This window comes from Phoenix dactylifera, chromosome 1 (genome assembly GCF_009389715.1).
Source record: "Phoenix dactylifera cultivar Barhee BC4 chromosome 1, palm_55x_up_171113_PBpolish2nd_filt_p, whole genome shotgun sequence".
In the NCBI taxonomy this organism is placed as follows: Eukaryota; Viridiplantae; Streptophyta; class Magnoliopsida; order Arecales; family Arecaceae; genus Phoenix; species Phoenix dactylifera.
The window spans coordinates 39,035,550-39,148,850 of NC_052392.1; the positions used below are offsets into that span (position 1 = coordinate 39,035,550).

The 113,301-nt window shown below is 37.1% G+C and overlaps 8 protein-coding genes and 1 long non-coding RNA gene across 12 annotated transcripts; 5 read left to right on the forward strand and 4 right to left on the reverse strand.

Annotated features, from left to right (window-relative positions):
- Positions 1-9,913: 9,913 nt before the first annotated feature.
- LOC103706126 (agamous-like MADS-box protein AGL11) lies at positions 9,914-31,213 on the forward strand. Its single transcript, XM_017842517.3, has 8 exons — positions 9,914-10,024; positions 10,961-11,176; positions 26,145-26,226; positions 28,620-28,684; positions 28,822-28,921; positions 29,311-29,352; positions 29,451-29,492; positions 30,834-31,213. Exons 2-8 carry the CDS (start codon positions 10,995-10,997, stop codon positions 31,035-31,037), a joined length of 717 nt encoding a protein of 238 aa, XP_017698006.2. The 5' UTR covers positions 9,914-10,024; positions 10,961-10,994; the 3' UTR covers positions 31,038-31,213.
- Positions 15,191-17,018, reverse strand: LOC120113275. The gene is made up of 5 exons (XM_039134300.1): positions 16,657-17,018; positions 16,432-16,555; positions 16,021-16,344; positions 15,804-15,911; positions 15,191-15,697 (listed from the first exon to the last, which is right to left on the reverse strand). Exons 1-5 carry the CDS (start codon positions 17,001-17,003, stop codon positions 15,335-15,337), a joined length of 1,266 nt encoding a protein of 421 aa, XP_038990228.1. The 5' UTR covers positions 17,004-17,018; the 3' UTR covers positions 15,191-15,334.
- A 6,084-nt stretch (positions 31,214-37,297) lies between the features above and the next one.
- On the forward strand, positions 37,298-49,766 carry LOC103706125 (KH domain-containing protein At1g09660/At1g09670-like). 2 transcript variants are annotated; one of them, XM_039134303.1, is made up of 7 exons: positions 37,298-37,581; positions 38,614-38,699; positions 39,276-39,421; positions 45,333-45,467; positions 45,549-45,665; positions 48,883-49,050; positions 49,134-49,766. In XM_039134303.1, the coding sequence occupies exons 1-7, from the start codon at positions 37,475-37,477 to the stop codon at positions 49,278-49,280; spliced, it is 906 nt and encodes a 301-aa protein (XP_038990231.1). In that variant the 5' UTR covers positions 37,298-37,474; the 3' UTR covers positions 49,281-49,766. The 2 variants fall into 2 exon arrangements, with proteins under 2 accessions (XP_038990231.1, XP_038990234.1); XM_039134306.1 differs by having other exon boundaries at positions 37,307-37,581; positions 48,907-49,050.
- Positions 49,767-52,478: 2,712 nt separating this feature from the next.
- Positions 52,479-54,944, forward strand: LOC103706095 (peroxidase 47). The gene is made up of 4 exons (XM_008790095.4): positions 52,479-52,890; positions 53,211-53,399; positions 53,643-53,805; positions 54,446-54,944. Exons 1-4 carry the CDS (start codon positions 52,675-52,677, stop codon positions 54,841-54,843), a joined length of 966 nt encoding a protein of 321 aa, XP_008788317.2. The 5' UTR covers positions 52,479-52,674; the 3' UTR covers positions 54,844-54,944.
- A 1,716-nt stretch (positions 54,945-56,660) lies between these two features.
- Positions 56,661-61,313, forward strand: LOC103706096 (fructokinase-2-like). Its single transcript, XM_008790097.4, has 5 exons — positions 56,661-56,950; positions 59,703-60,113; positions 60,429-60,563; positions 60,745-60,861; positions 60,969-61,313. The coding sequence occupies exons 1-5, from the start codon at positions 56,762-56,764 to the stop codon at positions 61,098-61,100; spliced, it is 984 nt and encodes a 327-aa protein (XP_008788319.2). The 5' UTR covers positions 56,661-56,761; the 3' UTR covers positions 61,101-61,313.
- On the reverse strand, positions 58,123-59,479 carry LOC108511281. The gene is made up of 2 exons (XR_001879388.3): positions 58,542-59,479; positions 58,123-58,341 (listed from the first exon to the last, which is right to left on the reverse strand). It is a non-coding gene; the product is annotated as an uncharacterized LOC108511281 (long non-coding RNA).
- Positions 60,764-78,455, reverse strand: LOC103706097 (CLP protease regulatory subunit CLPX1, mitochondrial-like). 2 transcript variants are annotated; one of them, XM_008790100.4, is made up of 15 exons: positions 77,524-78,455; positions 72,571-72,632; positions 71,638-71,732; positions 71,430-71,509; positions 70,902-70,952; positions 68,075-68,149; positions 67,921-67,998; positions 67,225-67,281; positions 65,060-65,130; positions 64,852-64,951; positions 64,594-64,698; positions 64,311-64,373; positions 64,090-64,212; positions 62,821-62,964; positions 60,764-60,896 (listed from the first exon to the last, which is right to left on the reverse strand). In XM_008790100.4, the coding sequence occupies exons 1-15, from the start codon at positions 78,361-78,363 to the stop codon at positions 60,894-60,896; spliced, it is 1,947 nt and encodes a 648-aa protein (XP_008788322.2). In that variant the 5' UTR covers positions 78,364-78,455; the 3' UTR covers positions 60,764-60,893. The 2 variants fall into 2 exon arrangements, with proteins under 2 accessions (XP_008788322.2, XP_008788320.2); XM_008790098.3 differs by lacking the exon at positions 60,764-60,896 and adding an exon at positions 61,993-62,248 and having other exon boundaries at positions 77,524-78,454.
- Positions 78,456-86,112: 7,657 nt separating this feature from the next.
- On the forward strand, positions 86,113-98,413 carry LOC103706094 (protein root UVB sensitive 6-like). Of its 2 annotated transcripts, XR_003385481.2 has the most exons (14): positions 86,113-86,569; positions 87,753-87,851; positions 88,003-88,116; positions 91,730-91,801; positions 91,882-91,992; positions 92,089-92,208; positions 94,099-94,200; positions 94,299-94,371; positions 95,801-95,884; positions 95,991-96,055; positions 96,307-96,408; positions 96,495-96,683; positions 97,570-97,996; positions 98,093-98,413. XR_003385481.2 is itself a non-coding variant. In XM_026804294.2 (13 exons), the coding sequence occupies exons 1-13, from the start codon at positions 86,198-86,200 to the stop codon at positions 97,636-97,638; spliced, it is 1,572 nt and encodes a 523-aa protein (XP_026660095.2). In that variant the 5' UTR covers positions 86,113-86,197; the 3' UTR covers positions 97,639-97,997. The 2 variants fall into 2 exon arrangements, 1 of the variants encoding a protein (XP_026660095.2); XM_026804294.2 differs by lacking the exon at positions 98,093-98,413 and having other exon boundaries at positions 97,570-97,997.
- A 5,144-nt stretch (positions 98,414-103,557) lies between these two features.
- LOC103706124 (zinc-finger homeodomain protein 4-like) lies at positions 103,558-105,903 on the reverse strand. The gene has a single exon (XM_026804231.2). The coding sequence runs from the start codon at positions 104,720-104,722 to the stop codon at positions 103,919-103,921; it is 804 nt and encodes a 267-aa protein (XP_026660032.2). The 5' UTR covers positions 104,723-105,903; the 3' UTR covers positions 103,558-103,918.
- Between the last annotated feature and the right edge of the window lie 7,398 nt (positions 105,904-113,301).

Here is a 113,301-nt window from a genome sequence, read left to right on the forward strand (position 1 = left end):
TCTGGTTTGAACATGTTTGACATAATTGTTGAAGCTAGAGGAAGTGGGATTAAAGAGATGTACAAGTTGTAGGTTTTAAGTTCAAAGAACAAATCTATGTGTGCATATCTTAAGTAAATGGGGCCAGTTTTCAGGTTCAAAATAGGTCCAGAACATGGGCCAAATTCAATGGCATATATTTAAACACCATTGAGTGCATGACACGGCAATGTCATGCACACATGGAAAATGATGAGATGAAAATGTCTTATCAGAGACCAGAGTAAATAGCATAGGTACTATTAGTGACAGCATATGATATATTTGTCAGTCCTATTCTAATTTAGTTTTGAACCTTGGTACAGAAGTTCATCCTAAGTTGGCCTTTGAATAGATTTTTTCCCCTAAACATCCAACTTAAACAGGTTAAGCTGGTCGCATGGGCTGCATTTCCTATCACCATTCATTCAGGGAGGTGAATATTTTATAGGTTCTCTGATCAAGTAGTAGCTATCTGATCAAGTGAGTGCTTGGTTCGTTGGTGTTAGGCTTAATACCGTGGGATAGTATCTTCTGTTTTTTTCTTTTTGCTTGCTTCTATGATTTCCTTACATAGGGATCAATGTTTTTAGTTGATATCAGCCATTTTGTTTGTTGTCTAGGATCAAAACAAAGCAAATGTTTTATGTTGATTCACTTGGTTTGAGATGTGGTTTTTTGGGTTGATTCACTTGGTTTGAGGTGTGATTTTTTATGTTGATTCACTTGGTTTGAGATCTGGTTTATGGGGCAGTATGCTGAGAATTATATCATGACTCTTCTTCTTATGCACCACTCATGCAGCACTGATTTGTGTAAAGTTGTCGACAGTATTGATTCAGTGCGAAAAGGTATCATAATGTTCTCACAACCACACAGAACTGAGGTCTAAAGCAAAGAATATGAATGCCATGTGATTCTCTTGCACCTACAACATGATTTACCTTTACTAGGATTCTTATTTGAAAACTGCAACTTGATGTAGTTCACTACCTTCATATCTAAGCTATAATGTTCATTGTCAACCCAAGTTTGCTGCGAATTCTTACAAAAAGAACTGTAGAAGACACTACATTGACTCCTGCCTTGTACACTTTGGCTTTCTAAAGTGTCTTCTGTACAGTGTTTCACCAATGAAATCTGCTTATTTTTGGTTCTGTCCACAAATTACTGTTAGAGATTTGAAAATTTAAGATACAAATGGTACTCTTTCACTGGGGTTCCTGTATGTCGTGCGGTCATGAAAAGTTTAGTTCATATTCTGACCTTTATATGTCAATCTTTTAGTTATTAGACATACTTCAAGCCCCTACCTAGTGCTTTAATATCATGAATACAGACCATACTTTTGAAGAGTCACTTTAAATGTAGCCTGTTTTACAGATGTGTAGTCTTTCGTTGATGGTCTAGATTGATGTTCCCATGTTCAGTCATCAGTGGAGACTGTAGAATCTGGGATTTTAAATTTCAGGTCTTATGCAAGTTAGTTTTAAGCAAACATCTTCCCATTGGTATCTTTCATGTTTTTATTGGTAATGAGATGGCTAGATGTTCATTCCAGTTCAGCTACCAGGCTGAATGTCAAGGTCTTGATGCAATAATGTACATTCTTATACCTGAAGGACCGTCATTCTATAATAGTTACCAGTTTTCACTATGTGAAATTGTCGCCCTCTCCGCTAGCCATTCTATAATTGCTCATTTGTGGATGGAGAAGATTGTTTGGAACTAAAAACATTATATGCTAATTTCTACAATATTACTCGTGGGGTCAGCCTGAGTCACTGATGGTTGCTCTATCAATCAATTTCTTCTTCCTTCTTCTAGTAAATTTTTACCCTCTGATGGTAGGACTAAAATTTGGTACTGATCTCTTTGTCGTCTTCTTTCTTCTTCTTATTCTTCTTCATACCCTCTGCAGAACTAAATTTTGGTACTCATCCTCATTCTGAAGTTACTGTGTAGTAAATGATGTTAGATTGTAAGTTCTTTCTGGTATCTTAAGACTTTAAATTGACCTGATGGTCCAGGTCAATAGTGTCATTTTCAGTATGGCTGTAATCAGGTTCCATGAACTAATTCTCTCTCAATGCCTTTGCCTTTTTCTTTTTGTTTGTGCTCAACTTGCCGACACTTATCATGCTTTCAGTCAGAGTATCTAATGGCATCTAGGGTGGTACTTTTGAGTTTTGAGCTGGTGATCACCATCAAATATACTGTTCACTTTTTAATAGTGAAAGGTTTTTTGTAGGATTTACTTTGCCTTCCGATGGTTAATCTCTTATAAACTATATCCCTTGAATTTTTGATGTCTCACTTGTTATAAATCATCTAACATATTTTGGATTTCTTCCACCTTCCATCTTGGCTGGTATAAAACAATCTCAATTCATCTTTATATCATTCAATCACCTGCATACACAGGTATGACCTTTAAAATTTTGGTTGCTATTGATAATTACTTTAAAGGAACTTGGCCGCTAAGCTCTCTTGTCTTATACAAAATCTCAATGAAAAACTGAAGCTATATCTATTTCTTAAATATGTTAAAAGTAGGTATGGTGTGATCCCAAAACTTCTAGTTGCTAATCAGAATTGTGTCATTACTGGGACAAGCCTGTACTCGAGAAAAATGATGCGATTTAATAAGGTTGTTAGACCAATTTTGCTAACTGCATTGTGCTATACCAACTTTATGGATCACAGTAATGCAAACCACATCCACCACCTCTCAAAATTATGCTCATTTCTGGGGCCACATCCTTTGTCTATTCGTTTATGTTTAGTTTCCTTGGTCCTCTGAGTGATGGAGATGCTGCTTACCTTAACCTGGCAATGAAAAGGACCCTCTCTTTCTCTCTCACACCCGGATAGCTATCATCTTGGTAGGTTTTGGATGTGTGTGGGGCTGCTTGAATTTGCCTACAGACAACAGATGTCATTGATCATCAACAACCAGTGAAAGTATGGCGATCCTCATCATGAACTCTCTATGAAGGGAAATGTTTTATGGAAATTGATTTGCTTTTGTTAATGTTAAAAGTGGACACCAATAACTTTACTAAAAACATCCCACTTTATCCTAAAATATGATTTTTAAACTTTAAATAAATAGTATGTTAGTCCTAGTAGTTGCCTTTAACACAAGTAGTTTAGAGATGATAACTACTCAAGTTTGTGAATGTGAGAGAGAGAGAGAGAGAGAGAGAGAGGGGCCAAAATCTTTTCACTGCTTCTAAAATTTATTTATGTTCCTGGGATTTTTTCATCTTGTTGCTTCTAGCATGTCGGCAAACTTCGTGTATCAAGCTTAAGAAAAAACCTGAAAAATTAGAAATTAATTTATGCTAAGCATACCATTTAAGATATTTTTTTAGGGACAATAATTTTTTCATCTTTGTGAAAATATTGTTTTCAAGATACAAAACTCACACTTCCTACATTTTAGGCTGCACCCCAAGTATAGCACACTAATATCACATACTTGCTAAGTTGTAAGAGAAAGAACGGTTATAAAAATGAAGAGATAAGTTGTAAGAATGAAGAGGAGAGTTATCATTATGTGCCAAAAAAAATAAAAATAAAATAAAATAAATGCGACTCTTTGTCAAAAAAAAAAAAAAACTGCCAGTAAAAATTCTAAATTTTCTCCCAATAAACTTTATTCCTAAAAGAAAACAACCAGTCAAAATTCAAAATAAAACAGCTTCTAATAGATAAAAAATAAAAAATGTTATTTCAGAAATGAGAAAACTCTAACATACATGCCTTTTTAATATAGTTTAATCCAAGATCTACCATGCTGGTACCAGAGTCCGTATCAGTTGGCTGGCAGCACAATTTGATACGCCCCCATGTCGTTTCATTCGAATCCGTACCGATACAGTAGAGAGGGCGAGAGAGTGGGATAGAGAGAACGGGAGACAGAAAAAGAGAGTGAGAGGGAGGGAGGAAGGGAGATGGAGGGAGGGTCGCCGGAGGGGCCTGGAAGGGCCGGAGCAGGAGCTCTGCTCTTAGGACCTCTATTTCATTTGGGCTTCTTTTTTTATTTTGAAAATTTTAAGTTAAGTCAGCAAGCGACCTAAATTTTAAGTGAAGTCGGCAAACCCCTTGCCGATTTCACTTAAAATTTTTAAATAAAAAAAAGGACCCTCACGGACCTTTGCTTCAAATAAAATAGGGATTTGGAGGACAGAGCCTCTGCTCCGACCCTTCAGGCCACTCTAATGCCCTATGGAGGCTTACGGCGACCCTCCCTCTCTCTCCCTTTCTCTAGAGGCTCCGCCCCTTCTGGCTACTCCAACGCCCTATAGAGGCTTCCGGCAGCCCTCCCTGCCTCTCATTTCTTCCTCTTTCTCTTTCTTTCTTTCTTTTTTCTTCCTGCCGACTTACTATTTTGAATATCAAAACTGTCTCAGTCCACTGTCGGCAGCAAAGCTCTCTCTAGGCATAAGTGTTGGATTGCATACAAAAGCACAATAAAAGCTCATCATAATTACATAATTAGTGGAATCTTTCATAGGAGAGTATACGTTCTCGCAACCCAGCAGGCGACTACCCATGAATAGCTTTGCTCGGCATGAGACGAGCCATAAATCTTTTGTTTTTTCTTGGCATATACATATACATGTACACATAGACATACATATAATAGGATTGGACAGGAAGAGAAGAGGGAAATAATAAAGAAAAATCACAGAAATGTCCTAAATGGGAAAACACTCTCTTACCATTACAGGCCCAACAAAAGTATGGTCTAACAAAATAAACTGATAGAAACCTTGATCACCAGTGCATGAAATATAGCCAAGAAATATGAGAACTGGTTAGCTTTATTATCTTCTCTAGAAAAGCACAAGGCATGTCCTATGCACATTTAGACACAAAAATATGAGATTTTATCAACAATTTGAATTTTTTTGGTGGATAAACTTAGAAAAGAAATGAGACTACCCAGAGATAAATACCACACATGTTGTAAAGCAACTACACATAACTTTTTCAATATTTACCAAAGTAAGAAGCTGAAACTAGCTAGAACATTGATATCATTTTGCTAGAAAAATGAATCGAATAATGATTTCAATTTTTAGTTTATAGATGCATGTTTCAACGTTTTCAGGATTTATCGATAAGCGAATTTAGATACTACCTAGGTAGCATGATCATATCATGCTGTCTGCGAGACACTGCACTCATTTCGATTCGAGATGACTCAGACGAGCAATACATGTCTCCTAAATTTTAAACTGACAACTGTTAAATGATTTTAGAATTTCAACAAATATGTGTTAATAATCGAAGTAACACACATCCAGTGGGAGTATCTGGATGGGGGTAGCATCATCTGGCTACCTGTATGCAAGTGATCAATATGTATTTTCCAAAATATGCACTACTTTAGTAGACTTCATTGGACCTTGTAGCAAATTGCAACACACAAGGTAATGTGACCTTGAATTCCAACAAACATTTTAGATTATAAACTTATATGACCCACCATGGGCGAGAGAGGTGTAACAACTCGAGACTTCACCCAAAATGGCTAGCCGAAAGGTATTGTTTGGGTTTCTTGATCCTGTATAAGTACCCAAGATCTACCCAGCGAATAACCGATGTGGGACTAAACACATGCTCGTATGGATCCTCACGGGAGGTTTTCCATATTTTCTTGCTGCTTCTAGAGGCTTGGCATACACTTACATATCTAACAAGTTCACATAGGAACAGCAAATTGCTTGAAATAAAGATTGCTTGATCTAAACCAAATTGTTTAGGGCTGCAGTAAGAAAGGAGATAGGTGAAACTGAAGAAGGGGGCAGGGAATCAAGATAACCCCCTTTTTTTTCTGTTGAGGAAAATAGGGAGGTAGAAGACCACCCAAAGGTTGTTTAGAGGAAATACTTACAAATCAGCTACAAGCTGAATGGTTGACAACTCATAGAAGAAAGAGTATAAAGCAAGGAACCAGATTGACAAGATATCAGGCAGCAGAGAGGCTAGAGGTTATCTTCTTAACTCTTAACCAAATTTTTCTAAAATCAGGTAGGAGGAGGTTGTGGTCACAGAGGGTAGACCAATCATTGAACAAATGCAATGCATCCGAAGCCACCGAGGCGATCGAGTGCCTCTTGTTAAGGACTAGCCTAGCCTCTTGCTGAACTGAATTGGAAAAAGCTCTTGCATTAAAAGTTTTAATAGTCAGCATTTTCGTATGGTCAGATAACCCGGCACTAACAAGAAAGACTATTCACATGGAGGGATGACCCGCTGATGCCCCAAACCGTAATGCAAACAAAGAGAGGGTCGCTCTGACACTTGAATACCAGCAAGTGCAATAAAGAAGTAGGGACGATGAATTAGAATTCCCATGTATGTGTGCCTGTGTATCACACACACAGAGAGAGAGAGAGAGAGAGATTGCATGAAAGTCCTCACAACATATGACCTCTCCAAAACCAAGTCCAATATCCAGTGATTGGCTCTTTTATACAAAGAGTGATGCACGAGAAATAGAAGACACGGAGGTGGGAAGCTTGATCCATGCATGCATGAATATATATGATGTGAGAGAGGCCATGAAGCTGAAGAAAGGTCCATAGCCACAGATGCAATAAAAGAACATGGTTGGGATGTTAAGTCACAGTAAATGGTGAAAAGAAGATGGTGCAACTATAAGGGGAACTAGTTTGAGTAGTTCATCTTTTTAGGACCACACTGCAAGGCGGAGAGTCAGTGCTATGTCAGTCATTTAGAGTCTCTGTCTTCTCTCTCTTTCAAGAAAAAGAAACGTCATCTAGAGTTTGCAGAAGTTTTGATGTTTTACAAATGTTGGTCTAGTTCAGTTCATGAACAATAATGTTTAGTGATTGAGGATGTGAATTGTAGAATGACTTCAAATTTTAGAGTCTCTATATGCACCTTAGGAGTTCAAAATTTTCCCGAGTTTTCTTTAAAGGTTTCCAGTGTTCCTTATCTAAAAACAGTCTGATTTTTAATTTGATACTACAAGTATACTGCAAATTAGAGGCAAAAAAATCTAGATAACACAAAGGAACAAATAACAACATGTTTTTAATTAGGCAAGCAAATGAGTACATATTCTTCACTGCTTTAATCCAGGAACATGATCAAAGGTTAAAAATGCTTGTCCCTTGCTATATATTCTCTACCAAAAAAAACTCAAGGACAATAGGCTTAAATCCTCATGGCCTGTGTATTTTGTGATATATAGTGAAACTGGAGTTCAATTGTTCTACAGTCCTAATGAGATCATAGGGGTGCAATTCCTGTGTCCTTGCACTCAGGGAAAAAGCTTTGTGCCCCAGAAAGATTATATCGATGGTCCCCGAAGAGTCTTGATTTAGTGCATAGCTTCTACATGTGGAGCATCACCCAGGAAAGGAATTATATCCATATTAACAAAGTTTGTAACATTTGGATTTGATGGTAGTCCAATAAAGAAAAATTGACCTACTCAACCACGACAATGGAGCTGTGGTCCTAACTTGATAAGGACATAGCAACTATACTTCGGAGACCTTGTCATGCAATTACTCCATCATGTATTCACCATGGATAAGTACACAAGAAGATGGAAAAGATGGAAGAACCACGCAAAATTATGTCATTAAAGCCATTCAGGTGAATGCGTGTAAATTTTCTTCTCTTTGATCTACATTTATACGTAATGTGATATCAAAGTCTTACTTATATATGCTAAGTTCTTGCTTTAAAATACTAGGAAGGCTTGACAGCATGCAATCATTCAAATCAAAAACAAGAGAGATAATAGATTGTTTCATAGCTAAGTTTTTTCAACAAGTAAATATAGTGATACAAATAGACAATGCAATTAAAAGACAGCATATTTTTTTTGTTTCCAGAAAACCATTGTGGAATTTTCTAAGCCTTCCCTTCTAATATGGAACATGTTCATAGCAATGTTAGAAGTATATGACTATCTTATATAAGCCTACAGCAATCTTGAAATTGTTGAGTTACGCAGAGCCGTAGCTCAAATTACACAGAATTATGAGTCCAGTCTAAATTAGTGGCTTCTGCTAAGGATTAGAATGTTTCTCCTAATTATAGAGCAAGAAGATCTCTTGTATTTAGCAATGTTATTTCAAGTTGGACGTTATGCTCGCTCTGAATTGGCTCCTACTCAGCTACATAAGTCAGTCCATGACACATGCATGGTCCTAAACATGTCATTAGATGTACCTTCAATTTAGTATTTCTTGGTAAATGAAGGAAAACTTGCCGAATGTTTAAGTAATTAAGTTACCTTGCCATATGTGATGCATTACATGCAAAGAAACTATCCATAAGGTGGCTTATATTGGAAATTGAAATTCCCCAGAGAATCTATGCATTCATATTCGTTCATCCCTTGATTGTATTTTCAAGAAAAGGCTTGAATTTTAGGCAACATACGTATTTTTTTTCCATATTTGTTTGTTTTACATTTCCAGGTACTCAATGATATGATCCATATAGAGTTTCTACCATTTTATCTTAAAAAAAAAAAGAAGGAAAATCCAATATAATTTACAGCATTGCTGAATTTGTGTATTCTGAACCATGACTTTCAAAAAATTTAATACATGATCCTAGTTAAATTTTTATATCAAGTTATAATTAGTTTGTATTGCTATACTCACTAGGAAAAGTATAATTATGGATTGTTCTTATGCATTGTTGCTTTTCTTAGTGTTTTTCTGTTAGGAAAACAAAAAATATAAAAATGAAAATGAGGGAAGCACAATGTTAAAGAGTAACAAAACTTCATGATACAACCTTGAAAGTTTGTGATGGATACAATATCCATAGATATTTGTTCTTGTTAGCCATAAGAATATACAAGCACATGAGGGTAGCAGATGGTATGCCAACATGACGATATCACTACAATAACATGACGATATAGTGATGATTTTTTCATTAACCTAAGCAATATTTTAGTTTTGATTTTCTGCAAACATGGATGTGTTTTCATTGTTTTTGACATACAAAAATCCCTTGGCGCTCATAGGGCATCATGTTAATTATCAAACATGATAATGTAGTAATAAAAGCTACGTCTAATTGCACTTGTGCTGACTCGAGCATATCTGCGCATATCCTCGCTCAAACAAGGAGAAGATATTGCATAGCATTATTTTAATGTTAAGCACGAACATTCAAGAACCAGATTTCTTGGCCAATGGAATGAAGCAGGAATGCATATAATGTGATAACAACAAATATATGGAAGTTTTAATATTTTAAAAATACATGCGAGAAAACTATTAATGGATGAAAGAAATGAATAGAAAGAAAAACATTTAAAGAGAGAAAAAAATAAAAAAAAGGTGGCATGCATCCTTATTTTACCTTCCATTGAAATGATTTCTTGTGCACCATGTCACCTGTTCCATGTATAATGAATCAAGAAAAGCATGTGGCAAGAATTGCCAAGCCAAGCTTAAATAAGGTTTTGTTACTTTTAAGATCCAAACTCTCTTCATCCTATAGTTATACAAGAATCTTAGTCTAGTTAGCAAGTTTCCTTTCTCACTTCATTCCTACACCTAACCACAATCTGAGAAGGAATACGGCATGGGGAGGTCACGTGCGGAGGAGGTGCTACCGATCGTTTTCACCCTACCGCGCGCTATTCAGACCTCGAAGGTCCCCCCCCCTCCCCCCCCCCCACCACTTCCCGGTCAACTGTTCCACCGCAACTCCTCAATCTCCCTATAATCGCTCCAATAACGACAAAAGGATGAAGCTAACTCGTGACATTATTATTGCCAAGATGGAGCAACATGACTCCATCCGGCGGTACAACTTACCCGGCCACCCCGCCCTCCACTCTTTAAGAGGAAAGCCACCAGATCCGATGCCAATTGCATGCAGTGGAGAGAGAGAGAGAGAGAGCTGAGCTCCCTTCTTTTCCCTCGGAATTCGCGGTGTTGGACTTCCCGTTCCCTTCCGGCGTGGAAGCTGAGTTCCTGGAGTGGTAAACTCCCCAGTTTTTCTTTCTTTTTTTCAAGAACAATCTCTTTCTTTCTTCTTTCTTTGTTTTTCAATGATAATACCGGAATTAGGGGTTGCTAGAAATCGTAAGGAGTTATTTTTATCGCTCTTCGTTTTTTTTTTTTTTGCTGGATCTCCGGCGATCTTGTTGCTGATCTCGTCTGTTTTTTAACGATCGTTGCATCAGCAACAAAATGGGACTTTGTTCCCGCTTCTCGCTAGATTTGCTCCAGGAAAACAGTATCTTTGTCGGATCGGATCGTTTGCTCCGTGTCCAAGTTCTTGACTCTAGTTTCTAGGGTTATGTTCTCACATGTTCTTGAATATATCTTTGTCAAAAGAAATAGTTTTTTTTTTCTTTCCTTCTGATGGTTTCATTTTTTTCTCTAAGAAAAATTCTTTCCTCCATGTATTTTGGTTGCCCTAATTCTTTTTTTTTTTCGGTTGTTTTTTTGTGTTTGTTGGTTTCCTCTCTTGCTCTAAAAGAAAGATCTGCAAGCAAAAATGTTACTGGAATCGAGATTTGAGCTGTGAATCTCCTTCTTACACCGTTTTATTTGTCACACACTTTCTTTTCCGAACCCTAACCATTCAAATATTCTTTTACTTCAAACTGATGTTTATTACTTGTGGGTTTTTTTTCTTCTCCCGCTGTAGTTGTTTCTGATCAGTTTACCATAATTATTTGCTAGAAATAACACCAAGATTGAGCTTGTGGAGCATTAGTTCAACCTAAAGTTCCCATCTTTTCTTTCTTTCTATATATCTTTTATTTTTTTTGTTGCTTTTAATTTTTCCTGAATACCTTTTGATGTGTGGAAAATAATATGTCAATATGTGAAGGTTTAGGTCATGTTGGTCCCGTTATTTCATTTATGTTTTAGAAAACTTTTTTTTTTCTTCGTTCTTGGCAATCTAGATCAACTTCAGCAGATAGAGGAGAAAGAGAGATCATGGGGAGGGGAAAGATTGAGATCAAGAGGATCGAGAACACCACAAGCCGGCAGGTCACTTTCTGCAAGCGCCGAAATGGACTGCTGAAAAAAGCCTATGAATTGTCCGTCCTTTGTGATGCTGAGGTTGCCCTTATCGTCTTCTCCAGCCGGGGCCGCCTCTATGAGGACGCCAATAACAGGTATGAGGTTATTATGATGTCTTCTCTTCCTAATTTGCTCATCCCTTCTGATATCGAGTTTTATGGCTTTATTTGTTCTATGGCCAAGCCAAATTCTTTTTAAGGTTCTAGCTTGTTAGTGATTGAAGTATTGCTCCTCTTTCATATGCTTCCTTTTCATCCCCGATCCAAATGGATTTTTTATTATTTAAAATCCCCTTTCATATTGTCACATTTAATTCAGCTTTTATTATTAATATTATTATTGTTGTTGTTGTTGTTATTTTGCTTTGGGATCAGCTTGTTGTTAAGATTTTTAATAGGAAGGAATGATCGAGTGATAGAGGAAGAGTTTTTTTTGACTCGTTATCTCCCTTTCTGGTGAAGAGAAGGGCAATTAAAAAGGGTTTGAGATTTGCTTACATTCTTGTGATATGAATTCTATCTCTACACGACTTTCTACTCTAGTATTAGAATAGATGTATTACTCTAAGCCGTTTCTTGGGATGGAAAGAAAGAAACAATGAAGTAAAGCTTATTAATCTGTCTTTACACGTTCTTCTTCTAATAGTATATATGCTCGTTATTTTCTCATAGTCTCTCTTATTCTATGCCACTTTGGCTTCAGACTTACACCGGAAGATTAAGATGGATAATATTATGTCTTGCATCCTTGCAAGGTGTTTGGAGTGAATAGCTTCTCTAGCTGTTGTCTTGGCATAGGATTTCTTTTCCGACGTACCCATGTTTTGTTAAGGAAACTTTGTAGTTGATTCTTCGATTATAACCTTTTCCAAAGGGACTCCACGAAATGACGATATCTCCAGTCGTTTCAATAGACTTCCTGTCATGTTTCTCTAAAAAATTAGACTTCCTATCATGAAAAGCGTAAATTCTAGCCCTCTAACCAATACACGTACGGTATTTATTATGGGTTTACATTTTAAGGTTTTCTTCTTCCCTTCCCTTCCTCTTTGCCTTTGCCTTTCTTGTGTTACACTTTTGGCTTGTCAATCTGCAGTACTTTCTAGCCATCTCTCTCTCTCTCTCTCTCTCCCTCTCTCTCTCTCTCTCTCTCTCTCTCTCGCCCCCTATACATGTAACTAATTCCCTCAAAAGGTCTCCAATTGTTCGAGCACCTCCTGTATTTTTTCAATGGAAAGAGGAGCTCCTAAATGGACTGCATTCTAATGATATGGGAAAATGAGCCAGATATCTGTTCATCAATCATTTAGCGGACAAGGAGCACCCCTCCCTTCATTTATGAGTTATTTATAAGTTGAAGCTTCCTGAAAGCCAATTCGCTTTTCAGTTTTCACTGTTAAAGCAAGTCATAAATTTTTTCTGGTCTTTAAACCTTCTGATATATATGGAGATGGAAACTGTTCTTCTCCCTACGGGATTTCTCTTCTGGTGCTAAGCGGCTCAAACCCATCAACCATGTGTACCTTCCTCTTTTATGGGCGGTTGCTTGTCTTCGGACACCTGTGCAGGGTGAAGATGATCACTTTTGAATGGAGAGCTCATTGTGACTGGTTATGAGATATTTCTTGGGCCCCGTGCCTTCGATGTCATCTCCCACAACTAGGTGTTCATCATAGCTTTTTTTTAGCTTTCTTCCTTACAAATTCCTCTCAGGTTCTTTCTTGCATCTTGTCATGCATTTAGCTTCATTGTCAGCGTTGAGGAAACAAAGGTTGACAGAAGAGGACTAGGAGCCCAATCAAGACTAGATTTACCTGGGCGAAACTGCAGCCTTCTGTGCTCACTCGAAATAGGAACAAGGAAAATGTAGATTTTTTTTTTCCTTTTCGTATGATAACTATAATCTAAGAAAGATTTTAAAACCTCACATGTAATCATCTCATGTTCAACCATTGTGTTGCACCCAAAGAAGTTTCTCTGTGTCATGACGAGCAATACTTTTCCACGTATCTGGCACAATATTGGAATGGATGAAATGATTTAGCGTCTGTATACTAGATTTTACTGTGTACGTAAAGAAGGTAGCTTTACACGGCATGACATTATCTCTGTTCTTCTTTAGTGTCCTCTCTGATAACCGGTTTTATGTACAGGTATACTCTTACAAGCCTTTGGAGAGAATGTGAATGTGTATTTTGGGCAACCAAGTATATTTTACGAAAAAAAATGTTAGAGATTGTCTCGAACTGGTATACCAGCACATTCCTCCAATGTGTTTACATAAAAGAAGCAAAAGTCAGATAAAAATAATAATAAGCGACAAAGATCATGAAAGGACTAAAACATTAGTAGGGTTATAAACTTATAACAATAATAACAACAGGAGCAACAACAATGGTAACAACAATAAAAATAGCAATGCTCAATATAAAAATTATTGTTAACAATTAAAAAAGGAAAATATACTAAAATATTTCATAAACTTTCAAGTGGACGCAAATCAAGGGGCACTAATGCATTCATGAAAGGTTGCTAGCTTTGATCCATGGCTGCAATGTGTGTAGAACAGCATACTAGCTAGAATAGATCAAACACGTTGGTCCAAGATCCAGAGCAAACACAAATTAAATCAAGCAAAAAAGATAATAGGAAAAAATAAAAATAAAAAATAAAAGCCAAAACAATAAGTTTGGCTCCTCTCAATAAAGAAGCATTAAGCATCTCCAAAATACTTTTCCTCACCAAAAAAAATTCTTTCCATTTCTTTACGTAAGTTTCTCATTCTCTCTGTTTATAAAGCCACACTCTCCCTCCAACTATAAAAAAAACATCAGCATCTCCTACTGATAAAGATGTCAATATCTCACTCTAACTAAAAACTTAACCCAAATATATTAAATCTAAGGCTCAACATAACTAAAATAGACCAGTACTAAAAGACAAACTATTCCAACTAGCATTGGAATAAGAAATAAAAATAAACTAGGAATAGAATCTTTGTACGAAAGGACAAGCGATGGACTTCCAACATTGTATACTCTATACCATTTGCATGTTAATGGAAATCTCCTAAATTGCATCTTAAATAAAATTAGCATGCATTTTATGAAGATAACTATGCTATTATTAGGTATCAAAACCTACTTAATATCTCCTAATTAAGATAAAATAGTTGTGTTGGGAATGAGATGGAGAGAAAGCACTTCATCTCTCATTTCTCCTCTCCGATTAATATTTCATTAAAAGGTTAAATTATTGGATCAAGGCCAGTTTGTCATTTATCTTGTTTTAAAGAGTTGGTACCATTTCTCATAGAGAAACAACATTGTTTAAGAACAATAAACCCATGATTAGAGGAAATAAAAGGGATGTTACCGTTATTGGATTAAAATCTTCGATTAGAGGACTTTGTTTGCTATTATAAACCATGATGATAATCAATATGCAATATAGTTTTGGTATGTTCACTACCAGAAAACACGCGTATAGTGACGGAGATTCCCGTCACTATACCGTGTTTCCGGTTACTAATATGGAATTTGTGACCGGAGCTCCCGTCACTGACTTGGTTACAAAAACACGCGTCACTAAATTCTCAGTGATGGCGGCGATTCCCGTCACTAACCTCCGTGACAGAACCGCCGTCACTAAGCCGTTACAAATTCAAGAATTAAATATTTAAGAAATTATGTATTTTCCGTCACTATCCAGTTGCGGAGTTAGTGACGAAGGTAACTTGGTCACTGATTTTGTCACAGAATGCGGTCACAAGTTTGGTCACTAATCTGTCACAACCTTTAGTGACAGATTTAGTCGTCACAGACATGGTCACACATTTTGTCACTACATTTGTCATTAATCCCGTCACTGACCTAGTGATAAGTTTACGGTCACTAATTGGTTACAAACGCGCTGAGCAAAATTAATTTTTATTGACCAAAATCCTGTCACTAAGTTTATGACTGCTCGTCACAATACTTGGTAAACAATTTAGTAACCAAAATTTGGTCACCGATCACAATCTAATAACCTGGTACATTTGGTACATTGATTGGCTCATAATAATAATAATAGTAATATCATTAATAGCAAAGGCATTCAACATTACGCAAAAGTCATTTTAAATGTCATTCAAAATTGGCATCAACATGTCCTGAATCCATCAAAATCAAAGTCTAAAAATATGTCATAAAGATCAACAGAGATTTCATTCCTCCTAAGAATGCAAAGACCTATCATCTAAGGCAAAAACAATTATAATGAAGCATGATCAGCAGAACCAGAATCACCATTACTCCCCCGATCTGCATGCCTTGGTCCAAAGCCAATCTCTTCTCTCATCTTTTGAAGAACCTCCTCTTGCCATTTTTTCTTTTCCTGCTCAAGAATACGTAGAAGGTCTTCATGAGTGTACAGCTCTGGAGCTTGACCTGTAGAGGTGGAAGCAGATGATGATTGCCCAATAATTCCAGTGAGATCCTCTAGGGGACTAAAGCCATAGACATGGCCATCAGTTGGGACACCAGTTGCCTCAAACCACAAGTCATAATCACGTGGAGGAGCATCTGAGGTGGAGGCATCACCATATTTTTTGGAGTATTCAGCTGAATACTTTGCCTGCCAGTTGATTTAAAAGAAGAGAAAAATATTATGGTGGATCAAACAAGAGATAAACATGAGCAAGCTCAATAATATTTATGAATCATAAAAAAATTATACTTACCATGACAGCTTCACTTCTCTTATCTACATATCCTCCCATGCCTTGCTTTGTCTTATGCGTCCGACTAAAAGATTCAACTATTGTTGGCTCCCTACGTAACTTTAATTTCTACAAAAGAGAAAAGAAAAAATTCATTAACATATAATGGGCTAATTTAAGATGATTGAACAATAATATAAAAATTATTATAGAAATCTAATTGAATAAAGATATGTACCAATCGTTCGTCATGATTGACAAATGTGATTGATCCTCCACAGTGTTTAGAGATGCTACCATTCTTCATGGTGTTTCTATTATTTTTGTTGGCTTCTGATTTCTTCTTCCATTTTGGGGAGATCCAAATATCAATTAGCTTATTCCAATTTTCTCTAGAGATCCAATTAGGGGGTTTATCACGGGCTTTATTTAAATCTCCTTTTGCTTCCAGAAGCTTTTGGCTTCTGACCCTCCCTAATGAGGTTGTCAATCGTCGCTGACAATGCTTGTTCCAAACTTGATGCACATGATGCAATTGTCCTGGAAGAATTGTGTGTATCTCCTAACAATATATAGATCGCAAGTAATCAGACTTACTATTTGCTAAGGGCAAAAGTTAATGATAAGAAATATAAATTAATTACATCACCTCAAATTTGTTCCACATTCCAACTTTAGCATGTGTAGGGACCTCCCTCCATGACAACCACGGACCATTGAAAAATTGGCGCATGATAGCAACAGCTTTGTGACTGACCTCATAATCAAGAAACCTGCAATTTAAAAAATATTCATTAGAAAATAAATTAAATACTTTAAATGCAACAAACACATAAATTCAAATTAGTGATATAAGAAAGTGATATTTTCATACATTCCTCTTTTGCACCTAACAATCACTTTTCCATTTGCATCAACAGGGGCTTTAAGGGTTGGTTCTCGGCCATTGCTCTGTCTTGGATCAATTCCAAGTTCATCATTCATCTGATCCTCATTCATTGTATCCTCATGATTTTGCACTGCACCATTCATTTCTTCATCATTTATTTCTTCATTTGCATCCAACTCTTCAATCATGTCCCCATCAGGAATGTAATCATCATCATCATGACATTCCTCGACACGCTCAGGCAACCTAGGAGGTTGAGGAGGAACTTGAGTAGCAGCCAGTATTAAAGCTGCTTTTCCATTACCTATTGCTTTCCCTTTTTTCTTGGCCATAACTGCACAACAATAAAAAGTTATAGTTATTTCACAATGTAAATGTCAACAAATTCAATCAAAGTAAAGAACAATCGGTGGACCTGTTGCTTTCCCTTTGCTCTTTCTCATGTCTGCACAACTATAATTTATAAGTCTAAAATTAGTTATATTAACATTTATAAATATGCATGTTGTATTTTAATCTTCCTCAGCCTCATGCTCCTCTTCCTCAGTTTGTTCATCTTCAAAATCTTCTTCTTCATCCTCAAGATCCTCTTCCATTTGGTTAGTTGTCAACTCAATTTCTGCTGCATCAATATCTTCTGCATCTCTATTAACACCAACCAAAATGTCTGGGTCATCAAGCTCATCTGTCATCGAGATTGGGGTAGGAATCCTGTAGTTTTCTTCTTGATAAAAATCAGAAAAATTTTCTTCTGTCCCACTAGGAAGGAACCTACCTCTAGCTTTTGTCTTAATTACTGTCCACCACAATCTTCGATTCTTCTTCTTACCTGGGTAACCAGTATAGAACACCTGATGTGCTTGTTGAGCTAATACAAACGGATCATTGGTTGGAAGTCTTAGTTTGTAATTGATCTCAACGAGGCCATGTTGAGAATGCACTTTCATACCCTTATCTCTGTCATACCAGTCACATTTGAATAACACTACTTTATTACCAATCCCAAAATAGTCTAACTCGATAATGTCAACCAACATCCCATAATAGTCACTCTCAAAGTCATTGTAACTGCTTCCCTTAATGCACACACCACTGTTGAAGGTTCTTTTATCCTTTCCATATTCTTTGGTGTGAAATCTGTACCCATTCACAAAGTAGCCTTTATAACATTTAACTTTATTTCCAGGGCCATATGATAGGTCCTTTAAGCGCCCATCAACATGATTTTTACTGTCATTAACCTAGCATAATAAAAATAATATCGTAAGAATAAATCAAGTGAAAGTCTAATTTATTATTATATTTATGAATTTACAGCTCACATATGATCTAAACCAAGCCGGAAACTCCATTTCGCGTCGTCTTTTCAAATCAATTTGGCTTATATTTGGACAAGATTGCCGGATATAATCATCAAAATACCTACAAGACAAAAGCTATAATCACATATATTGTACTCCATATGCATTTTTAAGCATGATTATAATTAAGTACTTGTGTAACTTACTTTCCAAAAGGTTGAACCTCCACACAATTAAGAAGAACATATAACTCAGCAGCATTAAACTCCTGAGTAGTCAAATGCCTTGCAGAAGGTTTTTCAAAAGGTCGACCTTGATGAGTAAAAATGGATAGACGATCCACGAGATCAAACTCCCCTTCATCTTCATTACGGGGAACTTGATTTAACCTCGTTTGTATAGAAGGCTCAAAATAATGCGAACAGAAAGTTGATATTTCTTCTATGATGTAAGCCTCGACAATAGAACCTTCAATCGATGCTCGATTCTTTACCTTCTACTTTATATCATGCATAAGCCTATAAATAAGATTAATATGTTAATTTCTCAAATTTAATGGATACAAAGAAACTATATTAATGGATTTACAGAAATTGTTACCTTTCAAAGGGGTACATCCATCTGTACTGCACGGGCCCCCCAACCTTAGCTTCATAAGCTAGATGAACAGGTAAGTGCTCCATTGAGTCAAAAAATGCAGGAGGGAATATCTTCTCAAGTTTGCAGAGAGTTACCACAATATTTTTCTCAAGAACCTCCATATCTTGGACACGCAAAGTTGTGCTGCATAAATCTCTAAAGTAACAGCTTAATTCTGTCAATGCATCCCACACTGGTGCTGGCAATACTTCACGGAATGCAATTGGAAGCAATCTCAGCATGAAAACATGACAATCGTGACTTTTTAACCCGTAAAACTTATAATCATCCAGGTTAACACACTTCGATATGTTTGAAGCATATCCATCAGGCAGTCTTAACCCTTTCACCCACTCGCAGACCTCCATTGCTTGGTCTTTGGACAATACATAGGAAGCTGGAGGCTTAACTAGCTTTCCATTAACAAATTGAATCCTCAACTTAGGACGCTTGCAATACAACTCCAAATCTTGCCTTGCTTTCACATTATCTTTAGTCTTCCCTTTTACATCCATACAAGTGTAAAATATATTGAGAAACACATTCCGAACAATATGCAAGACATCTAAATTATGTCGAATAAGTAGTGTATGCCAATAGGGCAACTCCCAAAATATGCTCCTTTTCACCCAATTATGATCTTTACCGAATCCAGGAATGGTGTGCTTAGGAGCTTTCAAACCAAAAGTTATATTAGGCAAAGCAGAGATCCTATTTTTCAACTCCTCACCAGACAGTCGACGAGGTGGGGGGTCTGTCTCTATTCTACCATTGAAGAAACTATCAACTTGGTATCTGTATGCATGGTCCATGGGCAAGAATTGACGATGGCAGTCAAAAAAAGAAGTCTTCCCACCATGTTGTAGTGTAAATGTTTTTGAGTTCTCCATACAATACGGGCAGGCCAACTTTCCATGCGTACTCCATCCTGAAAGCATGCCATATGCAGGAAAATCATTGATAGTCCATAATAAAACTGCCTTCATTTGAAAATTCTCTTTTCTAAAGATGTCATAAGTGGTGACCCCTACTTCCCATAATATTTTAAGTTCATCAATCAAAGGCCTAAGCAAGACATCAATACTTTTGCCAGGGCTCTTAGGTCCAGAAATGACTAAACTTAGAAAAATGTAGGGTCGTTTCATACATATTGATGGTGGAAGATTGTAAACTGTTACGAAAACTGGCCAACAAGAATAAGGACGAGCTGATTGGCTAAAGGGGTTAAATCCATCCGTACATAACCCAAGTCTAACATTACGAGGCTCGGTAGAAAAGGATGGATGAATGCGGTCAAAGTGCTTCCAAGCCTCCCCACAAGCAGGATGCACCATCTCATCTGAATCACCTCCCTTCACATGCCATGACATGAGTTCAGCCGTTCTGCTTGACATAAAAAGCCTCTGAAGTCTTGGTGTTATTGGAAGATATCGCAACCTTCTATAAGGAACATCTTTTCTTCTACCACCACCATCATTTCTTCTGAGTTTATAACGAGGATGACCACAAATAGTACACTCAATCAAATTCTCTGTTTTCTTATAGAATAGCATATAATTATTCTCACAAACATCAATACTTGTATACTCCAACCCCAACTTCCGAAGCATCTTCTTTGATTGATAGAAATCAGAGGGCAGCTTCTCACTTTCCGGCAACATATTCTTCACTATTTTCATGATTCGATCATAGCAAGATATACTCATATTAAATTCAGACTTGCAATTTAATAATTGACTAATAGCAGATAACTTAGAGTGTTTTTTACACCCTTCCCACAAAGGTACTTCTGCATCTTTCAACAAAGAATAAAAATCTGCAGCATCCTTGTTTGGCTCTTCCTCATGATTAACTTCAAATGCACTTCTCAAATGAAGTTCCTCTTCTGGACCCATAGCTTCCATCACCATGGTTCTATATTGCTGACCATGTTCACAACCAATATCCATTGATGTGGATTATCTAAGGCAAATCACCATGGTTCTATACCACGGTTTGCAAGCCAAATTGTATATCTAAGGCTGATTTGGGCTAAATCGGTTTGCAAGCCAAATTTCATATCAAATTATTTTTTATTTATAAGGCTGATTGGACGGGACTTGCAAGACAAAAATATTTTTGAACTATAAAGCATGGTAAAAAAATTCTATAAAGCAGGAAACTTGCAATAGGGGTGCAAATGGGTCATGGCCGACACCATGAGATTTTAAAATGAGAAGAAGAAATTTGAGTTTTATAGAGAGCGATTGGAATTTGGATTATCGAAGAAATTTGGGCGGAACGGCGGGCACACTTAGTTTCATTTTGGATATTCCTCCTTTTATCTTTTCTTTTAATTTAGGTTTACTCAAAAATAATATTTTTAATATTTTTGGAATTAAAATTAAATTTGGTGACAGAAATTTTTGTCAATAATCTGTTACTGCCAAAAATAATCTTTTAAAAATTTATAAATACTAGGGTTACTATATTTGTGACGGCTGCATTTGTCACTGTCTGGTTGCAATTTTGGTTATCATATTGCTGACAGATACCCCGTCACTATGATGGTCACTAAGGTTTGGCGCCCATCCTACCCGCGCATTCTGTGACCGGTCTGTCACTAAACGGTCACTAAGTTTACACCACGGTGACCAAATTTCTGTCGGTCACTAATCCGTCACAAATAGTAACTGATAACGGTCCGTCACTAATTTTCCGTCACTATACGCGTGTTTTCTGGTAGTGGTTGACTAATACGTTATCATCAAGGGCCAACAAGGATATAACTCAGGAGCACAGGCATACAATTTATCATCGTACATAGATAAATCCAATTTGGGAGATAATTATTAATGTATATGCTTAGATAAGAAAGAAAAAAGTAGGACAAAAAGGAAGGAAAAATGTCGAATGATTTAGAAGTGCATAAATATAATCTAAATTTAAGAAAGAAGAAGTTTTATGTATATCTTGAGGACTAAAAATGGGGAGGAAATTGAAGAAAACTTTGATAAATTAATTATAAGAATTTTCAAACCTTGAACAAGAAATGATGGTGAAGTCGAACGATTAACCTCGATTTGATATAAAAAGCTTGCTTATATTCATTAATGTCATTTTCTGAAAAATTACTACATAATTTTTTTGGGGAGAAAAAATATGTTCTATAAAGTTAGATCTAAAAGTTACATTGGTTTCGTACTTATAATAAATGATAAATGATCTGAATTTAGTTGAAAAGTATTTGGCACGTAATCCTTTGTATGAAAGTATATATTTTAAAGCATACCATTTTTAGAAAGAGTTGGAAATAACTCACTTCCATAACATTAGAACATGTTAAAATATATTTTTCATAGATATTAGTTAAGTTTACATTTATTTTCACTAGATTGTGAAAAAAAAGTATCTATAAAATCCTAAAACAAGTTCAATTAGATATATATTTTCTGTTATTATTACACTTCACCTAATTTGTATTTTTAAAAAAAGAGAATAATATGGTATAATATTTCAAACATGTTCCAAAATTAGAATCCCATTATATTTTTCATAAATTAAAAATATTGAACTTGTCAATACAAAATATGTTCAAAATGATCTAACATATTTTTAAAATTGAAATATCATAGGTTTGAACATTTCTTACTTGTAAACATGTGACTTATGATTAATATTTTTAATAGCATGATATCATATTCTAATTCCATCAAAGATATAGACCCTTTCAAATCAGTCAAACTCAGATATATGTGTTTTAATATGTATTAATCATGATCAACAATTTGACTTCTTAATTTATATGATATATGGTATATTCTCACTTAATGCATCTATAAGAAAATTTAAAATACTTTTATTTTATTTTATATATGTATCAATATTATAAGACTTGATTTTATGGATCCTAGTATAATTAGCTTGTTCTAATATTTTGCATTAGAAGAATCCAATACTATAGGTGAGATACTTGTTTAACTCAAAATTAAACTAAAATCACCCATACATAATCACACAAGGAGAAGGATACTCAAGATACATGGGGATAGTCAAGACATATATAAGAATAACAAATCTTGTTTGTATTTTTTTTTTGGCTCTATAAACTTCTCCTCTTTTCCTTAATTTAGTATATAACTTACATACCAATAAATTAATTTTTATTTGAACCCGATAATCTATTTAATTCTTGATCTTGGAATTCTTTATATTCTCAAATGACTCAACTTGCAATTTGGATATATCAAATACTTATGCAATAGTGTCTATTTGCTGTAGTCCAATATTGGGCAATAGAAGTACTACAATATCAATAAAAATAAATAAGATATTGAAGCATTTTGTATGGTCGATTACAACTATAAAAAGCAACATATAGGGGTTTTCATTTGATTTGTAATTAATTATAACTCTAAAATATCAATATTAATGCACCAGTTTGTGGGACGTCAATATTATAAAGGGATACTAAAAAATTTATAAGAGCACATTGATTAAGAAATAGGCATCAACCATTTGTACACATACTTTTTAATTAATCAAATATATGTTTTCAATTTATGAGAACTTGTATTTCGATATTTATAATTGATAAATGTGCCATTGTTATACACTATTTGTATTTACACTCCGAATAATGCTTATGGGAGGAAAAAATAGAAACTAAAATAAATTTTATTTTTAAACAAAAATAGTTTTATCAATTTTCATTGCCATAAAGAAGATTGAGGATAAAATTAAAAAAGAATAAGACATGTTTGATTATTTTACAGTTACATAATAGTTCATGCTTAATATTGATACACCATTGAGCATGCAAATGAACATATAGTATTTAATTAAGCTTTGATACATATAATTATCGCGGTTTCCTGAACTGAAGAATGTGAACCTTATATAATCAATAGAATAGAACATATACCACTCACTACATGGTATGCTTAAATAGTTTTAAAAATTTTACTCCAACTTTTAATTGCATAGATATCCTTTGCAACTATTTTTCTCTAAATAATGCATTAAATTAAGGAAATAAAAAATATTTGATAATAATTGGAATATACTTACCAATCTTGTAAGAATAATTTCAACTTAAACTCCATTAGTTCAACTTGCATCATGTATCATTTAGTTTATTTCTATTTTTAATCAATTAGAAATTGAAAAGCAAAATTTAATATTAGTAGATTCATTAGATAATGCATGGAATGATTTGGTAAATAGTGCAGTGTACTAAAATAAATCAAGCATTCAAATTACTTATTATACTTTACATATATTATACTACTTCTTTGAGCACATGGTGAAAACCCACCATAATATGTGACTGATAACTAAAATAAATTACATATAAAGTAAAGAAAGGGAGAGAGAAAGAGAAGAAGGGATATAAGACCGCAAGCTTAAGCAACCAATGTGAGCATAACAAATAAAACTCAGCATAAGCAAATATAAATGCAACTTAATAAAAGCCCAAAATACACCCCCTAAGCCTAGACAATGACCAACCCAACCATAACAGCTCCTTGAGTTTGAATTATAAAATTTAAAGTTCTGCAATTGTACTACCTCTACTTTTTAGGCTCTAATTACTTAGATGTCATTACAGACCATTGCATCTTCTCTTCTCCTAATTTGGAGAATTACCACTTTCATGCATTACGGCTCCATTGCCAATCAATGCTCCTCCATGGCATGTCTCTTAATGTCTCGCTCGACTCTACTATATTGCTACTACCATCTACTCCATTGCTCTTTAGCTCAGCATCAAAATTAATGCAGCTCTTTATGGGGCACCTATTGCATCATCTCCTCACTTCATCATCACGGTCTTCACTTGCCATCTCATCCTATGCTTGCCACTATAGTGTCACCTCAACATCCCAACCTCCACTTGTTGCCACTCAATGTCCATACCCATCTTTCATAAAAGCTACTTAGAGAACGATCCTAATAGGTCCCAAAAGACCCTACAACTAAGAATTAACACAAATCAACTCACCTAACAACCATCAACACTCCCTATAAGCAACATAAACACCTTTCCTCAAAACATCAACAACACCCTTAGGCTAGTTAGAAATTATTATTTAGTTTTTTGGCTCTATACAAGTATCCAAAATTTTTCTAATGTACAATGTAGAACCAAACACATGGTCACATGGTCCTTTTATACTCCTATTTAAAGTTTGATCTACTTGCTAGGCTAAGAGTTCTATTCTAATCAAATTGAATCACAAATGCTATAATCAATCCATGGTTAGCTCCAAAAGTTCTCGTGTTGTTGTGCCCCTAGTCTATATAGATTGTAGGCTAAGTCCACTCTGATACCATTTGTGAAACCCAAGATCTTATCCAAAAGAATCTACCAAAAGTTATAATTTGGCTTCCTTATCTCTGTATAAGCATCAAAATTTTAAAATATACAAGAAATGCAAAAATTATGAGCCAAATATAGAATTGATGAATGAAGAATAAAAAAGAATACATATAAGAAATCTAATTTGCATTAGTATAAGTTCATATAGATAGAGTGCCTAATAAAATAAAGATTGTGTCCAGTTATTCAAGATTTATATACTATCTTCCAATTAATTATCATTTTTCCAAAACGTGGTTAAAAAAATATAAAAATTTCTCTTTTAAGCCCACAAACTGCAATACTATGTTTGCTACTTCACTAATCAAGATCTATAAGTGAAATAATTTAAAATTTATACAGTTTAATGAATAATGGAAAATGCAATAACAAATGATTTATTTTCTAAATAGCATAATCAACCTAGATCTTATGATCCAAGGGACTATACAATTCATAATGCATCATGATTCAAGATGAGATCCGGATTGTCTAGGGCCATTTAATCTAGATTATAAGACGCATATCTTGAATGATAAATTTTACCAGGAATCTCTCTTTTTAAATATAAAAGCCAATTGTTTCTTATACAGTTATCATAAAAGGTGGTAATCAAGTGAGACACTATATTTATCAAGGCACTTTCTAAACAATAGCTACATGACACTCTCTAGCACCTAATGTACTATTCTCATTACCTTGCTTTTCTCTTTTTAGATTTCAGTAGGAAGGTTGCATTACCTCCATTTACAACTTAAATTTTTGGATAACATAGCCATATTTGTGAAGTTTCTTTAATGAACATTTATTATATAGTAAGAAGATGTCACTAAACATGATTCATATGATTCTTAATGTCTAAACTAGTGTTCAAGTTTCATTTTTCTAATGTTTAATAAGCAATCATGTCAGCAACCTTAATGAAGTGCTTGAAAATATTCTTTCTTTAATAATTTATGTTTTAAGTTTAAATGTTAGTTCCTTTAACTTCTAATAAGTAATTTTTACTTCAAGACCTCATCAATGTATTTTTAATAATGCTCTCCATGACTCTCAAACATGTTCTTTTAGAATGCAACATGATATATCAATAGGCATGTTTATTGGACAGTTCAGCTTCTCATGAGTAATTTAATGTATAATTTTTACTAAAATGCATATAACTTATCTGGTTTGGCAATTCTTTTGTTCAGCATAAGATCAACAATTGATAGGTACAAGAAGGCATGTGCCAACAGTTCAAACTCAAGTGCCGCCATAGAGATTAATTCTCAAGTAAGAAAGACTTGGCAATTCAATCTAAACTAGTTTTCTCTAAATTACATACATTTTTACCTTATCTTTTTATCAGTTAAAATTCTTCAAGTTCATAATTTTAGGCAAAAAAGCAAGCCAGTGAATTATTTATATAGTTGGTCTTTTTGTTGTTTATTTGTAGGTTTACATGTACCTTGCAATATTTTGTTGATATATTGATTGGACAGATTCTTTTTCTCATTTTCATTGGTTGTTGCTTTCTTTGGACATATTTGAGTTTGGTTGAGAATAGTGGATTAAGGTAGTTTACAACCTTCCTTTGAGGGCTGTAACGGCTGTAAAGTGCTTGATCTACTAAGAGAACAGAGTGATGATACTACTAACTACTAAGATTATGTCAGAGTCAATTTTCTCATGGAAAACATGAATTTGAAGTTGTCACTCCGCATGACGTAAGGGGTGATGAAAAGATTTTCCTTGCAAAGTATAATCACCTTGCATCAACTCCAATACTTTGTGCTAATGAGATAGTGAATTTTAGCAATATCATCCAAGAATGATTCCACTAATACCTTGTTGGTTCAGAACCATATTTGCTTTTCCTCCATTTTTTTTTATTTGGTTTCAATCACATTTTACAATTATGATTTGCAGTAAACATTCATCTGCTATATTTTTCCAGAATTTATTTCAATTTATCTCAATTTTATGTTTTAAAAGAAAGATAGACCTTGGCCAGTAATAGATGTAAATATATTCATGTTAGTCCTAGGAAATCCCTATTATAACCAGAAAACATGGTCGATAATGCATTCTAGTCTATGGTTGAGAACTTCAACCACTTGATTACAATGTCTGAATGTTCAAAAGAATTCAAAAGTTCAATCAGTAAATAGAGATGAGATCATATATATCATCTTTTTATTTTGTCATTTTTGCTAAATGATATCTGTAAAATATATGTTCCTCGGCTCTAAAAGTCTTTGGCTAAGTTCAAATTTTTGAATTCAACTCTTCAAAAAACCAAATATTGTGATGACAACTGATGCCCAGGTAAAATGTAAATATTAGGTAGTTAAGAGTGAAAACTCTCAAATAAAGTGCAGCTTATCTAGGTAGAAGATTAATCACATAGACATACATCAAAGTTTGTCTGCTTCTTATCTGTTTTACAGAAGAATATGTTGAATCTTGGGTGGACAATACTACTAATTAAACAGATCATGTTTCTCTCATACGTTGACTTGACTATTACCATCAAACACTCAGGTTTGTTTATACTTCACAATGCATGGCCAATTCCTTATTTGTTGTTCTTTATTTGGGAATGGCATGACAAGATTTTTTATTGATCGGTTTGCTGACACAAAATTTCATGCAATAAAAAACACAACTTGCAGAAACAACGAATAAGAGTTAAGCAAAAAGACCTAAATGTCACAAGCTAGAAGACAAGACAAGGGATACTGCCTTAATAAGACAGTGCATGCCATAAGTGATAATAATAGCAATAAGAAGAAAGTATGAAAGAATTGGTTTTTTTCTCAAAAGGGTATGAAATACATACAATTTGGGGTATCATTTGTGAAAGAGCAAGTATGTTTTTATCTACATTTAGTCTTAACCCTACATATTTGTTATAGCTGATCCTGCTCCATAACTCACATCAAGTGACATGATATCATTAGCTTAGATTTGCCATTATACTGCCACTTGTTAGAATCCAATGCCCTCAGTTCCAAAATAAACCGCATTTGCAAGTTATTTGAATGAGGTGCAACTCTATTGTTGTGGCATTTTAATGAGCTTTTATGTAATCCGGAATTTTTTTTAAAGTCTATTGTGGTTATCAAATTGTATAGCAAAGGCAAGAAAGTACGTTTGAATGATTTGTTTTTATCGATCATTATCTGCTACTCATGCCATTGTTTGTTTCGTAATTGTGATTACCTGCAAATCATCTTCTCGCATGATACAGCTACGCATTTTTGTTTCTTAATTGTCATTACCAGGAAATGTCTAGAGTTCAGACAGGCCAGACAGGTCCATTTGTCATTTAGACTAATCAAGGACTATGAATTGTGGTCCACCATAAGTATGAGATAGTTATAAGATTCAAAAGGATGGGAAGTAACTCCTTCGTGTTCCCCTTGACAGCTCACAATTCTTCAAATAATAGCTTATATCATTTTTGAATAATCAAGTTTATTACATTTTAGTTTTTTAGAAGAAACGAATGCTATCCATATAAATGGTATTTGCTTTCTATGTATGTCATTGCACTAGTGAGGACAGCTTAAAAAAAAAAAAAAAGAAAAAAGACAGATTTAGAAAATATAGAGCAGAAATCACTTAAAATTTTGTAAGATTCATTTGATCATCTTGAATTTTCTATGGTGATGTGGTTGCAGCAATACTATCAGCAGGAATCAGCAAAGTTGCGCCACCAGATACAGATTTTACAAAACGCAAACAGGTGAACCTCAAACTTACATCAGAAACGATTGTAGGTCTCGAATACAATGTAGCTAAATATGTGGAAAGGTATGCATTTTCTAAGCCTTGATTATGTCTTACCATGATTCCTAATCTACTACCACCTCTAACTTTCAGGCACTTAATGGGTGAGTCTTTGAGCTCTCTGACTGTAAAGGAGCTCAAGCAACTCGAAAACAGACTTGAAAGAGGCATCACACGGATCAGATCGAAGAAGGTAATCTGCATCCATGTTTTCTTCGAACTGAGATCTTGATATTGCCACCAGCACAGTTTGTTGGCTTATCTGAAGTTTATGCTTATTAGTTATAAAACATCATGCCCTACATCAACCAGATTTGTTATCTCAACCCAGCAACTATTCAGCATTGAAAAGGGAAATCATTTTGGTTCACGGGAGGGGGGTAGAACATGTATAAAATATTTGATGGGATCCGAGAATATAGTCAATATAAAATAAGTGTAATTTGTTTTCTGTTCTGCCCTCAACATAGGTACCAAGTATGCATGTACCATTACCTAATAATATGCAACATCAGAATTTTTTGGTCCATCCAGCCCTTTAATTTGATTTCTAAGGAATCTCATTGTTCTTTTTATCATCAGCATGAGCTGCTGTTTGCAGAGATCGAGTATATGCAGAAAAAGGTAATCTTACAAACTTAATCCCTGCAACTTAATTCCAAGTGTTGATTTCTTTCATTCATCTGTCTCCCTCTGAGTGGTTCTTTGTTGTTGAACTGTAGGAAGTAGAACTTCAAAATGACAATATGTACCTCAGAGCTAAGGTATCAATGAGAACAACAAAACTCTCTTCCTTTTGTTAGTCTGATACTTCATTCTGATATAAACAAAAGAAATGCATAATGAAATTAAATTTAGGTGACCAACAATCAAAAAACAGTACTTGCATATCATATTCATAAGATATTTGATATCATCTATCATGTTTTTAGACCTGTATGTGTACTCTAGCACTGAGAGAAAAACAAATGCATTTTCATAAGTTTAAAATGGCTGGCTAACGAAGCAGTAACTTATATCCTAGAAATTCTCTCATTGATCAAACTTTTTTTACATACTGCCGCATTTAACAGTTGAGAATAGTAGGATTTTTTTCCAATAGTTATGACAAAACACTTTGAGTTTATTTGCTTGTCTTCAAGAAATGAATTCAGCTCCACTAGGCGCGGTAATTATGTGGTTCCTCAATAGTGGCCTGTATGACATGGTATAAAAAATAAATGTGATTGTAAACTATATTCATGATGATAGTACAGATATATTGAAGCCTTTGTATGGAGGCTCATTTGAAAATTGTCCTCTCTGAATGAGATCCAGAATGATCGACTGTTTGAAGCAAGAGACAGGACAAGCAATACTTGAACAAGTGACCTAATTACAGCCCAAATTTTGGATTGCCGATTTCTTGATAGATCGATGCACCAACACCCTTCATGGGTGTTAAAATCACCACTTGTCCCAAAAGCTTAAACTGATAGGATGAGATAGATTTATTTATATATTCCATATTTTCTTACACTCTTCCTCACATGTGGGTCGAATTTTCTTTTTGATGGGTGAGACCAACATATAAAATTTTTAATAATGGAGTTAAAAAGTACGGAGACAGAGTTCGAACTCAGGATCTCTGCTCTGATACTATCAGAAAATCACCACTTGCCCTAAAAGCTTAGGCAAATAGAATGAAGTAGATTTATTTATATATTTTATATTTTCTTATAATGGGCAACAATATTGTTTAAATCAAAGTGTTGCATTTGACTTCAAACATGTAACATCTCAACAACCATAAATGAAACCCCCTGAAAGCCAAAATGCCAATTAATTTGTTCTTCACAAAACAAAGGGTCTCTTTTCCTACATGTCCATACCAACACAAACAGTATTTTGGAGGCTTGACAGCTTGCTGCTGACTCTTTGGATTCCTCAAAGAAATGGCTCCTCTCCTCCATCTCGGTCATGAGTCTTTTATATTTTCACTTGTTGATTCAATTGATTCTGTTTCTCTATATTGTATTTAGGTCTGTACAGTCACACACAGTCTCAAAGTAGCAACTTACCATCTATATTCTTATTGCTCACTTTGAATTTTTTGGTGTTCTCAGATAGCAGAGAATGAGCGAGCACAGCAAGCAGGTATTGTGCCAGCAGGGCCTGAGTTTGATACTCTTCCAACATTCGATTCCCGAAACTATTACCATGTCAATTTGTTGGAGGCAGCACAGCACTATTCACAACATCAAGATCAGACAACCCTTCATCTTGGCTACGAAATGAAGGCTGATCCAGCTGCAAAAAATCTACTTTAAGTATGTCTCTTCTTGTTAACGACATGTCCTAATAACACAGGTTACAAGACCCGTACTCATAAATGTCTGTCAGAGGACTTATCTGATTTCTATATTCCTAATATCAATAGACATCTTAATGTGCCTTAAGTTGTCTTGCTTTCAGTATACCTGAAGAACAAAAGCACTTTTGTATATATTCATAGAAATCCTCTCCACCAACCATCATCCATTAATGAGCAGATCAGAGTGGCATGAATACACGACATGTGTATGCAGTATGCACATCCTAGAGCTATAACTGACATGCCAAATGAGAAACCTAAAATGCTGAAAGGAATCTCCACAACAGTGAAGGAATTAGTACTTCTTAGATCATGAAGCTAAAACTAGATCTGCACTCCTCTTAAGGAACAGCTACCCCTCTACTGCTGTGTGTCACCAAAACATTACTGAAGTTGTGAAGTCAAAGCCCTCAAAGTTCTCTTTTGCTATGTTTCTAACCCCAGCTGCAAGCTTTAGATTTTGCTGCTCCTTCAAAGATCATGTGCATGTAAGTAGTTTCTTTCACCACTGTATCTGTCAGATCTTTTGATGCATATAGATGTCGCAGATCACCAAAACCAGATTGTGTGTAAGTCCAGGTTTTCTAATAGTCATGTGATTCTTGCATCCAGTTAGTGCCGTAACAGACCATTGTCACATTCTGAACCCATCACCTGGGTCGACTGCGTCACGCGGCCGCATGAGCTCTAGAGCAGTGCCCTAAAGATCAGGCAAGACCGAAGATGAACAAAAAAATCTAATAACTCCATAATTAATCAATTAGTATAAATAAATAAATCCATTTCCAAATAATCAAACTGGTTCAGTTACAAGATCTTCAAACGTTCATTAGTAATAAAAAAAAATAATCTACTAACTAACTAATAACTCTGATACTCGAACTTCATGTCTAACCCATCCGGAACTATGCATTCTGCGACTCTGAAAAGAAAGGAAAGAGGTGGTGTGAGCTTTATAGCCCAATAAGAATTTTCACACATCCATACCAACACAATAATTTAAGTTTGAAAATAGCAAGAAATTGTAACACGTATCATAAAATCACAAACTAACAATTAAGAATACTCAAATAAATAGTATATATATATATACATCAAATATCAATGAAAATAAAGCCACTCAAAAATGATATATCATACGATATCTCATAATTTTTTAATAGTGTTTTCAATGTTTTTTCATTATATTCCTTTTTAGCTTGATCAGGCTCCAAAATCAATTATCTTTTTAACTTTGAGCCAAATTTTAGTTACGTTTTCTGCCCGTGATAGGGCCATCAATAGGTGTCAAGTTTTCTTGCTTGCTTATAGCCTCCAATTTATTTGACATTACAGCATCCACTCAGTAGAGCAAATACAGTAGTATCATTTTTTATTAAACCACCAGGCTAAGTCCTGTCTTGATTGGAAAATCACCCATGATCTCTTAAATAAAATATAATTAGAAGTCCTAAGATCAACAGAATGGCGCTCGATGCGAAACACCAGAGGCAATCCTGCATTACTAATGGGTTCAAGAGGTGAGGGTTGCCAAATATCCTTTGTTCCCTTTTAGAAGAAATGAGCTTTGGGGCCAAATATATTGACAAGAAGGTAAAAGGATACATCCTCTTAGAAGTAGAGAGGGAGAAAGAAAGAAGAGACTTGTAAGATATCCTTGATGTACATAACGAGGTATATGCCCTGCCCACAACAATGAAACCTTCTCCCGACTATTTCAGATCAGCTGTGTAGATGTTCATTTGCGAAACCATCCTGCACAGTGCAATCATTGTTTTTCTAGCACCTACTTCTGGCATTGGTTTCAAAAGATACTGTATTTGAGAGTTATATGAGATGCCGTTTTTATCAGAAAAAAAAGATACTAAATTTTAGAAATAAATGGGCATCAGCCGACTTGATCCAATTAGACTAATTATTTGCACCATGACTGAAAAAGATACAGTCGAAAGAACAGCCCTGAACCAAATAGCTACAACAATGAGCATGAATTACACGTTGCAGCACAAAAAAAAGACTAGGATGACCAAACTTGTTGGTCGTTGAATCTTTAGGTCGTGGTTTTCAAATTAGAAATCTTGAGAGGATTATAAATCTTTTTATTTTTATTTTTTATTTTTGAGAGGGTGCCAAGGTTTCCGGCCGTTCGGTCAAATGAATGGCGCCTTTTTGAGGGTTGGCGCTGCCTTGCACGTTTCCCACATGAATAGGACATGTGGCGGGCAGCAACACCTTCCTTTTTTTTTATGCGGTAATTCCTTCTCTCTCTTCTAATGGATCGCACGTGCTACTACCTATAAATGCACGATTTACTCCAAGTTAAAAAAAAAAAAATCATTAGGAAAAGATTTCAGCGCACTAACTTCGTGCTTTGAGGTGGACATGCTGCTTCTACATGCACGTTTTGGTCACAAAATGTCGACCAAGGCCAAAAGGTGTCATCATGTTCAACCACAGATTAAAGGTACTAGCAAGCTGGCTTCTCATCAACTTTTGCTAGGGTTAGCAACCAAATCGGATCAGATCGGATATGTGTCGAGTCAGATGCGGATCAGATTAAAAATTTATCAAACCAAATTCAACCTGTCTATTAAACATATTAAAGTTTTATATTTGAATTCGATCTGTTTGTTAAATAGGTAACTCGGCCAGACCTCTATAACCCATTTATTAAACAAGTCAAGTCAGATTAAGCGGGTTAAATAGATTTAAATAGATTAAACAAGTTAAGAGGGTCAGGTTAATATAACATGTTAAGTAGGTTTTAAACAAGTTAAATCGGTCGAGTAACAATCCGACCAAATTATTAAATGGGTCAAAATAGGTTAAACGGATCAAAGGTCTAAATCTAAATCCAACCCATTTAATAATGATCTGTTTATAATCGAAATCCATTTATGTCAAATCCAAACCTCTCAAAGCAGATCGTTCGTGGGTTGAATTGATGGGTGGGATTATAAATTACCACCTTTACCTTTTGCATGCTTTTTATTCTCAAAACTTATCGGTACCTACTTTTTTGCAACCAAAAAAGTGATATCCCATTTCAGATATTTAGCATGCAGTAGATAGTAATTTGGCTCCCCCTTACATGGAATGTAGTGAATAAAAAAAAATGTTATAAAGAGGGAAAAAACGCTCATGAGATGAGAGTGAGACCATATATGGTTTCAACTTTATAATACCAAGATTAATATTTTCTAATCTTCACCTATATATTTCTAATTTAAAATTTATTTGTCACAGACTTTCTTAGATATTATTGTATTACTAATATCATAATATTATTGAATTTTATTATTAAATTATATAAATTTAACTTTGATATTAAATATTATTATCGTATTGAGATTAAAAATAATATATTAATAAATTAAATATTATATTGTATATTATCAGACCTGTTCCATTTTTTAGAGATTTGCTAAGGATTTATCAAACAATTTGTTGGAATCAATTAATTTTTAAAATTATTTGTTACTATTATTTGATTGTTCAAAAAAAAATTATTGCCTTTGATGTTAATTATGCCTTTTGTGGTTTTGTTTATTAACAACATTTAATTGATTTGAAAAAATTAATTTAAATCCTTTTTTAAAAGATTTACTGCAAGATGTTATAGCTATGGTCTGCATTTTTATTGCTTAGTTTACGAAGAATAGTAAATTTTTCTTTGAGTATTTGGTCCACATATATTTTACCCTTAGTATAAATTTAATTTATGAATTATAGGTTTTTCCCCTATCTAAATTAACCTTTTCAGTTTCGGGTCCATATGTTATTCTTTAAGTGGGCTTGTAGTTTCGGGTCCATATGTTGAATAGACTTACTTTAAAAAGTATTCATTATATTTTTCTCTTTATTTGTGTATTGTTAAACAAAAAAAATAATATTTTTAACTTTTTATTTCCTTAAAATTTTTGTTATATTATTTATTATAGGATCAAGTTAATTGAGTAAGTGTTTTTCATATCTTTATGTATTTTTGTTGAATTAGTTACATTTGCAACTTGTTCAATACGATTATAGCTTTTACTTATCAACACATGTTCTTTATTTTTTTCTATTATTTAATTAAATCTCGCTGCATAGCATGGGCTACTCGCTAGTATTCAAAATTGTCATAAGAATAATTAGTATAAACCATGCTTTAAAGGCACATCCACTCCCTAGATAGTGTATATTTAAATTTTTTTATGAAGCTTTCGACTATTCTCCCTATATATCATAAGATCCATATATATCGAAGCTATTATAAACAAATAAAGATTTTGCATCAATGTTTTGGATACACCCTAATCTTATTTCTCAAAAATGCTTTTGCATCAACATATCCAAAAATATCACTATCAAGCATTTATGTAAAGCACTTGCTGCACAAGCAATATTATACTTCTGGAAGTGCAATTAAACCCATTGATTTATCAATTTTTGACCAAATTGTTTATTAATTATTTAAACAAAAAATAATGTTTTATAATGATAAATAATTTTATAGCTACTTAAAAGAGCCATGTTCAATTGCTTAATTATCTGAGTTGCATGTATCTTCCATATACCTTATATCATTCCAAACTTTTTTCATAGGATTTATTTGGACAATTGGGAAACATTTTTTCTTTACTATGAAATTGCATTCCAGACTATTGATAAATTTCGTGTCTTTTTTATTACTAAATATGCATTTTGAATATGCTCATATACTGGTACATAAATCTATTAGTTCTTGATTATCTTGGTTACTATATCTCAAGATAGTGATTAATATGTATTGTATTATTCAGTACTTTTAATCTCATCTTTGCTATGTCCCTATTAGTTTCTTAAGTAGTAAATATCAAATGAAACGATAGCTAATCTCATTTTAATGATATTGTCTCACATTTGAAATTATATCATTGCATATTGCTTGAGATATCTCGATATCTTGATTATTTAAAAACTATTTTCAATCTAAATGAAGATGAATTGGTATGTTGGGTTCTCTTGGCTAGAAATGAAAATTGATTGGGTTGAGGATCTCAATAACATTGGACGAATGATCTAATCCGAATAATGTAAAAACAACACGCAAGTTAGCTTATGTGCATCCATTTGATTTTGTTAAAAATTATTTATCAATATAGCTGAGTTTTATGTATTTATAAAACATTAATATGGGCAAGAGAAATCGAAATACAACTCCTCAAAATTAAAACCAAACTCTAAAATTCTCTCTACACATTAAAATTTCATAGTTTCAATGTAGCTTTTGATAATGTTATAAAAAATACTTGTTTGGATATTTCAATGCATGTTCAAACATGTGGAACCACTTCCATGTTTCAAACGAATAAAGTGCTCAAATCACAGTAGTGTTTTCAACTAATTTAATTAGATGAATAGCCACGTCTAGAAATATTAAAAAAATCAGCTTATATGATTTTTTTTTTTTTTTTTTTTGCTAAGACGGGTGAGTTAGACTACACGAGTACAGACACACCCATTAAAGCCAGAAAACAACGCATCACGAAAAATTCTAGGCAGTTCTTCTTTTCGGATTCACAATGTGCCGTCAGAGTGATGGCCAAATAAGCAACCATCCAGTTTGCAGTGTTACTGATCTTTCTAAAAATGTGCTAGGTCTGAAATACTATCCTGTCCCTCATTATTGGCTAAATATCTCAAAATAAGGAGTGGTCCAACCCAGGCCACTCGAACTCCTGAATTTGCCCTGTCATCCTCCACCATGAAATGACGGAAAAAACAAAAATATGCGACTCCGTGAAAGATGTGAACAAAAGAAAGGGTGGCAGCATACCATTTTGGGCGAGGGACAGCTTCCAATCAATGCCTCTCGTCAATTTGGTATATTTCCATCAGATGGACGGCCGGGATCAATGGATTTCCATCGTCAACAGATCATCAAAGTCTCTTTCATGAGGGGTTCGGGTTGTGTCTTTCGAGCGAAAGAACGATTTCTCTTCTTCCGCTACATCAACCGTTGGATCGCGTAATGGCCGCGTCGAACCATTTTGGGATCTGTGTAAGATATGATCCAACGGATGGAGTCGCGAAAGAAGATCAATCATTCTTCTGCGCGATGGACGCAATCCGAAACCCTTTCGGAGAGGCCCGGACCGACATCCGGATTCCGCTGCCTAAAAAGCCCATGAGATTTCGAAGAAGCGGCCGCAGATGATTTTTTTTTTTTTAATTTTTATTTTTCTCCCAAGAAGAAGAGTAGTTATATGTACTGGAGGAAAGAAAACCCGAAGCCCTCTTTCGGGTGTTTGGGTCTCTCGCCCCTCCGTGCGTAGGCCAGGGGAGGCGAAGACGAAGAAGAGGAGGAGGAGGAGTCCTCGTTTTCGTCTTATTTCTGGGTGATTTCTTGGTTTCGATCGATCATAGGCCATGGATGAGAGAATCCTGCCGGGTACTTACTTCCAGTACTCCCCTTCTGGAGTTCACTCGTCTCCCCACCATTCCTTGAGGTCTCCTGCGTCTTCGGATAGAGAAAGGTCGGTTCCATCGCCTTTTCAATATATTCTTGGTTTTCTCGATGTGGGTTTTGGACTTCTTGATTTTGGGTTTGATAGGGCATGCGTTTTCTTGCGTAATTTTAGGGTAAAAATTGGTGGTTTTAGTGGGCGGGCTGATTTTATTTGCTCATGTCTGCAGAATTTGCCGTTTTTAGGTTGATCTCTGATTGGTTTTTTTCTTTTCTCGGGGTTTGATTTAGTGTATAAGCTGTTGAAATTTTTTGGGGCTTAGGGTTTTTGGTGATTAGTTGTTGCATTTTGTGTATGCTAATTTTAGGGTGGCTTGAATTTATCTGCTTGTCTGTCTCTTGTTTGGTGTGTGTGGATGCTGGCTTGCAAAGAATAATGTTGTTGTTCTTATCTACTCTGGGATGCTGAAACCTATAAAGCAAAGAATAGACTCATTCATAATTTCTTGGTTTATCTGCCTACGTGTGCATGCCTTTATGATTTTGTGTGAATGCACACACTTAAAATAATGTGAGTTTTAATATACTTCTGAGTATGTGCCATAATAGTCCACTTATAGGATATGTTATCAGTTCATTCTGTTAAAACAATATCATCTTAGACATTATTATTTCTGATATCAATGAAAATTTTGAATTAGACTGTTTTCATGTGCAGCATCATGCATTTATAATTTTGTATAGTGTGCACCACTGAAGGTCCTATGGCTTTTGTATTCCCTCTATCTCTCTCTACACACAGGAATTAGACTGTAATTTAACGAAATAAGTGGCTGAAGAGTGCACCAAGTATCTCACATTCCCTCTTGAACTTTCCATTCAATGAATGCCCTCCGCTGTTAAAGTACATACATGTACATCCAGATTGATTGCTTGCATTCACAGATTAGCAGAAATTACTTTTTAGGTTGTCAAATTCTAGAAATATGCCCCTGTTTGAGTAAGATGTTGTCCACCCTCTTATCAGTATTGTGCTGGTCCATTTGCTGTCAGGCCTTGTTAAGTGCCACTCATCACGAGTTATTTGGTCTGATGCTAACAGATATTTAGCCGAACTGCTGGCTGAGAGACAGAAATTGGTACCATTTGCTCAAGTATTGCCATTTTGCAGCAGGCTTTTAGATCAAGGTATGTGGTTCCTTTGCTTCTGCCTGTTACATGAAGTCCACTAGCTCATTTGGTCATTATATTGGCTTGTGATTTCCTATGTTGTTATTTGGTGAAATGGTGGGTCAACATTGTTGCATTATGGGTCATACTTGTCATTATTTGTGGGATTCTCCCTTTGCTTCTGCCAGTTACATGAAGTCCAGTAGCTTAATTGGCCATTATATTGGCTTGTGATTTCCTTTGCTCTTATTTGGTGAAATGATGGGTCAACATTGTCGCATTGAGCATGGGTCATACTTTTCATTATTGCGGGATTCTCACTAAAATAGTATTTGTAGCCTTTTTGTTTAAAAGTCTTTGAATTTTTACCTGCCATGCTCATCTCATCAGTCAGATAGTACCTGGTTTTTGGGAAATTGCATTTAATGTGATTTTATTTTGATTACTTCTCTCCCCTCTACTTCATATTATATCCCAATAAAATATTCAACTTCGGATGCAAAAAAGATTCATATTGTCTTTCATGGTTTACTTGGTGATGCTCTAACATGACTTTGTTTCTTTTTATTTATTGACATATAAACTTCAACACAGAAATTATTCGGGCATCTGGTTTGGCACCTAACCAAAGTTTTGTTGATTCTGAGAGAATTGAACATGGCAATCCGTTAAGACTGACTGGCCATCCTTCAAATGGTGGACCAATGGATTTGGAGGGCTGGTCAGGAATGCAAACAGAGGTAACATGCTTTCACTGGTTACCCATGTTTTGGTAATTGATTTTCTTCAGCAATTAAATTGTCAGGTATACGTTGCCTTTTCCCTCTTTCTTCTCTCTCTAAAAGAGAATATATGTTTTCTGTTCTGTTCTATGTGTTAGAAAATTTAGATTTTTTATCTTTAAAATAATGTAAAAGATTTTGTTTCCATTAGCTGTGCTTCATCAATATTGCTAGCAGTAAAAGCTTCTGTAAGTTCAAAGAAGTTTTGTTGTTCTAAAATATATTCACTCTATCTGCCCAATTACCTGATACTGGTATGCATTTGTAGTTGTATGGTTGCTGTATATGCTACTACTCAATATGTGGTTTCAAGAATGGTATCCGATTAGGCTAATTATTTTCCATACCATCTATCTTAGGATGTTGTGATGTAGGACAGGCCTCAAAGGAATGGGATCTGGACCATCTGGTAGGGTTTAGGATTAATTTAAACCCTACATTTTGCTGGAAACTTTTGTTCAAACCTGAACTGCACTAATGTGAGTTGAATCCTAACACAAAATGAATAATGGAGGTGGTTGTGAACCAAAAGATATGGAACATGGTCTGGTTGGTGCTTTAAGACTTAACCCTAGAAGGAATGGAGGAATTTTGCTGCAATTTGTTACGGCAGTCAAAACTTGGGGTCAAAATTTAAATTTAACGGGAATCTAAGTTGAACTATCTCAATGGAGAATGATAATTGGCAAAGTATTTATACTAAACTAAGGTTTGTACAGAAGTTTAAAGGAGTTTATGAAGACTTCTGCCCTCAAACTTGTAGAACAATGACTACTATAACAAAATAACTTGGAGTAGAAGAAAATACTTAGAGAAAGGAAATATAGTTGATACCTATGTTTGAAAAATCTTAACATAGATATAACCTGAAATGGGGATGCTTGGCAAATGAGGATCCATTAAGCAAACTCCAGATAGCTAAGACAAGGCTAGATGATTATGGTTATGTAAAAATAATTCCTACTAGTGGCCTCATATCATCATGAAACTAGGGGCTTCACACCTAGGTTTTAAAGGTCTCGCACCATGAAACATGCAGACACTCTTCGTCAATTCTCCATTTATTAAGCAACTAATAATAGAAAACTTTGCCCTATTTCTAAACTTGTAAGGTTGGTGTAAGGAAAATGACAAGGAAAGAAAATGTAAAATGAAGCTATTGTAGTCCCCTTAGTTTCTAGGTGATGAGGGGGACCAGCTGGATCCATAGTGTGTCCTGCCCTTTTTAACTCTTTATTTTCCTTTTCGTGAACAAATAATAATTCTTAAGAGAGGCTTACCAAAAGAAACTAATACATAAGAGAGAATGAATGTAGTATGACTTCTTATTTGAGAATCTAAAATGTAAAAGGAAGGGTTTCAATACTGATATCTCTCCCCCTCCAATATTTTTGATGTCTTCATCTATACTATTTAAAGCAAAAAGAGAATTTTGATTTTTTTGGAGTCTTTTATCAAGATTCCTTCAGTTTTTTTGGTCCAAAATACGCTTGACCAAAAAAGAAAATCCCTTAAAAAAATCCCAATTATTCTCAAGTCTCCTCTCCTGAACCAAAATTAGAAAAAAAATGATGCAGTGCCTAAATACAGATGCCTAATTAAGACCCATCAGAATCTCATCTTGCCATGAATATAGATGCATATCCTTATGCCAAACAAATTGGTTTAACATCTTAGCATAGATATAGACACCTCGCCTATATTAAGATCAATTTCCCATCTTAAATATAGATGATTCTCCTCTGTTATTTTCAAATCGAGATTACAATGATCCATTAAGGTGAAAAAAGTATACTCCTTTTTTGCTGCATATATGTTCTTCTTGATTTTCTTGCATAGGTAATGAGAGATGCAAAGTAAAAGGCCTTTCAATGGAAAGGAGTACATTTAACAATTCACGTACAGAAATAATTAATTGAATAAAGCCTTTTAAGGCCTTATGCATTCTTCTTTGTTGGCACTGCATGCTGCCAGCATGGGACCACAGCTGTGCTGATGCAGCACATGGGAGCCTGGCTCATGGGCCAATTGCATACATGTCGTTGGTTTGGGGGCGTGGGAGTTAACACCCATGGGCAATTGAGGGTCGGCACTCATTAAGACAACAATGCTTGACAGATTCAGTCCATTTCCCATTTTGATTTTATTTTTAAATACTTTTGTTTATTATCTGTTTTAATTTATATTTAAAATTCATTATTTTTGTTTTTATGTTAAATTATTTTTATTTTGATATTCCATTCTGTATAATTTAATTCTTTCCTCTGATGTACACTGCATGTGCTAATTTGCTAATCCTTCCAAAAATAGGACTTCTGGTTTGTGGCTATTTCCTCCTAAGTTCTTCCTTCTAGCTTACTTTTTATGTATAAATGCATAATCAAAAGATATTTTTTCCCTAGTCATCCTCATTTAACTGCATTGATGGGGGTGAAAAACTATGTGCTTACCAGCACTGGATTTGGAGCCCGTAGAAGTGCCCATCCATCGTCTCTCTCCCCCTTTCTTCCCCCCTCCCAGCCTCCCTCCTTTAATTTTAAGATCCTTTTGGAAGGAAACCTAGAATGGTTGGTTCCTCAAAATCAAGCTTTGTATGGCTGGATTTTTCAATAAGAACTCTCAAGAAGAGGCTCATTCTTATTGCAGATCGTATTGGTTTATTAGGCAGCAAGAAGATGCAAAATTGCAATGCTTCCCTCAAATTGAATCGCAAGTGTTGGAGGGACGAATCTGGTACAAAATATTAATAGAATAGTTCATTAGTTCCAATGACCACTAGCGAATCCAGTTCAGTCCTGGGTGCAAACCAAACTAAATTTCCCCAATTTAAAAACATCTCCATCTCCCATCCATGGATGTGGGACTTATGTTTCAGCACGAGGTAACTTGTTTACCATGCAAAGTGTTGTCAGGAACAAAATATAGAAATGAATATTAAAAGTCAGAACCTTTCTGTAGCATTGTTGCTGAAAGCAATCACATATAAGATGATAATGAGAAATAAGTGGATAGCAATGTCCTGTTTTATCATGACCACCCATGACATGAAAAGAAGGGTGTTATGTTTTGGGCAGCAGCTATGACTTGAACTGCCTGACTTTTTACTCCTCTCAGCCAGGTTATATTTTCACCTTGTCCAAACCTTGAACCTAATACCTTTTATAGAAATTAACAGAATCAGGGAAGAGCTATTGCAAATGGTGGATTAGTTAGCAGTCACAGCACGCATGCTTCCCTTCTAGTGGAGGTACCCTCTTTCTTTTCAGGATAGCTCTCCTGGTACCCAGTCAATTGCATAATTTTAGAATATTTGCCTGATGGTACAAGTCTTAGCACTAAAAAAGTTGATTATTCCCCCTGAAGGGGTTCACTCATTAAAGCCTCCTTGGACCTAATGATGCAATCACAATCAAAGGTTGACTTTTTATGTTCAATGTGAAGCATGCAAGAAACTACATCAAAACTTCAAACATAACTAAAGTAGCTATGCATGTGTGCATGGGACAGAAAAAGAACATTTCTGAAGATTTTGGGACTATGAAAAAACCTTATATAAGGAGCTAGACACTACACTGGGATTCTAGGCCTTAACTGGCTATAAGAGTTGGATCAGACATGATTTGAAGGCCAGATCATCAGGCAAAAACTCTGTTTGTAGGTCTTTCATTTATCTAGTCAATGCAAGAAGTGTATGGTTACTTTAGGAATTAAAGGACTTCTATATGTAATTTTCTCCCTCTTGGTCCCTTTCTTCTTTCTTTCAGTTGTTGACTGGTAGGGAGCCATGTAGATCCCAGATAGGTCCTAATAAAGGTGTCAGTAGAGGTGATAGCTTTCTATAAAGTTTTAAGTATAGCAAATTATAGAGAAAAGAAATTGGCAGTTTGCTTCTAAAAGAAGTCACGCCAAGGCTTTAAGTAAGTTCTATGGCTGGTCATTAAGGATGTTTTATGCACTGATTATATTTTGAGAGCAAGAGTAAAGAACTTCAGGTCAGGTTTGGTCCTCACTTTTTCTTAACCATCTTTGCAATTCTTTTGCTTGTCTTAATCTACAGTCTTACTCTTTCAACCTGCTATCATATTTGCTGCACAAGAATTTATTTGCTGTGCTTATCTTAATTTAGTTTTGATCTAAAAATCGACCTTATTTGTGGGAATTTGATTCTTCGATAATCTTAGTGCTTAATAATTAATTTCAGATCTTAAGTTTCCTTGATATTTTTTTTCTTTCTCCTCTTTTCAGCAATAATTCACTTCCATGGATTTGGACATGGGTCAAGATGGAACCTGTTCCTTAAATCCTAGAACTGTTATAATGTTATTTCTAGTATCTTGCCCATTATCTAAGCTCTAGGCAGGTTACTTTGTTTATCCATTTGGTTGCAACATCCAAAATTCTTATATCTGGAAGCTAGAGACACAATCCCAAAACCTTATTAAGTCTAATTCTTAGGACCTCAAACGCATGCAGAGACCTGACATTGATCTTGCACCTAGCTGGAGAGTTTGCAATCTTCATCTAGTTCTCTCCATAAAACCTCTGTTTGGGATGGAACCAGCTCAAGTGGCCACTCAGATAAATGCCCTCACAAATTTTACCATCTCCTATCAAGTATTTCAGAGAATTCCAGACACTCTAGCCTAAATCCAGAATTGCATCATCCAAAAGCTGAGTTCCTCAAAAAAAATCCCTCTAACCCAACCCGAGAGAAGGTAGCATCAACGAAGATGGCAATGGCAAAGAATTTAATCTAAATATGGCAGTTACCGTAAGCCACTATTTTCAAGCTGATGATTGCATAATCTCTGGCAACTGCAGGGCATATAGACAGCATAGTTATGGTTGTTAGTGAGTGTCAACATCCATCGGAAAGGATATGTGGTGACTTCAACTTGTTTCCTTTTCTTTTTCCTGTTCTCTCTGTTTTTTTAAGCAACGAGTTTCATAAGAAAAAAAAACCTAAAGCAAAAGGCTGATCAAAATTGGCACCTGGCCATGAGTACAATGAGGCAACGGAATGAATGATAATTAAGAAGTCAAAGTTCTGTTTTTTAATTCTAGGTTCCAAAGTTAATCCTTTCTTAGCTTAAGAAGAGGAGTTGGTGTCTTTGTTTCGATGGCCCAAAGATTGAAACTTGTCAAAGTTTTCTCAATCTCTCCCTCCTTTATTCTTCTTTATCTTCACCACTCAAATTGTTAAATAATATTTAATTTTGAGTCCTGTTCTCTATTACCTTATGTAGGCATATAAAAAAAATATTCTTCATTTTCCTGCTGAACCTGAAATATCCAATCAATAGCCCATAATCAGAAATTTTTATGTTAATGATCTCATGTACCATTTGAACATCAGGTATGTATTTAGAAGCCCCATTCACATGGTAAAGATGTTTAAAGATCAGTTATACCAGCTTGTCTTCTTGATGCCACATGCATCTTCTAATTAATCAGTCAAAGGTTTTCAGTGATGTGTTTCTTTTTTTCTTACCCTTCCTATTTTTATATGGGGATGTGTGCCTTCATGTTGAAGAGGGTGAAGGAGAGCATGGGGGAAGTGTGGAAAATATTGGTTTTAATGGCAATCATTTGATGTCTTCTGCATAGCCAATAATTTGCACCAGCAACTGCTTTGATAATGCATTGTTTGACACGTGCCTAAATGTACAGCTTGAAACATCACCAATGTTGAATTCCTGTGCTGTTAAATGAAGACATTTTTTTCTTAAATGTCCATCATCAGCTTATTTTTATCACTTGGTTATTGAAAAATACATAATACTGACCTGCTTGTAGCTAGAAGTTGATTTTCATCATTTTTCTGTAATGATTATGCCTAAAGCAGTTGTTTTATGCTGACCCTGTTCAGGACAACAGGTATTTTCAAAGAATGGGACCCCTTCAGGCATCACCTGTTGGTTGGAATGGAGCTGCTGGTGTTGCTACCAGCCCAATAGTAAAAAAAGTCATCAGATTAGATGTTCCCATTGAAAAATTTCCAAATGTATGTTAATCTTATCTAGCTTTTGAGTTGACTTTTTTGCATTTAAATGTCAGTTAATATATTTGCATTTTTGTGAATCAGTACAATTTTGTTGGCCGTCTGCTGGGACCACGAGGAAACTCCTTGAAAAGAGTTGAAACTTCAACTCAGTGTAGGGTTTACATACGTGGGCGGGGTTCAGTAAAGGATTCTGCAAAGGTACTATGACGACTATTATCTTTTATGTTGTTAAAACTGGCTCAAGCTCTTCTTGAGCATGCCTTAGGTTATGTAATCATAATGGTTTATGAAGTTATGACACTAAGTGAACATGATATATGTGGTCTGACCTAATTCTACAACAAAGTGATCCACTTGTTGATATTTACAGGATCATAGTGTGCCAACTGCCTGAAAATAGAGGGTATAACATTTGTAGGCACATATCTAATTAATGAATTTTTTAGGATATTCACTTTTCTTTTAAGGGTTTTTTTAGATCAATAGACTAGGTTTTTTTAAAGTATTTGGTACTTGCCCAAAATTCGTTAATTTTTTCCTGCAAAATAATCAGCCACTTGTCTCAGTCCTCATGAAATCTATAGTAAAAATACCTATTTGAAGCAGTGCTTTCAGTATTTCTCCAATTGCATAGATTAATGTCACGCCTTTCTTTAAGCTAAGGTTTACATTTCTATATATTACCTCATAATGATTTAGTTTCCTAGTTGTTTGATTTTGTGAGTTAATAAAATGATATATTTTTTTCCTGTGTGAAATATACATTAGCTGAATCATTCTTGTCATGATTGAAATTTTGGTTCTACTTGTTGATCATCTGATTCTTGTCTTCATGCAAAAAAATGAAATCAAAGCAGAGACACAAACTGTTATTTCAATATGAGGGGGCAATGTAACATCCAAAAATATGGACCGTCATCAATACGATCATTTAGTGTCTAAGATAATCTGATGGATGTAAATTCATTTAATAACAGTATAAACAAACCATGTAAGCACATACAGTATTGATTATTCAGAAAAATGATCAAAACTAAATATTGGATTTATTGGGGTCAGATTAAAGTATAAGCCCTTTTTTCAAGTTAAATTTTTTTAAAAAAGACCCAAAATCAATATTGACTACCCATGTATAGTTAAAGAAATGAAGAAATATTCCAAATAAAAAGGGAAATAGTCCATGTTTATAGCATCTGCAATCAATTTCAATCAGTTTCAGCTGAAACTGGCTGAAATTACTGAAATGGGCCCTAAGTAGTCAATGTTACTGAAATTGATTGGAATAAGTGAAATAATCGAAACTTAAAGCCTTGGATTATGTAATCCATCAACTATTTAATAGGCATTATTTATTAACCCAGGTGTTTTGCCCTGAACTGCCCCTCAGTGTTTAGAGATCCGGTTGACACATTTGGTCAACCCAGTCAACCTGTCACCGATTAGATACTGCAGGTCAGATCAGGGTAAAACCAGGATTGTTTTGAACCATTGACCTCAGTGGTTCAACCGCTCGAACCACCTGCGTCAAATAAAACAAACCTGAGGGCTGACTGATGATGAAGAAAAGGGGAAACCCGAAAAAAAGATCAGATGCTTCTTCTCTTCCGATCTATAACTTTGCCCAGCCCTTCCCTTGGCCATCACTGTTATTATGGTCAGTGCAGGGAGAAACCTCGTTTGTTGAAGTCTTGTTGAGCAGTCAATCTAGGAGAAGAGGTTGTCCTGTTGAGCACTGGCTGTGGGGTCTTGAGGCTAGCTGGGGGGGATCCAAAAGATGAGAGGGGGATGGCTACAGCAAGAGAAGTGTTGGAGATGAACACATTGGAGAGGGCTGGAGTCTGGAGACATTGGAGAAGGAGATCATGTGAATAGATACAGGAAACAATGAAGTAGGGATATGACCAACTGGATCAGTGACGATCTAGGTAATTACAATTATAGACATCTTATGTTGTTCTTGAGGTCAGCGGCAATTGAGGAAAGCTTTGACCAAAATGGATCAGTTTCCACCCAAAATGATCCAAAATTGGCAGATTTTTTGGGGGTTACAAACAATTTTGGCTGAAAATGACAAGTAGTTTTGGTAGTTCATGGGCACTTAAACTGATTATTTGCTATTTTTCTTCATAATATCGATATTAATATCATTTCAAGACCATTGTTTCATATGTTTTGGTGTCATTTTAGGTAAGTTTTCAATTTCATTAAATAAATTTGATTAGATAGTGCCAATTTTAGTTCATTTTTAAGTGTGAATATACTTATGGACGATAGATCTAACTTATGAGAAATATATACTTCATTAACATTAACCATATATCTTCGGAATGTGAAAAAAAAAAGATTTGGGTTTTTTGGCACTAAAATGATCAAGAAATAGGCATCTTTTCTTAGCTTTAATAAGTTCGTTCGGTTTTGAAGATAATTTTTTTTGAAGAGAAATATGAGGAAAAGGTTCTATGCATAATATTTAAGTTTAGGGTGCTCATGGTAGGAAATTAAGGTTTGTTTCCCATGCCCTGAATCTGTTAATGTAAGCTTTTTGTATTGCTTTGTAATCTCTTTGCTGTTAGCCAAGGAACAGCTTGAAGTTTTTTGCTAGGTTTTGCTTAATAAATTGGATTGGCCTCTGCTCAATTCTTTACTCAAAAAAATAAGAAAAAGGATTAGCTAGGTCATGGATTAAATTCTCAAGACACTTAGATGAGATATATCAAATTATAGTTTCTTTGGAATTCTTAGTAGATTATAAGTCTTATGTTGGTATTTGTTACTCAAGATGATGTTATTTATTATATGAAGTTTCATATTCATATGAAGTTCTATGTTCTTGTCATGGCCAAATTAAGGTCCTGCAGTCTTTGTTGATGAAAAAATTTAGGTCCGGTAGTCTTCACGGAGAATGTATGGACTCTGGAGTATGTTTTTTTTTTTTGTATTTATATATCTCCTATCAAAGTCTTTGGAAACTATAATATTAGATAGGGCTCCTTCTTTCCATTATTAAGACTCATAATTTCTGATTTAATTAATGATGAAGCCTGATTTCTTTGTTTTTTTCATTATGTTCTGTACCAAGCAGTTAAAGAGAACTGCTTTGATATGCGGGCTTGTCTCCCCTGTGGGCTGTATTGGATGGGCTATTTTTCTATACCATTCTTTCCTTGCATTCATATGATATGCATTAATATTATCAGTGGTGTTTTATGATGGTGCAATCTATGTCAACCATGAACAGCTGAAAAAGGACTCGTGCAAACTTAGGAATAGTGTTGGCATTATGTAAACTAGATCTAGCTATTAAGCATTCGCTGTTCTTTATATGTTTTACATTGACTTCAAGCTAAATTCTATTATATTTATTTACAAAACTATCAAGTTTGGAGTAGAATCTCAACTGTTAATTTCTATCTAGACCTGCAATTTTATTTTCCTACAGGAAGAAAAACTAAGAGACAAGCCTGGATACGAGCACTTAAACGAGCCATTACATGTGCTTGTGGAGGCTGAGTTGCCAGCGGACATAATTGATGCACGATTAAACCAAGCGGTGGCAATACTTGATGATCTTTTGAAGCCAGTCGTATGTAACAGTGCACCTCTCTCTCTCTCTCTCTCTCTCTCTCTCTCTTTCGTGCTAGGCTACTTATATTGGTCTTGTTTCAGGATGAATCTATGGACTACTACAAGAAGCAACAGTTGAGGGAATTGGCCATACTGAATGGTACTTTAAGAGAAGAGAGCCCTCATATGAGCCCCAGCGCATCCCCTTTCAACAGCACAGGGATGAAACGAGCAAAAACGGGACGTTGATTCAAGAAGCTGGTGGTGGATATATTTCAAATGTAACAACTAAAGTTGGGTTCCATTACCTTATGGGTGAGTTAAGACTTTGGTGGTGGATATAATTCAAACTTAACAACTAAATTGGGTTTCGTCCCCTTTTGGGAGAGTGCTATTGTCAGATACTCATGGCCTTGAAATTCTTGACAATGGAATCATCAGAAGGTCCCTGGACACCTTAAGATGTTTTCTCGTGGTTGATAGATCAAGTTGCTTATATCCTTTGATACAGACATGTTTGTGTGACAATTCCTTATTGGTTTATTCCTGAAAATTGCTTTAAAGTTTCCATAATATTCTTTCTGTATTTTTTTGTTTAATGGTGACATTGTTGTGGGATTACCTCATTATGTGCTCCCATGTAGAATTTTAAACAATATGGCTGTTTTTGTTGGTATCTAAGTTTTGTATCTTCAACTATTTGAATTTATGACAGATCAAATACCATTATTTAAATGCATCATATGTGTATAATTTGCCAGCCATTATTGTAGAATCTTGTTTTCGATGCATGCAGACCCAATCGCATCCTGCCTAAGCACGTCCATTTTTGTTGTGTATTTCGTTATCTTCTGCCTTTTCATGGAGCTTACAATATTATTTGTACAATTTGGCTGCAGACGTCCATTTCTGCAGGTATATGACCGCTAGTTAATCTAATATTTGCGGTGCCAAATCAGCTTTAGAGATGCTCTTTATTTCTGACAGGATGTCTTTTTCTCCTGCCTTGTCATCCTATACATATTTTAGTAAAATATATTGTAGTTTGTACAAATTATGTTAAATTGCTTTAAAGGATGACCGGCATGATGAAAATACTGTTATTCCCTGCGACTGCAAGGGCTAGGGCTTAATAAAACTAGAATCTCGTACCAGTTATTGTGAGATTTCTTTTATAGTTTCTTTTCTCCCAAACTACGACCGAAATCGGAACGGATCATATATATATATATATATATATATATATATATGTATATATATAGATATATATATATATATATATATATATATATATATGTATATATATATATATATATGTATATATGTATATATATAGATATATATGTATATATGTATATAGATATATATGTATATATGTATATATGTATATATATGTATATATGTATATATATGTATGTATGTATGTATGTGTATCCATGTTCATATTTATTTTATCTAACAAATATAAATATAAAAATAGATATGAATCAGATATAAAATTTATATTAATATTTATTTTAAATAAATACGGACATAAATTTATATTAAAAAAATAGTGCTATTTTGCTTTCGAAAAAACAAAATTCATGCTCTGATTTCCTAAAAACAATCCTGAGAAAAAATTTATTCGAAGCAAAAAAATTATTTTCTCTGTTTTCTGTGCGTGAAAGGCTGAGGCAGGAGAGGGGGAGAGAGAGAGAGAGAGAGAGAGAGAGAGAGAGAGAGAGAAAAGAAGGGGACATTTTTTTTCCTTTTTTTTTTTTACTGTCCGTGGAGGGCCGAGGCAAGGAGCAACGGAGACAGAGGAGAAAAGAAAGAACACGCGGAAGGAGAGCAAACCAAAGAGAGAGATGAAGAGGGAAGGGAAAAAGAGGGGGTAGAGGGAGAGGGAAGAGAAGGAGAAGAAAGGAAAGAGGGAGAGGGAGAAAAAAAAAAGGGAAAGAAGGGAAAAAAAAACCGCAACGTTGCTCTTCTTTTATATAATTAAGAAAAAAAAAAGGGGAGTAAACCATCCTTATACTTCTCGAAGAGAGATGGAAAGAACGAGAAAGAAAAATTTACTCAATCTACTGTTAGTTTCCGAGGCAGGAGGTTAAACCCGGGAAACTAGCAGCGGCTTCATAAAGAAGTCAGCGGTCTGACCAATCCTACAAAGATATTGTCGCTCAAGTAATGTCTGCGTTGTTGTGATCTCTTGTCTTGTTCTAGATTCATCAGGAGACCACCCATTTGGATTTGGAAGCCTGTTCGCTTGCATGTTTGCATGGCCAAAGTTGTCCACTTCCCGTCTGACTACAATATTGCGTCATCCACAGCAGCAACGGTTACTTGGCAAAGAGATTCAAAGCTGACAATATCGAGTTCGATCCACATTTAACCTCTCTATCAGACTGGATGTTCTCAGTCACAATAAACTTTGGAATTAATTATACTCCCTTCCTTGGTGCATTGCTGCGTGTCTTGGTCAGAAGACATCACAATGCTGCAATTCTAGCCTGCAATTCTGCAATGCGTTGAATGCTGGGCAATCCATTTTGGGCATGAGTGGTGGTGTGGTGGCTATGCCTCAATAGCTTTGTGGAAAGCTGGATAAGTTCAGAGGAAGAAAGCATCATCAATATCTAGGCTCTGATATATGGGTGCAACGTTGCCATGCCTCCAAAAACAGCATTTCCATCAGGCTCTAGTGCCCTCTTTAATTAGATTTGTAGCTTATCCCACTAAGACCGATTTAAGACAATAAATCGTTATTATATAAGTATCTTATTTAGATATTTCAGTGAAATCTGTAATTTAGAATAATTAGCTCAAGCCCTCCATGACATATCTATCTTGCGGCCAATCATGCTTTTTGGTCGGCCATCACTACTTTTCTTGCTTCAATTCCAATACCCGAATGGCCTCCTGTAAGCATGTGGAGTTCACGCGGATTTATCCAACTTTATAAAAGAAGTGATCCACTTCCTTTGAGGATGATGACAATTACAGGGGAGATGGGATTTGAAAATGGAAACCAGCTGCAGCATTCCAACTTCCGTTGACCTGTGCCTCACCCAATCAATCCATATGACCAATTCTCTTTAACAAAGTTCTTCACATGAAAGCCTTTTTAGCTTTTCCGTAATCTAGAGTTGCTCATCAGGCGTTTGGTGACCTTGTTGGTGGCCATTACTGCACTTCGGTGCCTCGAAAATGCCTTGTTTTGGGGCCAGATTGTGATCAAACACGTGTTGTGGCTGGTGAAATGGGAATGCACATAGGCATCCTGTGTCACCTCTCGTGCAAGTGCGCGCAAAAGCTTGATCAAAGAGGACACATATTCTAGTTGCATGACAAGTTATGCAGTTCTAGAAACCCCTTTGACTTCTGTTAGAAGATGGTTATCCTATTCTTCCCTGGTGGCATTAAGCTCTAGTGGTTATATAAGTTGCTTCTTTTCATCAGAAGAATATTCTAGTCCTAGTACAACCCTAATACAATTATATATATACACCTGCCTCCCTCTCCAGTCGCTGCAATCGCAATTGTTCTTCAAGTTCCTCCATCTCATGGTCTCTGACTCCTAAACGAGCCAAGATAGTATTGCATCCTTTTTGCCACCTCCCACTTTTCTGCATCCTTTGAGGAATTCAAAATATTGAAGATGGTTCCTTCTCAAGTGGTGAAGCTGTTAATGTTAATTGAGGTCCTAATGAGTGGAGTTAGGCTTGGTGTAGATGCTCTATCCATGAATTATTATGCTCTGAGCTGTCCTCTTGTAGAGCCAATTGTTAAAAATGTTGTGAATCAAGCTCTAAGTCAGGATCCTACTCTGGCTGCTGGACTCCTGAGAATGCACTTCCATGACTGTTTTATCCAGGTTTGTTTTATCCTATTTAGTTTCTCATGTGAACATGCATACTTCTTAGGTCATAATGCACCCAACTCAGGAGACTTGCCAAAAAAAATCTATGTATTGTATAATAAATTGAATCCTTGATTCACTAATGGATGTCGACTCGCCTTGTCAACCTGCTTCCAGAAACAAATACTACATAGAAAAAAAATTAAATGAGTAGGAAAGACTGGAACAGTCTGAATTCTTGACAAATTGAAAGTAGGCCAGTGATCATGAGATCTTCGCTGGATGTTATTTACTCGAACTGTTTGTTCTAAAGATTTCTCTTCATCTGGATGTAGGGATGTGATGGATCAGTTCTTATTGATTCTACGAAGGATAACACAGCAGAGAAAGACTCTCCTGCAAACCTAAGTTTACGTGGCTACGAGATCATTGACCAAGCCAAGCAAATGATTGAGAATCAGTGCCCTGGAGTTGTTTCATGTGCTGATATCCTTGCACTAGCAGCCAGAGATGCAGTTTTCTTTGTATGACAAATATTTCTTCTGTATTGATTGATTCCAACTAGTAGTGAGCACTGATACAATGTAGTGTAGCATAACCTAAGTTTTACCTAATCTGTTCTTCATGACCTTTGCCTTATCATTATGTAGTTTTCAACAAGTAATCAGATGTTAGTTTCATGCCATAGTCCTGTTTTTTTATTTATTTATTTTGTACTGATCTGTCTGTTTTTGACCTTTATCTTTGATATCATTGTTGGTTTCTAGTCTGGAGGTCCTGTGTATGATATACCCAAAGGAAGAAAGGATGGGAGAAGATCCAAAATAGAGGACACCATCAACCTGCCTGCACCAACATTAAACACCACAGCTCTTGTCAAGATGTTTGGTCAGCATGGATTTAGCGTTCGGGAGCTTGTGGCCTTATCTGGTATATATTATATGTTTTTCAACTGTTCAATTGCATCATCAGTAGTGAAACTAAATTGCATATGGACTGAAGAAAAGGTCAAAATCTTTTAGGAGGAAATCGAATAGAGGAATTCTTGCCTAGGATGTGCGTTAAATCAGAAATTCAGTCTTTAAATGCACTTCAAAGTCATGATATTTGTCAAAATATTAAACTGTGTTTGGATTGGCCTTGAAAGGTATATATAAGCCATAAATTCAGAGAAATGGTAGTTTATACTTTGGTGAAACTTTATGATCCTTTTCCTTCTCTTCTCATATTTTCATTTTAGATTCCCTTAAAACATCAATCTGTTCCTAAAGAATTCTATTTTTGCATACAAAAGAACAATATACAATAAAAATTAAATGAAAACTAAAATATCCCTCATTTTTTTTAATGTTCTTAAAACATAAATTCAGAGTTAGACTGCTGCTAAGGGTTAAATCATTCCCATAATAAGATGGTACAGCATACCATAGTCACTTTGGAAGTCTCTTATTGATTGGCTTTTGTATTAGACTGTAGCAGCCACTACTGGACCATTCAAGAGAAAGCATGCATGCCTCTTAGTCATTGAATTGATAATAGCTTCAAATATTGCCTGCCTCTGTTGTTGTAGGTGCTCACACTCTGGGTGCAGCAAGGTGCTCCTCGTTCAAGCACCGGCTTAGCCACTTCGACTCCACCCATGATGTTGATCCAAACTTAGATTCAAATTTTGCGAAGACGATGTCAAGAACATGCAGCCAAGGAGATAATGCATCAATGCCTCTTGATCCGACGAGGAACTCATTTGACAATGCCTATTTTAATGCACTGCGGAGGGGAATGGGCCTGCTGTTCTCTGACCAGTCATTGTTCGCAGACCGCCAAACGCGACGTATCGTCAATGCTTTTGCTATGAATCAAGCCATGTTCTTCTTCAATTTTCAGCAGGCAATGGTCAACATGGGTTTGCTTGATGTTAAGGAAGATGATGAAGGAGAGATCAGGCTAGATTGCCACAGTGTTAACTAATGGTTGGTTGTTTCACTTGTTCAAGCTTAGGCTTTGAAGTAAATCTATGTAATCTTATCTTTATGTCTACATGAATAAAATGGAGATATAATGTTGTATTGCATTGTAGTATCAACTGATCACCAATGCAAAAACATGGCCAGAGCAAGATAAAAATGATGGTTAGAGAGATTGTGTCCTAATCGAAAGTCTTCTCGCGTATTTCTAATTGTATATGCTGGAAGTATCAATTTGTTGCATCCATGTAAGTGAGTATGTTATTATGTCTATCACTCTCATAAGAAGATTATGACATGCCATTTGATCTTCTAAACTAATATTTTACAGAGACAACAAGAGAAGTATTTTGAACATCTAAACTGGTCCTCTCTTTAGGGCACCATTGGCTTAAATAAATTAATCCCAAAATGGCTAAGAAACATATTGGTTTTACAAAAAATGTCAAACACCAAGCCATTCCATGTTGGTTAATTAATATAATCAAGTTGGCGGAGGCTGCTTGAGAAGTGGAGTTGGGAGGCATATATGCATGCATATGTATGCATATACACATATACATACATATTGTAACTATAAATAGTTTGAGAATTTTTATTATTATTTTTTACATATTGTAACTATGCTAGCTATGCCTATTACGCTTCACATTAACTTCTTGGAATGTATGAAATTATCAAAAGAATCATGAGTATGAGATAAATATTAAACCCCTAGTTACTCTTGATAATATAAGTTAATATCATGAAATATTATGTACAAGAATAATTGTTGTAGAAGTTGAGTAAACAAATAATCTTTTATAATAAAAACTATATATATAAACATATAAACTTGGGTTTCATAAAAAATATTTATTTATATAAACATGAGTAGAACCAATGGGACCACCGAGCGGCAGTACAAAGATCTCGATCGCGTCGCCCCGAACCAAACACCTCACGTGCAAAAGGGCTTGTTTCCAAAGCTCGTAATACACGGCGGGAACACCCTTAAATAAATCCTCCACCCTGCAATCCTGATCGTACGGAGCATCGGCCTTGATATCGAAGGCTAGACAAGGAAGCACCCTTTGCTGTTCAAGCCGGGACAGCAAATCGCCGCCGCAAATGCCGTTACCGCAAGATTGGACCCCACCCCAAGAGCCAACCCGAAAGCGTGAGGAAAAGAATGTACCATAATCTTCTCCTAATCCCTCGATCAATACCTTAGAATCTACTTTCCATAAAAACATATAGTTAAACAAGGAATTATCTGCCAAATTTTGCAGCGAATATAGGCAAATCAGTTGCAGAAGCCCGCGTGGCGACTCATGAAATATGAGAATCATCCTAGAAGGATAGAAAAGTAATCTATCTACGTTATTTTATAAAAAAATTTTACCAACTTTCTTCAGCTGAAAGCATTCATATTCAGAAAAATTGATGAATTCTCGTCTCAAACTTTAGAATAATTTTGCAACATTTGGCACTGCATGAAAGACGTTGATCTATTTTAGCCGCCATACCCCCGGAGGCTCCGCTTTACCGCAGATCCACTCTGATTTCATCCCGAACCTCTTTTTGATCCATCCTTTTTTATTCTGATTGTAAAAAAAAAAAAAGATTTATATTAAAATATAGAACTTATATAGTTGCACATTGAAGATATAAATATTTTTTAAATCAGTTATTAGATTATTCAGTTTGTTGAATAATTTAACAAGTCTAATTACAAATCAATATTTTTTTTAAAAAAAATATTATTATTATTTTATTTTTTTATTGTAAATCTTTTCTAACTAGTACCCCTGTTTCCATCCCTGTCATCCCCGTCATCTCTCCTTCCTTCCTCTCTTCACCTATTTTCTCTTTTTGGTGTTGTTTGAAGTTCTCTCCATTTGTTGTGGCCTTGTTTGAGATTGAGATCGAGTAGGAAGGAGATGGCGAACAGATCGGAGGGGGCGCCGTTGGTGGTCTCGTTTGGGGAGATGCTGATCGACTTCGTGCCGGACGTCGCCGGGATGTCGCTGGCGGATTCCGGCGGGTTCGTGAAGGCTCCCGGCGGCGCTCCGGCCAATGTCGCCGTCGCCATCACCAAGCTCGGCGGCAGCTCCGCCTTCGTCGGCAAGGTAAACGTCCCTCCCCACATAAAGATCTGATCTGGCTCCACTCCACCAACACCCGCACGCACGCACGCTTCTCTCTCTTACTCTCTTTATATGCGGTCACCGGCGGTGGGGATACGAGATCCCTGACCGGAGCTCGTGACTCGTCGGTCTGTCCCTGCCTCCCTGGGTTCCGGGAAGTCGCGCTGATGTCGAGATCGGAGCTGTTCTGGACCGTCCGATCTAGATAGGAGGTGACGGAAGCCTTCGCCGGAGGGCAAACGTATGGCGTGGGTTTTCATCCGAGAGCCGGTCGGAAGTCACGATCGGAGTTGTTCTGGCTCGTCCGATCTAGATCGGAGGTGACGGAAGCCATTGCCGGAGGGCAAACGTTTTCATCGGAGAGCCGGCGGAAGTCACGTCATGCGAGCGCGGGCGCGCGAATTGATTCGGTGAGGTGGGCCCTTTCATTTCATGGCGGTAAACCTATCAGACGGACGGCTAGGAACGGCACCTTCCGTGGTTCCCACTAACGCCAAGAAAAAGTTCGGTGCGTTGACTATATTTCTTATATTAAATAATTAAAGCATTAGGATAGTAACAACCCGCCGGAACCACGAGGAATTATTAACTCTTGGTGTGGGGTCCATTGCTTCTTGCAGTTTATATCTATACATATAGAGAGAGAGAATTTCATTATATATTAAAATGAAATGCAATCACATAAGTTATTAAACATTAGGCAATATAATTAAGATACGATACCATTCAAATGATGTGCATCTCATGCCTACTAGTGGGCATAAGTAGACTAACACCTGGCAACATTTTTATAAGCTGACCTTCGCGTCAAATACAAGTTGGACTCGGTATGGTTGATCGGCATTTTCATTTGGTCATACCGGCTAGCTGCATGCCCTTAATAATAAATTTTCGTACCTGATTTCAACCATCATGTGCACATGTCTACAGAGAAGGGAATAGTGCTGCAGACTGGATAGCATCTTATGCGGCTCATTATTCCGATAGTTTTGTATGGAAGAACTATGTGTCTGTTCCTCCTTTCTTGTATTCTATACTTTTTTTTGGTTTTATGGGCTATATCCAATGTGAGTCCACCAAAAAAAAAAAACAAGCCAGTGTGTCGTCATTGCCAGGCTATTGGATTGCAGCGGCTGTTAATTTGGCCATCCAAGTTTGTAATCTGTTTCTTACTAAAATAATTCAAAACTAACACAATGCCACCATTGTCAAAATGGAATAAAAATTGAAAGCAACATTAAACCATGTCATGCTCATCATAAGCAAAGACCAATAGACCATGCAAAAGTAGATGGAGATCCCCAGTCTATAGCGTAAATACATGTTTGTTTTCATGTGACGACTTTGATTTGATGCATGTAGGGGCCCTATACCTGAATGAGTCGGAAAAATAATTAGGAGTCATGATGATCATGGACATCTGTTGAGGACAATAAGGTGGCAGTTTCTCTTTCTCCCCCTTCCTTTTCTTTGTTCTTCAGCTGACTTAACAAGGCTTGCGAGCCACAATATAGATTTTCTAGATACTGGAAAAGCAATCTTGAGATTTTCTAGATACTGGATAAGAAATCACCTGTTTAGATCAAGACACGGAGATCCAAATAAATAGATGTCTCACTTTGAAACTATAATTTGTTGTTTCAACAGCTATAAATTTGCCCACACAAGCCCAATAGCTGGACTTTGTTCCTGTAAAATTCAATGGAAATTATTTAAGTTTAATGAACAGTAAAAATGTCAATATAACATACGGTGAAAATAATAAATAATAGCCCTTGGTTTTCATATCTAACAACCGGGGCATTGTAGAAGCATTGTGTGATGGTACATGCAGATGTAGTGGCTCATTTTCTGAACCACATTTAGTTGGATAACTCAAAAAATAGGGAGAGGGAAATAAGGCTTCTTCCCCAATTCCTCGAGCTCCTCTCTTCACCTTCTTTACTAATTCCCAGCTATTTGGTAGATCACAAAGGATAGGATAATTGAACAAACATTGCCTTAGGCCATGTTTTTCAATTTCCAATCACCTTATCCATTACATATACTCCATGCAGCTCAGTGTTGCTAGGTAGTGAAAAGGGAGAGGGTAGTGGAGAAATCTGTGGCCTCTGCTCTCACACCTGAATATATACATGTTCTGATACTATTATCTTTGAAACATATCATGAGTCAGTAAATACCTATTGCAGTTCGATACTAGAGTACACATCTAATTTACCTAAAAAAAGGATGCTTCTAACATTTACTTTTATTGTGCTTGTTCATATTTCTCATCAATGTATTATATTACTAAATTGTGTTGGTATTGTGTGCCTAATCTCCTGGCAACTACTGCAAGTTTGTGGATCAAGTCATTTGTCACTTACATCGTTTTAAAGATCTGGGTGAATAAAGTGAATAATTGGTGCAGCAGTAGAAGAGAATAGTGACTAGAAATGTATTCCAATGCTAAGACCCAGAACTCAGCACGTTCTGCTCTTTATCACATGAAGAGAGAATTTTGAATAGAATCTGCCAAATGTTCTCAATTTGCAAACTAATAATTAATTTTTTTTCAGAAAATTTAGACTTCTACTGATGCTACTATTGATGAAAGTGACAATGTTATGTAGCAATGAGTAGTAGAAACGTTGGTAGAAAAGAGATGCTTATCTGCTATTCATTTCTGTTTCCACCAGTGCCAAGTGATTCATATGTTTGGTTCTCTAACACTTTTCTTCCATCCCTGCAGTTTGGTGATGATGAGTTTGGACACATGCTAGTTGACATACTGAAGAAAAGTGGGGTGGACACTGATGGTTGTCTCTTCGACCCCCATGCTCGCACCGCCCTGGCCTTTGTGACTCTGAAGAGTAATGGCGAGCGGGAGTTCATGTTCTACCGCAACCCCAGTGCAGACATGCTCCTGACTGAGAAGGAACTCAAGCTTTCCCTCATTCGCAGCGCCAAGATCTTCCACTATGGCTCCATTAGTCTCATAGCTGAGCCCTGCCGATCTGCTCATCTTGCCGCCATGCGTGCTGCGAAGGAGGCTGGCATCCTCTTGTCCTACGACCCCAACGTGAGGCTCCCCTTATGGCCATCTCAGGAAGCAGCTCGAGATGGAATTATGAGCATCTGGAAGGAGGCTGACTTCATCAAGGTAGTAAATATATTAGTCATTGTATGTAAAAAAATTAACAAATTTAATTTGGTGATATTTTGTTGGGAAGCCTCACTTGTATGCTCTGGCCGAGCGTGTCATGGCCACTCTTGTCTTGCTAGCCAAGACAAAGCTGAATTTCTAGCAAAGACGGAAGGTGGCATCCCATGATATATGGATTGCAAGTTGGTTTGTAGTGGTGTCTTATGTTACTAAATGCAATCATCCAAGATTTCATGTTGCTTGAAATGCATCCAGATGATGAGGTACGAAGTTGGTTTTCAATTTTAAACTTTGGTTATTTTGTTGTGGCAGGTTAGTGATGATGAGGTGGCTTTCCTGACACAAGGAGATCCAGAGAGCGAGGATGTTGTTATGAAGCTGTGGTATGATGGGTTGAAGATGCTTATTGTCACAGATGGTGAGAAGGGATGCAGGTACTTCACTAAGGTATATTGTCCTTAACATCCTATTGGTATTTGTTGAAGTAATTTTTTAATAAAAGGAAAAAGTTATACATGCTTGGAATTGTAGGTAGCATATGTTTCAAAAAAGTGTCTAAATTTTATATCTTCAACTTAGTGGGTTCTGACTTTCTCCCTTTGTTGTTTTTTTATTTGTAAATGTGTAGAATTTCAAAGGACAGATACCTGGGTTTTTGGTGAACACAGTGGACACTACAGGCGCAGGCGATGCTTTTGTTGGTTCCCTTCTGGTTTCCATTGCCAAAGACGACTCCCTCTTCCATGTACTTTCTTCTTCCCTCTGTAATCAGCTTCTTTACTGTAATAAATAGTATATAATCTTTTAGCATCATTGTCATTATTCACAGTAACTATTGCGTTGTACCTGTAGAATGAAGAAAAGCTGAAGGAGGTGCTTAAATTTTCCAATGCCTGCGGAGCAATCTGCACCACCCAGAAAGGAGCGATTCCAGCCCTCCCAAACACATCCATGGCTCAGGAGCTCATTGCAAAGGGAAAGTAGGGCCTCGAAGTGCAACGACGCACTTAAGGGAAGTTAAAGCTTTCTTGTTATTTGGTTTTGATGCATTCTCCTAGTTACTAGGTTTGTAAAGAAAATGAGGTCAGATGATGGTACATCTATTATAACCATGTACTCTGAGAACACTGCAGATATAGTTGTAACTGATCAATTGTTTTGTTCTGCCTCTTCCTAAATCAAATTATGTTGTGATCATACGCCATATACTAAATTTTAAGAAGGCTGAAATGCAATGGGGTCTTTGATTGTTTTGTTCGAATGAACAGCCTAACTGTGAGCTAGATATTGTTTTTTCTGAAATAGGAGAGGGTTAAACTCAACCACCCTCCAACCAAACACTCCAACCACACTGGTTCAGGCAGGATTTGAACTTAGATCATTTACCAACCAGATCAGTTGGAACCCACTAAATACTGTTCTATTTATATTCATGGTTAAATGGCTCCACCAATGAAGATTTGAATAGTCTACCTCAGCAAAACAAGAAAAGCTCAGAAGTTCTTGATAAATATTGAAGGTGCATATAGGGATCGATCTGCAATTTGTTCAATGGAATGGCATTGCTGTAAATTTAGTACAAACTTAATCAAGGAATGATCTACAAGTTTGTACCAAGTATTAAATCAACTACAGCTATGAGTCAGGCAAGGCAATATGAGTAAAGTGGTGTCAGACACGACATTCAAACAGTTGAATTGATGGCTACTAGGGTTGAAACCTATGGTGCCAAGCATAAAGAGAAGTGCTGTTTTGAGGTTGAGACTGATGTGCTTGTTGCATGTGATGTTTTTTTTTTTTCTGAATTGAAAATATGGCAGAAAGAGAGAGAGAGAGAGAGAGAGAGAGAGAGAGAGAGAGAGAGAGAGATGATTTGAGCAATAGAGTGCAAAGCTTTTGAGAAATGGTACATGTACATTAAATTAGCATAACATTGCTTGTTGAAAAGCAATGTTCGTATACAAGGATTTGTTAAAAAGGAATGTTTGTTTACAGCAATGATAATTACATCAAAACAAGCGAAACTGAGGCGTTTCAGGTTAATGAAGTTGATCAAAAAATCACAAGCTGAAGGCTCTGGATGCAAGCTCAGTTTCTCCCTCCAAGTCACCCTCCAATTGGTTAGTGTCTGCCTGCAGTCACCACTCTATGTTACAAACTGAAGAGATAAAACATTTTCTCTAGAAAAACAAGATTGAAGGAATATGTTTTAGCAGCGGTAGAATGGTATAAGCTTGGAGGCTGGTGATAAGGAAGTGTGTTTTTTCTTTTTCCAAAATTAAGGACGTGTCAGGAAGTTAATTTGTGCCTAATGGTGAGAGGTTCATTCACTTTAGTAAATCTTCACTTGAACCAATGAGTCATTTGCATGCACTTGATGCATAATATGGCTTCGAAAATAATGATAGCCTTCTTGAAACACTAGTTTTCTCCATATATTAAGAAAGAGAAAATCAGCTTTTGGTTACTCCTATTGTTTAAACTTCAAAACATGAACATTACTAAATGGCCTATAAAGGTTCATGCATCCAAGCACTTGGATTGTATCATGCCTTGCTACTTAGGTAAGGGGCGAGGGTTCAATTCCCGATGGAGTCGGGCTCCTATGGGTGTGGTTGGTATAGGGTATAAAAGGTGGGGATTATCTCCTCCAAAATCTCAAAAAGAAAAGGGGAAAGAGAGGGGGGTGGGGTGGTTCCTTCACCTTATTTTGTAAAAGGTAGTGTTCTAATGCACCATCTCCTTGAAGAATTTTAGCTCCACATCCTGGTCTGTCAAGAGAACCAATGGCCTCCTCATCCACCACAACTCCATCTACTCGCTCATTTCCTGTCTTCATGTCTGGAATCTGGCAAAAAATGTGCATCAAGAAAATGGAGTACCACCAAGGGCACCAATAAATTTTTAATTTCATGTCAATTATGGAAAACGAAGACCCCCATAAATTAAAATACTTCCCCAGAATTTAACAGGATCAACCAGTTACATATATTTATGATCTTTTAAAATTTTTTTTACTGAATTGGAGATCGTAAGAATGGTTAAAATGCATGAAATCAGTGTGGGCATGCAAAAAGGCTTCAAATGTATTTGGAGAGGCATAGGCTGCCATAGCACTGCTAGTGCAGAAATTTGACCTAGATGGTTAGCTTTTCTTGTTCCTCTCTAGTAGCACAAGATGAAGAAAACAAATATATCATTATAAATATGCATGGGCCCAAACAAAATCCAACATGGTTTAAAATTTTTGAAATGGATAAGGGTCCAGAACAGGCCTGCTTATCAGGTCAGGCAGGGAAAAATTTTGTAGGCCAAGAGAAAGCATCAGCTTGGGAACTGAAATTGAATGTGGAATAGGAGTAAATCCAATGGTTCTGATATCAAGTTCTGCTTACGTCTACCTGACCTCATTACATCCAAGGTAGGATTTGATCCAACCTGTGTTAGCTCTGTCAGGTCTACGATCTTGAAAGTGCATGCAGTTCAACCTCTGCCCACTTTTCAGATTCAGCCAAAGCTGGTAAAACCAGGCCGAATTATTGATTCAGACAGACTTGCAGACCATCAGGTCATACTTGCTCAACAATGTTTGATGCCTATGGGAAGGGAAAATATAAATATCCACTTGGTGTCACATGCATAGACTAAACTGCAAATATATTTTAAAGGGTAACTAATTTTTACACCAAATTTTCAGCTCTCTGCTATTATTTTAGATTCAAACATGTTCTAAAGGCATCAAACCCAAGCTCAATTTGAAGTTGAGGAGTTATGATCAAAGGTTCAAAAATAATTTCAGGAGTCTCCTGCACATTCAAACTCTTAACTATAAGCTTCTTAGAGGTTTAAGTCAATTGGAATGTACGTTGTGGAGCACTTTAAAGCAATTGTTTTAATTACTGCTTAACAAGGTAAAATTTTAGAAACAAAAGAGAAAAGAGAAAGAAATATTAATATTAGCGAACAAACATACCTCATACATAGCTTCAGTAAGAATACTTTCTAAAATAGCTCTTAAGCCTCGTGCACCTGTATTTTTTTCCATTGCTTTTTTTGCAATTAACCTAAGAGCAGCCTTTGTGAAATGCAGTTTAACCTGGAGGATGATACGATGAAAGCCAAGGTAAGAAGCAGCTTATTTTAGAGGAACATAGAATGAATGCTAAACCGTCTACATAAATGGGACACACTTACATTGTTCATGCTAAACAGTTTCTTATATTGTTTGCCAAGAGCATTCTTTGGCTCTGTTAGCACCTGAAGTCATATCAGGTTAAATTAAGTGAATAGCTTCACACCAACAGCTTCGAATGCCAGCATCAAATTGTGAGTGAATGAAAAAAATACCATTTTAAGTTTGATTAGATATTCATTTAACTCTATCAATTAGTACAAAAATAAAGTTTTAAATGAAAGCTAGAACCCAGCTTAGGTGAGCACTGCATTTACAGAAGATGCTGTCCAGATTGGAAGTTACCTGAAAAAGTTGGTCTTCATTTAGAGCTGACAAACTAACTAAAATTGGAAAGCGTCCAATGAATTCTGGGATGAGACCATATGCTACAAGATCACTACTTTCAACCTACAAAAATAATATATTTCTTCCATGTTAAATGTATTGAGATATGTAAGAGAAGAAATGCTCATGCTTTGTTAAAGCATGGGAAAAAAAAGATTTGTACACTTCTAGAAATGAAATAAAAAACATAGGTAAAAGTTTAAAATGAATACTTACTGATTCCAGTAAGGATGATGTCACTACAAGATTGGTCAACCCACCAGTGCTCATGTTTGCACGTACAGGGGCACCAAATCCTATTGAAGAATCATGCCGTCTGTTGAATATTGAAAAATCAGTCCTTCCTCAAACTCCTCTATGGTACAAACACCAGAGTTTTCAGAGAAGACCGATGCACATATCTAACATCATGAATCAGTGTTACCTTTCTGAAATAGTCTTTTCCAAATCAACAAAAGCACCACCACATATAAAAAGAATATCTTTTGTATCTATCTGCAGAAAGCACAAGCATTAGTTTTTAAGACATGTAAAACCAGTCTAAAGTATCTGTGAAGTGATTCAAATATGAAGTCATGTTACTGCAAAGTTACAACAAACCCAAAGAATAATTGAAAACTGACTCTACACATGATTGCTCAGATCATCTTTTCTCTTATTTTTTTGACTCTTGAATACTGATTGCTGAGACACTTAAAAAGATGGGAAGCAAAACTTGATCAGAGTTTATTTAATTATTGGCTTCAAACTTACAAAAACAAAGCTTAAAAAAAAAAGGCAATTTCATAACTACTCAAGAGCTTGTGCAAAACTATTAACCAAGGAACAAGTGGACAAGGCACTTCATGTGATTTTTTAAAAATAAATATAAATCAATCAACAATATTATAGTAGAGCTGTATATGAAGACAATTTTATATTGATTTTCCTTTCTTTTTTGGTGGTGAATGCTCAATTTTCTTGTTTTAAGAATTCCACATAGAAGCCCATGAACTGCAATGTTTACGGCACTTTGTTAATACCAATCATCACTAAATCTTAGATCAGTGCTTCATAAACCAACTAAATTGGTGTTGAAGGTTGTATGGAAGGAGGGAAAGTCCTAAGGTACACAGACAGTGGTCGTGAGGAAAGATATGGAGAAGCTTGACTTAACATTGGAGGTACTCCAAAAAGGACTACATGGCAAATGAGGATCCATGAAGCTGACTCTAAATAGTTAGGATAGGCTGGGCATTTATGGCTTCGTAAGCTAAAGAATCTATAATTTGCAGTATTATGTTGACATTGATTCTCCCCAAAACTTCTCAGGTGAAATGTTCCCTTTTTAAACTTTATTTAGAAAGACATTTTTGTGAATATTTCTAATCAGATATATTTCTGAGACAAAAATAGAGAGAGAGCATCATCATTTCTACTTGATGTATGAAAACAATGTTCATTAAACTATATCATCCTATGCTATATTTGTTACTAAATCCTTCTATGGATCTGTTGTGTACTGAAGACTATTCCTAGGCCCAACCTTGCCCTAATACAAATAACTACCAATAATAAGAAGAAATACAGAAAGAAATATTTGAAACTAATGGGAAATAGAAGGCACTGCTTGATTGAGGAGTGAATAAAGCCATTAGCCCCGATTAATTCAGGTTTTAGGATTATGGTAGGGTGTTTGAGCCTATTATTTGGATTAATGCCACCAATGCTGGCCACAGCACTGGTGTTTAAATAAATATTTGCAAAAACCTACGCTGAGCTCTTCTTCTCCCCGTCTTCCTCTCTCTCTTCTCTTTTCTTCTCTATCTCTCATGCGAAATTAGAGACAGAGCCTTGGGCTTTTTCACCAAGTCCCAGATTTGATCTGGTTGGCACAGGCTAACCCAGTCACTGACCCAGTTGATCCAGCTGATATCAACCAGGACATTGGGATGCTGGGTTCAAATGAACCTGGGTTCCTGTAGCCATCCCAGGACCCAGTCTCTCACCAGTCCAATCTAGGATGGCTGTGTACCAGTTCCTCAATCCATAATGCAACTAATTTCAATAATCTATTATTTAAAGGGGTGATGCTCTGAAAAAGCAAGAAAACATTTTTCAAAAATATTTTTCAAATCTATGCAACTAGTCTAAGTTCTAACCTTCTCTTCTGAATTGGGTAGGTGTCTTTTTATGGTCCTTGGTATGTTTGGTTGATGATAAATCTTTATCATACAAGGATAACTTGAAAACGAGGTTCAAATAATCTTTAAGCACAATAATTCAAGATTTAACCATATACCATGTCAATCTACAGCTGCGAGACAATAAAGCATGAACCAGTATTTTCAGCAAACTTTGACCTATAAAAAGGAAAGAATAAAAGATGCTATGGTTTTTGATGTAAAAATGAATGGTCATGACTCATGATACAAGTGAAATATGTGCATGCAACCCAGACTATGAAGGAGATAAAAAAAAAATCCAGGTCATCCTATGAGGAGCAGCTTGAACTTGGACAATAAACATGCGGGTCTAGATTCCAAAAATGGAGTGCCGATACAATACTTAAAACACATACATCATTTAAATGTATAATTTTTATAATACCTGTATATGGTCGTTACGAGGATGCTTGCGAGCTCCTTTCTCAGGAACATTGACTATCTGGTCAATAAAATGTTCAACTGAATTCAAAAGATAAGACAAGGCTCTCACTTACCACAAACTTAGTAACTAACATAATTATAACTGACAGTATTCATTCATTTCAAAATAAGGCATTCTTTTCCTTTTTCTTTCAAAACTAGAAGAATACATTCATCACATAAGTCAAAATTACTTTCATATTTAAAAAATAAATAAGATTAGTGATATTTAAAGTTTAAACCATAATCTAGCAATGTTAAGTTCAAAAGTATAGGTTCCAGAAATAATTTTTGGTCAAGTCTTTGGACATAAAACATTTTGGATATAACAACTGTAACAAAAGAAAGATTGTATAGAACAAATGGAAAACAGGTTTCCGAGAAACTTATTTAAAAAATGGAGAAATTATGCAAGTCATGTATGGAAGAAAGGAAAACAATTTATGCAGATGCAAGTTGTGAAATTATTCCAATTTATTATTCCATTGTTATTGTTGGAAATAACATAATACAGTGACAGGGCATGCACCAAGGGTCAAGTAATCTACATGAAGCACATTTCAGAGTTAAACTTGACAGACAGAGGGAGGGGGGGGGAGAGGGAGAGAGAGGGCAAATGAAACCAAATCAACAATGTAATGCATGATATCAGACTTACAGTTCCTTCTAGCATTTTTAATAATGCCTGTTGAACACCTTCACCAGATACATCTCTACTGATATTTAGGCTTTCAGCCTGCAAAAGATAATATTGTTGAATAATAACGCTATCTAGATGCAACTATAACAAATGATTTTATCAATCATAGAACCTTTTTAGTGATCTTATCAACTTCATCAATATACACTATCCCTTGTTGAGCTGCTTGCACATTGAAATCAGCAACCTAAACATAGTGACAAAAATTGAAGTGGAAGAGTGAACATGTAAACCTACCAATAAAAAGTGCTAGCAAGATGATAAAATAATAGTAAATATACCCGGAAAGTTGCTAAAGTTGATTTGAAAGCAAAGAGTATGTGCAGAAGTCTTGGACAAAAGAGCATGGTGCATCTGCTAATAGTTGTATCTTAGTATCAATAGTATGCAATTTACTATTGAATCCCCACATATATCTACTTAAAGGTGTAAACGAAAAGGCCAAGTATAAGAACTCCCAGCTATTTCTTTCATCAAAAAGCAGCAATGAAGTCTGTGCATGATTTATGCAATGCACAGACTCTTATTATATCATATCATAATGCACTCCCCTTTTTGGCCTAAACTTCAATCTTTCTGACAGAAAAAGGAGAGGAAATCACAGTTTGTGGAATGGATATATATACTTACCATTTTTCTTAATAAGAGGGAGATGTAATAAGGCTCTTCAGATAACAAAGAGAACGTCATAAAGTATCTGTGATTTCAGAAACCTAACAAATTTTAAAGCCAACTACAACACAACAAAACACGAATATGGCATGCAGTCTGGCTGAAAATAGCAATCCTACAATAACAAACACAAGGCCAAGAGAAGTTCGAGCACAAACCAACTTTTCTACCTAGGTTGCCGCATCAGTTTGGTAATCTCTTAGGAAACTTGCTGCAGCACCCACTTCTTAGGTGCTTCCATACTCGATATTTTATTTTATTTTATTTTATTCTGGAGAGCCCTTCTTCCCCACCCCCGCACCTGAAAACCATTCCATGTGCTTCAGTTCAGATAAATAAAACCAACATTACCTCATTGGATTCCACTCAACCTTCAATAGTCCAAGAGTTCCATAGCCCCTTTTATTATGGTGGAATCTTCATGTCTCTTTTAGATTTAAAAAAAAATCATTAAACATTACACCGATTCCTTTCCCTGCACAGATAGCTAAAAGACCTGAGAACCAACATAAATACACACACACACATTAAAAAAAAAACACTAGGGAAACCCATAGGGCCAAATTAGAATTATTTTCTCGTCACCCCCAAAACAAGGGGAACCAATTGAAGTGGACTCTATCTCCATGTTTATGATGCATGGTACTCCTTCAAATTGTTCTTTTCTCCCTAACCAAATTTATATATCAGCGAACCACCCTTCTGCACCAAAAGGACAATTTACAAAATTTTACTCCTTTCCAATCATTCAAGTATGGGAGGTCATGTTCCATAATGTACCATAAGACAGAACACCCTAGAATTCCATCTCCACTTAACATGTTCAGTAAAATGGAAATCTTGATTCTCCAGCTTATGCCATTATTATTGCTTCACTATAAACTTTAAGTGCACATATTCTCTCGCTCTCAAAAAAAGTGGATGTGTATCATATCATAATCACAAGCAGTATTTTGCTAAAAGGTTGTCCTTAGGGCACAGAAATGTGTACCTCTTTACCTGTGTGCCACCCTGTACTAATGTGTATCATTCTGTGTCAACATGTATTGCTTTAATACACATGGATATATCCCAAGCAGAAAAATGCTTTCTTGTATCACACTTTTCCAACAGTCTGGAATCTCCCCTAGTGGTTTTCTTGTGCCTTATTTTATGAGGATTGGAGTTTTGATCATGATAACCAAAAAAATACATTGGATGAAATGTTATAAATCAAAGTAACCCATAGCATTCGAGCTTCAAACAGTACTACCTATAACTTTGCAACTCCTAAAATACATTGTTGATGTGTAAACATAGTTATATGTCCCTTTTGCAGTTTTTGTCATGAAATTCATGATAATTTATATTGCCAAATAGCTAACATCACAGATATCTAGGGTGATAAACAATTCGTGCTCCCTATAATTTAGTTGAAGAAATCTTTATTTGTTTAAAATATGTTTATACACATACATAGAGCATTTAAAATTGGCTAATATTAAACAAATGAATTAAGAATCCCTTTTATAACTTGTGTATCATTTTTCAATCCATTTAACTAGCTCCAAGCCTTAAGGTTTTGCTAGAGAAACCTTAAAATCTTCACAAATTTGTCAATTAAATTGTCATTTACATGGAAGCTCTACCAACAATTTTTGACAATTACAACTGGGTTCGACCCTGAAAATATTTTTTAAATCAATAGAGTGGGAGCTAATTCGCCAAGGTTGGTATCAAAAGGTCATGGGTTCAAATCCCCATTTAGGCCAATTTTTTCTTCATACCACCTGTTTCTTTTCTTCTCTTGACTTGTTAATAGATGAGACAATTTTGACTTGTTCTTGGGTCATGCATGGTCTGGGCTGCATGTGGTTTTAGCAGCGTAAGCATTTGCAGTCTAAAGGTTAGTTAACAGTCTCAAGTATTATAAAGTAATACTATTTGATAAAATATTATAAAGCAATAGTTAAAGTACATTTCATAAACATGGTTCAATATGGTTAAAGTAATAGGCAAGTGTCATCTAAGAAATTTATGACATTTATCTCCCAAATATGTTTAAAATATCAACCTTCTAATGCCAATGAATACTCAAATGCCATCATGTCCATCATTACTTGGGGTTCATGCTGTATTACTAGAACTCTCAAGGGAATAATAGTAGGCCCCTAAGAAAGACCAACTTCTAGGGACCATAATGCAAAGTTATTTTTAGAACATGACATTACTCTCGCATATACGATAACTTTGAAAAAAACAAAGAATAGAATAATCCAGAATCATACCGTAAGCAACTTGTATAATATTGATTCGACATCTTCTCCAACATAACCTGCCTGCAGAGAGATTTTCAAACTTTAATTTACGGTAGAGAAAACCCAGGCTAAGAAGGTTAGGAGGTTTCCATCAGCTTGACAACTATGAAAGTAGAAAGTTCAAAAAATGGTGTGGATTTTGGTTTTGTTTAGCTAATGATAGCCAATAAGCTAGAGATATACACATCAGTACCAATTGATTTATGAAAAGATTAACAAATTGTTAATGTATAAAATAAACCCATGATTAGAAGATCCCAAATGAAGTGAACAATATTTTCAATATCAGCTAAGATGACCATAAGAAAACCACATTATAATTCCAAAAAGATCCGTTGAATGATCAGGGAAAAGAAATACCACAAGGGGTAAGGTTCAGCAAATTCAAACACATATACAAACATATAATGAGTTAGAAGATAGGTATTATGCAAATGAGTGGAAAAGAAATTATGTATTCTCAATAAAATAAGGACAAGACAGTTATGAAAAACTTGCCTGTGTTAGTGTTGTCGCATCCGCAATAACAAATGGTACATTCACAAAGCGGGCTAATGTTTTTGCAAGTAAAGTCTTCCCTGTCCTTGCAGATAATATTACAATGCATAAATAGGGCCAACCATCAAGCCCAGAAAATTTAATAAAAACAATCCTCAGGCACTTCAATAATATATTAAAACACTTAATTATAGCAAAGAAACTGTACCCGAGCCAGTTGGGCCCATCAAGAGCACATTGCTTTTCTCTAGCTCCACATGATCATCAATTTTAACCTCGAGATTCCCTGGATCAGCTGCTGACCTGGATAATAGATCAGCATATTCAGTGTGGAACAAAACAGTAGCAATCACCCAAGTTTTACCACCTGAAAAAGGCTAGTGTTAAATCTTACTCAAATTATTCAGCAGTTTAGGAATATGACATTATCATGAATTATATGTCAGTGATAGAGTATTTCTTAAGAACAGGGGTGGCAATTTCTGACCCAGACTCCACAAACCCGCCATAATTCTCCTGAAATAAACAGGTTTCAATGATTTTTCTTTTTATAATCAGGTTTGTTTCAGGCTAACCAAGACCAACCTGATTATAATTGGGTCAGGCTTGGTTTGTCAGCCGGATCTAATGGATCCCATGGGTTGGACAAGTCCTTAAACCCACATAAGGCCACTAGAACAGTGATACCAGTAATCTAGTTGAGGCTCAATTTGGGTGATTAGGAAGGCCGTATGTTTCGTAGTTAAGAGAGAGAAGAAAAAACTGAAAATAAAAGTGGAACAGACCATGTTTGGGATTTATCGTGTTCCCTTTTCCACTTTAATTGCCTCTCTCTCTCTCTCTCTCTCTCTCTCTCTCTCTCTCTCTGTGTGCATGTGTGTTCGCGTGTGTGTGTGTGTGTTTGGATTCACAATCCTAGATTCCCTACTCTTGGCCCCATTTCAGTTTTATTTATAAAAGTATATAATTGATACGTGAAGCACTAACTCGTGTTGGTGGGTTGCATACAGGTCTATGTGAAAAATGAGTTAACACAGGTTTTATTTTTTGGACCCAATTACAAAATGGATTTTGACCCTACCTAAATCAACCCAACCCAATGCCACCGCTACTCAAGAATGAAAACGAGGATATAACAAACCCTTTCTGCAAGGATGCATGGTAGATTCGTTTATAATGATTGTAGACAGCCACAGATAGGACCTGCAACATGATGGTGAATTATGGAAAAACAATTAGGACAAAATGCCTCAGAAACTTTCATTGCTTTAAAAGCACAGAAAATAATTTCCAAAATAACTTACTGACTGTTTGATCCAAAAAAAAATCCAAAAATTTTAATAAAAGGACAAAAAAGACAAAGGTACATACAACTAGAAAATTATCAGTATAGTCACTGCTCTAGCAAGAAAGGAAACGATCAATTAGAGAAACAAAGATGGAGATAATCACATTCTTCATGCGAGACCCAAGAAACAGCAGCAAAAAAGTCTTGAAAACTTATAATGTAAAAAAATTGATTGCCTTTCAAGGTGCCATAGAACCTCTAAAAAAAATGAATTTTCACCAACCCATCTTAAATTATCATAATGCTTATCCAGGGTGTAAAGATTAGCATCAGTATTTCAAAGTAACTAAATACTGAAACAAAAAAAGGAAAACAAGCAAGAAAACTCTAAATTGTGCAAACTTCCAAAAAAGTGGACTCTATATAACATAAAGATGAATGAAATAAGCTATCCAGACTTATTATGAGTCAAGTTTGAGCTCATATTCTGGGCTCATAATATTGAGTTGAGTCCTCTTGATAACATAACAAGCATAACCCAAGCTAGGATGGAGTAATCTTAGGTGACCCATGCTCATTTTTATATTATAAGATCATAGCTGATGACCTAAGAGATTCCAGTAAGTCATGAAAAGCTTATTACGTTCTGACCTATGTATAAGCAAAAGGAAGTAATTTTTTTGGGTCATATTAAGCCTTGGGCTTTAGAATTGCACATTATGTGGCACTGGATCAACCAAAACCTGTCTCGGTGAGCTGAGTTAAACCGAATTTGAGCTAAAAAGAAACTGAGAGACTACTGAGCCTGAGACAGGAAGAGACTGGATAAGATTAGCTTAGACCAAGTGAGCTTTGAGGTGTCAAGCCTGATCTGAGCCAGGCTGAGCACAAGATAGGAAAGGACTAAAGGAGTTAAACCAGAGCCAAGCCCAAGTCTTGAGGTTTTAAGCTTTAGCAACCTAAGTTCAAACTAGCTCAATTCACTCTCATCCATACCTATATAATCCCCTTCGTGTGTCACAAGTCACAAGCTAAGTTACAAAGACATAGGTTAGTTTGTTGAGTGTGGGAATATGTCTATGCATCGATCTTTTTAGTATCTAAGGGTTTCTTCTTAGGAAGCCATCGCCAAGTTTAATGTCCAAGTACTCTAGGGCACATAGGTCATGACTGATGAACAACAAAAAACTGATCCATATAATCCACTAGAAAATATCCCACACTACGTGGCAGGATAAATTGAATAGCAGAAAAAAAAAGAGGCAAGGGTTTGATGGTGGTGGTGTTTGGCCGACCATAGGGAGAGGAAAAGAGGGAGGGGAGGGGGGGGGGGGACCGAGGCTCTCGGCTGTCATGGGGTGTACAGGAGTATGGTGGAGGAGTCCACCCCTTCTTTTCAGATGGAGAGCGGATCCAATCTACTTGATGGATTTGGGTCCAAATCCGGCTGTCACATCCCATCTCCACTAACATGTGGCACGCGTTGAGGGGAGCTAAACTCCCCTTTAATGTAGTTGTCTAGATTTCTATTATTCATGATTAAAAAAAAGAAAAAAGAAAAACTTGAACTTATGTTTCTCTCTCTCTCTCTCTCGATGTGAACATAGGAGAGTCATCATGATTCAATTAAGAGGGAAAAAGAAAGGATGGAGCGGGTGGGAGTGGGATTTGCAGTGTTTGAACTTCAAAAGTCCATCCTAATAATTTAAGGAACCACATTTGTAATTCTAAAATTATCCCAACTCTTTCTACATCTCCTTAAATAGTATTTCAAAAATTACAGAATATCTTGGCCAAGGAATGAGGTTTGAAAAATGCAGCTCACAATAATTCGAGTCAAACATGAGTCTACAATCTAAAAGCACAAAAATCCAACTAAGGTCTCAGTAGGATCATTAAGAAATGCAGCCCAATGCTTTTGAGAGGAAAAGTTTATGTATCTATCAAGTCCCGATCTTCCGTGCTCATAGAAATGTACCTTCCTATGTACCTGCCAATCCTTTGATCCATCTAATCTTGTGGACCCAGGCATTAAAGTGGGTAAAAAGGCAGTAATAGAGCGGAGCAAGAAGATTTCTTTTATATAGAAGAAGAGGAGAGAAAGATAGACTTTACATAGACTCTCTCTCCCTTAGGCCCGCACTCTCTCTTTTCCGACGACAATCCATGCCCCCTCTGCCACCACCTCCAGCTTCCCAATTCCTCCGCATATGGGAGGTGTCTGGCATTAAATCAACGCCAAATGTGAGAAGAGGTGGTTAAAGGGGAAGGCAGGGTAAGTCGGAGAGGACAGTTAAGCCGGCTGTGATGTGCTTGGTCCAGCTAAGGAGTATTTGGGGGTAGGGGACGAAAAGGGCACAAATGAGGGTAGTGACGGAGATGAAGGTGGACATGGTCAACATCGAGAGGGAGGGAGAGGGAAAGGCAACACCAGTAGCAGCAAACAAGGTGGAGTTCGCGAGTGAATACAGTGGTATCATTGGGAATGAATGCCACAGAGCCGATCTAGGTAGGGGAGAGTTAGCTCGTCTTGCATTTTTTCTTATTTTTTCATAAAATCACCAAGATTTTTCGTTGCTTTCATTGTGCCATTTGCGATAAATCTGGATGGAAATTTTTCTGCTCGTCTTTCTGCTGATTCATCGAGAGGGCGAAATAGGGGAGGCGTGAGTAGAGGATGGCCCTGGTAACATCCTCACTGGAAACCGTGGGGGGAAGAGGGATAGAAAGAGGGAGAGGGAGAGAGATCGAGCTCGGAGCCCGCTTACTAGAGATGGCGGCGGAGGTGAGAGCTCGGCCATGAAACAGAGAGGAAAAAGGAACCTTTTTGAACGCCGAATCCGATGGCTAGCAGCAACCGATAGCCACTCAAGGAGGAGGGATAGGGTGGAGCAAGAGAGAGGGAGAGGATAGCATTGGTGGTGGTGGTTTCCAGTAGTGAGGGAGGATGAAGACATGGGAGGAGAAAAGGGGGATGGTAGTGGTGGTGCTAGCACAAAGAAGAGGAGAAATAGGAGGGCGGGCCATGCCCCTCCCCTCTCAGGGCCATGCTTGGTCGGACAGACAACCATATCATCGGGCGTCCTCCCCATACGGGAGAATGGGTGGGGACGGGAGAGGGGCGGTGAGGGGTGTACAAGAGAATGGAAATGCTGACCTCCACCTCCACTTCTCATATAGAGAGCGGGTCTAGCTTGCTTAATAGATCTGGGTCCAAACCCAGCTGTCATATTTTCAGCATGCATCATGTGTTGGAGGAGCTGAACTCCCCTTTAATGTAGTTATATAGATGACATATGGAACCAAGAATGTGAAATTGCTTTCTCAGCCTAAGAATTTGTTCTTTTGTATAAGTTAAAACCTTATAGATGGTAGGTTGTGCTTGTACACTACTCTTCACATAAATAGAGTAAACTTTCTAAACTTTCTAATGCTAATGTATTTAGGCATTTATTATTATCTAATGAAACAAAAGAGATGGGACATTGTATCCAGTCCTGTGCATATTTTAGTCAAGCCCTATGTTAAAAAATAACAACCACTTATTACATCCACCTATACGCTCTGTTTTCATTATAAGAATACATACTCATCTATAGTTGATTGGTTTCTCCCATTCCCACTAATTACCTAGGTTCCTGGTACCTCTCTCCTCAAATTAATTTATGCTTTAAGGTTTTTAAGCATTTTCTTAATAATATATGAAAAAAGAAGCGAGAGATGCAGATTTGTTGCGGACTCAGATGTGCAGGACCGCAAGGTATTTTTAAGAATACAAGAATATCACATTGGAGATCTGGTAGTGTAATTTTCCTTAGGTACAGAAAAGCAAAACTGATGGATCCAAGAATAACAAAGAAAAAAGAGGGGGAAGAGGAGAGAACAAGTTAGAATCCACCACACAAAAAAAAAAGAGAATGATTGAAACTCGTTTGACCTCATGACTTAATCAAAATCACTCCCAATTTCATAGACCTGGATGATCCTGCATATATCAGGAAGGCCTTTAAACATTTCTATTAGAATTTGATTATACTTTAAAAAGAAAATCAATCATCATATTAGCTAAGCTAAGGATCATGAACTAGCTCAAACACTATATCATTAGTCTTGTTAGAATCCATTAATTGATTGATTATGCCAAAGTTAGACGGCCTTACCAAACTTCACCTTGATTGATTTGTGATTGATTGTGCCAAACTTAGTCGGTTTTACCAAACTTCGTTAGCCTCCTAATCTATATAAAGGCTGCTCTAGTACATTGTAATAGGATGGGCAGAAATACAATTCTCTTCTCTTATTTTTCTTTTTCAACATGGTATCAGAGCCAACAATTACGTAACTCATGAATCTTACAATTGTATTGGATTCCAAACTACAGATATGGAAATCCTTAACAAACAGCAAAACATGGACCCCTCAAACAACCATACGGCATGCTTATTGAATCCCATTTTCTAAGTTATTTTCTTTTTCCTTCCTCAGGTGTTTCCCATTGAAAGAATAATATTAGATTTTTTTACTTTTCTTCTTAGATTGTAGTCTCATGTCATCAGTCTTTCAAAAATGGAAAAAAAAATACAGATAGTTCAATTTGAATTAGTACTCAAGCTATACACCTCATATAAGTAGCGTGACGTCAAAAGAAAGAAAGAAAGAATTATACCAAAAATGACAAATACATTCCACTGGATATTTATTTAGAAGTATCAACGAAAAGAATTCAGGGATTTGTCTCCAGATCCTCCTAAATCATGGATATCCATATATGCATTGCGATCTAAAAGGAAGTGGGAACAAAGCTACCTTTTTAGCACGCTGCTGGCCAATTACAAACTTGTCAAGCCCCTTGCAGATCTCCTTCGGCGTCGGCAGATCCTTCCCTAAATTCGACCCACCACCCCACTCCTTCCCACCAAACTCACCCCCATCGCCCAAATTCCCTCCTCCCCCGCCCTTTCTGTATCCCCCCACCTTCAGCACATTCACATTCGGCGGCATCGGTGGCCCCAGCGGCACATGCACCGCCAGCCCACTCCCCCCTGGTGACGGCGGCGGCGGCATGGGCGGCCAATTCTCCGGCGGCTCCCCTCCATACGTCGCCTTCAGGGTCTCCAAGAACGTGGACCTTATCCGATTCCCGATCTCCTCATCATCCTCACCTCCACCGCCCTTTTCCTTCTCGGGGGTGTCCCTTCTGACCCGCCCGATCTCGACGAAGCTCCCCTGGAGGGGGACCAGCCGATGGGGGCGGAAGTAGAAGGCGGTCTTGCAGTTGGGGCATATATTTACGGCCAGGAACCCGCCGCCGCGGTTGGAGGAGGCAGGGGCCGGCGGCGGCGATGGGCGATGGGAGAAAAGGACCTGCATGTGCCTGGAGCAGCGAGGACAGTGGGCCTCCGCCCGGATCCGCCGGGTCGGGGTGGGCTCGTCGGGGCCTCCACCCCCCTCCCACTTGTTCCGCTCCTGCCGGTGAAGCTCCCGCCGCCGCCCACCACCAGCGGCGATGGCGACGGCCCCCCCGGGTCGCGTGCAGATCGGCGACCGCTGGGAGAGCCAGTGCCGGGGCGCTGCGCCACCTCCGGCGGCGGCAACGCCTCGCGCGGCGGTCTTACTCAGCCTCCTCCATCGGAGAATCGCTGACATCTTCTTGAATTGAGAGAGGGAAAGAAAGGCGAATGGGGGTCGGGAGGAGTTTTTATGCGGGAAAGAGAGGATCCAAGATTACGGTGAGAGATGCGGTCCAAGATTACGGTTGGTGAGTGTGAATCATGGCCGTTGAATGAGGGAGAATTAGACGGGGAAGCGGACCGGCGTGGAAAGAGCCTCAACGGTCAAACAAGCATGGGCCAATTACTGTTAACGGCAGCGAGTCAGGTGGGAGAAATAGGCGGCCCGAGTTGGTCTTTTGCCTGAAGGACTGTACGTGACCACAGGCGAGCTGAAGACCATGAGCTGAGTTTTTGGGCCAGCGAAGGACTGGTACAGCATATCAGGTATCCCCCAAATGCTTTCCGTGGCTATACCTTGAACATCCGGATATTTGGCAAGCTCAATCTATCCCTGCAATTCGCGATGGAAATCAGTCTATTCCCGTGCACAGGCAGCAGAGATCACCCATACAGATTCGGACTATAAATTTTTGGCAGCTCGGAACATCTGGAGCCCCACATTGCTTCGACAATTCCACATAAGGTATTCTTTACCTAGGAGCCCCCACCTTCGAATTTCCTAAGGTCAATTTTGATGGTTCAGTCTCGAAGGAAGGTAGGAGGGGAGGGGTCGGTTTCATCATTAGAGGCCCGAACTCTAGTGCGGTGGCAACAAAAGGCTGTCAAATTTTCGATACCTTGGTTCCTAGAGCAGAGCTATGGGCGGTCTGGATAGGCATGTGTTACACGCGGCGGGCGCTTCAGACGAGTTCAGTCCTACTGGATGGTGATTCGGCTGCGGTGATCAGTTGAATCCGAAAGGGTCTGAGCAGTGACGGCGGAGTTCATCCCTTGCTCCGCGATATTTGGATGATGGTGAATGAGGGTGTTACATTTCAGGCTATGCATGTATATCGTGAAGCTAACGGAACGGCCGACTGGATGATGGCATATGTGGCGAGTCACTTAGGAGGCACCCTATGGATTGGGGAGGAAGAGATGGCCGGAGCACTTCGAAACATTTTGTTTTCTGATTCTATAGGGTGTATTCGTACCTGTGATATATGAAATGCCTGTTTTAGCGTGAAAAAAAAAAAGAAAAGAAAGAAAAGAAAAAAGGACTAGTTTTGTATATAGCATAGTTCAGGGTAGTCTTTCTTATGGAAGGGGACGTTTTGAAACCATCTTCTGGTTTATGCCAGGGCACAGGTTCCATTTGAGATGGCTTCATGTCCTTCCATCTCCATCAGTTTGAAGACATTGATAAGCTGAGCTGTTATCTGAGACAAGAGAGCTAGAATGGTTGGTGGTCGCTTTGAAGGCTTCACACAAGATAATAACCAATCATGTGCCCTCAATATTCTAGATCCAACACGCAATTGAAAAATGGTGCATGCAACGTGCATGTCGTACATGGAAAGATTGCATGCAAGACCGACATTGTCACGAAAATTTCATGTTGGTTCTGGAGTTGGACACTGCTTTGGCCCAAGGGCAATGAATATTCAAGTGTAGTTTTGCATTGTTTTGAGAAAATGATGGAGAGTTTATTACCTCCAGGCAGCTCACTTTTATTGATTAAGGTTATTCTCCTCAGCTTATGTCCGAAGTAGATCTGGTTCGAGATCGAGGTATCCTAAATATGATGTAATAAATTTAATGATATGCAGTTTTTGTTGCAAGGAGTGGAAGGACTAATTTATCAACATTATATAAGATTGAATGGCGTCTGGAGCAAACTAAGACAATTAGTTTAGGAATTTCTAACACAAGCTCAACCAAGAATTTACCGAGCAACCCAACCAACACATAGTGTTGCCTAACCATTCGGTCGGAGATGTTGGATGCGAGATCATTAGCTACTTGTATCTATTTGCCATATTGTGGTTAGATACAATGCACTCGTAGGATGGAAGTTAATTAAGGTCGAGGTAGTAGAGAAGAGTTTGTTATTCGCTATTAGCTTGGTACAACCTACACAACATTAGGAAGAGAGTAAGCTTTCTGCGGTATCATTGCTGAATGATCGCTCGCTATCTAGCTGGAAAAAGTAATCCGGAAACTTCCTCTCTCTCAGTAAGTAAGACGAGATGAGACCACTATTTTTAAGTAATGAACTTCCTTAAAATTCTTCTTTAGTTTTAGATGCCCTTTCTATCATAGACTTTCGAACCTCTGATAAGAAGAATTTCAATGCATGTGTTCTTTCTCTCCTCATGGTTCGCTTAACATAACTGTAACAACCCAAAATCTCACCCAAAAATGCTAGCCGTAAAATATTATTTAGATTTCTTGATCCTGTATAGGTATCCAAATCTACCTAGCGAATAACCAATGTAGACAAACATATGCCTGCATGGGTCCTTACATACTTTTCTTTTTAAACCATGACGTTCACGTCAAGCTAAGAGTCTAAATCCATTCAAATCTATTTACAAGCACTACGATCGGCTCGTAGTCAGCGTCAATGAGCCTATACGGCAGTATTCCCTAGTCTATATGAGTTATAGATCGGGTTCGCTCTGATACTATTTGTAACGATCCAAGATCTCACCTAAAAGGCTAGCCAGAAGGTATTATTTGGGTTCCTTGATCTTGTATAAGTACTCAAAATCTATTCAGCGAATAACACCGCACGGATTCTTACAATAACCTTCGCTTCTCTTCCTAGCAGCCAAACTAGGTGCAGTTTGGGAAGGCATTCAAGCTTCTGTTAGCATCCGGCAAGCGCGGCAGTCTTTCTGCCTCCTTTTATATCAAAAACTATCTTGCAAGCTACCTCACTCTAGACTGAGTTAATAAAGCTCTCGCTGCGCCATTACTTGTCTGTGTTCTCCTAGGGCAATTGCTTCCTCTTTGAATCCTTTGCTCTTTGAAGCGTGTCCCCTTCTTTGGGAAATCCAACCCATGCTTGTTTGCCATCTGTAAAGCAAGGGCAACCAATTTAGAGAGAGAGAGAGAGAGAGAGAGAGAGAGAGAGAGTAATCTGCGAGATCCCACAATGAGAATATAAATTATTTTCTAGCAAACATAGACCTAAATATACATGAAATTATAGAGATACATATGCAGACTTTAAGTTTCTTAGTACCAAAAATTTAAGTTCTATTACTTTTGATTGACTTTATATCATGCACCTCTAATCTGTCCAATTTATTACTTCTTTTTTTTTGAACCTCCGCATATTGGACTCTATCGGAAAATCTATGTAAACCTTGGGCCAAAGCTTTCTCATTATTAGCCATATCTATTGTGACCCCTAGCTTCCCATCGGCTTTTTTTTTTTTTTTTGCTCCACCGACTGCTTACATTGATCTCGCATATTAGCCTCTTTTTTTTAAAAAAAAAAATTAGCTTATTTAGTGGTATTACTTTTCCTATCAAAAAAAAAACTATATTTTAAGTAACTAAGTAAACAAAGATTCAAAGGCCCAGACGAAGGTGGATGGGTACATCCCTTGCTTTGAGATATCTGGAAGATGATGAGTGATAGAGTGGTCTTTCAGGCCAAGCATGTGTACCGAGAGGCCAACGGGGCAGCAGACTGGATGGCAGCACATGTGGCGAACCACTCAAAAAACACTCTGTGGGAGCATTGTGTGATTTGCTGGTTGCTGACTCTACTTGCATTGTATAAGATACCCGTTTTTAGCCAAAAAAACAAAAAACAAAACAAAACAAAGATTCAAAGGCCATGTTTTTGTGAGAAACATGAATTCTCCTAATACAAAGCCGCGAGATGCCTCAGTTTATCTACATTTTCACACATTAATGTTGAAAGGAACTTTTATGGGAGCTTATGTTTTAAAGAACAGAAAGAGTGTGCCGGGGTTTCTGGTCTCACATTTTTGAAAAACACATTTCTCGCACGAAATTCAGTCCTCTCACATGCATTCATTGCACATGCCCGAAATCTGCCCAATACTCACTCAAAGTTCATTCATCCTTCCAAAAAGCACCGGTCTTTCTTAGAAAACGGGATCTCCTGCAGTACGACATAAAATATAGTACCATCCTAGCTAACCATCACATCATCCATCTCAAAAATAGAAAACTCTGCTTTCTCTTCCCAATGCATCTTGTATTTCAGAGATAAATAAAAGCTGTTCGTCTTCGAGATAGATGATATGACTGCACCGCATAAGATCCAAACTCTTTCCTCAATCCACTTAGCTTTGCTTACAACGCCTTCCCTGATTGGCCCCCAGATGCCATTCGCATGACTTCCTCATTCTTGCCACTTGCATCAGGCATCAGCCAACAATGGCCAAGTGGTCCTGCCATCGTCTATTCCCATGTCCGCAAGAAAAGTGGCCGCCAGCGGACAAACAACCACCTTGGCGGTTCACCTACATCGCCTCCTATTTTAAAGCCTTCGTGTCAGCACCAAAAGCTTCGAAAAAAAAGCTGCAGACGAAGCGTATCATCCTCGAGGACGACTCGGTAATCGTCTGGTTGTGCGAGGATGGGTCAAGGGGGATGGAAGTCTTCTATTTGGTGATATTAGGCGGATGGTGAGGAACTGCATGTGTATAGAAAGATGAACAGAGTTGCCGATTGAGTTGCATCCTATGCAACACAACACTCTGGAGGAATTCTATGGACAGACTAGGACATCCCTCCTTCACGAATTTGTTAGATTGATGCTCTTGATTCTGCTGGTTGTACCTATACTAGACTAGGATGGGCAGCCGTTGTATCAAAAAAAAAAAAAAAACTTGGAATGGTGATTTCCCTTAAATGCCTCCAACAATGGCTGCGTGCCGCTGTAGGTTTTCTTGTTCCCATGCACATATTCCATGTTTGAGGGTTGTCCTACCTAATTGACCATAACTTGTTAGATTTAGCTAAGGTTGATACAGGCCATGTGAAGATGGATTCCATGGTCAATTACTTGTGAAGACCAGAAGGCTTAGGTCACCAAACTGATATGAACACTTCAGTTGCAAATCTTTGAATCAAATTCTAATTGACTACAGCTTCTTCAGCCCAAGAGTGCACCATAGAAGCAACTTAGCTTAGCTACTTCAGGATTTTGACTAATGGTAATTGCATGGAAAGCTGCTGTGCCTATAAAATAGACCTGACTAGGTAGTAACATAAGGCCAAAAATTTAGATAATGTTCAATTTTGATGCAATATTGACCGTTGCAATATGCTTTGAATTCCAAGCTTTGAATGCTATTATTCCAAGTCCACCCATTTAGATCTATGTTGTTACTACTTAAAATTGCAGTTATGTTGTTATTATCTTCATTATGAAATTCGTGAGAATCCATAACTTCTGCATATTTATCAAATTTGTCAACCAAAAAATTACGAATGATCACAGAATTCGCCACACTATTTCCATCACACAATATGGAGAACATTAATTAACTCCTTTTGTGTTATAGCTGATTTTCACATGCAAATATCATGAATTGTTCATAGATATTTGGGAAAGAAATGAAAGAATTAGTTCTTTTTCTTTTTCTCTCTTGAGAAAAAGGAACTGTCATTTTGTTCCAAATATTTGCTTCACACCGTTCAAAGTTTATAGGTATGTAGGTACCGCAAAAACAAAGTTCCTGGAATACACCCAGCTTGTAAAATATGTATTGAACGCACAATGAGATTGTGACATAAGTCATATGTAAATAAGCCGTAATCAAGAACCATATTTTACACAAAACATGCGTAAATATGTGTGGTTAAGTCATCATTTATTCTATTGACAACCAATGGCAAGAGATTTGGGTTGAAAATTGCATTGGTTGTGAACATTGCGTAAGCTAGAATATGTAGACAAACATCATATGAGTAACTTGAAAACTCTTAGATGGTTTTATATAACTAGAATCTCATTCTTACGGTATATATATGTTGATGGTGTAATAATATTTCGACAGTTAGATCAAATTACCAAAAAAAAAAAAATCTGAGTTGAACCACACCAGATGCTAAGAATAGCTTGCAACCTTTGCTAAATTCTCCTGTTGCCCTTAAACAAAGGTTCGATAAACCTAGCCTCCATCATCTATTTTCTTGAATGTTGGATTTCTTTTACATCCACATATTCCACATCTAAGAAGGGATTGTGATTAGGCAACATTCATGAAGCACCAGGACGACTGTGAGAGTTCGGGACCTTTTAGCGATTGGTAGAGGGCCCCCTGTGAGACAGATGGACTGCGGCTGGATATGGAGGATGCATATTCACCCCCGAGTGGCCTTGTTCCTGTGGAAGGTGGCTTGGGGGTGTTTACCTACTTGTGGGGTCCTGGCGAGACGGGGAGTGAGGGTCCCGGCCGGATGTGGAGCTTGTCAGGCGACAGAGGAGACCATCTATCATGTCCTGTTTGGGTGCCCGAGAGCTAGTCAGATATGGAGACATGCTTCCGCTCAGCCCGACCATAGGCAGTTGTGGGCGTCTATTGAGGAGTTCCTTCGTCATTTGGAGGCTTCGGTCCGGGGGTCTGTATACATGGAGAGGGGGACTCGTGATGCCTACCTGGCCTATCATTGTTGGCTGGGGAGGAATACATGGGTCTTCGATGGTGAGAGCCTCCATCCGAGGGTGGTGGCGGACCGAGCTCTACGGCTTGCGGCGGAGATCAGCGGCGCCAGTGAGGTTCCACCTACTGGGTTGGCAAGGGACATCTGGGGCCCCCATTCTGCTCTTGCAGCGTCCAGGACGATACTTGTATCCTGGGTGCCCCCACCCCCTGGCTTTCTCAAGGTGAACTTCGATGGCAGTGTATCAGCGGATGGGAGCTGTGGAGGTGTGGGATTCATTATCAGGGATCATGATGCCAGACTTGTGGCGGCAGGTGGACGCAGGATTTTTGGTTTATCAGTGGTGACTGCAGAGCTTCAGGCGGCCTGGGAGGGTATCTCCTATGCGAGGCGGGTACTTGGAGAGGGTCACATCCTTCTCGAGGGGGACTCGACCACGGTGATTGGGTGGATCCGGGGAGGGGGGTACTCAGTCGAGGACCGGCCGCTGCTTCACGATATCCGTAGAGCATTGGGGGAGTTTGTCTCTTACCAAGCCTCGCACGTATATCGGGAGGCAAACGGTGCGGCTGACTGGGTTGCTTCTTTCGCGGCTCATCATTCGGGAGACTTTCTTTGGGTAGACCACGAGGCTGTGCCTGCGTCTTTACGCAGTATTTTGTTTTCTGATTTTGTAGGCCAGCTTCACGCCCGTCGTGTGTGAGCGGCCGTTTTACCAAAAAAAAAAAAAAAAAAAAAAAAACATTCATGAAGCACATACATCATCATCATGGCATGTATATTTGGTGCATGCATAAGAGCTATCAACTTATTAAACATGCAAATCAATGCTAGGGTTCTCCCAAAGAAAGAAAAAAATTAGTTTTAAGCTTACGCTATGGGCACCAGTTGGCCGCACTGCCCCACTCGCATGGCTCCAAGCCAGCACCAACATCACCTCCACAAATAAAACCCACCATCACACGGAGGGTTTGTGTCGGAATGCAGAGAGGTATCCAAGCCAGATCCATGGATGGAGAGGGTATGAGTAAAATCGGCCGGTGTGCTCAATACATGATCATTTTTATCCGCATCGAATATTCTTCTGGTGAGATGGGAGCTTAATAGGGGCTGCTTCAGCACCAAAAAGAGAGAAAAAAAAAAAAAAAAAAAAAAAAAAAAAAGAAGGAGAAAAGAAGACAAAAATGATCCCATATGGACTGCATCCATTCCCCCACCGCATCTATAAATTCCAACGGTCCAAACATTACACTCCCAAGTCTCCAACCGACGAAACCCCTCGCGCGCGCTCTCTCTCTCTCTCTCCGTCTCCCGGCGCCCCCGACGCTTGGATGGCTCCGATCCAGTTGAAGCAATCGCCGAGTTCCGCCCAAACCCTAACGCGGGGCGGGGCGACGGAGGCGAGGGCGGTGGTCAGGGAGTCGGTGCGGACGACGGCCGCTGCGACGCTCGCCGCGCCGCCTGTCGTGCCTTCTCTGCATCCGCCGGCGGCGGATCAGATCCAGGCGGAGGTGAGGTTCGGGCCGGCCGTGGATGGGCTCGCGGTGCACGCCGCCGCGGCCTCGTCTAGGATCTTGTGCTGCGAGGAGATCGATGGGCGGCGGTGGAATTATGTGGTGGATGTGGAAGCGACCGGGACGGTCCGGAGGGGTTCGTCGGCGGTGAAGGCGGTTTCGCTGCAGACGCCGGCGGCGCCTGTGGAGGTGAGTTGGTTTTTATCAGCTTTGGAGTTTTCTAATATCAAAAAATTGTCATTTCTTTTGGTTTAAATACTTGGTCTTTTAATTTTTATGTCAGTAAGCTTAATCATGACTTAATTAATTTAATTCATATTAATATAATATTACGAAAGTTATGGGTTTTTAGGTGGCATTAGTCTCAACTGATGTTCATTTGGTAAGTACTTCAGTAGTTTATGTTAATCTTTTAATTTGTCTGAAAATTAATATTTTTGCTTCTTCCTTGGCAATCCGGGATCTTCCTTCTCGAAATTTAGTTTTTGTATCACATTATTTTCTGTTGGAAAATTAGAAAGAAACCTTTCGTGTTTCATTTTTTACTACAAGAAACTTTTCAATCGTTTTATTCTTACTTACTGATCTGAACAAAAAGCTTTTGAGTTCTTTGTTTTATAAAGGAGTCTTGTCTACAATCTCAAAGTGGAATTTGGATTCATAATGAAAGATTCTTCAATTTTTGAGGAAGTTTTGTGCGGCTCTTAGATGCATGCTTAGTGTGTTAGATAAATGCCTGAGAAGAATGATAACAGCAAAGTAGTGAAGACATTGCTGGTGAAAACTAGGGGATTGGGCTGCAGATAAACAATTTCTTGGGAATATTAAACTGATAGGCAAAACATTAATGAGTTTGATAATGCATAATATTTTTTAAAAAATAAAGTGAAGCATGAACATATTTTGGATGATATTTGTCGAAAGAATTCATCACTGCTGCCTTATTTTGTATGTGGCCAGAACTGAGGGGCAAGGGAAAGAGTAAAAAATGAAATTTAAGGATGAATCCCTCCTCCATGCTTTATTTTGGCCCGCCCTTTTTCAGTAAATGTAACAAACTTTGAGATCTAGTAAAATTTTTCATACGGCCTTGAGTTTTATCATTCTCACCCCCCAAAATGACCATCTGGAAAGGGCGGATTAATTATAAAGTAGCTATTGGTATCGGGTCTTTGAAATATATCATTTTCTGATAGGATGTTTTTCGGATGGGCTGTTGACATCTCTAAGGACTTTACGTCTTTCATTTCTCTACTCTGTATTTTCATATAGTTCTCTTGTAACTGCATCTAGCAAAAGTATGGAATGCGTGTTTTTGTTTTTTTATCCATTTAAGTATGGAATATAATCACAGATAGGAATTCCGGTGCAGGAATTGATCTCATTCATAAGATCGTATGTAGTCCCTGAAGGCTTTCCAGATAGCGTTACCCCTTCATACGTTCCATACATGACATGGCGAGCTTTGAAGGTATTTACTTGATCTAAAACTTGACTTCGATTCATAAGCTATTTAATTTTTTGAATCTATTAATGCATGCTTGTGCTGCAACCTCTAATAAGAAATTTTGCTTTATTTTGAACTCTCCCATGATATACTAATAATTATTATTATTGTTCAGCATTTCTTTGGTGGAGCTATGGGTGTTTTCACAACACAGACACTGTTGAGTTCTGTTGGAGTATCTAGAAATAGGGCCACACCAGGTGCTGTTGCTATTAATTGGATACTTAAGGTAAAGAATATCAGCATGTCCTAGCAGTGAAAACACTGACTACAATGTTATGTTTCATTCTTAAAGTAACTTCCGCATTTTTCTGTAGAAAAACCATTGATGCCATCTTTTACTTGCTCTATTTTTCTAGTAGAATTACTACTATTGTCTGTATCAGCAAGCTAAGGTGCTGCTATGCTACTTATGTGGCTTATCAAAGGGAAAAAAATAATTTACTGTACATGCAATGACAGAAAGACAAGCACTTTGTATTTGAAGTCTTTCACAGTTCCTGCTATGCAGGCACACAGATGCGCATACACACCTATAAGTACTCCGTGCTCTTACATTACAACTGAAGGGAGCTATTTTTCAACTTGCTTAGTCTTGTGAGAGCAAAGTACTGTTAATTTGTCCTTTCTTTTATTCTAGTTTCATTAACCTCAATGTCGGGATAGAAGGGGCTACCTCATTTAACAATTAAAAGCATATCTCACTTTGCCTACTGGACCCAAATTGTCAAATAAGCATCAAGGGATCATTGTTTCAAGAAAATTGGTTCAAACTAGAGATTCTGTTTCTTTCTAAAATTCAGACATTGGGCGTTTATCTGTTATTTACTGAGATTGACCAATCTTTAGATGTTTTTTTTCCATACTGGCTTTGATGGCTGATGAAACTATCTTAGATTACCTGTAGAACTGTTCAATGGTCCAATAGCTTTGGGCTTAGGACTTGCGACAAGCTGCATACATGAATTAGATTGATAAGTTTTCCAAAGTGGTGGATGCAATGTATAGTCCACCAACTGTTCTTTAAGTTAGTAGAACATCATGCCTTCCATGCGTGGGTTAAGTGGCATCCAAGGGTTATGTGCAAGTCTGCCTCTAGGATACTATAACCTCATCCTCAATATGAGTTTGCTAGAAAGCACAATAGTTTGTCAAAAACATAGAAATCAGGACTGAAGGTGTTGCTTCAACAAAGATGTTTGAGTATGTCAAAGATATTAGATGTAAGGTTTTGTGGAGTCTGGATATCTGACTGAACAACATAATTTCCAATTAAATTTGATTTAGATATCAGGTCCAAGATACCCTTGGATCAAGGCTGGATAGGTCTCAACCAAATGTTGCCTTCCAATAACAAATTGGTTTACAGTTAGGCATCCAACACAACTAGGAAGACACATTATGAAAGTTGAGAATTTAACAACTGCAAGATCTCTAAATCAACAGGTAGTTTGTCTCAGAATTGTAAGTTGTTCATGGTGACTGACTTAAAAACAAGATTCATTGGATTTGCAGGAACAAAGGAGGATGGAGAAAAGGGAGAGAGATTATTGCCTTATTTCAAGTTTTGAAGAAAGATGCCCAAATGAAGTGGTATTCTTGACCTTCATCTTGAAGAAGGTTGCTTAAAAATGGCCTTAGGAATCCCATGTCCTTGGATCTTACATTCATAGAGGTACCAATCTGATGTTTAACAAATATTTCAAACAGACGTTCATTGTTGGATTATGGAAGAGGCAATTCATATATGTCTTGGACAGTAAGCATCCTTCATCTATGTATATTGGTTTTCAGAACCGGACTGGACTTGCCAGTCAAACTGGTAGATTGACAATCTGGCTCTTGATACATTTTGGGCTTAAGTTTGGACTTTGTATCATGAAAACCAGGTGATCTGGCTGGATTTTTGCTCAAATCAACTGACTTGATTGAATTACAATGACCTAAACTTCCCTTCCTCTTTCTTTAAAAAAGTCTAAAAAAACATAACAAATGGAGACTTGAACCTCCAACCTGCTGTAAATGTTGGAAGCTCCTTCACCAGCAGAACCCAGAATCTCCCTTGACATATAATGATGATAATATATAATGCATATATTATAAAATAATAATTAGAAAGATACACTACATGACACAAAATTTTCTTAAGCCAAACAATAGTACTTAGCCCTGATATTTTAATAATTAATGTTTGGCATTTGTTTTTACCCTTGAATGTCTAGATCACAAAGGGTTACATTTTATGAACATTTTTCTTTAAAAGCTTCTGTGTCTTAGCATTAGTTTTACTAAATTCTAGCAGTCTGATGCACGTGCATGCATGTAGATGACTCCGATTTTTCGGAAAAAATAGAATACACTTTCAATTTTTTAAATATTTTATTTTAAATAATAATATATTTATAATACTATTTTCTCCATGAACCTATCTGATCTTAGATCATTATTTTTAATTGAAAAGAGTTTTGGATATGTGAAAATTATAATCAAAAAAAAAAAAATCGAAAAGATATCAAGGAAATAAGATTTTTCTTTTTCCAGCGGGTTGTGGGTCTAGGGCTGGGCGCCCATAAGGAAGGAAGAGAGTATTTTATTAGGTCGGGGCACAAAGGAAAGAAGAGATTGAGTATTGTAATTTTATTATATTTTTTGGGAAGTGCAATATATGGCTTCAGGTTTTGAGGCTTGCCTGAATGCTTTTTCTCTTTATATAGTAGATTTTTATAGTATTTTTTTATTGGCTCACCAATTGAACCAATGGTTGACTGGTTGGACTGGTGACCGATGATTTGTTCTTCTCCCTAGTTTGACATCCAGTCCGAGCTTGATAAATGATAACCATTGACATGTAGGCTGAGGGCCCGTGAACCAAAATCATAACAGGTAGCTGGCACATGACTGCCCGTTGGTCTTGTCCTCATTCTTCTGAGAGTGTTAAGACTTGCTCCTCCATGCACATCCTTGCAAGTTACTTGTCTGTATGTGTCCCTAACGGTGTTTGCATGTGTGTCTTTATTGTTATGTGCAAGAACTTGTGAACTGTACATGCATGCATGTGCTGGTTGCAGTTACGTTTGCTTGCACTGCAGATGAGCTGCTTTGCGCTTGCACATGCATGTGTTAGTGTGCTTGGTGCACTTTTGCAAGTGCATTCTGAGTCTGAGTTTCAAACTTGCCTGTGACTAAGAATAAAAAAATCGTTGGTTGCAATCATGAAGATATATTTTACTAGAAACTAGAATTCACAATATGTAACACACCTGTTGGAATTGTAAGATATAGGAGAGCCCAAATATGCTCTGTTGGATAAGGTCGATGGAAGGCTGTCAGAATAAGTTCATGTAATGTCTGGATATGTAATAACAAAGACATGAAGATATGGAGATGAACAAATACTCTCCGGAGTTTTGTCTAATAGTAGAGTAGATGAATCCTACAAGCAGTGGTCACCTTGAAGTTACAAATTATTGTAAACCGTCAATTATAAAAAATTATGTTAATTTATTGTTATGATATTTTTCATTTTTCATGGCTGCAGAATTTAATTTTCTTTTACACTTTAAATTTAAATTTTGTTCCAGAGTAGCTCTTCAGAGTTTCAATTGGTATTGAGATAATCAGATTTTATGGTTTGCAAGAATCTTTGGCTCTAAAATTCCACATCAGGACATATTCTAGTTGCTTAACTTATTATACTTTTATTGTTGCCATTCTTATTATTATTATTTTAGTTCTTGCCATTATTATTATTATTATTTTAGTTGTTGCCATTGATTATTCAAGTATCAGCAGCCACATTCTGTGGTTTCTTTTGATTCTGACCGTGCATTGAAAATATGCAGGATGGAGCTGGGCGTGTTGGCAAAATGCTTTTTGCACGGCAAGGAAAGAAATTTGACTATGATCTAAAGCAGGTAAACTACAAGCACATAATAATCTCTCTAACCTCTATTCATAGAAGAACGTTATTCTTAAATCCTATAAATTGGCCCAGCTTCGCTTCGCGGGTGATCTTTTAATGGAATTGGGTGCTGGGGTAGAGTTAGCAACTTCTGCTGTTCCACATCTTTTCTTACCATTGGCTTGTGCAGCCAATGTGGCAAAGGTTGAACTTGTGCTCACATAATCTGATCGTTTCAATTGAAGTTATTTGAATGGAGGATATTCATGAAGCATATCTCTTAACAATCTCTCCATGTAGAATGTTGCTGCTGTGACTTCGACATCAACACGCACTCCAATTTACAAAGCTTATGCAAAAGGAGAAAATATTGGTGATGTCACTGCTAAAGGAGAATGTGTTGGCAATATCGCAGATCTGGTATGCTATCCCAATTGCTGCTTTCTGTCTACATATTGGTGCTTTAAAGTATTAATCATTAGTATATTAAAAGTCTAGGAGTAGGAAGGGGTTTACAAGACCTGATCCAAATAAATATCTTGGCAATATTGCTCATGTGACAGTGAATCTCGGACTTGCCTTTTTTAAGATATTCTTGCTGAAAATACAAATAGCAGTTTAAATTTAACATGATCCTAGATTCTGGAGTTTAAAAACTTAAAAGGAAAGATTTCTGTGGTATTTTCATTGGTAAAACGTTTGGTCAACAGACGCTATCCAATGAAACAATATTAGGCACAACTAGTGGATCATCAGTACTCAAAGGGCCCCCTTGGCTGGATCTGCAGAGATAGGCTGGGATTGGACTGCTGATTGAAGGGAGGGAGGGAGAAGGAGAGGAAGAAGGGAGAGTGTGGGGGGTCGCACAGCCTCCTCCCACTCTCCCAATACCTCCCTTCCTTCCCTGGTGCTTTCTCTCTCCAGCTGATCTTGCCGGATCCAGCTGGAAGTTCCTAGAGAGACCCTAATACTTTTGAAATGCGCCAGTAATTATCTCCCTTTCCTGTATATTGGACTTCTAGGAAACACATGTATAGTCATGTTGCTGTCTTTCAAAATGTGCATATTCTCTTCTTCCAACTCACTGCAAGCTCCAAATTTCAAGCTCTCTCTCTCTTTCTTAAGATGCTCTTGTCAAGCACAAAGTCCTTCCAACTTTTGATGTGCCCTAACAACTCCATTTCAAAAGCATAATGAGCTTCTGTAGGATAATCTGCACTTTTGCTTCTTCAAAATCACGCATCTTATTGGGATCAATAAAGGCATTCAGATTTGTAAGGAGGTCTCATAGGTGATGCCCCCTAATGCCAGTCATTTCTAAACCCCTTTAGCGTCCATGGTTGAGTGTGAGATGTCCCTAACAGAGATTCTCTGAAAACTGATCATACTTTCATGTGCATTTGATGAATTTATCCCACATTTTCCAGATATTATTGAACATTTTTTTTCTACAAGATTCTCATAATAAAGCAAATAAACACACTGTTGCTTGACTCTGAGGAATACCATGTCTGAACTCCATCAGAGATCGCAATATTCAGCTTCTAAGCTCCACCAGAGAACAAACTGTTCAGGTTTATATAGATTTGTGAAATTCTTTTTCGCAAACAATGTAAATTAAGTTTCTATTCCTTTCTATAAATGGTGCAAAACCAAGCATCAACTAGGTTACGTAGAGAAGGTTTTTAGAGGTCTTTTAACTGTAAAATAATGAATGAGGAATTCCTTAGAATCACACCAGTTTTGAAAAGTGTAACATAGTGAATTACAGTTTTGCAAGGCTTGAATAAAGAAGAATGTTGCCTCATATGCTTTATTGATTTCAATGGTCAGCTATTTATATTTGTTCCAAGCAACAAGCCAACAAGGCCCTAAAAATTTATATAGGAGCCACAGATTGCACATATTGCTTTAGAGGAGCGTTGACAGTCATTCTGAGAAAAGTTTTAGCTAAATCTAAATACTTTGTTGAACCAAACCATCTTATATAACTTGTTTCTAGGGTTAAAGTACTTGCTCACTAGATTAGCTTAATCTGTAGATGCTTATATAAGTAGAGAGCTGTCTGGATGAATTCCATTAGTTTGAAATGATCAAGGATTGACCATTGGCGAAAAAATACAGATCTGATTTGGTTTCTTTGTTGGGGTTATGGCATAACTCCATAATGTTGCCCATGAAATTATATATTATTTTTTAAACCGATTATTGTTCATAAACTTTAGATAACTTCTTGCATAAATTTGTTAATTGAATTTATTTGTATCTTATTATAATCCTAATCATAACTTCATCTTGAACTTCTTGAAGTTGGGGACTGGACTGAGTATCTTGATTTCGAAAAGAAACCCATCCTTGCTTGCTTCATTTGCCTTCCTGTCATGTGGATATGTCCTTAGTTCATATCAGGAGGTATGGGTCTTTAATTCTATCATTAAATTCTGTATTTTTGTTATTCTTCGTTAATGTTCTGACAGAATCTTCTGTTCAATTAATATTTATTTTGTCAGGTGAAGTCAGTTGTTTTGAACACTCTAAATAGAGCGAGATTCACCGTGGCAGTGGAATCTTTCATTAAGACTGGTAGGTCATGCCGGTCTTCTAATATGGATATTGACTCTTTCGAGCTGTACTGAGCATATTATAGTGCAGTTGTTCTAGCTGATGAGATGCTAATTGGTATAGTCCCACATTATAAGCCTTAAGATATAGTTCATTCTTGCCATACCAAAAGTCAAAACATGTCATTTGATATGGCATGGTACAACACAGTACTTAATATTCTGCTTTAGCAATGACTGTTTTACAAAGGTGGCTTTATGATTAATGATAGACCTGTTTTGGGTGGACAGACCTATTTTTGATGGCTTAATTATGAGTAATATAAATGTTTGAAATACATGTACAGCAAACTTAAAGAAATACAAAAACCAAAATTATCTTCAGCATACATGTTTATGTAACTTATACTTGAAAGTACACTACATCAACAGCTTTAGTTTATCAGCACAAGGGGAGAAAAGTGTATGGTATTAATAAAACATGAAGCTGCAAAGCACAGGATGCTATAAGATAAAGATGTTTATTAAGACACAGCTTCATAGCTTGATTTTCATAAGAAGATTCATCAAATAAAATGTACACAAAACAACGAAAAAATAAGAAGTTGTTATGTAACTTAGTGCCAGACTGAATGTCTAAAATGGTCGCACATAATTGTCACCGAGTCCCTGACATCCATGGTATGCAAGACTAAAAAATCAGGTTTGAGTGGCTTATTGTTTGTTGGTTCTAAACTTAAAATTGTTGGCCTTATTGAGTGAATGTTTTCCTTCTTTAAAACTTAAAATTGTTGGCCTTATTGAGTGAATGTAACTTTGAGTGGTAATGGAACAAATATGGGGAGAAAAGGAGCAGTTTTGAAGGCGCACAAATAAATTTAGTTTCAGGTATCTTGATACTACGAGTGTCAAACCAGGCTTTATTGATACATCATGGCATGCTGCTGTAATAAGTTATATATTTCTTTGTATTGATTGATAAAATTTGATATGTTGATCCAAGATACAATAGGGCATGTAGCATATTTGGAAAAACAATGGATAATGGCTTGTGTGACATGATATAAAATGATAATTGAAATTTGGTCTACCATAGACTTGCTTACAAGAAATACCAATTTATTCCTAAAATTCCTTGATGTGTGAGTGTTGAAATTTATCATATTTCAGTATGCATTCCTTCCCAACTTATGTTGAAACTGGGAAGTCTACTTGAACTGTGTTCTGTCAAAATCGTCTATATATAAGATGTTAAAACACCAATATTTCTGTTAAAACACCTAAATCCTTCATATATAGAACTTGGAACCTCTCCCTGTGCATGCGCTCAGGAAGGCTGCTATGTGATACCTATTATTTTGTGTTCTAAAATCATCTCAAACTTCTATGTACTAGATAAACTTGATCTGATATATGCCACTGCTAATTGTTCAATCCTTATAATTTTGCAGGGCAAGTTCCCTCACTGAAGGAAGGGAATTCAAAGGAAAATATATTCAGTCCTCCATGGTTAAAACATACACCTGTCATTATAGGTTGACATGATATCCCAAGTCTTTTTTTTTAATCTTTTTTGTGTAAGTAATTTTGGACAGCTGCAGAAGTCTAAACTTATACAAGGTCTGGTTTGACTCTCTTCAGGTCCAAGATTTGGGGATGCATTTCAGGATCCTGCTTCATTTCTTGCCACACAGTGCTTGTTTGAGGTATAATTTCCAACCTGGTTTACATGATGGTTTTTGGATGCACTTGTAGTTTGCATACTTCTATCTTATCTCCCAAGTGGTTGGTTGCACAGATTCTGATGGTGCAGCTTACATCACTGAACATTGTCATCCTCGAAATAACTTTTTTTTTCCATGTACTATGTAGCCATTTTGAACTGATTTCTTGCTGCATTAGGTGAGAGCTGAAATACTCTTGCATATTTGCTAATATAATTTATCTCCCATTACAGAAAGAACGATATATAGTCACCTATAACCCATCAAAGGATAAAATTTATGCATTGCTTAAGGATCAAGCAAAGTCTGAGGATATTTTGAAAGCAGCTTTCCATGTGAGTATGGACTCTTAATTTTAAATAATTTAGGACATATCTGCTTTTCTCTCTTATAATTCAGATTAATATATCTTGTATTACAGGCTCATGTTCTTTTATATTTTGTTCGTTTATCAAATGTCAATCGATCTCTGAGAAACCGCAACAAGTATGACCATTCAAAACTAGAATCCCCAATTCCTACAAACGCTGACTTTGTGGCTCATGTTGCGGAGTCCTGCAACATTGTTTCGTCTTCATATGGGGTTTTCAAGAGGAAGGCAGCAGAACAGGTGACATGTTGGCTACTTTGCTATCAGAAGCTTTGGATGCATATTAACATTAAGGGCCATTAAACATACTCTGAGACATGTTTAAACACACACACACACACACATAAATATATATGCAAGCATGTGGTAAAAAATAAATCACAATTGGAGATGTTGCTTATGTATAATTACTGTTTACTATTGCAAACTCACTGGATTTGTGAATTCAATAATTTGTCTGGGACTTATAAGTGACTTAGGATGATTTTGTAAGTTTTAGCATTCATGTCAATGAAATTCAAATGAAGTAAACATAGAAGTCTGGAAGAAGAAATTAAAACCATTATCAGAACAGAAAAAGGATATTGTTAAAGAAATAGTAACAAAATATTTCCGGTACTTGGTGGAAAAAACTGCCATGGTTTTATAAATTTTGACTTTTGGCTAGGCAAGTGCCTTTCATCTTAGATGGTTAGTGTACCTGGTTTTCTCATTTGATGTCTCATGAAATGTGGAAGCAATTAGAAAAGCTGGTGGTTGCAGTGGATCTAACCTGTAGTAATAGGATAAATGAGGCCATGAAAGTTCAGATATCTGATATATGGTGTATGATGTATCATGCAAGTTTGCATATATTAGGGAGTGGAAGGATGACTAGCAAGTATATCCATGTATGATGAGGAAGATAAAACAGCTATACGGAGTCATTCCGCATATGATTTGTAGCACTGACATGCATTGCTAAGAAACCCACAGGCAGAGTGCCTGTGTTGTTTAACCTATTATTTAGTGCAGCTGCTTCTCATTCATCAGGATTGACCTCTCTAGGACTGACTGTTTTTTTTTTCTGGTTGGTGAAGAGGACTGACTTTTATTATTATGCTTTTAACCGGCTCCTTTCTTGCAGGGATGGATAATGTCAGATTCATTGCTTAACCCTGGACGAGCGCGGCTTTGTGAACTTAAAGAGGCATAATTTTCTGATCATCTCAGTTCACAATAGTTATGAGAGCTCAGTTTTGGTCTCTTGATTTTAGATTGTGCAGTTGAGACCGAGGTGAATATGGTTATTCCATGTTATTTCATACTGTAAACCAGCACTCATTAGCCAGCAGATAATGGCTTCTCCACAATTATTCCTTGTGTTCGCACCGTACTGCAACACTCTTTTAGACTTTGTAGATCTATCCCATCATGAAATGGCAGGAGTTTTATCTTTGTTCAGCTTCAGCTGACCCTTCCTACAAGAAATGAAGCATGATTTACTGACAACGATTTTGTACAATAAGTTTCCAGAGTTAACCAGTTTGTATTGTCAATGGAGAGTACTGCTTGTAAGCCTTTTCCTTCTGACATTGTAGGCCTTTTCTTTTAGATTAGTTTTTTGTATTTGTCCATCTTAATGGGTTTTTTGTGTATTTATCTTTCAGGAAAAAACTGACTGGGTACAGGGCAATGTAAAACAGTTAGTGAAAGCTAAATGGAGGAGCAAGTAGAGCTTTCCCGGTGGCATGAAGGCATTACATAGGCAGGCTGTGCCTTTTCTCTTCGATTTCTTTTTTCGTTTTTCTATTTTTCGTTCAAATAACTTATATTCAGTTATTTGAAAGTGGGAGTCATTAATAAGATATAATGTTTAGCTTCCTGATATGTACATTTTTTTTCTTAAAAAAATTCTGTTGCAGACTTCTTTGGCCCTTATGATAATTTAATGAATTCACTTCTTGATTTAAAAGTATATTTTCACTCTAGAAAGCAGAGTTATTTTGTGAAGATTATCCATCATCTTCATCTCATTGATGTGCCAATAGTGACTACTTAATTGAGATCTCTAAAAGAGAATGTGAAGATTCAAAAAATTCTAATATTCAGCTTTCTGCGTAAAGTTCTCTGATCTGTATACTGGTGGAAAGAAAAGTTCAAAGTTTCCCCAAAACCTCACCCATTGAGATTCATGTTGAAACGTTTGTAGCCTTCATACCCATCAAATGATAGCACCTTGTTATCCTATTTATTTATACCTGACAACCGTAGGACACATGGATTAATGGGTGCTTTAAAAATTCCCATGCCATTTGTATCTAAACTTGTGATAGTTATTGCTGTCCAACTCATTTTGCTTTACTAGAATATCATAGTTTAAGGCATGACTGGATCTAACATTTGTTATAGCTTTTTAGGACTCGTTTAGTCCGTAGAGAGAGGAGGAAAAGTATGGTCAGCAAGAAAACAGAGAAAAATCTCAAGTTTGGTTGGAGTTTTTAAAGTAGAGAAATGATTAGTTGGAGTTTTTAAAGTAGAGAAATGAGAAAGTAACTTTCTCATGAAAATAAAATTTCCACATTTTATGGAAAAAAAAATTATATTAGAAATGAAAAAGTTCAATTTCCACAAGCTATGAATTGGATTTTTTTTTTTCCAAAATTATCCTTTAAGTTTTTAGATAGAATGGAATAAGATGTTTTCCTATCTTAGAGGCATAATAGGTATTTTACTCGATTTTTCTAAAAAAATAGATACTCAACCAAACATAAGCCACTCTATAATGTGCTACTTTTTCATGGTCAATCAAGCATGCAAAAATAATTTTTTCATGCATCCTATACCTAGATATCAGCTTTTCAGGAAAAGCATTCCTGCGAACTAAATGAGTCCTTAAATTTTCACTTGCCAACCGTCTCGGTGTAAATGAGTCAACAAGGCTTTATCTCCGTAAAGGGCTAGCTTAGTGTTGCCACTTATAATTTAGAAAGCTTAAAACTTAATAATTAAAAATTCATGAAACAAGCATTAGCTTGGTGGTTAGACCCCCTTTCCAAGCAAGAGGTCGGGGGATTGAGTCTTGTATTGTTATCCCTTAATGTTTCGATTTCACTGAGGATTCCTACAGTAAAATCCTGGGTTCGAGAGTAAAGATCTTGCATAGACCTAGATACCTCCCTATTCTCTTACACTCGCAACTTCCCTCCCTATCTCAAACAAATAAAAATAAAAATTATGGTTTGATGGAATACGTTCTAAAGCATCACACTGGGGATATAGTTGATAAAACAAGAAGAGAGATTCTATTAGTCATATATTTCAAATTTTGTCACCATAAGCTGGCACGTAGAGTAACCAATGAGTGTTTTGGTACCGAGTGTAAGTATAACTTTTAAATATAACATTTACGAGAGAATTTAAGGTGGATTCTTTGGATGTTCCAAGAGAGAGAGAGAGAAAAAAAAGAAGGTATAATTTCATGAAGATGTGGACTCCCTATCATGTCTTCTTTTCAGCACTCCACCATTCCTATCCTCTGCAAATACCGGCAAATATGATTAATTAAATTGTTCCCATATAGAGTTTACCATCTGGTCCAGTTTGGAGATGACCTCCATTTCTTTCTTAATTTCCTCCTTTTTCTGTGTCAAGATTGTTCTCTGTCCTTTTTCTATTTGACATCTTACGCTTGTTCCCCATTTTTGCATAGAAGAGAGAAGAAAGCATGGCAAAAAATGCGAAGGATGCTTTCAGGAAATGGCACCAACAACAGCAGAAGCAGTTTCCTGTCAAAATAAGATTGACCATGGAGCAAGACTAAAGTTTTGGAGACTCTAGAAAAGATGATTCAGGAAAGCTTTACTTGTGGCCAAACCTCACTGGTTTTAAGAATTCTTAACATCCATGGGAGGGAAATATGGTCGACATAGATAAATAAATCTCATATTTGTATTGAAATGTAGACAGTTAAATTTATGAAAGATAAAATCCCCGATTTATTCTTGAGAAAGAATTCTACATAAAGTGATCGAGTGTTTAACAAGTTGTGAGCTCTCTGTTACAGTGAAATACTCGAACATATTTAATTTTGGTGCACTATGTATGAACTCTGTTGGTGTGCACACAGTATCCACACAATCAGAACATAATAATTATAACTGGGAAACCAATTGCATGCAGTTAGGAACAACTAAAGATCATGGAAACATCAATTAGTACTCTATTCTTACCTTTGAATCCAAATCTGATTTGTATCTATAGACACCTTCCAAAGTGAAGAATTGCATGGCTATTTTACGACTGCAATTCTTCGGTTCTTGGACTACAAATTGATCGTTCTTGATGCATTTTCAGAACTGGGCACACAGCTCTCATGTGCACAAGCCTTCAACTTAGGCTTGCTCTCCACATCAACACTGGAAGCAATAACGGTACTACCAGTGGACCACAAAAACATCAATTTGGATGGTCTTGTAGGATCCTGTGTTCTAGATCCATGGAGCAGCATTGGTTCCTGAATGCTATCAGATGCAGGCTCTACCTCTTATCCAACTCTGAAGTAGGTCTCTGATGGGTGTCCATCACTGACGCAGGCTGCTACAGTGAGGATTTCACAGTAAGCTTTTCTTTGTGAGGCATGCAATACTTCATGCATTCAAGACATCATTGTTTACCAAACAAGGATATGATCTCTGCAAGATCAAGTGGTGGGTGGGCCTCACATCTCACAAGCCAACCATATGTTTAGGTTAGTACACTGGCAAGTGGGCTCTACATATTAATTCTTTCTACTGTTTGAAGGCTGTGGTTTGTAGCACGTTCGGAGCAAAAGACAGTGTTGTCTTTTTAATATTTTGAGTTCAGTAGGAAAAGAGCATGATTGTATCTTAATAAATGTACTTACATGCAGATAGCATATGAATCTTTCATACAATATCATATGAATCTCTCTCCCTGACACACTTCTCTAAGCCTCACAATCTCATCTCTTCTTTTTTTTTCTTTTTCTCTGTCGAAATCAAACCCTCGTTCCACGCTCAGGGTGGAGGCTAAACCACACCCTTCAATGCAACAACACCTCATATCTTTGGATTGTTCGTACGTCAACAGAATCGATACTGGGCACCATACTGTGCGGGGCCCGTACTGATATAGTAGAAGAGACAGGGGAGAGGAAGAACGAGAGAGGAAAAAAAAAAAGAAAAAGTGGGGAAAGGAGGGAGAGAGAGAGAGAGGTCGGATGGTTTTGCAGACCTTGGTTGGTATTACTATAGAATATTCTAATGCTTTCTGATAGCTACTATTTGGTCTGGTAATAACGAGACTAAAATTAATATTTCTCTGTTAATGGTCAGTTTCAATTAAATCGATTCCCTCCTTTTTCAGATTTCATCATTTTGTTAATTCATCCATTTCTGATTTTGAACTTTTTGAGAGCTAGGAGTTGTTAGAAGATAATTGGTTGCTGCAAGAGAAGGCTGGAGAAATAGAGAAACATGAGATGACAAGGAGAGAAAGAAAAGAACTTGGAATATTCCACTGAAACTAAATATATATGTTTGTAAGGAATTACGTATATTAGAAAATTTGGATATTTTTATAAAAAATGCTGTCCACAACCAAATCTCAAGTGTTATAGAACCAACTTGCAAGTTAAAAAGCATGTTAACTCAAGAAGAGATACCATGATTTTGTAGTTCATGTAAAGGAATTGTTATTGAAATTGGGTAAACCACCGGTGACTGAGCAATGCCACCATTTTAAGATAAAGATGGAGTTCTTTGGAGTAAATTCTTTGACGCTACCTCCATTTATGTTTTCTTATGTCTTTGTTCCTATCTTAAACCATTAACACGAGTCTAGATCCCTTTCTTTACAATGCCTTAAATCTTTTCGTTATGCATGCTTATACTATCTCAGCCAGCTAGTTTCCATCAAGATGACTCTAATCAAACACTTGCCTTGCACAGGATGACATGTTATGTGCACCCAAATGCCCGTTTGGGTCCATTACATGTAAATCAGAACAGGGCCGTAGAGGACCAAACCGCTTAATTCTTTTCAACAATGCTCTTTTTTTTCTTTTTTTTTTTTGGTACAACAGCGGCTCATATGTTTCGGATGTGAATGCGGCCAACAAAATCAGAAAGCAAAATACTATATAAAGACTCTGGGCCCATGGTCTGCCCAAGTTAAGCCTCCCGAGTAGTGAGCTGCATAGGAGGCTACCCAGTCAGCCGCACCATTCACCTCCCGGTAGACGTGCGAAGCCTGGTGGGAGGCACACTCCCTCAAAAGTCTATGAATAGCGCGGAGCAAGGGCTGATCCTCAACTGAGCTCCCTCGGTCCCGGATCCACTCGATCACCATGGCCGAGTCTCTCTCGAGAAGCAGACGGTCCGTACCCAGTATCCTTCTTGCAAAGAAGACGCCCTCCTAGGCCGCTCGAAGCTCGGTGGAGACCACTGGCAAATCGAAGATCCGCCGATCCCCTACCACAACTAATCTGGCGTCATGGTCCCAGATAACGAACCCCATGCCACCGTCACATCCATCCTCTGCGACACTGCCATCGCAAACATATCCATGGACACCTATAGGTTTGGATGTGCCGTGTTGGCAAAATGCATGCAAACTTATGGCACGTAATTTCTCATAAGATGTTGATGTTCTCAACTTCTCACCATTATTATGAATCCGGTAGGGGGTGGTGGTTCAAAGCTTGAATCCAACAGGATAATATATCACCATAATAACTAATGAGAGAACCCAATCATATGAAATTAGTATAAGACTTTGGCTTCACTTCCCATTAATTACTTCATCTTCCTCACACAATAATGAAGAAAATAAAAGCAGACATGAAAGGAACATATATGTCGGAATTTAAGCATTTGATCATTTAGGAACAGTCTTGGAGAACTATGGAAATTTTGGAGAGATTATCCGTGTATTGCATGTAATGACTATGACCAACCTTGGCATAACAAAATCTTGAGAAAAAGGAACTGATCATGCTGAAAATATAAGAAAAGCAAACTAGCTCTTGCTAATGAAATTTAAGTAAAGAAAGAGAAGGAAAATAGGAACTAACAAACTGTAAATGAAATTGAAGCCTAGCCTTCAATCAGAATTTGAAAGAGCATCACCATAACATAAAAGCAAAGTGAAGAATGAACAGCAATTGGAGGACAGTCCCCCCTTCTTTAAATGAGATTCCATGGAAAAGAAAAACCACTTGATGAAAGTGGTGGTGTATCCATCCATATCTCAGACCTACTAAACTCTCTAACCCAGATCAACTAGCCAGTCAGAGCAAAGAAACTAAGAAAATGCACTAAAGCTAACACAAAGAAAGATGGATGTCATATGCCTGCCATCTAATCTCACCTCTCTAATCAGCAGTGACAAATAGAAACTCCTTCCTGACTCACAGAGAGTAAAAAGAGAGAGAGAAAGAGAGTTGGGACTGGAATGTAATCTGTGGTGGTCACTCAAGCTGGGGGCAGCTCTTGCTTTGCCAAGCTGTGCTTGTTGTTGTGCATCCAAACTTTGAGGACTTTTCTCTTCACCCCAATCTCTTGGCAAAACTCCTCCACCACACTCTCCTCCTGCCTCTGGAGCCTCCACCCAATCCTCTCAGCAAAGCTCAGCATCTTCTCCTTCTGTTCTGGAGCAAACCTGGTCCTGAGCCTCTTCTTCCCCATGGGGGGTGCTCTTGCCCCTCCTGCTCCTTCCATCTCATCTGACTCTGAGGCCATGAGAGCACCCAAAGGCATGACCATTTGGTGTGGCAATGGACTTGGGATGAGGCAGTGAGTTGCTGGGTTGCTGTAGCCAAAGGTCTCAGCTCCTGAGATGAGGACAACCTTGTGGCCCACAGATTTTGTTTCCTTGAGGTGGTGGTGGTGGTGGCGGCACTGACCTTCAATCTCTTTTCTGTGGAAGTTCCTGTGGCAGCTGCAGGCCGAGCACTTGAGGGCCTCCAGGGTGCCCTCCTCACCACTGGGCATGAACTCACCACACCCATCAGTGGCATTCCCACCGATGGAGGCTGCATGGTTCTTGAGGCATTCCCTGTACCTCACCACTGCCCCTCCTTTCTTGGTGCTGTGGGCAGTGGGCTGCTGAGCCTCTGGGGTGGTGGTGGAGAGAGGAGGAAGACGAGGAGGACCATTTGATGAAGGGTGGAGGGAGGGAGTGTCATTTGAGAGGCTGTGGCCATGAGCACCAGCATATTTGCTAGTTACTGGGCTTTGGACCTCTCCTGCATGACCAGAAAGATCCATTCTCTCCATCTTCGTACTAATTTCCTCTTTGTTTTCCCCTTCTTGCGATGTGGAGACCAGAAGAAATCCAAAGCAGATATGGAATTTTTTGGGTCTGAAATCCTTGGGATTGTAAATCGAGGGAACAAAAAGGAAAATGAACCCACTTGTTAATTTTTGTTTCAATGGAAAGGCAGTGGGAAATTGGAATTTGGGACAACTGAGATTCTAAAGAACCTTGTGTGGATTCTCACTTCAATATTTTAAGCAAGTCAAAAAGAGTAGTAGATGAACTAAAGTAGATACTTAAATTTGATCTCAGATACCTGGGACTACAAGGTTAGAGACATAAGAGAATGAAAACCATTCTAAAAACTAACAAAAATGAAAAAAAAGAGGGATAACACTGCAAGCATTAAGAAGCAGAAATCTATGCAGATAACAGTTATGAGCTATTAACTAAAACCAAACAATTCTTTAGGTTAAAAAACCTCTCTCAAGGAAAGAACAGGCAAAAAAAAAAAAAGAGCGAGCAGAAATGCCAATAAGAAGATGCTGTGGAAATACATAAGGATGAAAAGTTCCCATGGGTTTTTTTTTATTCATATTATAGATCAACTTTTGACATGTACTCTGAGGAATGATAACAAGATACTTGATCAAAAGAAGCGACAATTGCACAGTTTCCTGTTGGGGGGGTGGGAGACAGGTCTTCAACTTTTCCAGTCAAGGGAAGAATTAAAATACCAACATTAACTACATGTCTCAGAAGGTTTTCTTCCAGACTTGGACTACCCATCTCACTTCTGCAAATGACAGCATGGTGAATCTAGAAAAAAAAAAAAAACAGATCCCCTCTAAAGAGGAACTGAGAGAGAAAGATCTAACTGCATGGTGGGCCTGAAGTAAGAGCTCTTCTTTCTTTCACAAGCAAAGAGAAGATGAAGAAAGTTGCAGGGGGCTTTCCAAAATGACTCACAGGTGATAACCCACAGCTGCTACTCTAGAGAAGGCTGCACTAACTCTTCCAACCTTGCATTGCATGACCAGAAGAAAGAGGGGGGACAAGCAAAGAATATACTTAGCATACAGACATATAATGGAGGTGGTTTTGGTGCCAACGCACTAAGTAAGAGACTCCTAGAAGGAAGCAGTAAATAATATAGCAAAAGAGGTTGGAAAATAGAGAGGAGGAGGTCTTCTTTCTTGGAAGAGTGGATGTTTGCTTTGCTTGCACTATCAGGCACCAAGCTTACACCAGACAGTAGGAGAGAGAGAGGACAGTAGTGTCAGAGAGGAAGAGAAGACGCGCGCAAAGAGAGACCCCACAGTATAGTTTTAAAATAAAAGGGCTACAGCTACCATAATGCCTTCACCTATATAATAAATGACCCCAGACTAGGGTCATTTTGGAGTAGACCAAATTACGCACATCAGAATTACTAGTTCAACAATCCTACAGGTAATTGTATTTGCTATTACAAGGGATCTTTAATCTTCTTTGCCACAGATTCAGTTGCACAGATGAAATCCACAAGGAAATCAGAGATGGCTTGCCACCATATTCCTCCAAAAGAAAAAAAAAAAAAGTGATGGCTAAAGTTGTTATGGATTATTTTAATGCTTACAATTAATTTCTATGAACAAAAAACCTTAGAAAAGATCGTATCTAAAATTATATATGAACTTCTCTTCAAAATTATGGTATGAACAATGTAATAAATATTGTTAGCCATTATACCAATAAATAACAAATAACATCATTGAGTTAGATATGTAGATCTTGCAACAACAACAAAATTTAAATTTAATAATTAAACAACTGGTCTATACGAGCCATATTATATCAACTTCTACATGGGTTAATTGAGGCAATCATACTTTACAGAGTAACGAAGCTTCAGTTTCTCTTCTTTTGTCTTTAATTAATTGTCAGTAGAAGAAAAAAAATTAAATAGAAGGATGTCTATGGAAATTAAATTTGAAATGGTGGGGCTAATTACTTCAAGAGTCCAAGATATATGGGCCACAACCATGAAGCACCATGTTCTCTTGTTTTTAAATCACTAATAATTAGTGTAGGGATTATTCATTGATCTAACTGTTCCATAGAGTGCTATAATTTGTGTCTAAAAATTTTATCATGGATTTAGTACTATAATTGGTTTCCAGCTGTGCAGTCTGAAAAGGCGACTAGTATCTACTGGGACCAAGGTTATACATAGCACGCAATGCATCGTTCCCCAACGTATTTCATGCATACTTTTATTCAAAAACAAGCTAAAGACTGCTAAACTAAGGTTGAAATAGTGTTCAATTTTATGCTACTATTTATGATGACTACAGGGTAATTAGCTCATTAAAATGCTATATTTCTTTTCAATGTATGCAAGTGATCATCGGTTGACGTTTTTATGATCGTACCATCAAGAATATAACTAGTCGGTGCACACGACTACTAGTGGTTGCACCATATTTTTTTTAGGAGGGGAATACATGCTTGAACTATGAGAGATGCCTCCTAAATTCTTAAAATAAGTATAGAAGAACGGAAAAACATGAGAAAAAGAGAGAGAAAAAAAAGTAATTTTATTTTTCTGTTCCATCATATTTGGTACATCGATCTTAGAGGTTATATATACTCATATACAGACTTCATATAAGAAAAATAATATAGACTGATAAATAATCATGCTAATAAAGAAAAATATTATAAATGATGCATATTATAACATGATCCCTAAAATTATACAAATATAAATATTTGATATATTTGATTTTTTATTATTTTAAATAAAAAATTAGTGATGATATCATTATTGCTATTTATAAAATAATTTGCAAGTATTCATGTCAAATTGGTGGCCGGAAAATGAGAAGATGATGCTTAGTGATATTCGCATAGTTGTATTTCAGTTCTAAGAATATGAAGCAAAATGAGAATCTGTACGCTATTTTCTTAAATGATGCATTGAAATGCAAAAAAGAGTTTTATCTCCCTGCTTGTGAAAGAGTAGCGGACATATCGCAAAAAAGAGGGGGGGAAAAAATACCAAGTTAAAACTAAGTTTCTACAATGAACTCTCTTGCGTAGATGACAAACTCTGGAGATTCAGGTACATCTGCATGAAGCTATGGAGTGTTGATCTTAAATTTCATCATATATTAAGGGGAAGGGTGAGTATTGGATAGAAAGGTAGGGATTAACCCCTCCTAATCACGAAACAAGATCATACACCATAGGTAGGCCTGACGTGCAAACTCATTTTCCACTTTGTAGCGACTTATACTACATTCTATGATATCGAATACGCATGGGGATATTACAATGATCGAAGTACAGGCCACTCAACATTTCAGTCACTTAATTTGTCACTATAACCAATATCAGACAAAGATGGAAGACATCTTTTCTCACTGCTGACCAGGTGAAGTATTATAGGTGATGCATGTTGTTACGTGATTCTTAAAATTAAGCTAACATAAATAGTTAATATATTTATTTTTTTATTACTTTAAATAAAAAATAAGTAATGATATCATTATTGTTATTTATATATAAATAATATACCGGGTGAAGTAGAGAAGGTTGGTGGTACATCAATGGCATGACTTTATTGTGTGTTAAGTATTTTTCATGCGATAATAGTGATCGAGACGGTGGACCGCGACCTAACCCATGTGCCTATCCATCGAATCAAAGACATCACTTTGCAGTTGCCTTGAATTGTAGTAGGGTTCTGTCATTTATCCTACTCCCCATACAAGAACATAATAATAGTATTTTGATAATAATAGTCTCACCCACACAATTTTTCATAATGTAGGCAGGATGGTGCGTAAGCATGTCCGCAGAAGGTCTACAGGGAAAATGAACAGAGTCCGATGTATAAAAAAGATACGAAGTAATCTTACATGAATGTGTTAAAAGGAAGCCCTAGTGCAATGCTTCATTACGATTTTTTTTGTCCATGTTATCTACTTAAATGTTTAGGACGTTAAAAATATTTAAACTTGTTAGGGTGTATAAAATAACATTGGCATCCAAACCCCCTTGAATCGGGGGAGAGTTGCATGCAACTGTAATTTTAAGCTAACGATTCTTTGCATATTAGCCCTTAAATGTCTTCTTAATTTACATGCCAATCCTTCAAGTTTAGCAAATTTTCAAATTAATTTAGAAATTACATAATTTACTACATTGACTTTATTATCTAGCTAAGTAAAATTGAAGTAGTATTCATGTATTGTTCGATAAAACCTACCCTACAAAGGGCTACTCCTTTTGTGTGTGTGTGTGTGTGAGATATATATATATATATATATATATATATATATATATATATATATATATATATATATATATATATTTATTTATTTATTATAATGACTTTTTACGTACTAGTCCCTAATCTTCTTTATTTGCATATAAATCCCTAGCTCCCTTTAAATTCACAAATCAGTCGCCATAAATATGTGTTTGTTGCCCTCATATCTCTTGACTTTATTTAACTACAACTGAAATGAAAATTTCTATTAGCATCCCTGGAAAACTCAGTAAGGTACCACCGATCAGTACGTAGCTATGTACTCTTGTAAGACATTGATGTGACCCCCAGAATCGGAATGAAGAAAAGCAGGACACAGGTAGGGAGAAATGGGGGAAACGAATCAAGTGACGATTTGAAGTCAGCGACAAGGTGAAGCATCGGAGCTCTTTCAGTACCTCCGCTCGTCAGTCGCTTCCAAGATATTGATATTTTTTAAAATCAAATAATCTATACACATCCAATAAAATCGAAAAACAAAATATCACAGAGCTCTTGAGACAGCTCCACATCTCCTGCCCATAGGATACTACTGGCATGGTTAAATACATACATGGCCACTCAATCCGCAGCTTCGTTGGCTTCTCTAAATACATACTTTGCGAGGACCACTCATCCATCTCTTGGTAGAGGGCTAGGGATAATAACTATTTTAACATGTTGTTTGGCATTATAATGATCTATGACATAAATAACAATTCTTTTTTTACCTACACCTTCCTCTAGATGCAATATTATTTTTTTAATAAATTTTTTGCACCAAATTTTGCTCCAAAAATGTTTCTAAGGTGGAAGAAATAATACTTAATTTTTATCCAATGCAAAGTGAAGGGAAGATTTTCTAAAATAGGAGCAATTATTGCAGAATTTCCTCCTACTTGAAATGACTACGAAAACTTGTGCATATGGAAGAAAATATTACTGTAGATCAGATACTAGAGCATTTCTGAATTGAGAAAAAAACTAGACAACATGATGCTATGTATCTAAATTCTAAAATATCTATAGTGACACAAATAGGGTGGCTCTTCGATTGATACTTCATTAATTATTAACAGTGTGAATCTTTGATTTAAATACTTAAATAATTTATTTCAGACTTGACAAAAAGAGTACACATAGCCTCGGGAAAAGTACATACAGCCTCCTCTTGAGAGGACAACAGTCCATCCCCAGAGAATCCGTATGGGCCTTTGAGACACTAGTTTGATACTTTGATTACAATGAGGGCCAATTCTGGCAGTTAGTGAATAATTCTTTCAAACATAAAAGAAAAAAAAAGTTCATCACATCACCTTATAGCCATTGACCAGTAGAATTTGCCCTAAGAAAAAAAAAAAAACCTACAGCCCCAATGAAGAGTATCGAGGAATCTTCGAGCAGCAGCGATGACAGCTCTGGTGATCATGGATCTGCTGGCCATGAAGAGAGTGAAGTACAAAAGACAGTCGCTAGATAATCTTCGATATACCGGTGAGTCCCAATTTACGCATGCTACATAGGATAGAGACTACAATAGACGATCTAGTAAAGCCCGCGAGGATATGATTGCATATATAAGACGAGCTCCTCAAGGTCATTCAGGAGAACATGATACAACTGCAGATGACCTTACATGTGGAGTAGAATCTATAAACGTATCAAGTTCCGAGTCATATACTGTATCTTATTATTCGCAGCCATAGGCAGCCTATGATCCATACGGATACGCATATGGATATGGTGCATTTGAGGCATCTTCCGGTGGCTATTACTCTACGTAGTCTAGAGCATCTCACGGAACAAATTTTGTTATCAACATATTCGGATGGCCCCCTCTACATCTGTATTATCGGCCAGAGGACACCTCTCGAGCCAGAGCTTTAGCAAGAGTGCTTATAACCCGACACGCATTTCTTATGCGATGAACATACAAAACTACAATGCCACTTGGTTAGAGGGATGAGTTAATATGCCTCCTGATTATGCTGATGATTCGAATATCTATAAGAGGCATTGCCACTCGACCCGTTTTAAATATTAGTATGTATGTTGAACTTTAAAAGCATGTAATTAATTGTATCTTGATTTGAAGATATTTTATGTTCATTTTATGATTTATATTATTTTAAAGCAATAAGATACATCATGTAGAATAAATCGGAATCATAGAAATATAAAAAAAATCAAAAAAATATCACATTAGATTTAAATTCATAGAAAAAATTCGAAGAGAGAGAACTACAAAAAAAAAAGACATGTCGGTCCATGACCGACATGCCCTACTGATTCAGTCAGTTTGGTTCGGCCCGAACCGATACCGAACTGTATCGGGCGCCGATCAGTACGGGTATCGGTACCAGTTCGCGGACTTTGGCAAAAACATTGCAAATTGACTACTCCTGTATTTGTATAACTTTATCTGAACCTTCGGTTCTAGTACAACATAATTAGAATTGGTATATATGATGAACATCTAGTCGCTCTGTGTAATGTCATTTACAAGATGGAGCCTAATCCAGAAGTCACGGGCCTATGTCTAGAAGTGGTAACTTAACTTAAAGTAACTTGTGTAAGTTAACCTGTATTTTGTATTATTAACATTGTACAACATGGTTCTTTTTCACATACTAAATTATTTAGAGATGGCAGCAACAACTTTGGAGTGCAGATAGTTGTTGTGAGTATGACAAGTACGAATCCAGGTATGTTATACATCAAGAAGATATTTAGCTAGCGTTATATGGTTACTAAGATGGTACTATCTTATATTTATTTTTGAAAATATTTTGGTTGTCCACGAGAAATCTTAAGCGGATAGCTATGCAGATCCTCTCCCGGATGGTCCCCTCGAGTGGTTGTACGCGTAACTGGTCCACCTTTACCCCCATCCATAGTAAACATAGAAATCGTTTGACACTAGAGTTGCAAATGGGTCGGATTGACCCGTGACCTGACCCGATTAGACCGGACCCAGACCCAATTTGGAGGACACGCATGGCCGGGTCGGGTCCTAAAATTGAACTCGTTCTATTTTTCGGGTAGGGTCTGGGTTTACTGAAGCTCGACTCGACCCAGACCCGACCCATCCTCTTTCGGGTCAATTTTGTATCGTGTACCCAACGACCCGACCTAAGCCCGCATTACCCGTTTGGGCCCGCAGGCCCACAGGCACCTACAGGAAATATCGCTCCCACAGGCCACAACCGGTTTTCCGTGAGGAGTCCTGAGGCCCATAAGCCCATTTGATCTATTTCGAAGGGATCCCTCGCCCCATCCGTAAATGACCATAAGCCCATCCATCGCCGCATTTGCTCCCAACTCCCGATTCTCCATTTCTACCCAGGGCTGAGGCGAAGGAACTCTAGAGAAAACCAGGAAGGAGGGGAGGTTGGAGCAGCAGTTGGAGCCCCATTTCCCTCTCCCTTCGCAAATCTTCTGGAATCTGCGGCTTCAGGTATGCCTTGCTTCCAACTCCAACTAACCTTCCATTCTATCTTGTTTGGCTCCCAAGCAAATCAATTGCTTCTCCCCGAAGCTTTCGTCCGACACCTTTCTTCTCTCTGTGCTTATAAGGCTGCTATTTTACCCTTCATATTTGGGGGAAAAAAACCACAATTTTAGAAAATTCTTTTCCATTTTTTAGTGCTTTCTTTTATCCTTGTGGGGACTGGGGAGCACAATCTGGTGGTTGTTTTATTCGTTGGGTTGGGGGTCAAAAAGTAGCTGCGAGGTGGTGGGGTGGGACCGAACCCGACCCGAACTAGACCCGACCCGGATCCGAATTTTTTGGGTTGGGTCTGGGTTATACATGGTTCCGACCCGACCCAAATAACCCGTTGGGTCAAAAATTGTAACCATGGATCCGACCCGATACAATCTTCAATTGGATCAGGTCTAGATCCAAATTTAGGATCCGAATAAGAAACCGAGTCAGATCGGGGTCACTCAAGACTTGATCCAACCCATTTGCACCCCTATTTGATACTGCCTCAACGACCATATATATGTTCACTACAAACTGAAGTTGAGGCTCAAGTGCATTCAGAAAGAAGTAGAGCTCAAGTATATAAATATGATCCATAGTGCTTTTATTGATGATGACGATGACCCTATGATCAGATGACTTGTAAGCTAGCAACAAAAGTCGGAGCTTGATGAGCCAGATTCGCCTCCACGACCGGCCAGCTTCGTAGCCAGCGAGTCTAAGGTCGATGCAGGGCAATGGGCTAAGCACAATATTCCACACATTCCTATAGCTGATCAGCCACAGAAGAGCCAGTCACCACATGACTCCTTATC

Coding starts and splice junctions, on each gene's coding strand:
- LOC103706125 (XM_039134303.1), top strand. CDS start 37,475: ATGGATGAGAGAATCCTGCCGGGTACTTACTTCCAGTACTCCCCTTCT. Junction 37,582..38,613: donor GCGTCTTCGGATAGAGAAAG/GTCGGTTCCATC, acceptor TGATGCTAACAG/ATATTTAGCCGAACTGCTGG. Junction 45,468..45,548: donor CCATTGAAAAATTTCCAAAT/GTATGTTAATCT, acceptor TTTGTGAATCAG/TACAATTTTGTTGGCCGTCT.
- LOC103706126 (XM_017842517.3), top strand. CDS start 10,995: ATGGGGAGGGGAAAGATTGAGATCAAGAGGATCGAGAACACCACAAGC. Junction 11,177..26,144: donor TATGAGGACGCCAATAACAG/GTATGAGGTTAT, acceptor TCTTTTGTTCAG/CATAAGATCAACAATTGATA. Junction 29,353..29,450: donor TCGAGTATATGCAGAAAAAG/GTAATCTTACAA, acceptor GTTGAACTGTAG/GAAGTAGAACTTCAAAATGA.
- LOC103706096 (XM_008790097.4), top strand. CDS start 56,762: ATGGCGAACAGATCGGAGGGGGCGCCGTTGGTGGTCTCGTTTGGGGAG. Junction 56,951..59,702: donor GCTCCGCCTTCGTCGGCAAG/GTAAACGTCCCT, acceptor CCATCCCTGCAG/TTTGGTGATGATGAGTTTGG. Junction 60,114..60,428: donor AGGAGGCTGACTTCATCAAG/GTAGTAAATATA, acceptor TTGTTGTGGCAG/GTTAGTGATGATGAGGTGGC.
- LOC103706124 (XM_026804231.2), bottom strand. CDS start 104,722: ATGGAGAGAATGGATCTTTCTGGTCATGCAGGAGAGGTCCAAAGCCCA.
- LOC103706095 (XM_008790095.4), top strand. CDS start 52,675: ATGGTTCCTTCTCAAGTGGTGAAGCTGTTAATGTTAATTGAGGTCCTA. Junction 52,891..53,210: donor TCCATGACTGTTTTATCCAG/GTTTGTTTTATC, acceptor ATCTGGATGTAG/GGATGTGATGGATCAGTTCT. Junction 53,806..54,445: donor GGAGCTTGTGGCCTTATCTG/GTATATATTATA, acceptor CTGTTGTTGTAG/GTGCTCACACTCTGGGTGCA.
- LOC103706097 (XM_008790098.3), bottom strand. CDS start 78,363: ATGTCAGCGATTCTCCGATGGAGGAGGCTGAGTAAGACCGCCGCGCGA. Junction 68,150..70,901: donor TATTATACAAGTTGCTTACG/GTATGATTCTGG, acceptor CACTATGTTTAG/GTTGCTGATTTCAATGTGCA. Junction 64,213..64,310: donor AACTGTTTAGCATGAACAAT/GTAAGTGTGTCC, acceptor ATCATCCTCCAG/GTTAAACTGCATTTCACAAA.
- LOC120113275 (XM_039134300.1), bottom strand. CDS start 17,003: ATGGCCAAGAAAAAAGGGAAAGCAATAGGTAATGGAAAAGCAGCTTTA. Junction 16,556..16,656: donor GTTAGGTGCAAAAGAGGAAT/GTATGAAAATAT, acceptor TTTAAATTGCAG/GTTTCTTGATTATGAGGTCA. Junction 15,912..16,020: donor TCAATCATGACGAACGATTG/GTACATATCTTT, acceptor TCTCTTTTGTAG/AAATTAAAGTTACGTAGGGA.
- LOC103706094 (XM_026804294.2), top strand. CDS start 86,198: ATGGCTCCGATCCAGTTGAAGCAATCGCCGAGTTCCGCCCAAACCCTA. Junction 91,993..92,088: donor GTGCAGCCAATGTGGCAAAG/GTTGAACTTGTG, acceptor CTCTCCATGTAG/AATGTTGCTGCTGTGACTTC. Junction 96,056..96,306: donor CCACACAGTGCTTGTTTGAG/GTATAATTTCCA, acceptor CTCCCATTACAG/AAAGAACGATATATAGTCAC.